The sequence below is a fragment of the Oncorhynchus mykiss genome, chromosome 25 (assembly GCF_057628025.1).
Source record: "Oncorhynchus mykiss isolate SJ-2025 chromosome 25, ASM5762802v1, whole genome shotgun sequence".
NCBI lineage: Eukaryota > Metazoa > Chordata > Actinopteri > Salmoniformes > Salmonidae > Oncorhynchus > Oncorhynchus mykiss.
Genome location: NC_143046.1, coordinates 85,884,610 through 86,028,788, shown reverse-complemented (window position 1 = coordinate 86,028,788; position 144,179 = coordinate 85,884,610). Strand labels below are relative to the sequence as shown.

Below are 144,179 nucleotides of genomic sequence, written 5' to 3'. Positions count from 1 at the left end.
ACCTCTCCAGCTTGCTGTTAATAAACACTGATTCATCTAAGTTGGACTGTGACCTCTCCAGCATGCTGTTAATAAACACTGATTCATCTAAGTTTGACTGTGATCTCTCCAGCATGCTGTTAATAAACACTGATTCATCTAAGTTTGACTGTGACCTCTCCAGCTTGCTGTTAATAAAGAATGATTCATCTAAGTTTGACTGTGACCTCTCCAGCTTGCTGTTAATAAACAATGATTCATCTAAGTTTGACTGTGACCTCTCCAGCTTGCTGTTAATAAACACTGATTCATCTAAGTTGGACTGTGACCTCTCCAGCTTGCTGTTAATAAACACTGATTCATTTAAGTTGGACTGTGACCTCTCCAGCTTGCTGTTAATAAACACTGATTCATCTAAGTTGGACTGTGACCTCTCCAGCTTGCTGTTAATAAACACTGATTCATCTAAGTTGGACTGTGACCTCTCCAGCTTGCTGTTAATAAACACTGATTCATCTAAGTTGGACTGTGACCTCTCCAGCTTGCTGTTAATAAACACTGATTCATCTAAGTTGGACTGTGACCTCTCCAGCTTGCTGTTAATAAACACTGATTCATCTAAGTTGGACTGTGACCTCTCCAGCTTGCTGTTAATAAACACTGATTCATCTAAGTTGGACTGTGACCTCTCCAGCTTGCTGTTAATAAACACTGATTCATCTAAGTTGGACTGTGACCTCTCCAGCTTGCTGTTAATAAACACTGATTCATCTAAGTTGGACTGTGACCTCTCCAGCTTGCTGTTAATAAACACTGATTCATCTAAGTTGGACTGTGACCTCTCCAGCTTGCTGTTAATAAACACTGATTCATATAAGTTGGACTGTGACCTCTCCAGCTTGCTGTTAATAAACACTGATTCATATCAGTTGGACTGTGACCTCTCCAGCTTGCTGTTAATAAACACTGATTCATCTAAGTTGGACTGTGACCTCTCCAGCTTGCTGTTAATAAACACTGATTCATCTAAGTTTGACTGTGACCTCTCCAGCATGCTGTTAATAAACACTGATTCATCTAAGTTGGACTGTGACCTCTCCAGCTTGCTGTTAATAAACACTGATTCATCTAAGTTGGACTGTGACCTCTCCAGCTTGCTGTTAATAAAGAATGATTCATCTAAGTTTGACTGTGACCTCTCCAGCTTGCTGTTAATAAACAATGATTCATCTAAGTTTGACTGTGACCTCTCCAGCTTGCTGTTAATAAACACTGGTTCATCTAAGTTGGACTGTGACCTCTCCAGCTTGCTGTTAATAAACACTGATTCATCTAAGTTGGACTGTGACCTCTCCAGCTTGCTGTTAATAAAAACTGATTCATCTAAGTTGGAGTGTGACCTCTCCAGCTTGCTGTTAATAAACACTGATTCATCTAAGTTGGACTGTGACCTCTCCAGCTTGCTGTTAATAAACACTGATTCATATAAGTTGGACTGTGACCTCTCCAGCTTGCTGTTAATAAACACTGATTCATATCAGTTGGACTGTGACCTCTCCAGCTTGCTGTTAATAAACACTGATTCATCTAAGTTGGACTGTGACCTCTCCAGCATGCTGTTAATAAACACTGATTCATCTAAGTTTGACTGTGACCTCTCCAGCATGCTGTTAATAAACACTGATTCATCTAAGTTGGACTGTGACCTCTCCAGCTTGCTGTTAATAAAGAATGATTCATCTAAGTTTGACTGTGACCTCTCCAGCTTGCTGTTAATAAACACTGATTCATCTAAGTTTGACTGTGACCTCTCCAGCTTGCTGTTAATAAAGAATGATTCATCTAAGTTTGACTGTGACCTCTCCAGCTTGCTGTTAATAAACACTGATTCATCTAAGTTTGACTGTGACCTCTCCAGCTTGCTGTTAATAAAGAATGATTCATCTAAGTTTGACTGTGACCTCTCCAGCTTGCTGTTAATAAACACTGATTCATCTAAGTTGGACTGTGACCTCTCCAGCTTGCTGTTAATAAACACTGATTCATCTAAGTTGGACTGTGACCTCTCCAGCTTGCTGTTAATAAACACTGATTCATCTAAGTTGGACTGTGACCTCTTCAGCTTGCTGTTAATAAACACTGATTCATCTAAGTTGGACTGTGACCTCTCCAGCTTGCTGTTAATAAACACTGATTCATCTAAGTTGGACTGTGACCTCTCCAGCTTGCTGTTAATAAACACTGATTCATCTAAGTTTGACTGTGACCTGTCCAGCTTGCTGTTAATAAACACTGATTCATCTAAGTTGGACTGTGACCTCTCCAGCTTGCTGTTAATAAACACTGATTCATCTAAGTTGGACTGTGACCTCTCCAGCTTGCTGTTAATAAACACTGATTCATCTAAGTTGGACTGTGACCTCTCCAGCTTGCTGTTAATAAACAATGAATAATTTAAGATTGACTTTGAGTGTCCCATGAGAAGAATTTCCACGACAACAGCATTTAATATTTTTTGACATTTTTGTTATTTAACGTACATTGCATGCAATTTCCATTTAAAACATATTTGTTGAAAGGTACTGTAAATGTTATTGTCATGTACTTGCAGGCTTATCACACTAGAATATTTCACGCTACAAAAGTCACATATCAAATAAGCAACATAGAAAAGCAATGAAATAAGTGAAGGAAATTACTTTTGCCCTGTAGCACTTACATCTGTGCTTTGAAAGACTTGTAATGACACACATCAACACCATCATCCCTGACACCCTATCGCAGAAACCCTGGACCCACTTCAATTCGCATACCGCCTCAACAGATCCACAGGGGACGCAATCTCAAATGCACTTCACACTGCCCTCTCCCACCTGGACAAGGAAATTAACTTCAGTATTTGAGAATGCTGTTCATTGACTACAGCTCAGCATTCAACACCATAGTCCACTCAAAGCTCATCACCAAGCTAGGGACCCTGGGACTGAACTCCTCCCTCTGCAACTGGATCCTGGACTTCCTGATGGGTTGGCTCCAGGTGATCAGGGTAGGCAACAACAACTCTGCCACGCTGACCCTCAACACGGGGCCCCTCAGGGGTGTGTGCTTAGTCCCGTCCTGTACTTCTTGTTCACCCAGGACTGCATGGTCGTGCACGACTCCAACACCATCATCAAGTTTTCTGATGACACGACGGTGGTAGACCTGATCACCAACGGTGATGAGTCCGCCTACAGGGAGGAGGTCAAAGACTTAGCGGTATGGTGCCAGGACAACAACCTCTCCCTCAACATCAGTAAGACCAAGGAGCTGATCATGGACTACAGGAGAAAGAGGGCAGAGCATCGGCAAGGCTGTAGTGGAGCGGGTCGAGAGCTTTAAGTTTCTTGGTGTCCACATCACCAAGGACTTAACATACACCCGCACACACACCCGCACACACACCCGCACAGTCGTGAAGAGGGCACGGCAGCGCCTCTTCCCCCTCAGGAGGCTGAAAAGATTGGGCATAGGCCTTCAGATCCACAAAAAGTTATACAGCTGCACCATCGAGAGCATCTTGATTGGCTGCATCACCGCTTGGTATGGCAATTGTACCGCCCTTGACAGAAAAGTACTACAAAGGGTGGTGCGGAGTGCCCAGTACATTATAGGGGCCAAGCTCCCTGCCCTCCAGGACCTATACCAGGCGGTGTCAGAGGAAGGCCCAAAAAATTGCCAAAGACTCCAGCCACCCAAGCCATAGACTGTTCACTCTACTACAGTCTGGTAAACGGTACTGGAGCATCGGCTCTCGGACCAACAGGCTCCGTGACAGATTCTACCCCCAAGCCATAAGACGGCTAAATAGCCAGACTGCTAAATAGTCATTTAATGGTACACAAACTATCTGCACTGACCCTACTCACACTCACTAGACTTTATATACACACCACATATACACACTCACTCACACACTCTACACTGTCACTCCCACACAAATCCCTCACACATTCAAGAGATACATATGCACACACAAATAACACACATACAGTGGGGAGAACAAGTATTTGATACACTTCCCATTTTGCAGGTTTTCCTACTTACAAAGTATGTAGAGGTCTGTCATTTTTATCATAGGTACAAAAAATGGTTTCTGTACCAAATATTAAGTTCTGCTTTTCTGATGTATCAAATACTTCTGTCATGCAATAAAATGCAAATTAATGACTTAAAAATCATACAATGTGATTTTCAGGATTTTTGTTTTAGATTCCGTCTCTCAGAGTTGAAGTGTACCTAAGATAAAAATTATAGACCTCTATATGCTTTGTAAGTGGGAAAACCTGAAAAATCAGCAGTGTATCAAATACTTGTTCTCCCCACTGTACATAAACACACACACTTTTACACACATCATAAATGTTTTTACTCTGATTATTATCTATCTGGATGCGTAATCACTTTACCCCGCCTTCATGTAAATATCTACCTCAAGTATGTCATACCTCTGCACATTTATCTGGTTTTGGTACTCCCTGTATACCGTGGATTCCGAAAGTATTCACCTCCCTTTGCATTTTTCCTATTTTGTTGCCTTACAACCTGGAATTAAAATAGCTTTTTGGGGGGGTTTGTATCATTTGATTTACACAAAATGCCTACCACTTTGAAGATGCAAAATATTGTTTTATTGTGAAACAAACAACAAATAAGTCAAAATAAAATGCGTAAGTGTTCACCCCCCCCCCCCCCCCCCCCAGTCAATACTTTGTAGAGACACCTTTTGCAGCAATTACAGCTACAAGTCTCTTGGGGTATGTCTCTATAAGCTTGATACATCTAGCCACTGGGATTTTTGCCCATTCTTAAAGGCAAAACTGCTCCAGCTCCTTCAAGTTGGATGGCTTCCGCTGATGTTCAGCAATTTTAAGTCATACCACAGATTCTCAATTGGATAGATGTCTGGGCTTTGACTATGCCATTCCATGACTTGTAAACAGTTCCCCTTAAACCACTCGTCCATTGTCCCGCTGGAAGGTGAACCTCCATCCCAGTCTCTGGAAGACTGAAACAGGTTTCAAGAAGTTCCCTGTATTTAGCGCCATCCATCATTCCTTCAATTCTGACCAGTTTCCCAATCCCTGCCGATGAAAAACATCCTCACAGCATGATGCTGCCACCACCTTGCTTCACTGTGGGGATGGTGTTCTCGGGGTGGTGAGAGGTGTTGGGTTTGCACCAGACATAGCTTTTTCCTTGATGGCCAAAAATATACATTTTAGTCTCACCTGACCAGAGAACCTAACTCCATATGTTTGGGGAGTCTCCCACAAGCCTTTTGGCAAACGCCAAATGTTTTTGCTTATTTTTTTCTTTAAGCAATGGCTTTTTTTCAGGACACTTCCATAAAGTCCAGCTCTGTGGAGTGTAAGCTTAGATTGGTCCCATGGACAGATACTCCAATCTCCTCTGTGGAGCTTTGCAGCTCCTTCAGGGTTATCTTTGGTCTCTGTAGCCTCTCTGATTAATGCCCTCCTTGCCTGGTCCATGAGTTTTGGTGGGCGGCCCACTCTTGGCAGGATTGTTGTGGTGCCATATTCTTTCATCTTTTTATAATGGATTTAATGGTGCTCCGTGGGATGTTCAAAGTTTCTAATATTTTTTTCATAACCCAACCCTGATCTATACTTCTCTACAACTTTGTCCTTGACCTGTTTGGAGAGCTCCTTGGACTTCATGGTGCTGCTTGCTTGGTGGTACCCCTTACTTAGTGTTGTTGCAGACTCTAGGGCCTTTCAGAACAGATGTATATATACTGACATCATGTGACAGATCATGTGACACTTAGATTGCACACAGGTGGACTTTATTTAACCAATTATGTGACTTCTAAAGCTAATTTGTTGCACCAGATTTTATTTAGGGGCTTCATAGCAAAGGGGGTGAATACAGATGCAGGCACCAATTTTTATTATTCTCATTTGACTTCACCAATTTGGACTATTTGTGTATGTCCATTACATGAAATCCAAATAAAACTCGATTTAAAATACAGGTTGTAATGCAACAAAATAGGAAAAACGCCAAGTGAGATGAATACTCAGGCATTCTTTAGCTCCATTCTTGTGTATTTTATGTGATTCCTCTTATGTTATTTACTTTTTTATTTTGTATATATTTTTTTAAGTTTTAAAGTTTTTAAGTTTTTAAGATTAAACTGATTTGACATGATTGGGAAAGGCATACACCTGTCTATCTAAGATCCCAGACTTGAGTTGAAAGTGCATGTCAGAGCAAAAACCAAGCCATGAGGTCGAAGGAGTTGTCCGTAGAGCTCCAAGACAGGATTGTGTCGAGGCACAGATCTGGGGACGGGTACCAAAAAATGTCAGCAGCATTAACGGTCTGATTTTCTAGATGATCTAGTCTGATGACACCAATATTGAACTCTTTGGCCTGAATGCCAAGTGTCACTGTCACGTTCTGACCATCGTTCGTGTGTGTTTTCCTTGTTTTAGTGTTGGTCAGGACGTGAACTGGGTGGGCATTCTATGTTGGATGTCTTGTTTGTCTATTTCTATGTCCGGCCTGATATGGTTCTCAATCAGAGGCAGGTGTTAGTCATTGTCTCTGATTGGGAACCATATTTAGGTAGCCTGGGTTTCACTGTGTGTTTGTGGGTGATTGTCCTTAGTGTTAGTTTGCACCAGTTTAGGCTGTTTTCGGTTTTCATTACATTTATTATTTTGCACTGTTTGTATTTAGATTCGTGTTGCTATAGTCACAATAAACATGGATCGCAATCTACACGCCGCATTTTGGTCCGACTCTCCTTCTCATCAAGAAAACCGTTACAGAATCACCCACCACAAAAGGACCAAGCAGCGTGTCAACAGGCAGGAGCAGCGCGAGGAGATGCGCAATAAGGATTTCTGGACATGGGAGGAAATCCTCGACGGGAGAGGACCCTGGGCTAAACCAGGGGAGTGTAGCCGCACCAAGGTGCAGCAGGAGAAGGAACAGAGGCAGCAGCAGCAGGAGCAGCAGCAGCTGCAGTGGGAGAGGCTGCACCACCTGGGTATGGACATGGGAGGACGAATTAGAAGGAAGAGGACCCTGGGCTCAGCCAGGAGAATATCGCCGCCCCAAAGAAGAACTGGAGGCGGCGAAAGCGGAGAGGCGCAGATATGAGGAGGCAGCACGACGTAGCGGATGGAAGCCTGAGAAGCAGCCCCAAAAATTTCTTGGGGGGGGGCTAACAGGGAGTATGGCTACGCCAGGTAGGAGACCTGGGCAGACTCCCTGTGCTTACCGGGGGGCTAGAGAGACCGGACAGGCACCGTGTTATGCAGTGGTGCGCACGGTGTCTCCAGTGCGGGTGCATAGCCCGGTGCGGTATATTCCAGCTCCACGTGTTGGCCGGGCTAGATTGAGCGTCGAGCCTAATGCCATGAAGCCGGCTCTACGCAGCTGGTCCCCAGTGCGTCTCCTTGGGCCGGCTTACATGGCACCAGCCTTGCGCTCGGTGTCTCCGGTTCGCCTGCATAGCCCAGTGCGGGCTATTCCACCTCGCCGCACTGGCAGGGCGACCGTGAGCATTCAACCAGGTAAGGTTGGGCAGGCTCGGTGCTCAAGAGCTCCAGTGCGCCTGCACGGTCCGGTTTTTCCAGTACCACCTCCACACCCCAGCCCTCCGGTAGCAGCTCCCCGCACCAGGCTTCCTGTGCGTGTCCTCGGCCCAGTACCACCAGTGCCAGCACCACGCATCAGGCCTACAGTGCGCCTCGCCTGTCCAGCGCTGTCGGAGCCCTCCTCCTCTCCAGCGCTGTTGGAGTCTCCCGCCTGTCTAGCGCTGTTAGAGCCTTCCTCCTCTACAGCGCTGCCGGAGTCTCCCGCCTGTTCAGAACTGCCAGTCTGCAAGGAGCTGCCAGTCTGCAAGGAGCTGCCAGTCTGCAAGGAGCTGCCAGTCTGCAAGGAGCTGCCAGTCTGCAAGGAGCTGCCAGTCTGCAAGGAGCTGCCAGTCTGCAAGGAGCCGCCAGAGCTGCCTGTCTGCAGGATGCCGCCAAAGCTGCCAGTCTGCAAGGAGCCGCCAGAGCTGCTAGTCTGCAAGGAGCTGCCAGTTAGCATGGAGCAGCCAGGGCCGCCAGTCAGCATGGAGCAGCCAGGGCCGCCAGTCAGCATGGAGCAGCCAGGGCCGCCAGTCAGCATGGAGCAGCCAGTCAGCATGGAGCAGCCAGAGCTGCCAGTCAGCATGGAGCAGCCTGTCAGCATGGAGCAGCCAGAGCTGCCAGTCAGCATGGAGCAGCCAGTCAGCATGGAGCAGCCAGAGCTGCCAGTCATCATGGAGCTGCCAGTCAGCATGGAGCAGCCAGATCTGCCAGTCGACCAGACTCTTCCAGATCTGCCAGTCGACCAGACTCTTCCAGATCTGCCAGTCGACCAGACTCTTCCAGATCTGCCAGTCGACCAGACTCTTCCAGATCTGCCAGTCGACCAGACTCTTCCAGATCTGCCAGTCGACCAGACTCTTCCAGATCTGCCAGTCGACCAGACTCTTCCAGATCTGCCAGTCGACCAGACTCTTCCAGATCTGCCAGTCGACCAGACTCTTCCAGATCTGCCAGTCGACCAGACTCTTCCAGATCTGCCAGTCGACCAGACTCTTCCAGATCTGCCAGTCAGCCAGACTCTTCCAGATCTGCCAGTCAGCCAGGATCTGCCAGAACCGCCAGCCAGCCAGGATCTGCCGGATCTAACTACCTGCCTGAGCTTCCTCTCAGTGCTGTGCTACCCATCAGTCCCGAGCTACTTCTGTCCCGAGCTGCCCCTCTGTCTCGAGCTGACCCTCTGTCCCGAGCTGTCATTAAGAAGGGTCACCTATCTAGGGACGCTAAGGAGGTGGACTAAAACTGTTATGGAGTGGGGTCCACGTCCAGCGCCAGAGCCGCCACCGCGGACAGATGCCCACCCACACCCTCCCCCATAGGTTTAAGTTGTGCGTCCGGAGTCCGCACCTTGGAGGGGGGGTACTGTCACGTTCTGACCATCGTTCGTGTGTGTTTTCCTTGTTTTAGTGTTGGTCAGGACGTGAACTGGGTGGGCATTCTATGTTGGATGTCTTGTTTGTCTATTTCTATGTCCGGCCTGATATGGTTCTCAATCAGAGGCAGGTGTTAGTCATTGTCTCTGATTGGGAACCATATTTAGGTAGCCTGGGTTTCACTGTGTGTTTGTGGGTGATTGTCCTTAGTGTTAGTTTGCACCAGTTTAGGCTGTTTTCGGTTTTCATTACATTTATTATTTTGCACTGTTTGTATTTAGATTCGTGTTGCTATAGTCACAATAAACATGGATCGCAATCTACACGCCGCATTTTGGTCCGACTCTCCTTCACACCTAGAAAACCGTTACAGTCACGTCTGGAGGAAACCTGGCACCGTCCCTACGGTGAAGCATGGTGGTGCAGGATCATGCTGTGGGGATGTTTTTCAGTGGCAGGGACTGGGAGACTAGTCAGGATCGAGGGAAAGATTAACGGAGCAATGTACAGAGAGATCCCTGAAGAAAATCTGCTCTAGAGCGCTCAGGACCTCAGACTGGGGCGAAGGTTCACCTTTCAACAGGACAACGACACTAAGCACACAGCCAAGACAACACAGGAGTGGCTTCGGGACAAGACTCTGAATGCCCTCGAGTGGCCAAGCCAGAGCCAGGACTTGAACCCGATTGAACATCTCTGCAGAGACCTGAAAACAGCTGTGCAGCGACACTACCTATCCAAACGGACAGAGCTTGAAAGGATCTGCAGAGAAGAGTGGGAGAAGCTCCCCAAATACAGGTGTGCCAAGCTTGTAGCATCATACCCAAAAAGATTCAAGGCTGTAATTGCTGCCAAAGGTGCTTTAACAAAGTACTGAGTAAAGGATTTGAATACTTATGTGAATGTAATATTTCAGTTTTTTTTATATAAGTTTGCAGAAAATTCTAAAAACGTGTTTTTACTTTGCCAGTATGGGGTAGTGTGATGTCATTATGGGGTATTGTGATGTCATTATGGGCTATTGTGATGTCATTATGGGTATTGTGATGTCATTATGGGGTATTGTGATGTCATTATGGGGTATTGTGTGTAGATTGATGAGGGGAAAAAACGATTTAATCCATTTTATAACAAGGCTGTAACGTAACAAAATGTGGAAAAAGTCAAAGGGTCTGAATACTTTCCGAATGCACTGTAGATACTGCTTACATAGACAAGTTAAATAGACATGGTGTCACGAATCCCGCCGAAGATGGTGCCTCTTCCTGTTCGGGCGGCGCTCGGCGGTCGTCGCCGCGGGCCGACTAGCTGCCACCGATTCCCTTTTCTGTTTAATTTAGTTGTGTCTGATTAGTTGCACCTGTTTTGTGTTTAGGTTGTGATTGTGGGCTATTTAAACGGCTTTTGTGCGGGCTTGTTCATCTGTTCGTTTTGTGGATGTGATATTGTCTGTATTTTTCCGGAATGTTTGTGTCCTGTTTTTTGGGCCGGTCATTGGTGTTTTGGCGTGACCTACTTTTCTCCGGAAGAAATACAGTGGTCCTTTAGCCTCTGCCCCTGACTCCGCACCCACTACTCCTAGAAGTCGTAACACATGGTTCATAAGGTTGGTTTCTGCATGTGTCTGGCACCGTCTCCTATCTTAATTGATAGAACATATTCTGGGCGTTCTGCCAGATGGTCCTAAGGAGAGGGTCGTGTCGCCCACCCTCATGTCTTTACCAAGCAGAAACCAAGGATTATTTATGACACGAAAGAGTTGAACATTTTCAAGGCTGTCTCTTTACACACAACAATATTTTCCATCACCCCACGAAACCAGGTATTATGTAACTGGTTCCCCAGCCGTTTTTAGTTTATTCAAACTTCACTCAAAATATTCTGTCAATTTAAATGATGTGCTTGCTCAATTTATATGTTCATTCAACTAGAAATGATTTGTGTTTTTAAAAAATGCTTCGGAACTAGTTACACACGATGCTTCAGTTATCCACGTATTCGACAAACGTGCAGTAATTATTATTCAACATATCCTTCTCACATGGGATTCAAACTCACAACCTTTTGGTTCACAGATCAGTTAATCTGATTATTTTGTCATCAGGGTTTTAATGTACTTATTTAAGCAATCTGTATTGTTTTCTAATGTTGGTCGGGCATATTACAATTTTTTTTTATGTTACTCTTTAATTATTATGATAAATAAAATAGTAGCTTCTTTGAAGTGAAAAGTGTAGAAGTGGAAAGTGTAGAAGTGGAAAGTGTAGAAGTGGAAAGTGTAGAAGTGGAAAGTGTAGAAGTGGAAAGTGTAGAAGTGGAAAGTGTAGAAGTGGAAAGTGTAGAAGTGGAAAGTGTAGCAATACAGGTGAAATCAGTCATTGACACGGTACATGGTGGTGTAGCTGGAAGATTGGACTGCCCCGAGCCAAGAGATTGAGTTCAAATCCCAGATGACCAGTTTAAATTATAATTATATATGTATAAATGTTGTACGTCAAAAGCACAGTGTTTTTTAATTAGTTCCAAATACTTTTTTTAGTGAAGAAATAATCATTTCTAGTTGATTGAACATATGAGACCAGTTGAGCAAACATATTTTATATTGACAGAATTTTTCTCAAGTTGGAGCTAAATTGGTTTAAGTTTAGTAAACGGAAAAGGCTATGAAGCCAGTTACCTAAAACAGTCTATTTACATTTTAGGGTTTCAGATGTTTTCGGAAGATGAGACAGGGACTCTGCTGTCCTAGCTTCAGGTGGAAGCTGGATCCACCATTGGGATACCATGACAGAGAAGAGCTTACACTGGGCTGACAGAGGGCCAAGAGGCCAGAGGTGGCATAAGGGAGTCCCAGTCGGGTTGGGGTGTATTGTTTGAGCATAGCTTAAAGGTAAGGAGGGGGAAGTTCCTCTTGCTGCTCCTTAGGCAAATACCATGGTCTTTGTAGCTGATGTAAGCTTCGACTGGAAGCCAGTGGAGTGTGTGGAGGAGCGGGGTGACATGGGAGAACATGGGAAGGTTGAACATCAGGCGGACTGCAGCATTCTGGATAGGTTTCAGGGGTTTTGATGGTACAAAGTGGGAGCCCAACCAACAGCGAGTTGCAGTAGTCTAGACATGAGATGATAAGAACCTGAACCTCTTCCTGTGTGAGGTGAGGTAGAGTCGTTGTCTACAGATGTTGTAGAGCATGAACCTGCAGGAGCGAGGCACTGCTTTGATGTTTGCAGAGAACGACAGCTTCGTACTAGATTACTTTTAGAAGTACTAGATTGACATCTCTCTTCTATCACGCTCAATGCTCCTTCCCTACGTCTAGGATTATAACCAATGCTCCTTCCCTACGTCTAGGATTATAACCAATGCGACCATGGGCAACTGCACCATCAGTTTGTATGTGTGTCTGTGTCTAGGTGTCTGTCTGTGTCTAGGTGTCTGTCTGTGTCTAGGTGTGTGTCTAGCTATGTGTCTAGCTACATGTCTGTGTTTAGGTGTGTGTGTGTCTGTCTAGCTATGTGTCTAGCTATGTGTCTGTGTTTAGGTGTGTGTGTCTAGGTGTGACTCCACTCACTCACTCACTCACTCGCTTCTCCACTTGGGCTCTTTAGTGCTGCTATCCTCGTCTCTACCACTAGGTGGAAACCCATCCCTCTCAGTCTGCAACAAATGTACCCACACACTGTGTATCATTGTTATTATTTTCAATATTTATGATATTAATATGCATGTATTATCATTATTATTGTGTTCATTGAGGGCTGTGTCCTGCCTGCCTGCTCGCTCAGCTTCCCGTGCCGTGGGATGGACATTTTGGCCATTGTCTGGCAGAGGGAGGGTGGTGTGTCCTTCAAGGTCCTTCTCTCTGACACGTAAGACACACGTGATGGAGGATCTGGCGCTGGATCCTGTGATGCCGCTGTGTTTGGGTCAAATAAGGGGTGGCTGCTCCACTGCAGTAGTGTTTAAAAAAGGAACTAAGTCTCACCCTCCTCTCTCCACCCTCCTCCTCTCTCCACCCTCCTCCTCTCTCCACCCTCCTCCTCTCTCCACCCTCCTCCTCTCTCCACCCGCCTCCTCTCTCCACCCTCCTCTCTCGACCCTCCTCCCTCCTCCTCTCTCCACCCTCCTCCCTCCTCCTCTCCCCCTCTCTCCACCCTCCTCTCCACCTCTCTCCACCCTCCTCTCTCCCTCTCTCCACCCTCCTCTCTCCCTCTCTCCTCCACCCTCCTCTCTCCCTCTCTCCTCCATCATCCTCTCTCCCTCTCTCCACCATCATCCTCTCTCCCTCTCTCCACGCTCCTCCTCTCTCCACCCTCCTCCTCTCTCCACCCTCCTCCTCTCTCCACCCTCCTCCTCTCTCCACCCTCCTCCTCTCTCCTCCTCTTTCCCTCTCTCCACCCTCCTCCTCTCTCCACCCTCCTCCTCTCTCCACCCTCCTCCTCTCTCCACCCTCCTCCTCTCTCCACCCTCCTCCTCTCTCCACCCTCCTCCACCCTCCTCCTCTGTCCCTCCTCTCCTCTCTCTCCCTCCTCTCTCTCCCTCCCCTCCTCTCCTCTCTCCCCCTCCTCTCCCTCCTCTCCCTCCTCTCCCTCCTCTCCTCTCCCCCTCTCCTCTCCCTCCTCTCCTCTCCCCCTCTCCTCTCCCTCCTCTCCTCTCCCTCCTCTCTCCTCCCTCCCTCCCCTCTCCTCCCTCTCCTCCCTCTCTGCCCTCTCCTCCCTCTCTGCCCTCTCTGCCCTCTCCTCCCTCTCCTTCCTCTCTGCCCTCTCCTCCCTCTCTGCCCTCTCCTCCCTCTCTGCCCTCTCCTCCCTCTCTGCCCTCTCCTCCCTCTCTGCCCTCTCCTCCCTCTCTGCCCTCTCCTCCCTCTCTGCCTCTCTCCTCCCTCTCTTCCCTCCTCTCCTTCTCTCCCTCCTCTCCTCCCTCACCCTTCTCCTCTCTCCCTCCTCTCCTCCCTCACCCTCCTCCTCTCTCCCTCCTCTCCTCTCTCTCCCTCTCTCTCTCTCTCTCTCAGAAACCTGCCTGAGGTGTCAGAAGCAGACTACTTCCACGTAGTTCTCAGTCTGTACAATTGGATCACTGGGAAATGAGCTCACGCAGAGGTTAACATTCACATTATTGAACACTCCTCTAGATTTAGTCATGATCAACCATTTTGTATCATGTATAGTTTATAACACTTAAACTAATCGATTTCTGGTCATGTTTATAACATGTTTGTTAACCTTGTAAACCTTGTCCTGAACACCTCCAAATCAAAGGTCATGTGGTTTAGTAAGAAGAATGCCCCTCTCTCCACAGGTGTTATTACTACCTCTGAGGGTTTAGAGCTTGAGGTAGTCACCTCATACAAGTACTATGGCTAGACAGAACACTGTCCTCCTTTCAGTACATATCAAACCTACAGGCTAAAGTTAAATCTAGACTAGGTTTCCTCCATCGTAATCTCTCCTCTTTCACCCCAGCTGCCAAACTAACACTGATTCAGATGACCATCCTACCCATGTTAGATTACGGAGACATAATTTATAGATCGACAGGTAATGATGCTCTCAAGGGGCTAGATGTTCTTTACCATTGGGCCATCAGATTGTCCACCGATGCTCCTTATAGGACACATCACTGCACTCTACACTCCTCTGTACACTGGTCATCTCTGTATACCTGTCGCAAGACCCACTGGTTGATGCTTATTTATAAAACTCTCTTAGGCCTCACTTCCCCCATATCTGAGATACCTACTGCAGCCCTCATCCTCCACATACAACACCCGTTCTGCCAGTCACATTCTGTTAAAGGTCCCCAAAGCACACATCCCTGGGTCGCTCCTCTTTTCAGTTCGCTGCAACTAGCGACTGGAACGAGTTGCAAAAAACACTCAAACTGGACAGTTTTATCTGTTCATTCAAAGACTCAATCATGGACACTCTTACTGACAGTTGTGGCTGCTTTGTGTGATGTATTGTCTCTACCTTCTTGCCCTTTGTGCTGTTGTCTGTTACCAATAATATTTGTACCATGTTTTGTGCTGCTGCCATGTTGTGTTGCTGCCATGTTGCTATCAATGTTGTTGTCATGTTGTGTTGCTGCCATGTTGCTATCAATGTTGTTGTCATGTGGTGTTGCTACCATGTTGCTGTCAATGTTGTTGTCATGTGGTGTTGCTACCATGTTGCTGTCAATGTTGTTGTCATGTTGTGTTGCTGCCATGTTGCTATCAATGTTGTTGTCATGTGGTGTTGCTACCATGTTGCTGTCAATGTTGTTGTCATGTGGTGTTGCTGTCAATGTTGTTGTCATGTTGTGTTGCTACCATGTTGCTATCAATGTTGTTGTCATGTTGTGCTGCTACCATGTTGCTGTCAATGTTGTTGTCATGTTGTGCTGCTACCATGTTGCCGTCAATGTTGTTGTCATGTTGTGTTGCTACCATGTTGCTATCAATGTTGTTGTCATGTTGTGTTGCTGCCATGTTGCTATCAATGTTGTTGTCATGTTGTGTTGCTGCCATGTTGCTATCAATGTTGTTGTCATGTGGTGTTGCTACCATGTTGCTGTCAATGTTGTTGTCATGTTGTGTTGCTACCATGTTGCTATCAATGTTGTTGTCATGTTGTGTTGCTGCCATGTTGCTATCAATGTTGTTGTCATGTTGTGTTGCTACCATGTTGCTGTCAATGTTGTTGTCATGTGGTGTTGCTACCATGTTGCTGTCAATGTTGTTGTCATGTTGTGTTGCTACCATGTTGCTATCAATGTTGTTGTCATGTTGTGCTGCTACCATGTTGCTGTCAATGTTGTTGTCATGTTGTGTTGCTACCATGTTGCTATCAATGTTGTTGTCATGTTGTGTTGCTGCCATGTTGCTATCAATGTTGTTGTCATGTTGTGTTGCTGCCATGTTGCTATCAATGTTGTTGTCATGTGGTGTTGCTACCATGTTGCTGTCAATGTTGTTGTCATGTTGTGTTGCTACCATGTTGCTATCAATGTTGTTGTCATGTTGTGTTGCTGCCATGTTGCTATCAATGTTGTTGTCATGTTGTGTTGCTATCAATGTTGTTGTCATGTGGTGTTGCTACCATGTTGCTATCAATGTTGTTGTCATGTTGTGTTGCTACCATGTTGCTATCAATGTTGGTGTCATGTTGTGTTGCTGCCATGTTGCTATCAATGTTGTTGTCATGTGGTGTTGCTACCATGTTGCTGTCAATGTTGTCATGTTGTGTTGCTACCATGTTGCTATCAATGTTGTTGTCATGTGGTGTTGCTGTCAATGTTGTTGTCATGTTGTGTTGCTACCATGTTGCTATCAATGTTGTTGTCATGTTGTGCTGCTACCATGTTGCTGTCAATGTTGTTGTCATGTTGTGCTGCTACCATGTTGCCGTCAATGTTGTTGTCATGTTGTGTTGCTACCATGTTGCTATCAATGTTGTTGTCATGTTGTGTTGCTGCCATGTTGCTATCAATGTTGTTGTCATGTTGTGTTGCTGCCATGTTGCTATCAATGTTGTTGTCATGTGGTGTTGCTACCATGTTGCTGTCAATGTTGTTGTCATGTTGTGTTGCTACCATGTTGCTATCAATGTTGTTGTCATGTTGTGTTGCTGCCATGTTGCTATCAATGTTGTTGTCATGTTGTGTTGCTACCATGTTGCTGTCAATGTTGTTGTCATGTGGTGTTGCTACCATGTTGCTGTCAATGTTGTTGTCATGTTGTGTTGCTACCATGTTGCTATCAATGTTGTTGTCATGTTGTGCTGCTACCATGTTGCTGTCAATGTTGTTGTCATGTTGTGTTGCTACCATGTTGCTATCAATGTTGTTGTCATGTTGTGTTGCTGCCATGTTGCTATCAATGTTGTTGTCATGTTGTGTTGCTGCCATGTTGCTATCAATGTTGTTGTCATGTGGTGTTGCTACCATGTTGCTGTCAATGTTGTTGTCATGTTGTGTTGCTACCATGTTGCTATCAATGTTGTTGTCATGTTGTGTTGCTGCCATGTTGCTATCAATGTTGTTGTCATGTTGTGTTGCTATCAATGTTGTTGTCATGTGGTGTTGCTACCATGTTGCTATCAATGTTGTTGTCATGTTGTGTTGCTACCATGTTGCTATCAATGTTGGTGTCATGTTGTGTTGCTGCCATGTTGCTATCAATGTTGTTGTCATGTGGTGTTGCTACCATGTTGCTGTCAATGTTGTCATGTTGTGTTGCTACCATGTTGCTATCAATGTTGTTGTTGTGTTGCTATCATGTTGCTATCAATGTTGTTGTCATGTTGTGTTGCTGCCATGTTGCTATCAATGTTGTTGTCATGTGGTGTTGCTACCATGTTGCTGTCAATGTTGTTGTCATGTTGTGTTGCTACCATGTTGCTATCAATGTTGTTGTCATGTTGTGTTGCTGCCATGTTGCTATCAATGTTGTTGTCATGTGGTGTTGCTACCATGTTGCTATCAATGTTGTTGTCATGTTGTGTTGCTACCATGTTGCTATCAATGTTGTTGTCATGTTGTGTTGCTATCAATGTTGTCATGTGGTGTTGCTACCATGTTGCTGTCAATGTTGTTGTCATGTGGTGTTGCTACCATGTTGTTGTCATGTGGTGTTGCTGCCATGCTGTGTTGTCATGTGTTGTTGCCATGCTCTGTTGTTTTAGGTCTCTCTTTATGTAGTTGTGTTGTCTCTCTTGTCGTGATGTGTGTTAACAGCAAGCTGGAGAGGTCGCAGATATTTTTATTTTTAATCCCAGCCCCCGTCTTCGCAGGAGGCCTTTTACTTTTTGGTAGGCCGTCATTGTAAATAAGAATTTGTTCTTAACTGACTTGCCTTGTTAGATAAAACACTGTGTGATAATGCTGAGGAGAAGGTGAATACGATCCAGCAGGTGGAGCTGTCTAACAGCATGTTGCCACAGGATCACCGTATCCGTGGAGACGGAGAAGACCAGGGAGCCTCTGGTACCAGCTCTTTCACTATGGTGATGTGGTACCACACTCTCAATTATAACAGGAATATTACCCCATAACACCCGTGGAGAATGTTCCCAAACAACATCTAGACAGACAATGTTCTGTAGGAATGTTCTATGACGTCATTTAATTCCCAGAACATGTTGTTCAGCATTCTGTACAGGATTGGAGATGGGATTTTGATTCATGTTACTATAAGTGTCGAGCATCTTCAGAATGCCTAGCCCACATGGGCTTTTATAGGACAACGTGTTCAAGATTCATAGTTTGCATTTAAGGGTGTAGCGTTCACAGTATAAGAAATAACTATGCATTCTATGATTTGTATAACATTAAACATGAATCAAGCAACCTCTCCTCTCAGGGTGACAAAAAATGGACAATGATGTGCGACATTTACAATTTCAACTGTATTCAATTGTATTTATCATGGATCGCCCATTAGTTCCTGCCAAGGCAGCAGCTACTCTTCCTGGAGTTCATTATGGATCGCCCATTAGTTCCTGCCAAGGCAGCAGCTATTCTTCCTGGAGTTCATTATGGATCGCCCATTAGTTCCTGCCAAGGCAGCAGCTACTCTTCCTGTGGTCTATTATGGATCCTGATTAGTTCCTGCCAAGGCAGCAGCTACTCTTCCTGTGGTCTATTATGGATCCTGATTAGTTCCTGCCAAGGCAGCAGCTATTCTTCCTGGAGTTCATTATGGATCGCCATTAGTTCCTGTCAAGGCAGCAGCTACTCTTCCTGAGGTTCATTATGGATCCTGATTAGTTCCTGCCAAGGCAGCAGCTACTCTTCCTGGGATCCAGGAAAATTAAGGCAAGTTAAATACAACTAAAAACATTACATTTCACAGCACATTAGGTGTGTGCCTTCAGGTCGCTACTCTGTATGGTGCAGATCTTATCATGTGTCTGTGCCTGTGTCTCTTCAGAGTCCCCGCTGTTCCACAAGGTGTATTTGTATCTGTTTTAAAATCTGACTTTACTGCTTGTAATCTGTTACTTAACGTGGAAGATAGAGCCATGACCACATAGTCTGTTCTGGACTTGGGGAATGTGAAGAGATCTCTTGTGGCATTTATTGTGGGGTATGAATGGGTGTCCAAGCTGTGTGCCAGTAGTTTTAAAGAGACAGCTCAGTGCATTCAACATGTTAACATGTCTCACAAATACAAGTAGTGATGAAGTGCATATAGTGTTGACACGGATATTACTCATGTTAGCTCTTTATGTACATTTAAGGGCCAGCCATGCTGCCCTGTTCTGGGCCAGTTGTAAGTCCCTCTTTGTGGCATCTGACCACATAACTGGACAGTAGTCCATGTGCAACAAATCTAAGACCTGCCCTTGTTGATGTTAAGAAGGCAGAGCAGTGCTTTACTACGGACAGACCTCTCCCCCATTTTAGCTACTGTTGCATTAATATGTTTTGACCACGACAGTTTAGAATCCAGGGTTACACAAAGCAGTTTAGTCTCGTCAACTTGCTCAATGTCCACATTATTCATTACAATATTTAGTTGAGGTTTAGGGTTTAGTGAATGATTTGTCCCAAATACTATGCTTTTATTTTTTATTTTTTTAGTATTCAGGATTAATTTATTTCTTGACAGCCATTCTGAAACTGACTGCAGCTCTTTGTTAAGTGTTGCAGTGATTTATCTTGCTGTGCTAGCTAAGGTGTATAGTGTTGAGTCATCAGCGTCCATAGACACACAGGCTTTACTCCGTGCCAGTGGAAGGTCATTAGTGAAGATAGACAGCTGCCCTGGGGAACGCCTCTGACTCTACCTGGATTATGTAGGAGAGGATTCCATTCTAGAACACCCTCTGTGTTCTGTTAGACGGGTAACTCTCAATCCACAATAAAGCAGGAGGATGTAAAGCCATGACACACACGTTTTCCAGCAGCAGGTTATGATCGATAATGTCGAAAGCTGCACTGAAGTCAAACAAAAAAGGTTTATCATTTATCAACAATTTCTCTCAGCCAATCATTAGTCTTTTGATTGTGCCATACATGTTCAATGCCCTTCCTTAGAAGCGTGCTGAAAACCTGTTGTTAATTTGTGTACTGTGAAATAGCATTGTATCAGGTCAAACACCATTTTATCCAACAGTTTACTAAGGATTGGTAACAGGCTGATTGGCCAGGTATTTGAGTCAGTAAAGGGTGATTTGCTATCCTTGGGTAGCGGAATGACTTTGATTCCCTCCAGGCCTGAGGGCACACGCTTTCCTGTAGGCTTAGATTGATGAGATAGCAAATAGGAGTGGCAATATTGTCCTCTATCATCCTCAGTCATTTTCCATCCAAGCTGTCAGACCCAGGTGGCTTGTCATTGTTGATAGACAACAATAATTATTTCACTCACTTTACAGAATTCAAAGTCACAATGTTTGGAACATTTGGACAAGTGGGGACATTTTGCGAGGAAAAATATTGTTTTAAGGGTTAGGTTTAGGGCTACAATTACGGTTAGGGTTTAAGTTTAGGGTTTAAATTTAGGGTTTAAGTTTAGGGTTAGGTATAGTTTTAGATTCAGGGTTAGGGGTTAAGATTAGGGTAACGGTTAGGTTAAGGTTAGATTTAGGGTTAGGGAAAATAGGATTTTGGATGGGAATCAATTATTTTGTCCCCACAAGGATAGCAATACAAAACTCTGTGTTTGTGGGTGTGTGTGTAAAAAATGAAAGATAAACAGGAAATATGTCAGCATCCCACCCTGTCCCGGCCACACACAGCTGGTGTGTACAGATTCCAGCCCCAAACCCCCCCACCCGCTCACACACCCAGGGCAGAACACAGTCACACTTCATGTACATCATAACATAATGTCAACTCTAAGTCAGGTCTTCCCATTCCAACCAGAGGAGATAATCCGGCATCTGAGCACCAGGCTTCAGAGGGAAGGATCTGGGTTCATTCCACAGACGGACAGTGGAAATCTAATGAAGAAGAAACTTAAAGGGGGAACGAGTGTGTTTCGTGGAGATCTCTCTAGACAAGGGTTACCCTACCCATAACCCTCTCCTCCAGCCCCCTTGGAAGTCTAGACCAGGGTTACCCTACCCATAACCCTCTCCTCCAGCCCCCCTGGACATCTAGACCAGGGTTACCCTACCCATAACCCTCTCCTCCAGCCCCCCTGGAAGTCTAGACCAGGGTTACCCTACCCATAACCCTCTCCTCCAGCCCCCCTGGAAGTCTAGACCAGGGTTACCCTACCCATACCCTCTCCTCCAGCCCCCCTGGACGTCTAGACCAGGGTTACCCTACCCATAACCCTCTCCTCCAGCCCCCCTGGAAGTCTAGACCAGGGTTACCCTACCCATAACCCTCTCCTCCAGCCCCCCTGGAAGTCTAGACCAGGGTTACCCTACCCATACCCTCTCCTCCAGCCCCCCTGGACGTCTAGACCAGGGTTACCCTACCCATAACCCTCTCCTCCAGCCCCCCTGGAAGTCTAGACCAGGGTTACCCTACACATAACCCTCTCCTCCGGCCCTCCCAGAAGTTTCATATTTTTTACTGGAACACCTGATTTGATTAGTCAAAGGCTTAATGATTTCCTGACTAATTGAATCAGCTGTGCCAGTTTAGGGTTAAAACTCAAATGTGAAACGTCTGGGGGAGCGAGGAGAGTGTTGGGAAAGCCTGTTTTAGACGACCAGGGCTGTTAAAGTCCCATTCCAGCTCAGTTCAGGAGAAACTAAATGGGGAAAATGGGACTTTGTTCGTCTGAAAATTTGATCTCTATGTTTCCGTTGATGGACAGATGTGAGATGTTATTCTTTCCATGAACTCACAGGCAGATCTCCCAGCATGACTTTCTCTTTTTGGCTTGCAGGCTGGAAAAGAAAATGACGTGGCTTGACGCTTTCTCAGCCTTTACAGCGCGGGTCGAGGGGGAAGCACAATGTCATGTTTATTAATGTGCAGGAATAAAAATGAATCAAACCATTTCTATATTCTTTGACTAAAGTTCCAAATGGTTTCAGTAAATCAACAGGAATAGTGGTCCACTTATGGAAATACTTGATTCCATACAATATACTGTATTTATTAATAAATCACAGCATTTGGATCACTGCCTATATACATTTAAGCAATCACACAAGAGCACTGAACCCGGGAAGTCTGCTAAAGCTACATACTGCGCTGACAGATGATATCTCAAAACATGACATCATCACCATCTCCTTTCCCTTCTGGATTAGAATCCTAACCCTCTGAGCAACTAGATTAGAGTCTTAACCCTCTGAGCAGCTAGATTAGAGTCCTAACCCTCTGAGCAGCTAGATTAGAATCCTAATCCTCTGAGCTGCTAGATTAGAATCCTAACCCTCTGTGCAGCTAGATTAGAGTCCTAACCCTCTGAGCAGCTAGATAAGAGTCCTAACCCTCTGAGCAGCTAGATTAGAGTCCTAATCCACTGAGCAGATAGATTAGTCCTAACCCTCTGAGCAGAAAGATTACCGTCCTAATCCCCTGAGCAGATAGATTAGAGTCCTAACCCTCTGAGCAGATAGATTAGTCCTAACCCTCTGAGCAGATAGATTAGAGTCCTAACCCTCTGAGCAGCTAGATTAGAGTCCTAACCCTCTGAGCAGCTAGATTAGAGTCCTAATCCCCTGAGCAGATAGATTAGAGTCCTAACCCTCTGAGCAGATAGATTAGAGTCCTAACCCTCTGAGCAGCTAGATTAGAGTCCTAACCCTCTGAGCAGCTAGATTAGAGTCCTAATCCCCTGAGCAGATAGATTAGAGTCCTAACCCTCTGAGCAGATAGATTAGAGTCCTAACCCTCTGAGCAGATAGATTAGAGTCCTAACCCTCTGAGCAGATAGATTAGAGTCCTAACCCTTTGAGCAGCTAGATTAGAGTCCTAATCCCCTGAGCAGAAAGATTACCGTCCTAACCCTCTGAGCAGATAGATTAGAGTCCTAACCCTCTGAGCAGCTAGATTAGAGTCCTAACCCTCTGAGCAGCTAGATTAGAGTCCTAACCCTCTGAGCAGAAAGATTACCGTCCTAATCCCCTGAGCAGATAGATTAGAGTCCTAACCCTCTGAGCAGATAGATTAGTCCTAACCCTCTGAGCAGCTAGATTAGAGTCCTAACCCTCTGAGCAGCTAGATTAGAGTCCCAATCTCCTGAGCAGATAGATTAGAGTCCTAACCCTCTGAGCAGATAGATTAGAGTCCTAACCCTCTGAGCAGATAGATTAGAGTCCTAACCCTCTGAGCAGCTAGATTAGAGTCCTAACCCTCTGAGCAGATAGATTAGAGTCCTAATCCACTGAGCAGATAGATTAGAGTCCTAACCCTCTGAGCAGATAGATTAGAGTCCTAACCCTCTGAGCAGATAGATTAGAGTCCTAACCCTCTGAGCAGATAGATTAGAGTCCTAACCCTCTGAGCAGATAGATTAGAGTCCTAACCCTCTGAGCAGCTAGATTAGAGTCCTAACCCTCTGAGCAGATAGATTAGAGTCCTGATCCCCTGAGCAGATAGATTAGAGTCCTAACCCTCTGAGCAGATAGATTAGAGTCCTAATCCTCTGAGCAGATAGATTAGAGTCCTAACCCTTTGAGCAGCTAGATTAGAGTCCTAATCCCCTGAGCAGAAAGATTACCGTCCTAATCCACTGAGCAGATAGATTAGAGTCCTAACCCTCTGAGCAGATAGATTAGAGTCCTAACCCTCTGAGCAGCTAGATTAGAGTCCTAACCCTCTGAGCAGCTAGATTAGAGTCCTAACCCTCTGAGCAGATAGATTAGAGTCCTAACCCTCTGAGCAGATAGATTAGTGTCCTAACCCTCTGAGCAGATAGATTAGAGTCCTAACCCTCTGAGCAGATAGATTAGAGTCCTAACCCTCTGAGCAGATAGATTAGAGTCCTAACCCTCTGAGCAGATAGATTAGAGTCCTAACCCTCTGAGCAGATAGATTAGAGTCCTAACCCTCTGAGCAGATAGATTAGAGTCCTAACCCTCTGAGCAGCTAGATTAGAGTCCTAACCCTCTGAGCAGATAGATTAGAGTCCTAATCCCCTGATCAGATAGATTAGAGTCCTAACCCTCTGAGCAGATAGATTAGAGTCCTAATCCTCTGAGCAGATAGATTAGAGTCCTAACCCTTTGAGCAGCTAGATTAGAGTCCTAATCCCCTGAGCAGAAAGATTACCGTCCTAATCCACTGAGCAGATAGATTAGAGTCCTAACCCTCTGAGCAGATAGATTAGAGTCCTAACCCTCTGAGCAGCTAGATTAGAGTCCTAACCCTCTGAGCAGCTAGATTAGAGTCCTAACCCTCTGAGCAGATAGATTAGAGTCCTAACCCTCTGAGCAGATAGATTAGTGTCCTAACCCTCTGAGCAGATAGATTAGAGTCCTAACCCTCTGAGCAGATAGATTAGAGTCCTAACGCTCTGAGCAGATAGATTAGAGTCCTAACCCTCTGAGCAGATAGATTAGAGTCCTAACCCTCTGAGCAGATAGATTAGAGTCCTAACCCTCTGAGCAGATAGATTAGAGTCCTAACCCTCTGAGCAGCTAGATTAGAATCCAAAACAAACTCCTACGTAGAGGACATGGCTGTAAAATTAAATACCTTTATTTGAGCTACACGTGTCGACCAAATCACACATTCAAGGCAAAAGGTTAGACTGTAGGGAGGAGGAGCTGCAGAAAACAAAGAGGAACTGCACCTTTAATACATAGCGTTGCTTTGGTTGGCATGTGGAATGACCAGTTGTTGGTGACTTCATAGATTGAGTAAACCTTTGGAATTCCTTTAGCAATAACAAACACAGAGGTCAGATAGGACCAAGTGGAGAAATACTCAAAAGGCACAAGAGTAGCAAGACGGCAGCTTCTCAACTAAATGCAGCGTCTTTCAAAACGGCGATAGAATAGTGATAGAATAGTGATAGAATAGTGATAGAATAGTGATAGAATAGTGATAGAATAGCGATAGAATAGTGATAGAATAGTGATAGAATAGTGATAGAATAGTGATAGAACTAGTGATAGAATTTGAATACAACTCCATGTATTTTATTGCAATGGTGTACCTCTCTGCCAAATATGTTGGTATCCATTTGCTGTTCTGTAAACTGAATCCATTTTCCTAGTAAATAACACACAGTCTAATGCAGCACTGGAAAGCACCATCCTGATCCTGTTATGGTGAGCTAGTGTTGGTATAGATCAAAATATGTGAAACGGTTAAGGGGGAACCTAGGACTGGGTTGGGAAAACACTAGGTGCGGAGTATCACATAAGGCCATCAGAGGGCCTGTAACTATTCCTCTGTATCACATAGGCCATCAGAGGGCCTGTAAAATATTCCTCTGTACAGGGGCGGGCTTAGTGATTTGGAGGACCCAGGCAGAGGTCAGTCTGAGCTTCCCCCACCACCCCCCCCCCCTATGGGTTTTATAGTAAAGACATGTCATTTAACTGTAAAAATGTACTTTTAATGTAGCATGACCACAATCAGTCATGATGTTTTCATCTTATTGTCAAACAAATCACTTAAAAAAAGTAGGTTACTTTTGCACGTTCATACCAAAATAATTCCAACATCCTTGATGACGATGGCAGTGTTATCAGCAGCACCTGTCTTTTAACGAAAGAAATTAGTTGACTGACATCATGTTTCAGTTATAATTAAACCTGCTTTTCTTCCTTTTATTTTCTCTGCCCTGCTCTGAAAGATCCTCATTGCTGCAGCTGCCCTGCTCTGAAAGATCCTCATTGTTGCATCTGCCCCGGTCTGAAAGATCCTCATTGTTGCATCTGCCCCGGTCTGAAAGATCCTCATTGTTGCATCTGCCCCGGTTTGAAAGATCCTCATTGTTGCATCTGCCCCGGCCTGAAAGATCCTCATTGTTGCATCTGCCCCGGTCTGAAAGATCCTCATTGCTGCAGCTGCCCTGCTCTGAAAGATCCTCATTGTTGCATCTGCCCCGGCCTGAAAGATCCTCATTGTTGCATCTGCCCGGTCTGAAAGATCCTCATTGTTGCATTTGCCCGGTCTGAAAGATCCTCATTGTTACGTCTTCCTTAGTCTGAAGGATCCTCATTGTTGCATTTGCCCCGGTCTGAAAGATCCTCATTGTTACATCTTCCTTAGTCTGAAGGATCCTCATTGTTGCATCTGGCCCGGTCTGTATCACTGGGCCATTAGAGAACCTAGTCCTCTGTATCAATGGGCCATTAGAAGGCCTGTAACTATTCCTCTGCATCATTGGGCCATTGGGGGGCCGACAGACATGACCAAGTAATCATCCCCTGCTGTCAGAGAGAGCTTCTTATTTATCGTCCTGTGTAAACACTTCACTGTGCCTCGATTAATGACGTCCACCGGGGCCTCTTAGAGAGAGAGAGCACATCGCTCTGTTTATGATCCGCTCACTCCTTGTGGCCCTTGGCAGCCGTTCAACACATCGTGTGCTTAAGGGAGAAATGGGGGGTTCGGGTTCGGGGGGAGGGGTGATACTCCCTCCTGACTGGTCACTGAGGCTTTCAGACTGACTTTCTCACACTTTGGGGTGTGACTCTGTGTTAGGTTGAAGATTGTTGAGTCACATCATCTGATTCCCACTAATGATGTAATAAAGGATCTATAGGCCATGTGGTCATTCTGTACTGGGGTATAAGGCAGGGCTTCCTTCTGTACTGGGGTATAAGGCAGGGTTTCATTCTGTACTGGGGTATAAGGCAGGGCTTCCTTCTGTACTGGGGTATAAGGCAGGGTTTCATTCTGTACTGGGGTATAAGGCAGGGCTTCCTTCTGTACTGGGGTATAAGGCAGGGCTTCCTTCTGTACTGGGGTATAAGGCAGGGCTTCCTTATGTACTGGGGTATAAGGCAGGGCTTCCTTCTGTACTGGGGTATAAGGCAGGGCTTCCTTCTGTACTGGGGTATAAGGCAGGGTTTCCTTCTGTACTGGGGTACAGGGCAGGGCTTCCTTCTGTACTGGGGTATAAGGCAGGGCTTCCTTCTGTACTGGGGTATAAGGCAGGGCTTCCTTCTGTACTGGGGTATAAGGCAGGGCTTCCTTCTGTACTGGGGTATAAGGCAGGGCTTCCTTCTGTACTGGGGTATAAGGCAGGGTTTCCTTCTGTACTGGGGTACAGGGCAGAGTTTCCTTCTGCTTGGTTGAGGCAAATTCCTACTTGGTTGTGGTTAAGGCTGGGTCTGGGGTATGAACATGTTTTCATAAGTCTGGAGCATGGCAAGACATGTCTGAAGGCTTTAGGTCATGGACGGCACATTTAGCTAGATCACGGACAACACGTTTAGCTAGGTCACGGACAACACGTTTAGCTAGGTCACGGACAACACATTTAGCCAGGTCACGGACAACACATTTAGCTAGGTCACGGACAACACATTTAGCTAGGTCAGGGACAACACATTTAGCTAGGTCACGGACGGCACATTTAGCTAGGTCACGGACAACACATTTAGCTAGGTCACGGACGGCACATTTAGCTAGGTCACGGACAACACATTTAGCTAGGTCAGGGACAACACGTTTAGCTAGGTCACGGACGGCACATTTAGCTAGGTCACGGACATCACATATAGCTAGGTCACAGACAACACATTTAGCTAGGTCACGGACGGCACATTTAGCTAGGTCACGGATGGCACATTTGGCAAGGTCACGTAGGGCACATAAAAGTCTTTGGGAACCACCAGTATAACACACTTAAGCTGTAGCAATATCGTCAACAAGGCCAAGTTTGGATCGCCAGGCCAAAGGCATTACAGAACGGAGAGACAAGGAGGCAAAAGGTGCATGATAACATTAAAATCACAAAACGTGAATTCATCACCATAGAAATCAGCTATAGAAAATCAAGCAAGGAATTTCTCATTCCAGGTTCTCTCCCCTATTCCTAATGCTTGACATCAGACCTTGACAGTGGGTCTGGTTCTTTGACAGGGAAACACTTTGCAGCAAAGGTGGGATGTCAAGCAGACCTTATGGTCGGCAGTGGTGCACTGAGGACTACTGTACGCTGAGCCCCATGCCTGGAGTGAGTAATATAGAAACAGGGACATATTAATAAGAATAACCATAGAAAAATCCTGCAGTAGTAGCAACACATTTGGTGTGAAAAACACTTCTCCATATACTGGACGAGCTAGGTAAAAAAAAAAATGAATGGCGAAGTCTCTCAGTCTGCTACTTAGTTTATAGTACATCCTGTGTTTGTTCAAGCAGTTCATCAGGTCTCACAACATCAGAGGGCCAGGAATGACACACAGAGGGAGAAACACAACACTTTTCTGTCGTTGTAGTCGTCTCCTAGTTGTCGTTCGTTCCCGTGTTTTGCGAGTTGATATAAAGTAATTCCATCTCTGGACCCTGTCGTTTTGCTTTGAAAAGCGGTTGTCAATTCAAACTGTGAGTCTAAACAGTCCAGAATGGGGACCAACCCCAGACCCTCTCTTCTCTAACTTTCTTCTTCCCTCGTCCTTCTTCCGTTTCTTCCTTCCTCTCCCCCTCTTATGTTCCAGATGGACAACCTAGGGGGTTTTGGCTTACATATGTTCATACAGCAGCATTCCACTGAAGATGGTGAGAGGCTCTACAGAGTGGGCCAGCTTGCCCATGACCAGGTCAATGCAGACTGTGTCTCCGGCCTGGAGGGGCAGGATGATGTTGAACACAGCCAGGGAGCCCGGGGTGATCTTGGCCTCGGCTACCGGCTTGTTCTCCAGTCCCTCTGGCTGGTATCCCCCGGAGTCCACACGGGCCATACCGTAGTTGGACTTGGACAGCACCGCCTCAATCTTCTCGTTCTTGTGGCCAGTCAGGATTGCGCTGAAGAAGTAGCGGCCATCAACGGGCGCCGTGAAGATGCCTGGGCAACACAGAGACAGAGATAGTGAGGTTAGCATTAGCTTAGCATACTCACTGATGTTGTACACAGCAATATAGCAAACAGTTCTCTGTTTAGGTTTATGGCTTGGTTTGACAGTTGGCTCATTGTACATTAACTAAAATAATGATGTAACTAATTGCTATAAATACCCTTCACATGTAGATTGAACTCACAGTATTTGTATTTGTATTTATTATGGATCTCCATTAGTTCCTGCCATGGTAGCAGCTACTCTTCCTGGGGTTTATTATGGATCACCATTAGTTCCTGCCAAGGCAGCAGCTACTCTTCCTGGTGTTTTTTATGGATCTCCATTTGTTCCTGCCAAGGCAGCAGCTTCTCTTCCTGGGGTTTATTATGGATCGCCATTAGTTCCTGCCATGGCAGCAGCTACTCTTCCTGGTGTTTTTTATGGCTCCCCATTAGTTCCTGCCAAGGCAGCAGCTACTCTTCCTGGGGTTTATTATGGATCGCCATTAGTTCCTGCCAAGGCAGCAGCTACTCTTCCTGGGGATTATTATGGCTCCCCATTAGTTCCTGCCAAGGCAGCAGCTACTCTTCTTGGGGATTATTATGGCTCCCCATTAGTTCCTGCCAAGGCAGCAGCTACTCTTCCTGGGGTTTATTATGGATCGCCATTAGTTCCTGCCAAGGCAGCAGCTACTCTTCCTGGGGATTATTATGGCTCCCCATTAGTTCCTGCCAAGGCAGCAGCTACTCTTCCTGGGGTTTATTATGGATCGCCATTAGTTCCTGCCAAGGCAGCAGCTACTCTTCCTGGGGATTATTATGGCTCCCCATTAGTTCCTGCCAAAGCAGCAGCTACTCTTCCTGGGGATTATTATGGCTCCCCATTAGTTCCTGCCAAAGCAGCAGCTACTCTTCCTGGGGTTATAATGCATTTCTATTAGTTCTTGCCAAGGCAGCAGCTACTCTTCCTGGGGATTATTATGGCTCCCCATTAGTTCCTGCCAAAGCAGCAGCTACTCTTCCTGGGGTTATAATGCATTCCTATTAGTTCCTGCCAAGGCAGCAGCTACTCTTCCTGTGGTTATAATGCATTCCCATTAATTCCTGCCAAGGCAGCAGCTACTCTTCCTGGGGATTATTATGGCTCCCCATTAGTTCCTGCCAAAGCAGCAGCTACTCTTCCTGGGGATTATTATGGCTCCCCATTAGTTCCTGCCAAAGCAGCAGCTACTCTTCCTGGGGTTATAATGCATTTCTATTAGTTCTTGCCAAGGCAGCAGCTACTCTTCCTGGGGATTATTATGGCTCCCCATTAGTTCCTGCCAAAGCAGCAGCTACTCTTCCTGGGGTTATAATGCATTCCTATTAGTTCCTGCAAAGGCAGCAGCTACTCTTCTTGGGGTCCAGCCAAATGAAGGCAGTTATGTGCAACTAAAAACATTATATTACAAGTCCTATCTATTCAGTACCAGTCCGCGGGTCATAGAACTCTCCCTCGTTGACAAAGATCTTGTCGAAGACGATGGTGCCAGCACTAAGCATGGGGTAGGTGAGAGCGGCAGAGAAGGACAGCTTGGGGACGTTGGCATCGGCACCTGGCATACCTGAGGGCAAAATTACAACAACATCTCAGAAAGAGTACGGTTATTATCAACTATATATGATATTTCATTGTTCTGACATGAGGAAATCCATGTTCACAGTTCATTACAGACAACATGGCAAAGTAAACAACGAACATGGCAAGAGAGAGACTTTAAAAAGAAGATACCTTCAAAAGCAATGGCTCAGAAAACTAAAAACCAGTCAGTATCTGGTGTGACCAGCTTTTGCCTCATGCAACGCGACACATCTCTTTCGCATCGAGTTGATCAAGCTGTTCATTGTGGCCTGTGGAATGTTTTCAAACTCCTCTTTAATAGCTGTGCAAAGATGCTGGATATTTGAGAGAACTGGAACACAATGTCGTACACATCGATCCAGAGCATCCCGAACATGCTCAATGGGTGACATGTCTGGTGACTATGCAGGCCAACGGAAGAACTTGGACATTTTCAGCTTCCAGGAATAGTGTATAGATCCTTGCGACATGCGACCATACATTACGCTGAAACATGAGGTGATGGCGGCAGATGAATGACACAACAATGGGCATTAGGATATCGTCACGGTATCTCTGTGCACTCAAATTGCCATCAATAAAACGCAGTAGTGTTCATTATCTGTAGTTTATGCCTGCCCATACCATAACCCCACTGCCACTGCTCACAACGTTGACATTAGCAAGCCGCTCGCCCACACAACTCCATACACGCTGTCTGCCATCTGCTCGGTACAGTTGAAACCGGGATTCATCTGTGAATGCCAGTGGTCATTGTTATCCCCAGCACAAGGTGCACCTGTGTAATGATCATGCTGTTGGCTGGATTATCTTGGCAAAGGAGAAATGCTCACTAACGTGGATGCAATCAAATTTGTTGACAAAATTTGAGAGAGTTTTGTGCGTATGGAAAATTTCCGGGATCTTTTATTTCATCTCATGAAACATGGGACCAACACTTTATATGTTGTGTTTTTGCAGCATTTTTGTTCAGTATATTTCAGATGCAGTTGCCTTCATTGCTTCAGAGCATTATGTAAAACAAAAAGGGGTCAACAACTCTACACATTAAAACACACACACACACACACACACACACACTCTAATAGCCACACTATGTATCTCACAATCACCACAAGTAACGCTCAAGCTGACCCAGAAAGCATTATGTGCACATTTCCTGGCTGCCTCTGAGGATTCATGTTCTCATTGGCCCAATGCTGACCTCTGACCTATACAGTGATCCCCACACACACACACACACTCAAACTGAACTCAATTCACCCTGACTGTTAATGACCCTCAGCAATACTCATGTTATGTAATGACAAGTAACACACGGCACTGTTGAGTGCATTAGCACATTGCTAACATGTCAGAGTCAAATGCTAATAATGAAACATCAACATACCTTGTTCACCTTTGAGGCCTGCAGTGAAAAAAAGAGAGGAAGAGACAAGTTAGCCTGACTCAAACCATTCAGTCAAACATAAACATATAAAAACAAATTTCCTGAGGCATAAAGACTGATTTATAAAGGGCTTGTATGGTTCCTGTTAACCTGGTGATCCTCTGGGCCCGTTCTCTCCCTGCTTGCCCGGGGGTCCGTCCCTGCCTTGGGGCCCCTTAGCGCCAGGCAGCCCTTGGAACCCTCTCTCCCCAGAGGGACCTGGAGGACCAGGCAGGCCTAGGGTGGTGGGAGGCAATGACAACAATATTAATACCGGAATATTCCTTTTTTTTAATTAACATTTAAAAAAGTTGAATAATCAATACACGTTATAATTTAAATATTACGTATTTATTAAAGTTATTTAAGGCATTTGAAGTAACTTTAATAATTGCCATTATTATTTAACTTAAATAATCAAAGTTGACCCAAAGACGGCCTGTTAGGGAACATAGAAACCATTCCAGACAAAACCACTGTAACGATACAGTGGAGGAGTTTTCTCATTCAGATATGTCACTGAATGACATATTACGACATTATAATACATTGTTCCAGACACAGAAGCATCAGATTATTTGAACACTGAGACGTGTGTAACCCGAGAAGCCTCGAGGAGTGTTATGAAAGACTGCATAACAGACAGACACACTAATAGAGCAGGCCACCATTTAACGTGAGACTCACATATTACACAAATAGACATTGTTAGTTTTAATTAGTGGATTATGAATGTTTTTGTAATCATCAGGCTGTTTCTTGGTGTTGTTCGATGGGGCCTCTGTGTTTATTGTAGCTAATGCTATTGTAGCTATGTTGACACTTGTGTGCAAATGTGTTTACTTGAGACTTTACATATGCACCCGTGTTCATTGTGTCCTTATACCCACTGAATGTGCTGTCTTGTAGACTGGTCAAGTATAGACAGGACAAGGTTAGTCTAGAGTTTAGGACACACGATGGTTTTAGTTCAGTTTTACCAAAAGCTGTGTACCATTCAAACCTCTAACCAACTGCACACCTACAAAGCAGAACATGTGAGAGAGAGAGGATAAGTTTAATCGAAAATATAAATATATAATTGTCAACATGAACTCAGAAAATACTCTGTGTCAATGTAAATCCTCTCTAAATGAACATGCTCTTTATTTTAAAACCATGCATTGTTTAATTTCTGTAGTTACTAATGTTGGATCTAGATCAGTGCTCTCCAACCCTGTTCCTGGAGAGCTACCGTCCTCTAGGTTTTCACTCCAACCCTAATCAAGTGCCCCTCCCACTGAGCAAAAACTGGTTGAATCAATGTTGTTGCCATGTAATTTCAAACAAGAAAATCAATGTGGAAACTGATTGGATAAAAAAAAGTAACAATGTAATTTCATGTTTTTCACCAACATTTTTATCTAAATCCAATGACATTGTGAATTGTTTTATTTTATTTAACATTGAATTCCTGTTAAATGACAACTCAACCAAATGTAAATCAAAACCAGACGTTGAACTGACGTCTGTGCCCACTGGGTTGATTCTAATAACTAGCTGGTTGATAAGCTGAACCAGGTTAGTTCCACCTGGGGTTGGAGTGAAAACCTACAGGAGGGTATCTCTCCAGGAACAGGGTTGGAGAGCCCTGGTCTAGACCATAATCTCTCTGAAAGGAATACAGTGTCAAGTCAGCACACTCACCGGTCAGGTCCTGTTCCGAAAGATTCTGGAACTCCGTGAGGATGTGACTGACGGACGAGTTGAGGTTCTTGATCTTCCCGTGGATCCCGTCCAGCTGAGTGGTCTGGATGCTCTCAATGATCCCTCCATGGGAGATGACCGTGGCGTTCAGACCATTCACACAGTTCCACAGGCCCGACATGTGCTTGGTCAGCCCCTCCTTGATCCTCTGGAGCGAGTCAGAGACGCCGTCCAGCCGTCCGCACACGCCCTCCATCTTGAACAGCCTCTTCTCCAGGCCGTCGCCAGATCGCTTGCAGTCGCCCACCTCCACCACTAGGGTGCTCTCGAAGCGTCGCACGTCGCGATCCACCCCGTCGAGGCGGTCGCGGCTCTTCTCAATGTGCTCAGTCACCTCCTGCTGTATCTTGTCCAGCTCAGAGATTATCTTGTCCTTGGTGTTGCCCAGGTCTGTGATGACACTGCCATGTTTCTGCACCGTTTGCTCCAGGCCCCTCAGCGTGTCGTTGATGGAGCTAAAGGTCAGGATGACCTCGGACAGCTCGCCCTGCAGGGACTTGAGGTGGCCGTTGTTGGACGTGCCTCCGATCACACTGTGGCCGTCCAGGGGCTTATCAGGTTCATCCAGGCCTCGTCCTCCAGTGCCACCTCCTGTTGTTGGGGTCTCCACGTGGATCTTACACTGGTCGCTACACTTCCCTACCACCTCCCAGAGTTTCCCCACCTCTTCCTGTAGGGTGGAGCACACCTGGGAGCAAAAGCTTTGGTTGGAATCCACCCGGTTCCGGATGGCGTTGATGTCCTTCTCCCAGCGGTTCAGGGTGTGGTTCTTCAGCTTCTTGAACTCGTCTTCCACTCTTCCACAGACGTCGCAGTCATCCATGCCGCGCCCGAGCGTCTCAACTTCTGTGACGATGCGGTTGAAGTGCTCGCCATTGTCTCCGGTCAGGGCTTTGATCTTGCGGATGTCGTGGCTGAGATCCAGCACCTTGTCCATGAGTGAGTCGCCCGAGACGGACAGGTCCTTGATCCGCGTGTCAAAGCGTCGGATCTCGTCCTCATTGGCCACCACCCTCCAGGTGATAGACTTCACAGAGTCTCCGTCGTAATCATTTCCTCCGTCCCCTCCAGCTCCTCCCCATCCTCCTCCGGTTCCCCCTGTTCCTCCACTTCCTCCATCTCTCCTTCCTTCAGTTCCTGTTCCTCCTGTATCTCCCCTTCCTCCTTCCCCTGCCCCACCTTCAGATCCTCTCCCTCCCATTCCCCCTGTTCCTCCGGTTCCTCTACTTCCTCCTCCATCTTCTCTTCCACCTCCTCCAACTCCTCCTCCTCCTCCTCCTGTTCCTCCACAGCCACAGTCAGTCAGACTATTGTCTAGTAGTGCCGTGGAGTTCGCCAGGCGGGTCACCTTCTTGTCGTGGTCCGACACAAGGTCCTTTACAATGCCCACGTCTAGCTCTATGTCGCCGATGCGGTATCCCTGGTCGTCGAAACGGTCCAGGAACACGGTCCGGAGGTCACCCAGCTCACGGTTGAAGTAGTCCTTCAGGTCTTTCTCTGTCTCCTCTGTGTGCTGCATTGTACTGTTCACCCACCTCTCAAGTTCCCTGAGATGACCGTCCAGCCTGTCCTCTATCACCCTGGATAACCCGCTGCCACCTCCAGGGCCAAAACCACCACCTCCATGGACAAAGCTACCTCCACCTCCTGGGAAACCTCCACCTACATTACTACCACCGCCACTGCCCAGCTCCTTATCCAGGCGGTTCTGGATGACATCATAGTTCTCTGATATGGAGCTTATCTTCCTTTCAGCATCTGTGACCCTGTCCTTGAGGTCGGTGACAGAATCGCAGCAGCCCTGGGAGCGTGTCACCTCGCGGCGCAGGCCGTCCAGGCTCTGGCGATATCGTCCATCCACAGCGTTCAGCTGCTTCTCCAGCGCATGGATCCGCTCCCTGTCCTCCTGCTGCTGTCTCCGTATGTCCTCCACCCCCGACTGGCAGGAGGAGCAGGACAGAGACACCCTTCTCTCCAGCTCCCTCAGGATCTCTTCTTTCAGCGTGTTGAGCTTCCCACCGCTAATCCCACCGGTGCCTCCAGAGGAGTCGCCAGTGCCAGCGCCAAGATCATTCCCACCGCCGCCATTCCCGTTGACCAGGTGGTTGTTGATGCTGACCAAGTTCTTGTCATGAGCCTGTGTCCGGTTGTCCAGCTGGTCTAGTTTGGTCTGGATGCTGTGGATGGTGTCCTTAATCTCCGGCTGGGCCGCATCCGCTGGGGCCTTGGTGCCACCACCACTGAAGCCCGGTTTGCGCATCTCCTCCTGGAAGCGTTCGTTCATGCCCCTCAGCGTGGACTGCAGGTCCTGGAGGTCCTTGGTTAGGCTCTGGATCTTGTCCTCCAGCTGCCGCGTCTTGTCGCTGTCGCCTCGCCCTGGAACACAAACAGAATATTATTATACTTATATTAAAAGAGGATGAGAGCTCCCATGAAACATGGAGAAGACAGGGACTGAAGAGGAGGAAGAGGAAGAGGGAGAGCAGGGACATAAACATCCACCCACCGTCTCCCCCACTCTGTCCTCTGTGACCTGTGTCGGTTCCGGTCTGTCCCGGTCGGGACGGTTTGGGTCTGGCTGTAGCGATCTGGGTCCCCGACCCGCCGCTCGGCCCTTCGCTACAGTCATCTCCGGTGTAACCATGGCAACACTTCCACTCCATGTCCGTCACCATCTTGTAGGCCACCTTGTACCGCGGCTTCATATATGTTCGATACCTGTTGAGAATCAGAGACGACGACGACAATGAAGTGAAGTGATTTACAATGAGGTTGTCTCACCTATCTTAGTTGAATACACTTAACGTTGGTCGCAGTGGATAAGACTAAGAGAGTTAACTAAATGTAAATGTTATTGACAGTACGCAATTATAATTGGTCACGGGTGGTAATTTTCAACTTACTGTACATCTGCCTTTGGCCCCTGACACACTGACCAAAGTTTTGTAAAAAAAATTGTAATAGTCCCGTGTGGCTCAGTTGGTAGAGCAACGCCAGGGTTGTGGGTTTGATTCCCACGAGAGACCGGTACGAGAATGTGTATACTCACTACGGTAACTAGCTCTGGATAAGAGTGTCTGCTAAATGACTCACTACGGTAAGTAGCTCTGGATAAGAGTGTCTGCTAAATGACTCACTACGGTAAGTACAGTGCCTTGCGAAAGTATTCGGCCCCCTTGAACTTTGCGACCTTTTGCCACATTTCAGGCTTCAAACATAAAGATATAAAACTGTATTTTTTTGTGAAGAATCAACAACAAGTGGGACACAATCATCAAGTGGAACGACATTTATTGGATATTTCAAACTTTTTTAACAAATCAAAAACTGAAAAATTGGGCGTGCAAAATTATTCAGCCCCTTTACTTTCAGTGCAGCAAACTCTCTCCAGAAGTTCAGTGAGGATCCACTGAACCTAAATGACTAATGATGATGAATACAATCCACCTGTGTGTAATCAAGTCTCCGTATAAATGCACCTGCACTGTGATAGTCTCAGAGGTCCGTTAAAAGCGCAGAGAGCATCATGAAGAACAAGGAACACACCAGGCAGGTCCGAGATACTGTTGTGAAGAAGTTTAAAGCCGGATTTGGATACAAAAAGATTTCCCAAGCTTTAAACATCCCAAGGAGCACTGTGCAAGCAATAATATTGAAATGGAAGGAGTATCAGACCACTGCAAATCTACCAAGACCTGGCCGTCCCTCTAAACTTTCAGCTCATACAAGGAGAAGACTGATCAGAGATGCAGCCAAGAGGCCCATGATCACTCTGGATGAACTGCAGAGATCTACAGCTGAGGTGGGAGACTCTGTCCATAGGACAACAATCAGTTGTATATTGCACAAATCTGGCCTTTATGGAAGAGTGGCAAGAAGAAAGCCATTTCTTAAAGATATCCATAAAAAGTGTTGTTTAAAGTTTGCCACAAGCCACCTGGGAGACACACCAAACATGTGGAAGAAGGTGCTCTGGTCAGATGAAACCAAAATTGAACTTTTTGGCAACAATGCAAAACGTTATGTTTGGCGTAAAAGCAACACAGCTGAACACACCATCCCCACTGTCAAACATGATGGTGGCAGCATCATGGTTTGGGCCTGCTTTTCTTCAGCAGGGACAGGGAAGATGGTTAAAATTGATGGGAAGATGGATGGAGCCAAATACAGGACCATTCTGGAAGAAAACCTGATGGAGTCTGCAAAAGACCTGAGACTGGGACGGAGATTTGTCTTCCAACAAGACAATGATCCAAAACATAAAGCAAAATCTACAATGGAATGGTTCAAAAATAAACATATCCAGGTGTTAGAATGGCCAAGTCAAAGTCCAGACCTGAATCCAATCGAGAATCTGTGGAAAGAACTGAAAACTGCTGTTCACAAATGCTCTCCATCCAACCTCACTGCGCTCGAGCTGTTTTGCAAGGAGGAATGGGAAAAAATGTCAGTCTCTCGATGTGCAAAACTGATAGAGACATACCCCAAGCGACTTACAGCTGTAATCGCAGCAAAAGGTGGCGCTACAAAGTATTAACTTAAGGGGGCTGAATAATTTTGCACGCCCAATTTTTCAGTTTTTGATTTGTTAAAAAAGTTTGAAATATCCAATAAATGTCGTTCCACTTCATGATTGTGTCCCACTTGTTGTTGATTCTTCACAAAAAATACAGTTTTATATCTTTATGTTTGAAGCCTGAAATGTGGCAAAAGGTCGCAAAGTTCAAGGGGGCCGAATACTTTCGCAAGGCACTGTAGCTCTGGATAAGAGTGTCTGCTAAATGACTCACTACGGTAAGTAGCTCTGGATAAGAGTGTCTGCTAAATGGCGTAAATGCCATCTATAACACCACTAGCCGTTGGCAGAATTCAACATTCATCCTCATTTTAACACGCTGGGTTTTTCTACCACTTCACACATTTTGTTTATTTAATATCTATCTATTTCCAAGTTAAACTGGAGTTCCTACCACTGAGTTTCAATGGGCCTGTTGGCTATTCTGTTGGCCTGAACTCATGAAACTGCACTCTCAGCCAAAGACCTTTATGGAGAATGTTTATGTGTCTCAATCCAAAACGCACTCACTACAGGCCACAAAGCCAAGTAACAAGCATTTTCTCCCTAATTACATTTGCATTTCATTTGAGATTTTCACATCGTTCCCAGGCTCGGAGGCATGAACATCGGAGGCTGGTTTCTGCCCTGAGGGGCAGTTTGATGTAACTCTAATCCTCACTCAATACCAAGGTTAATTAAATCATTTACTGGGGAAACTATTCAGACCTCAACATGTTTGCAATCAATCTCCTTCTCCGCTCGAGTGTATAACACAGTATCAGAAACATCTGTCACGCCCTGATCTGTCTCACCTGTCCTTGTGATTGTTTCCACCCCCTCCAGGTGTTGCTTGTTTTCCCCAGTGCATTTATCCCTGTGTTTCCTGTCTCTCTGTACCAGTGTATTTATCCCTGTGTTTCCTGTCTCTCTGTACCAGTGTATTTATCCCTGTGTTTCCTGTCTCTCTGTACCAGTGTATTTATCCCTGTGTTTCCTGTCTCTCTGTACCAGTGTATTTATCCCTGTGTTTCCTGTCTCTCTGTACCAGTGTATTTATCCCTGTGTTTCCTGTCTCTCTGTACCAATGTATTTATCCCTGTGTTTCCTGTCTCTCTGTACCAGTGTATTTATTCCTGTGTTTCCTGTCTATCTGTACCAGTGTATTTATCCCTGTGTTTCCTGTCTCTCTGTACCAGTGTATTTATCCCTGTGTTTCCTGTCTCTCTGTACCAGTTTATTTATCCCTGTGTTTCCTGTCTCTCTGTACCAGTTCATCTTGTGTGCCTTTCAGGTCAACCAGCATTTTTGCTTCTATTCTCTTTTGATAGTCCCCCCGGTTTTTGACCTTTGCCTGTTTTCTGGACTCCGTACCCGCCTGCCTGACCATTCTGCCTGCCTTGACCTCGAGCCTGTCTGCCACTCTGTACCTCCTGGACTCTGATCTGGTTTTGAACTTTTGCCTGTCCACAACCATTCTCTTGCCTACCCCTTTTGGATTGTTTAATAAATATCAAGACTCAAACCATCTGCCTCCCATGTCTGCATCTAGGTCTCGCCTTGTGTCCTTATAGTCACTCTCTACTGTAGAAGACTTAGGCATGGTAGGCATGCATCGCAATCTCCTTTTAACCAATCATGTCATCTAAAGGAGCACTGCACTTCATTGTACACATCTGTGATAACTGTCTAAACATATTGAATTACTGTACGAACACACGCAATACACAAGTCAAGTGGCCCAGTTTTTACATTAACCTCATCGACCTCAGGCTGTAGCAAATGTACTGTATGCTGCAATGGAGTGTGGAAGCCAAACCTCAAAATGAGATCCTGATTGTCAAACAATTAGAACAGACAAACAAACAAACAGACAGTCTCCAAATTTAGCTTGGACTGCGTTCAGAAGAAACCCTTTTAAAAAAGAAGAAATGTTTCACAATGAATACCCCTGCACATGAACAGGCATGAATTGTTTTATTTCCTGTGTATGTACTGTATTATTCAGGCTCATACACAGTCATCTGCTTCCCAGCTGTGAAGTAGAGAGAGAGAGAGAGAGAGAGAGAGAGAGACAGAGAGAGAGAGAGAGACAGAGAGAACAAGAGAGAGAGACAGAGAGACAGAGAGACAGAGAGAACGAGAGAGAGACAGAGAGAGAGAGAGACAGAAAGAGAGAGAGAGACAGAGAGCGAGAGAGACAGAGAGCGAGAAAGACAGAGAGAACGAGAGAGAGACAGAGAGAGCGCGAAAGAGAGACAGAGAGCGAGAGACAGAAAGAGAGACACAGAGAGACACACAGAGACATACAAAGAGAGAGGGACAGAGAGAGAGACAGAGAGAGAGACAGAGAGAGAGACAGAGAGAGAGACAGAGACAGAGACAGAGAAACAGAGACAGAGAGAGACAGAGACAGGGAGACAGAGAGACAGAGACAGAGAGACAGAGAAAGAGAGAGAAAGCGAGAGTTAGAGACAGAGAGTTAGAGACAGAGAGACAGCGAGAGATAGAGACAGAGAGAGAGAGAGAGAGAAAGGTATATAGTATTGGTTTCAGATTAGTCAAAAAGGTCCTGATTTCGCAGGAATACTTGTTACTTAGTAACAAATATGTATTTGTTATTTAGTGAGTCGTCACGTCTGTCTCTCTCTACCTCTCTTTCTCAATATTTACATTAAATTAATCGAAACTCAGGCTGTGTTTTAATTGGTTAGCTAGCCATAGTTCATAGGACACCCCTCCCCCCTCTGATGGATGAGAATACTCTCTATGCAAATCTCTGAATGAAGTCCTCAGGCTGTAGCAAATGTACTGTATGCTGCAATGGAGCGTGGAAGCCAAACCCCAAAATGAGATCCTGATTGTCAAACAATTAGAACAGACAAACAAACACACGCTCCGCACACACTCAGACAGAGAGAGAGACATCGCAAGAGAGAGAGAGAGAGACAGAGAGACAGAAAGAGAGAGAGAGACAGAGACAGAGCGCAAGAGAGAGATGGAGCAAGAGACAGAGAGAGACAGAGCAAGAGACAGCGAGAGAGACAGAGAGAGAGACAGAGATAGAGAGACAGAGAGCGCGGGAGAGAGATGAGCAAGAGACAGAGAGAGAGAGAGAGAGAGAGAGAGATTAGAGAAAGAGAAACAGAGAGAGAGAGAGAAGAGAGATAGAGACAGAGAAAAGAGAGATGGAGACAGAGACAGAGAAAAGAGAGAGATGGAGACAGAGAAATAATAATTTGTAGAACAGCCCTGTATGCCAAATAGAATCAAATGCTTTTTGGAAGTCGATAAAGCAAGCGTATATTTTGGTATTATTTTGGTGGACATGTTTATCTATTAGGGTGTGTAGGGTGTAAATATGATCAATCGTGTGATGTTTTGGTCTAAATCCAATTTGGCTTTTACTCAAGCCATTGTTCTTAAACTTCTTGCGAATGCTACCGTAAAGCAAAGAATGCGATTATCTGAGGACGGCGCCCAGCTCACAAATGCATAACAAATCATTTTCAACCAGGGAGTTGTGACGCGAAAGTCAGAAATAGCGATATGAAAAATGCCTTACCTTTGAAGACCTTGTTCTGTTGGCACTCCAAAATGTCCCAGTTACATTACAAATGGTCCTTTTGTTCGATAAACTCTTTCTTTATATCCATAAAAACTCCTGCCATATCAGTTCTGTTATACTCACCGACATTATTTTAACAGTTTTAGAAACTTTAGAGTGTTTTCCTTCCAAATTGACCAATTGTATGCATATCCTAGCTTCTGGGCCTGAGAAGCAAGCAGTTTACTTTGGGAACGCTTTTCATCCGGAAGTCAAAATACCGCCCCCTATCCCAAAGAAGTTAAGGAAGTTTAGAACTCTTACATTTATAATAATACAGAAAACCTTCCCGAGGTTACTGTTCACACAAATGCCTCTGTAATTGTTAGTCAAATTTGTCTCCGTTCTTAAAGATTGAGGTCATGAGTCCTTGATTCCAGATGTCAGGGAAATAACCTACACTAAGGATCAAATTAAACAGTTTTAATTTAGCCAATTGAAATTTTGCGCTAGTAAATTTGAGCATCTCATTTAGGATGCCATCAAGTCCGCATGCTTTTTTAATTTGAGGGCCTGAAGTTTCTTATAGAGCTCCTGGTCAGTAATAGTTTAGTTTCTTATAGAGCTCCTGGTCAGTAATAGTTTAGTTTCTTATAGAGCTCCTGGTCTGTAATAGTTTAGTTTCTTATAGAGCTCCTGGTCAGTAATAGTTTAGTTTCTTATGGAGCTCCTGGTCAGTAATAGTTTAGTTTCTTATAGAGCTCCTGGTCAGTAATAGTTTAGTTTCTTATAGAGGTCCTGGTCAGTAATAGTTTAGTGTCTTATAGAGCTCCTGGTCAGTAATAGTTTAGTTTCTTATAGAGCTCCTGGTCTGTAATAGTTTAGTTTCTTATAGAGCTCCTGGTCAGTAATAGTTTAGTTTCTTATAGAGCTCCTGGTCAGTAATAGTTTAGTTTCTTATAGAGCTCCTGGTCAGTAATAGTTTAGATTCTTATAGAGCTCCTGGTCAGTAATAGTTTAGTTTCTTATAGAGCTCCTGGTCAGTAATAGTTTAGTTTCTTATAGAGCTCCTGGTCAGTAATAGTTTAGTGTCTTATAGAGCTCCTGGTCAGTAATAGTTTAGTTTCTTATAGAGCTCCTGGTCAGTAATAGTTTAGTGTCTTATAGAGCTCCTGGTCAGTAATAGTTTAGTGTCTTATAGAGCTCCTGGTCTGTAATAGTTTAGTTTCTTATAGAGCTCCTGGTCAGTAATAGTTTAGTGTCTTATAGAGCTCCTGGTCAGTAATAGTTTAGTTTCTTATAGAGCTCCTGGTCAGTAATTGGGGAGTCCAATGGACTTTGATTGTCCTTTATAGCGTTTTCTAATCCATTCAACTTCTCCTGAATTTGTCGTTGCTCTGCGTTTGTGTCAATTTGAACGGTGTTGAACGGTGTTTTAAAATGGGTTATCAATATGTCACCATTTTACTTCGCTAATTATCTCTTGTTTGGATTATTTATTTTTGTTCTCCAATTTTGCCAGAAGTTGTTTGTGTTTATGGACTCATCAATTGGTGTCAGCTGCTTGCTGTTGTACTGTGCTTTTTTGTTTCTGAGTTTTAAAGTCTCACAGTAACGGAGGCATAATTCACCATTATTTGGGTCTCTGTGTCTTTTGGTTGGATAGTGTTCTAATTTCTATGCCCTCTCTCTCTCAGTCTGTCTCTCTCTTTCTCTCCCTCTCTCTGTCTCGCTCTCTTACATGTCTGTCTCCCCGTTCAGTTCGTTCCCATAAGCAGCATGACAAACTAGGTTACGTTCTCTCTCAACGAAGAGTGAAATGGAAAGAATGGAAAAATAGTAGGCGTGGTGTGTCAGCAGTGTGTTGTTCTGGTTGTGATGACTGGAATGGAGCTGTGTGTGTGTGTGTGTGTGTTGTGTAAAGGTGTTGGCTTAAGCTTTACTAGCTGGAGTTAAATGTGTGTGTGAGTATACGTGCGTGTGTATATGTGTGCATGTGTGTGTATATGTGTGTGTATGTGTGTGTGTGTATATGTGTGTGTATACGTGCGTGTGTGTGTATATGTGTGTGTATGTGTGTGTGTGTGTGTGTGTGTGTGTGTGTGTGTGTGAGTATGCGTGCGTGTGTGTGTATATGTGTGTGTATGTGTGTGTGTGTGTGTGTGTGTGTGTGTGTATATATGTGTGTATACGTGCGTGTGTGTGTATATGTGTGTGTATGTGTGTGTGTGTGTGTGTGTGTGTGTGTGTGTGTGAGTATGCGTGCGTGTGTGTGTATATGTGTGTGTATGTGTGTGTGTGTGTGTGTGTGTGTGTGTGTGTGTGTGTGTGTGTGTGTGTGTGTGAGTATACGTGCGTGTGTGTGTGTATGTGTGTGTATATGTGTGTGTATGTGTGTGTGTGTGTGTGTGTGTGTGTGTGTGTGTGTGTGTGAGTATACGTGTGTTAGTATACGCAATATTGCATGTGTGTTTGTGTGTGTGAAAATGTGTGTGTGAGTACATGTGTGTGTATGTATGATAGAAGAATACTCACGTCACCATACGGGAACACTGCGTGCCCCAGGAGCAGGGGTGGTAGTCAGGCTTCACGTAGGTCTCCACTCCATCCTCCACCACACAGCTCACTGTCTTCTTCACTACATACGCACACCAGTTTCTACAGGGAGGGAGAGAAACAGAGAGGGTCAGTCATATACATTCACACACCAGTTTCTACAGGGAGGGAGATGGAGAGGGAGGTTTGAGGGTCAGTCATATAGAGTTGAAGTCGGAAGTTTACATACACTTAGGTTGGAGTCATTAAAACTCATTTTCAACCACTCCACAAATGTCTTGTTAAACTATAGTTTTGGCAAGTCGGTTAGGACATCTACTTTGTGCATGACACAAGTAATCTTTCCCCAAAAAATTTAGAGACAGATTATTTCACTTAATTCACTGTATCACAATTCCCGTGGATCAGAAGTTTACATACACTAAGTTGACTTTGCCTTTAAACAGCTTGGAAAATTCCCAAAAATGATTTCATGGCGTTAGAAGCTTCTGAAGGGCTAATTGACATCATTTGAGTCAATTGGAGGTGTACCTGTGGATGTATTTCAAGGCCTACCTACAAACTCAGTTCCTCTTTGCTTGACATCTTTGGAAAATCGAAAGAAATCAGCAAAAGATTGTAGACCTCCACAAGTCTGGTTCATCCTTGGGAGCAATTTCCAAACACCTGAAGGTACCACATTCATCTGCACAAACAATAGCATGCAAGTATAAACACCATGGGACCACGCAGCCGTCACACCGCTCAGGAAGGAGACGCGTTCTGTCTCCTAGAGATGAACGTACTTTGGTGCGAAAAGTGCAAATCAATCCCAGAACAACAGCAAAGGACCTTGTGAAGATGCTGGAGGAAACAGGTCCAAAAGTATCTATATACCCACAGTAAAACGAGTCCTATATCGACATAACCTGAAAGGCCGCTGAGCAAGAATGAAGCCACTGCTCCAAAACCACCATAAAAAAGCCATGTGCTCTGGTCTGATGAAACAAAAATAGAACTGTTTGGCCATAATGACCATCGTTATGTTTGGAGGAAAAAGGGGGAAGTTTGCAAGCCGAAAAACACCATCCTATCCGTGAAGCACAGGGGTGTCAGAATCATGTTGTTGGGATGCTTTGCTGCAGGAGGGACTGGTGCACTTCACAAAAAGATGGCTTCATGAGGTAGGAAAATTATGTGGATATATTGAAGCAAAATCTCAAGACATCAGTCAGGAAGTTAAAGCTTAGACACAAATGGGTCTTCCAAATAGACAATGACCCCAAGCATACTTCCAAAGTTGTGGCAAAATGGCTTAAGGACAACAAACTCAAGGTATTGGAGTGGCCATCACAAAGCCCTGACCTCAATCCTGTAGAAAATTTGTGGGCAGAACTGAAAAAGCGTGTGCGAGCAAGGAGGCCTACAAACCTGACTCAGTTCCACCAGCTCTGTCAGGAGGAATGGGCCAAAATTCACCCAACTTATTGTAGGAAGCTTGTGGAAGGCAACCCGAAACGTTTGACCCAAGATAAACAATTTAAAGGCAATGCTATCAATTACTAATTGAGTGTATGTAAACTTCTGACCCACTGGGAATGTGATGAAAGAAATAAAAGCTGAAATGAATCCTTCTCTCTACAATTATTATGACATTTCACATTCTTAAAATAAAGTGGTGATCCTAACTGACCTAAAATAGGCAGTTTTTACGAGGCTTGAATGTCAGGAAATGTGAAAAACTGAATTTAAATGTATTTGGCTCAGGTGTATGTAAACTTCCGAGTTCAACTGTACATTCATATGCTCAGAGGTCAGATATTGCATACAAATCAATAATTTAAATGCAAGTTTGGGATGAGAAATTAAGAGAGAGATTGGGTGTAAAACTTCAGTTATGACTGCAGGATGAGTCATGTTCATGGCATTGTCATAGGTAGGAATACATGGAAAGGCAAATACAGTATTGCACTCTAATATTTGACCAGGATATCAAGTACTGGTTCCTCTCACAACAAAAGAGAGCTAACATCTCCTGTCATAACTAACGTAGGGGTTGCAGCTCTGTGCAGAGGGGGACATATTGCACTGCAGTAGAAAACCACTGTATCCCAAAATGCACTACTTTCCATAGCAGCCCCAGGGCTGGTTATGGCATTGCAAAAAACTGGGTGCAACAGAGAAATGAGCTGTGTAGTCAGTTTGCTGCAGTCACTGTCCCCTGCAGAGTGAACCAACTCAGGTGTCACACTGGGCGCTCAGACACATGCATCTAGCAGAGCTTCACACTGATAGAACACTGGGATGGAAGAATGGGATGGAAGAACGGGATGGAACACCGGGATGGAACACCTGGATGGAAGGCCTGGATGGAACGCCGGGATGGAACATGAGGAGAGTAGACTGTGATGGAACACTGAGATGGAACACTGGGATGGAACACCGGGATGGAACACCGGAATGGAACACCAGGATGGAACATGAGGATAGTAGACTGGGATGGAACACTGGGATGGAACACCGGGACGGAACACCGGGACGGAACAATGCCAGAGAACACAACAAGAGGAACACACTAGGATCTGTTCTGAACCAAACAAAAATGCTCAGACATTCAATGGGGAGACTGAGCCCATTGTAACCACCTCTTTCCATATCTTTATATAAACAATAGAACACTAGAAGACACTGGGACACTAGAAGACACTGGGACACAAGAAGACACTGGGACACTATAACACACTGGGACACCAGAAGACACTGGGACACTATAAAACACTGGGACACTATAACACACTGGGACACTAGAAGACACTGGGACACTGGGACACTAGAAGACACTGGGACACTATAACACACTGGGACACTAGAAGACACTGGGACACTAGAAGACACTGGGACACAAGAAGACACTGGGACACTATAACACACTGGGACACCAGAAGACACTGGGACACTATAAAACACTGGGACACTATAACACACTGGGACACTAGAAGACACTGGGACACTGGGACACTAGAAGACACTGGGACACTATAACACACTGGGACACTAGAAGACACTGGGACACTAGAAGACACTGGGACACTAGAACACACTGGGACACTAGAAGACACTGGGACACTAGAAGACACTGGGACAATAGAAGACACTGAGACAATAGAAGACACTGGGACACTAGAAGACACTGGGACACTAGAAGACACTGGGACACTATAACACACTGGGACACCAGAAGACACTGGGACACTATAACACACTGGGACACTAGAAGACACTGGGACACTGGGACACTAGAAGACACTGGGACACTATAAAACACTGGGACACTATAACACACTGGGACACTAGAAGACACTGGGACACTAGAAGACACTGGGACACTATAACACACTGGGACACTAGAAGACACTGGGACACTAGAAGACACTGGGACACTAGAAGACACTGGGACAATAGAAGACACTGAGACAATAGAAGACACTGGGACACTAGAAGACACTGGGACACTAGAACACACTGGGACACTAGAAGACACTGGGACACTAGAAGACACTGGGACACTAGAAGACACTGGACACTAGAAGACACTGGGACACTAGAACACCAGACCAATCTCAGGAAGCCAACATCACACCATTAACTCCCTCCTGGCAAATACAGCATCTCAGGTTTCACCCCTGTTTGGGGGGGAGAAGAAGAGAGAAAGGGATAGAATAGGAGAGGATAGGAGATAGGAGAGGATAGGAGAGGAGAATAGGATGGGAAAGGAGGAGAGTAGAGGAGTGGAGGAGAGGGGATGAGAGGAGAGAACAGGAGAGGAGAGGATAGGAGAGGAGGATCAGCTGTCTGTGGCTGACCTGACACTGTAGCCCTCCATCAGAATATAGGCTGTGGTCTGTATGCCACTGAGGCTTTACATTCTGGATTCATCATCCACTTTTCAAAAGTCTTGGCTTGAAGCCACAGTGATGCATGCAATACATTTGTCAGCATACCAAACTAACCAGGCCAGGTCTATACTGTATTCCTCCAAGCCTGAAGCTTGAGCTCACTGCTTTCTAGTACCAGTGAGAAGTCCTGTTTCTCCCCACATCTGACCTGTGTCCTGTGTTTGAACGGATAAGCAGCTGCACAGAGACACAGAGGGTTGGAACCAGGCCTAACCATCCGGCATGGCTCTTGATGGACTTTTTCTGCAAGCAGCAGCATTCTTCCATGCTGTTCTTATGGGTTCCGGGACAAAAGGGTTTGGAGTGTAACAAGCCTTATTTTAAAATGATAAACACTTGGCAATGATGTAATATCCTCCCAAAAACCATCCCTCTATCTCTATCTTTCTGTCTTTTTTCCCTGCTTGTCTTTCTCTGCACCACGGCATGCTCTCTCTCAGACCACTGAATGCGTACTGTGTGGCAGAGTATGCTTGACTCAGTGTCACAACAATCGGTGTTAATCATCTTGTGAAACTCATCTTGCGAAACTGCCCCAGTGGTGGCAGCCATCTTGGCTCTAACAACAACAACCCTTTCTAATGTCAAAACAATAGCATGATAAACTGTGTCTTTCTTTAATTGACCAACTTTGGCATCGTGCAGATTCATTAACAGATTCCCAAACACATTCCCAGACTGTGCTTTGTGTCTCTGTGTGAGCAACATGTCTATTGCTCAGTCCAAAACAACCCCACGTCTCAACTCCTCCTGTGTCTGTAGATCTGATAGAGTGGGAAAGATGTGAGCTACATGATGTAGGTTCCACATGGTTTTTTTCGAAGAACTTAGTCAAGCTTCCACCATATTTCTTACAAATATGACCTTTGTTCAGTTATACTAAGTACTAATCTACTCATCAAAAAAAGCATAGGGATTGGTTTTCAGACTGGGGTTAGACCTGTGTGTGGTCTGCTCCGTGTGGTCTGCTCCGTGTGGTCTGATCCGTGTGGTCTGCAGTGGCCAAGCTCTGATTTCAAATGCCCCTCATTTCCTATCTGTATGACCCAGAACCGCAGAGGCACTATGATCGCTTTGTCCCCACCTCGCTTGCAGCCTCAAGGCCAGGGCTGCAGCCTTACATCAGCAATGACCTTTGACCCATTTCCCAGAATTGTGGACTCAAGTCACATGACTTGGACCCCAATCTGATTCCAGTCACACATTTTATGGCTTGAGACTCGACTTGAGAGAAAATAGATAACTTGATTTGAACTTGCAGCCTCAAATCTCGGGATTCGACTTTGACTTGAGACTGATGACTTGAATTTATTTGGACAGGTTTGGTAATCTTTCGTCACTCATTTTGTTTCACAGAGTCGACGCAGATTTTTCTACAGGAGGACAGAGACTGTAGCCGCAGCATCGTCCCTTGTAAAAAGAAAAAAAATGCATAAGATTGTCTAGTGAAATGCACACTCGGCACTCTGATTGGACAAGCAAACTGTCAATCAACACAGGTCGGGTGAGCTAGAGAACAGATTGCTGATTTGCTGTACAGCTATAGGATCGGGTGCAACACATATGTCAAATTGTAGGAAGAGAGGTTCGCCATAATAAATAAATGTTTGGTGATCAAGAATATTAATTGTTTTCTTTGCAAATTCACCAGAAATGGGGCAAGAATTACTATCATAGGCCTACTGGTATTTAACAACTGGAGTGCTTTTTTTCTCTCTTGTTGAAGCGTTTGCTGTTGGTTTCACACGTTTAAATGCATAGGCCCCATGCTGTAAATGTACCTTCTATCTAATACGACAATAATCGACAGCGATTTTCACCATTCCATCCCCGTACCGTTAATTGCAACACCTAGACATTTCTGTTACATGTCTGATAAGACTACAATACACTTTCAATTAGCCAAACTATTTATTACCCTGCTCTGAGTGAGCACAGCGTTTATAGAACATTCACAAGACTCATGAGGTAGAAGTTGTGTTTTTTTAATTAAAAGTTGTTGTTTTTTTTTTACCCGGGTTATGGTCGAGGTTCCATGTGTCTGTGTCCTATGTCTCGGTCATTTTTTGTTGTGCATAATAGGAGCGTGTAAAGCCTCAGTGGAGCATGGAATTAAGACCATGTGGCCTGTGCGCGTAACGCTTTGTAGTCAGAACACTGAATAAGAGAAAATGATTGTTCCATGCATGCATGCTGTTGAAATAGTCTGATTAAGACAAATGTATCAATGTAACAATGGATTTGGAAATTGCCTTCTACATTGTAGAACCAATTTATTGGTTGTAAATGCCAATTGAGTAATTGTATGGTCCCGAGGGCCAAGTGCTTATATTATCTAGACCTATCAGTTTGAGCTCCTGTTCCATTTGGTTTCTCTACGTGTGTCCATTCAGATAGGACCGGTTGAGCCTGATACACAGGCTATTTCTATTGGGCTGTTACCCAATGTATATTTGGTCAATCTACATGTAGAGATTTTTACTTGAGAGTCGACTTGACATGCTCTTAGAATGCACGACATGGAATTGTGTCTTGGACCCATTCTACGTGAGACTCAGACCTTGTGACTTGGACCCATTCTACGTGAGACTCAGACCTTGTGACTTGGACCCATTCTACGTGAGACTCAGACCTTGTGACTTGGACCCATTCTACGTGAGACTCAGACCTTGTGACTTGGACCCATTCTACATGAGACTCAGACCTTGTGACTTGGACCCATTCTACGTGAGACTCAGACCTTGTGTCTTGGACCCATTCTACGTGAGACTCAGACCTTGTGACTTGGACCCATTCTACGTGAGACTCAGACCTTGTGTCTTGGACCCATTCAACATGAGACTCAGACCTTGTGTCTTGGACCCATTCTACATGAGACTCAGACCTTGTGACTTGAATAATAGTGGTCCCACCTCTGCTATTTCCCCACAGCTGCAGACCATACATCTGGCACAGACCGTGGAGTCCTATGCCAGAGCTATGTCACGTTCCTATGACACACACACACACACACATGTGCACACATATGCCTTTTGAGCAAGAATGGAAGCACATATGCAACTAAATAAAAAATCTATCAAAAAGTATTTGTCATGTGCGCCGAATACAACAAGTGTAGACCTTACCGTGAAATGCTGAATACAACAAGTGTAGACCTCAACGTGAAATGCCGAATACAACAAGTGTAGACCTTACCGTGAAATGCTGAATACAACAAGTGTAGACCTTACCGTGAAATGCTGAATACAACAAGTGTAGACCTTACCGTGAAATGCCGAATACAACAAGTGTAGACCTCACCGTGAAATGCTGAATACAACAAGTGTAGACCTCACTGTGAAATGCTGAATACAACAAGTGTAGACCTCACCGGGAAATGCTGAATACAACAAGTGTAGACCTCACCGGGAAATGCTGAATACAACAAGTGTAGACCTCACCGGGAAATGCTGAATACAACAAGTGTAGACCTCACCGTGAAATGCTGAATACAACAAGTGTAGTAGACCTCACCGTGAAATGCTGAATACAACAAGTGTAGACCTCACCGTGAAATGCTGAATACAACAAGTGTAGTAGACCTCACCGTGAAATGCTGAATACAACAAGTGTAGACCTCACCGTGAAATGCTGAATACAACAAGTGTAGACCTCACCGTGAAATGCTGAATACAACAACTGTAGACCTCACCGTGAAATGCTGAATACAACAAGTGTAGACCTCACCGTGAAATGCTGAATACAACAAGTGTAGTAGACCTCACCGTGAAATGCTGAATACAACAAGTGTAGACCTCACCGTGAAATGCTGAATACAACAAGTGTAGACCTTACCGTGAAATGCCGAATACAACAAGGGTAGACCTCACCGTGAAATGCTGACTTACAAGCCCTTAGTCAACAACGCAGTTCAAGAAATAGAGTTAAGAAAATATTTACCAAATAAATTAAAGTGAAGAAAAAAATAATAATTGAAAAGAAACACAAGAAAATGACATAAGAATAACGAGATTGTATACAGGTGGTACCGGTACCGAGTCAATGTGCGGGGGTTAGTCGAGGTCATTTGTAAAGTGGCTATTCATAGATAATCAAATGCAAATAGTCTGGGTGGCCATTTGATTAATTGTTCAGCAGTCTTATGGCTTGGAGGCAGAAGCTGTTAAGGGGCCTTTTGGTCCGAGACTTGGCGGTGCCGTACCGCATGCCGTGTGGTAGCAGAGAGAACAGTCTATGACTTGGGTGACTGGAACCGTTGACAATTTTTTGGGCCTTCATCTGACACCACCTATCATATACAGTTGAAGTCGGAAGTTTACATACACCTTAGCCAACTACATTTAAACTCAGTTTTTCACAATTCCTGACATTTAAAAATTCCCTATTTTAGGTCAGTTAGGATCACCACTTTATTTTAAGAATGTGAAATGTCAGAATAATAGTAGAGAGAATGATTTATTTCAGCTTTTATTTCCAGTGGGTCAGAAGTGTGCATACACTCAATTAGTATTTGGTAGCATTGACTTTAAATTGTTTAACTTGGGTCAAACGTTTCGGGTTGCCTTCCACAAGCTTCCCACAAAAATTTGAGTGAATTTTGGCCCATTCCTCTTGACAGAGCTGGTGTAACTGAATCAGGTATGTATGCCTCCTTGCTCACACACACACTTTTTAAGTTCTGTCCACAAATTTTCTATAGGATTGAAGTCAGGGCTTTGTGATGGCCACTCCAATACCTTGACTTTGTTGTCCTTAAGCCATTTTGCCACAACTTTGGAAGTATGCTTGGGGTCATTGTCCATTTGGAAGACCCATTTGCGACCAAGCTTTAACTTCCTGACTGATGTCTTGAGATGTTGCTTCAATATATCCACATAATAGTTATTCCTCGTGATGCCATCTATTTTGAGAAGTGCACCAGCCCCTCCTGCAGCAAAGCGCGCCCACAACATGATGCTGCCACCCCCATGCTTCACGGTTGGGATGGTGTTCGTCAGCTTGCAATTCTCCCCCTTTTTCCTCCAAACATAATGATGGTCATTATGGCCAAACAGTTCTATTTTTGTTTCATCAGACCAGAGGACATTTCTCCAAAAAGTATGATGTTTGTACCCATGTGCAGTTGTTGTCTGTCTTTTATATGGTGGTTTTGTAGCAGTGGCTTCTTCCTTGCTGAGCGTTCTTTCAGGTTATGTCGATATAGGACTCGTTTTACTGTGGATACATAGACTTGGTACCTGTTTCCTCAAGCATCTTCACAAGGTCCTTTGCTGTTGTCCTGGGATTGATTTTCACTTTTTTGCACCAAAGTACATTCATCTCTAGGAGACAGACTGTGTCTGCTTCCTGAGCAGTATGACGGCTGCACGGTCCCATGGTGTTTGTACTTGCGTACTATTGTTTGTACAGATGAACGTGGTACCTTCAGGCGTTTGGAAATTGCTCCCAAGGATGAACCAGACGTTTTGTCTGAGGTCTTGGCTGATTTCTTTTGATTTTCCCATGATGTCAAGCAAAGAGGCACTGAGTTTGTAGGTAGGCCTTGAAATACATCCACAGGTACACCTCCAATTGCCTCAAATTATGTCAATTAGCCTATCAGAAGCTTCTAAAGCCATGACATACTTTTCTGGAATTTTCAAGCTCTTTAAAGGCACAGTCAACGTAGTGTTTGTAAATTTCTGACCCACTGGAATTGTGATACAGTGAATTATAAGTTAAATAATCTGTCTGTAAACAATTGTTGGAATAAGTACTTGTGTCAAAACTACAATTTGTTAACAAGAAATTTGTGGAGTGGTTGAAAAACAAGTTTTAATGACTCCAACCTAAGTGTATGTAATCTTCTGACTTCAACTGTAGGTCCTGGATGGCAGGAAGCTTGGCCTTGTACTGAGCCGTACGCACTACCCTCTGTAGCGCCTTACGGTCAGATCCTGAGCAGTTGCCATACCAGGCGGTGATGCAACAGGTCCGGATACTCTTGATGGTGCAGCTGTAGAACTTTTTGAGGATCTGGGGACACATGCCTCATCTTTTCAGTCTCTTGAGGGGGAAAAGGTGTTGTCATGTCCTCTTCACAACTGTCTTGGTGTGTTAGGACCATGCTAGTTTGTTGGTGGTGTGGATACCAAGGAACTTGAAACTCTCAATCCGCTCCACTTAAGCCCCGTCAATGTTAATGGGGGCCTGTTCGGCCCTCCTTTTCCTATAGTCCACAATCAGCTCCTTAGTCTTGCTTACATTGAGGGAGAGGTCATTGTCCTGGCACCACACTGCCAGGTCTCTGACCTCCTCCCTATAGGTTGTCTGTTTTTGGTGATCAGGCCTACCACTGTTGTGTCGTCAGCAAACTTAATGATGGTGTTGGAGTCGTGCTTGGCCACGCAGTCATAGTTGAACAGGGAGATCAGGAGGGGACTAAGCACACACACCTGAGGGGCCTCATTGTTGAAGAACAGTGTGGCAGATGCAGGCAGACAGACACACACACACACACACACACATACACATACACACACACACACAAAAACACACTCTCAGGTACAGTGGTAGCTTATCCATTAGGACATTAGGATTTCATCAGATGATTTTGGACCTTTGTGAGCATTAATATGAACGCCCGGGTCTTCTGGGACTGCTCTATCAGGTACTGAACAGATGGCTTAACAGCAGTAGCAAATTGCAATGAACTTGTGAATAAATAATTGTGACTGTCAATGGAAGCCTGTGGCCTGAACTGGACATCTACAACCATCAACATTTGAAGGACTGAGGGATCCACCATCTATAACCTTCTCCTAGATCTGGTAGGACAAACAATCATGGCTCTGTGGCTGTGCCCAATTCGCATCACAGTTTTAGCTTCTCCTGTGTAAGATCCTTGCTAGTGGGACAAGCTAGTGGGACGCGCTAGCTAGCTACCAGTAGTTAACTAGCTTGCATGCCAATTTCAACTGTAACTACATGTACATTTCCCATGAATAAAAATTGTGTGACTTGCGACAGCTCTTTGAAAGTATGTTTGAGGTAGTGGAAGAAGATTAAAAACATTTACTTAAGTGAAGTGGTGAAATATAGTCAACAGTAAATATATTTTAATATCTGATCTGATTACTTTGATAGACTATATACCTTATTACTTTGGACTGTGAGGAAGTTAGATCACATATTTAAACAACATTAACGTTTGATCAGTATGAGATATTTTTGTTCCGATATCCGATTTGAATAACAGAAAAGTAGACGATGTTAGGAAAGTTGTACAATAAAAAGTTAGAGAACATGTTATCGACGCGGTTACTTAAACAGCTGTAACATTTGATCGGTACCAGATGATGATGTTCTGATTTTTTATTTTGAACAGCAGAGGAAGATTGCATATGTTGTACCTTTCTGTAAATTGTTGGGAAAGCGGTCAAAGTAGCTGATTTGTGTCAAAAAAGTGCATTGTTTAGAGTGAATAGAATAGAATGTTGTGAGTGAGGATGTCACAATGGGATCTTGAGAATGCTGAGGAAATCCCTTGAAAGTGGATGAAGGACAAAAAATAAGAGCCAAAAGCTTAATACACTGAATAAAAATATAAACATGTTGGTTCCATGAGCTGAAATAAAAGATCCCAAACATTTTCCATATGCACAAAAAGCTTATTTCTCTCAAATGCTGTGCACAAATTTGTTTACATTCCAGTTAGTGAGCATTTCTCCTTTGACAATATAATCCATTGACCTGGTAGGTGTGGCATATCAAGAAGCTGATTAAACATAATGATCATTACACAGGTGCACCTTGTGCTGGGGACCTTAAAAGGGCACTCTTACACATGCAGTTTTGTCACACAACACAATGCCACAGATGTCTGAAGTTGTGAGGGAGAGTACAGTTGGCATGCTGACTGCACCAGAGCTGTTGCCAGAGAAATTAATGTTAATTTCTCTACCATACTGTAAACTGCATCCAATGTTTTTTTGAGAATTTGGCAGTACGTCCAACCAGTCTCACAAACGCAGACCATATGTAATTACGCCAGCCCAGGACCATCACATCCGGCTTCACATGTTCGGGAAGCTCTGGATTGACGTGTAAGACAGCATGTTCTAGTTCCCGCCAATATCCAGCAACTTTGCACATCTTTTGAAGAGGAGTGGGACAACATTCCACAGGAAACATTCAACATCCTGATCAACTCTACGCGAAGTAGATGTGTCGCGCTTCATGAGGCAAATGGTGGTCACACCAGATTCTGACTGGTTTTCTGATCCACCCCTCTATCTTTTTTTAAAGGTATCTGTAAACAACAAGATTCATTTCTGTTTTCCCAGTCATGTGAAATCCATAGATTAGGGCCTGTCATGACGTTGGCCTTTGGCGTAGGTTAATGACAGTCATAAATACCTCTTTCCCCCCTTTCCTCTCTCTACCCTACTGATGTTACATTTGCAAAACCCTTGGTTATCATAGAGATTCTGGGAACATCAGAAGGTGGGGGGAAATGAACTATGTTCTGGTAATCCGACCAATTGAACATATGCGGTGGTACTTAATGAATATGATGTCAGTTCGGTGGTCATCTGAGACATTCTCATCAATGATCAGATGACATAAACTCTACAGTGGAAAGTCTACACATCAGAGTTATTGGATTCACATGGAATTGTTGTTCAATTTAAATGTTTGAATATTAAATTATTCGTGATGGGATGAAATGTGATTTTAGCCTCTAAAATGTGAGATTTGGGTTTTCATAAGATAGGGCTCTGCTCAATCAGTGGCCCGCCCCTGTGAAGGGACTTGGGCTATAAAACTTTTCAAACACGCCATCCTCTCCCTTCCTATATAAGCCCTTGATGACAATATAACCTCCTGTTCCGAGGACGTGAGGACGACTGTCCGATGTCAGAATGGTTCAGATAATAACTACAGAACGAAGCCAACATCAGCATGAGCTTTGGTTGCGAATGGTATGAACTTTGAACTCATATTCACTACAGAAGTGATACCTCCTAGTTGTTTAGTTAGCAACAGCCGCTGCAAACGAGGGTTAGGAAGGAACAGACAGAGTATGCCGTCTACCACACAACGACGTTACTACAACGTATTCAATTTACCAGCAGAGACATTCTTCAAAGGACAAAGGACTAGGTTGGGCAACACGGCCTTCCATCTACCACCAACCTACCGAAGCGCAACTCAGAGTAAATATTTATTGCATTTTCCTTTTCCAAATGGGCGGTAATTTAGAATGCATAAGATACTGTATTTACGATAGCACAGATTTGCCCTTTGTTCCTCAGTCTTCCCGCTCTTTCACTCAAACCCAGCCCCTTTTCTTTTGTGTAACAAGCTGTCATATCGTTTTCCTTTATGATGTAATTTGTAATCAAGTTATGATTTAATTATGTGTATATGTGTATGTGTATATTATGTGTATGTGTAATTCTGTGTGATTAGTTAGGTATTTAGTAAATAAATTATTAAACCCAATTTTGTATTGCTGGTTCATCTTGTTAGCCAGGGTTCGTGCAGATAACCAAGAATTTACAACTTTCAGATGAGACTGGATTAAGATGACGATTAATATTGACTGCTATTGATGTAAAATATTACTAGGTCTTTAAGAGTTTATTCGGAAGATAACAGATCTATAAATATTATTTTGTGGTGCCCGACTCTCTAGTTAATTACATTTGCATGATTAGCTCAATCAGGTAATATTAATTACGGAGAAATTATTTTATAGAATAGCATGTCATATCACTTAATCCGGCATAGCCAAAGACATGACAGGCCTAATGAATTTATTTCAATTGACCGATGTCCTTGTGTTTATATTTTCATTCAGTGTAGTTTAAAATGTATAAAATATATCAAAAAGTTGTATGGAAGCACACTATTCCCGACCAGCCACTGACACGGCCTGCAACGAAAACATGCGGTCTCTCCTTCACTGCAGCCGAGGTGAGTAAGACATTTAAACGTGTTAACCCTCGCAAGGCTGCAGGCCCAGACGGCATCCCCAGCCGCGCCCTCAGAGCATGCGCAGACCAGCTGGCCGGTGTGTTTACGGACATATTCAATCAATCCCTATACCAGTCTGCTGTTCCCACATGCTTCAAGAGGGCCACCATTGTTCCTGTTCCCAAGAAAGCTAAGGTAACTGAGCTAAACGACTACCGCCCCGTAGCACTCACATCCGTCATCATGAAGTGCTTTGAGAGACTAGTCAAGGACCATATCACCTCCACCCTACCTGACACCCTAGACCCACTCCAATTTGCTTACCGCCCAAATAGGTCCACAGACGATGCAATCTCAACCACACTGCACACTGCCCTAACCCATCTGGACAAGAGGAATACCTATGTGAGAATGCTGTTCATCGACTACAGCTCGGCATTCAACACCATAGTACCCTCCAAGCTCGTCATCAAGCTCGAGACCCTGGGTCTCGACCCCGCCCTGTGCAACTGGGTACTGGACTTCCTGACGGGCCGCCCCCAGGTGGTGAGGGTAGGCAACAACATCTCCTCCCCGCTGATCCTCAACACTGGGGCCCCACAAGGGTGAGTTCTGAGCCCTCTCCTGTACTCCCTGTTCACCCACGACTGCGTGGCCACGCACGCCTCCAACTCAATCATCAAGTTTGCGGACGACACAACAGTGGTAGGCTTGATTACCAACAACGATGAGACGGCCTACAGGGAGGAGGTGAGGGCCCTCGGAGTGTGGTGTCAGGAAAATAACCTCACACTCAACGTCAACAAAACTAAGGAGATGATTGTGGACTTCAGGAAACAGCAGAGGGAACACCCCCCTATCCACATCGATGGAACAGTAGTGGAGAGGGTAGCAAGTTTTAAGTTCCTCGGCATACACATCACAGACAAACTGAATTGGTCCACTCACACAGACAGCATCGTGAAGAAGGCGCAGCAGCGCCTCTTCAACGTCAGGAGGCTGAAGAAATTCAGCTTGTCACCAAAAGCACTCACAAACTTCTACAGATGCACAATCGAGAGCATCCTGGCGGGCTGTATCACCGCCTGGTATGGCAACTGCACCGCCCTCAACCGTAAGGCTCTCCAGAGGGTAGTGAGGTCTGCACAACGCATCACCGGGGGCAAACTACCTGCCCTCCAGGACACCTACACCACCCGATGTCACAGGAAGGCCATAAAGATCATCAAGGACATCAACCACCCGAGCCACTGCCTGTTCACCCCGCTATCATCCAGAAGGCGAGGTCAGTACAGGTGCATCAAAGCTGGGACCGAGAGACTGAAAAATAGCTTCTATCTCAAGGCCATCAGACTGTTAAACAGCCACCACTAACACTGAGTGGCTGCTGCCAACACACTGACACTGACTCAACTCCAGCCACTTTAATAATGGGAATTGATGGGAAATGATGTAAATATATCACTAGCCACTTTAAACAATGCTACCTTATATAAATGTTACTTACCCTACATTATTCATCTCATATGCATACGTATATACTGTACTCTATATCATCGACGGTATCCTTATGTAATACATGTATCACTAGCCACTTTATACTATACTATGCCACTTTGTTTACATACTCATCTCATTTGTACATACTGTACCCGATACCATCTACTGTATCTTGCCTATGCTGCTCTGTACCATCACTCATTCATATATCCTTATGTACATATTCTTTATCCCCTTACACTGTGTACAAGACAGTAGTTTTGGAATTGTTAGTTAGATTACTTGTTATTACTGCATCGTCGGAACTAGAAGCACAAGCATTTCGCTACACTAGCATTAACATCTGCTAACCATGTGTATGTGACAAATAAAATTTGATTTGATTTGATTTGATTTGTCTACACGTTTAAAGGTTTGAAAGGTGTTTCTACCTTAAACGGTGTAAGATGAATAGTGTTCCGAATAATAATAATAATAATAATAATAATAATAAGAAGAAGAAGAAGAAGAAGAAGAAGAAGAAGAAGAAGAAGAAGAAGAAGAAGAAGAAGAAGAAGAAGAAGAAGAAGAAGAAGAAGAAGAAGAATGACAAAGATTGAAAGTCAGGGATTTTGGTTTGCAAAAAAAAAAAGTTACTGGAGAACTCATCATCCTTGTGACGTTATGCTAGCTATCTATCCCCAGTTGAGCTATCTATCCCCAGTTGAGCTATCTATCCCCAGTTGATCTATCTATCCCCAGTTGAGCTATCTATCCCCATATCTATCCCCAGTTGATCTATCTATCCCCAGTTGAGCTATCTATCCCCAGTTGAGCTATCTATCCCCAGTTGATCTATCTATCCCCAGTTGAGCTATCTATCCCCAGTTGAGCTATCTATTCCCAGTTGAGCTATCTATCCCCAGTTGAGCTATCTATCCCCAGTTGAGCTATCTATCCCCAGTTGAGCTATCTATCCCCAGTTGAGCTATCTATCCCCAGTTGATCTATCTATCCCCAGTTGATCTATCTATCCCCAGTTGAGCTATCTATCCCCAGTTGATCTATCTATCCCCAGTTGAGCTATCTATCCCCAGTTGAGCTATCTATCCCCAGTTGAGCTATCTATCCCCAGTTGAGCTATCTATCCCCAGTTGAGCTATCTATCCCCAGTTGAGCTATCTATCCCCAGTTGAGATAATATGTTTTCAACTTGTCGCATCTGTGCATTTTCCTTGTGCTTATGTTGTGTCACCGTCCAATGCACTTTTCAGCTGGCTGCACTGTTCTTGCCTCGTTCTAAAACACATGGGCAGCAGTGGTGATTCTGTTTACATGCCAAAATGAAATAGGAGTATTTATACTGTTGTTCAAATGCACAGATCACTTTATATATATATATATCTTACCAAAGATACAACTGGTAATTTGAAAACTTGGCATAATAATTATGTCATGTGCTTTGTTATCAGTATGACAACTTTCACAGATGCTTCCATTGTAAATGTTTGTTCCACACATGATTTGTCTCATTCTCTACTAGTATACTAGCAAAGAGATGGGGCAGCAAGAGTGTATCAGAAAGAATGCATTCCATTATGTTTTAAAAATGTGCTGTTTTATGGCCAAATCTCTGTCCTGAGACTGTTCGCCCACTCCTCTTTTTCCATCACATCTTTCTCTAAAGCTCTCCAGAATAAATTTAACAGACAGCGCTGAGTGAGTAGGTCTGGCAAATGCCCCGTAGAACTTACTGTCAGAGAGACAGGGTGAGAGAGAGAGAGAGAGAGAGAGAGAGAGAGAGAGAGAGAGAGAGAGAGAGAGAGGGAAAGAGGTGGGGGAGAGAGAGAGAGGTGGGGGAGAGAGGGGAAGGGGTTGGAGGGAGGGGGGTGAGGGAGGGGAAGGGGCAAGAGAGAGGAGGGTGAGAGAGAGAGAGAGAGAGAAATGGGAGTAGAGAGGGAAAGAGTTGGGGGAGAGAGAGGGGTAGGGAAGAGAGAGAGTTGGAGGAGAGAGGGGAAGGGGTTGGAGGGAGGGGTGGTGAGGGAGGGAGGGGAGAGAGAGGCAGGGAGAGAGAGTGGGGAGCGTGGAAGAAAGTGAGGGATGGGAGAAAGAGAGAGAGGTTAGGAGAACGAGAGAGAGGGGAGAGAGAGTGACGGAGGGGGAGGGGAGAGAGAGACAGAGAGAGAGAGAGAGCGGGAGAGAGTCAAGAGAGAGTTGAGGTCATGAGCAGATGAGCGCCTGTATTTTTCAGCATCTTCTTAAAAAAATATAGATTTAGAAAAACAGGGACATATACAGGATACTGCCCTCTACAACATAACCTTCACTCCAAATAAAAACTCAAAACCTACAACCTGATTTTGGAAGGAATCACCTGGAAGGCTTACAACTGCCAAAGATCATTATTCCAAAGCTATACAGCAAATTCTCTGGAAAACAACATAAACCTGAAAACACCATCCAGCCTGGAACTGAGTGAATAATTTTCAGTCTGAAGCTATATTTTATTTCCAAAAGCCAAGAAGACAAATGTCTCAACAACACAGCAGAACAGTCCACCCCAGACCCTGACCATAGCCTTGACATCACAGCGGGACAGAAACATGAAGAACCCCAAGCCCAGGGAACAAGACACAGATTGTGCTACTTATGGACTCAAATGGGAAATGTATACAAGAAAAAAACATTTTTCCCAAACGCACTGTGTCTAAACTCTGGTGTCCAAAAACCCAGCAATCCCTAGACCTTCTGTCTGAGGACCACCTAGAGTCACCCAGCCACATAATAATACACACAGGCACAAACGACCTGAGAACACAGTAGGAGTGTGGTTATAGTGGTTATATCCACCCTGCTACCAGGAAAAGACTTCTACCCTGCTACCAGGAAAAGACTTCCACCCTGCTACCAGGAAAAGACTTCCACCCTGCTACCAGGAAAATACTTCCACCCTGCTACCAGGAAAAGACTTCCACCCTGCTACTATACAGCGTGTAAACACAAGTATTTCCTGTGACTGTGCCTCAAAACCAAATGTTACCTGGTCCACCACTCCACCCTGGACTTGAACAGCCTCTATGACCAGGTCCACCTCTACAAGGCAGCAGTGCCCACCACTCCACATTGGACTTGAACAGCCTCTTTAACCAGGTCCACCCTGGACTTGAACAGCCTCTATGACCAGGTCCACCCTGGACTTGAACAGCCTCTATGATCAGGTCCACCTCTACAAGGCAGCAGTGCCCACCACTCCACCCTGGGCTTGAACAGCCTCTTTAACCAGGTCCACCCTGGACTAGAACAGCCTCTATGACCAGGTCCACCTATACAAGGCAGCAGTGCACACAACTCCACTCTGGACTTGAACAGCCTCTATGACAGGTCCACCTCTACATGGCAGCAGTGCCCACCTTCGCCCGGAACCAGGAAAAAAGGAAAAAAGGCCCAACCCCCACTCTTACACTAGCCCAAGCCAATGGCATGTACCAGATGCTCATCATATTCTGCTCACAATTACTGGCCTGAGGCCAAACCACACAATGGACAACTGGACACTTTAAGGAACACAAACCCTTCACTATCTCATCCTGGAAAATCCAAGGCCTGAGGTCATCTGCCTTTGGCCTAAAGAGCAGGAACATTGACTTAATCAAAGAAATCAGAAATACAGACATTGTCATCCTACAAGAAACATGGTATAGAGGAGATAGACCCACTAGTTTCCCTCTAGGTTACAGAGAGCTGGTAGTCCCATCCACCAAACTACCAGGTGTGAAACAGGGAAGAAACTCAGGGGTAATCTGGTATAGAGCAGACCTAACTCACTCTATTAGATTAATCAAAACAGGAACATTTTACATTTGGCTAGAAATTCAAAAGGAAATTATCTTAAGAGTGAAAAATATCCTCCTGTGTGCTACCTACAGTATATCCCCCCACTAGAATCACCATACTTTAATGAAGACAGCTTCTCCATCCTGGAGGGGGAAATCAATAATTTCCAGACCCAGGGACATGTACTAGTCTGTGGCGACCTAAATGCCAGAACCAGACAATAATCTGACACCCTCGGCAAACAGGGGTACATACACCTGCCTGGAGGTGACAGCATTCCCTCCCCCATATGCCCCCCTAGGCACAACTATGACAACATAACCAACATAAACGAGTCACGACTCCTGCAGCTCTGTCGCATGACCTCTGACCTTGTGAAGATGCTGGAGGAAACAGGTACAAATGTTTCTAAATCCACAGTAAAACGAGCCCTATATCGCCATAACCTGAAAGGCCGCTCAGCAAGGAAGAAGCCACTGCTCCAAAACCGCCATAAAAAGCCAGACTACGGTTTGCAACTGCACATGATCATACTTTTTGGAGAAATGTCCTCTGGTCTGATGAAACAAAAATAGAACTGTTTGGCCATAATGACCATCGTTATGTTTAGAGGAAAAAAGAGTTTGCCTCCTCCCTTTCCCTCTAAACACAACCTATTTTTATGCGGTTTTGGAGCAGTGGCTTCTTCCTTGCAGAGCTGCCTTTCAGGTTATGTCAATATAGGACTCGTTTTACTGTGGATTTAGAAACATTTGTACCTGTTTCCTCAGGCATCTTCACAAGGTTCTTTGATGTTGTGCTGTGAATCTCTAGGTGACAGAACGTGTCTCCTTCCTGAGCGGTATGATGAACCAGACTTGTGGAGGTCTACAATTAATTTTCTTAGGTCTTGGCTGATTTATTTAGATTTTCCCATGATGTCAAGCAAAAAGGCACTGAGTTTGAAGGTAGGCCTTGAAATACATCCACAGGTACACCTCCAATTGACTCAAATTAAGCCAATTAGCCTATCAGAAGTTTCTAAAGCCATGAGATAATTTTCTGGAATTTTCCAAGCTGTTTAAAGGCACAGTCAACTTAGTGTATGTAAACTTCTGACCCACTGGAATTGTGATACAGTGAAATATAAGCAAAATAATGTGTCTGTTAACAATTTTTGGAAAAACTACTTGTGGCATCAACAAGGTAGATGTCCTAACCGACATGTCAAAACCATAGTTTGTTAACAAGTAATTTGTGGAGTGGTTGAACAACTTCAACTGTACAAAATGACATTTGAAATGTAATGTTTACTGTTCATTTTTATTGTTTATTTCTATTTTGTTTATTATCTACTTCACCTGTTTTGGCAATGTTAACATATGTTTCCCATGCCATTAAAGCCCCTTGAATTGAATTGAATTGAGAGAGAGAGAGAGAGAGGGGAGGGAGAATGAGGGAGGGGGAGAAAGAGATAGAGGTTGGGAGAGAGAGCGAGAGAGAGATGGAGTGGGTAGAGAGTGAGGGAAGAGGAGAGAGAGTGCAGAGAGAGAGATAGAGTGGACAGAGAGAGAGAGGTAAGGGGAGGGGAGAGAGAGAGAGTGAGAGAGAGGGAGGGGGGAGAGAGAGGTGGGGGTGAGAGAGGAGCAAGGGAGGGAGGGGGAAAGAGAGAGAGAGGGGGGAGTGATAGTAGGGAGAGGGCAAGCTACTTACAGATTCCAAAATATACCCAGAATAACAGAAGCATTACAAGTTAGCTGGTGGTACGTACAAGAGCAATTATGTGTGAAATGCAATCAGCACCTGCAGCAAAACAATGCAGAAAATGAATGAATGCGTGGATTAGTACTGTGCACACCACAGACTTTAGCCCTCTTACATGGCTATACACCCACACAGCTACCCACCCCCACACAACACAGTCATGCCATTGACCATCAATCCGCACCCCCTGTTTCAACCACAGTCAGGTCATTCTCCCCTCCCCTGTCAGTCACCCTGTTTCAAACACAGTCAGGTCATTCTCCCCTCTCCTGTCAGTCACCCTGTTTCAACCACAGTCAGGTCATTCTCCCCTCCCCTGTCAGTCACCCTGTTTCAAACACAGTCAGGTCATTCTCCCCTCTCCTGTCAGTCACCCTGTTTCAACCACAGTCAGGTCATTCTCCCCTCCCCTGTCAGTCACCCTGTTTCAAACACAGTCAGGTCATTCTCCCCTCTCCTGTCAGTCACCCTGTTTCAAACACAGTCAGGTCATTCTCCCCTCTCCTGCCAGTCACCCTGTTTCAAACACAGTCAGGTCATTCTCCCCCCAGACACTGACAACACTGAACACTCATAATTTCCCATAATCCATCTGGCAATACAGCCCCGGCCTGCACCTCCCTGGCCACCAATTACCTCCCAATTACCCCCCATTAAACACACTGGGATCCTATAGCTAGACATGTAAAACACTGGAGATATCCCCCATTAACCACACCGGGATCCTGAAAATGACCGTCTATAGTACATTACATATCGTTATTCAAACAATGAGCTTTGCAGTGCAGCACACACAAGGGATCTCAAATAACAACCAGCTTTGCTGTGTTTGTTTTTTGTTTCTCTGTGACCATTGGCACCATCCACTTCCTGGCCACCGAGTTCTATCCTTCCTGTTTGTGCCTTCTCCTTCCCAAACATCTGTCCCATCCTCCCCAGCCTAACTCTGCTCTGGAGAGACCCTTAGTCCTCAGGAAGAGGAGAGGATAGAGGAGAGAGGATCAGATTGGAAAGCAGTGCTGTATGCACATCCCACAAGTCTCACTCAGTACATCATATATCAGCTATATGGACTTATAGAAAGGAACCAAATACAAGATAAATTAAATCAATAGAACAGAACTGAATAAAATAGAACTGAATAAAATAGAAAATAACTGAATAAAACTGAATATAACACTATAGAATATAAATGAATAGAATATAACTGAATATAAAACAATAGAATAGAACGGAATAGAATATAACTGAATAGAATGGAATAGAACCGAATATAATATAATAGAACTGAATAGAACTGAATATAATAGAACTGAATAGAATAGAATATAACTGAATATAAAACAATAGAATAGAACGGAATAGAATAAAATAGAACTGAATAGAATATACAGTGCCTTGCGAAAGTATTCGGCCCCCTTGAACTTTGCGACCTTTTGCCACATTTCAGGCTTCAAACATAAAGATATAAAACTGTATTTTTTTGTGAAGAATCAACAACAAGTGGGACACAATCATGAAGTGGAACGACATTTATTGGATATTTCAAACTTTTTTAACAAATCAAAAACTGAAAAATTGGGCGTGCAAAATTATTCAGCCCCTTTACTTTCAGTGCAGCAAACTCTCTCCAGAAGTTCAGTGAGGATCTCTGAATGATCCAATGTTGACCTAAATTACTAATGATGATAAATACAATCCACCTGTGTGTAATCAAGTCTCCGTATAAATGCACCTGCACTGTGATAGTCTCAGAGGTCCGTTAAAAGCGCAGAGAGCATCATGATGAACAAGGAACACACCAGGCAGGTCCGAGATACTGTTGTGAAGAAGTTTAAAGCCGGATTTGGATACAAAAAGATTTCCCAAGCTTTAAACATCCCAAGGAGCACTGTGCAAGCAATAATATTGAAATGGAAGGAGTATCAGACCACTGCAAATCTACCAAGACCTGGCCGTCCCTCTAAACTTTCAGCTCATACAAGGAGAAGACTGATCAGAGATGCAGCCAAGAGGCTCATGATCACTCTGGATGAACTGCAGAGATCTACAGCTGAGGTGGGAGACTCTGTCCATAGGACAACAATCTGTCGTATATTGCACAAATCTGGCCTTTATGGAAGAGTGGCAAGAAGAAAGCCATTTCTTAAAGATATCCATAAAAAGTGTTGTTTAAAGTTTGCCACAAGCCACCTGGGAGACACACCAAACATGTGGAAGAAGGTGCTCTGGTCAGATGAAACCAAAATTGAACTTTTTGGCAACAATGCAAGACGTTATGTTTGGCGTAAAAGCAACACAGCTCATCACCCTGAACACACCATCTCCACTGTCAAACATGGTGGTGGCAGCATCATAGTTTGGGCCTGCTTTTCTTCAGCAGGGACAGGGAAGATGGTTAAAATTGATGGGAAGATGGATGGAGCCAAATACAGGACCATTCTGGAAGAAAACCTGATGGAGTCTGCCAAAGACCTGAGACTGGGACGGAGATTTGTCTTCCAACAAGACAATGATCCAAAACATAAAGCAAAATCTACAATGGAATGGTTCAAAAATAAACATATCTAGGTGTTAGAATGGCCAAGTCCAGACCTGAATCCAATCGAGAATCTGTGGAAAGAACTGAAAACTGCTGTTCACAAATGCTCTCCATCCAACCTCACTGAGCTTGAGCTGTTTTGCAAGGAGGAATGGGAAAAAATGTCAGTCTCTCGATGTGCAAAACTGATAGAGACATACCCCAAGCGACTTACAGCTGTAATCGCAGCAAAAGGTGGCGCTACAAAGTATTAACTTAAGGGGGCTGAATAATTTTGCACGCCCAATTTTTTAGTTTTTGATTTGTTAAAAAAGTTTGAAATATCCAATAAATGTCGTTCCACTTCATGATTGTGTCCCACTTGTTGTTGATTCTTCACAAAAAAATACAGTTTTATATCTTTATGTTTGAAGCCTGAAATGTGGCAAAAGGTCACAAAGTTCAAGGGGGCCGAATACTTTCGCAAGGCACTGTAACTGAATAGACTAGACGAAATAGAAAATAACTGAATAGAATAGAACTGAATAGAATACAATAGAATATAACTGAAAAGACTATAACTGAAGAGAATAGAACTGAATAGAATAGAACTGAATAAATAGAATATAACTGAATAGAATAGAACTGAATAGAATATAATAGAACTGAATATAACTAAATCGAATATAACTGAATAGACTAGAACGAAATAGAATAGAACTGAATAGATTATAACTGAATAGAATACAATAGAATATAACTGAATAGACAATAACTGAAGAGAATAGAACTGAATAGAATAGAACTGAACATAATAGAATAGAACTGAATAAAATAGAATAGAACTGAATAGAATAGAATATAATATAACTGAATATAACTGAATAGAATATAACTAAATAGACTATAACTGAAAAGAATAGAACTGAAAAGAATAGAACTGAATAGAATAGAACTGAATAGAATATAATAGAACTGAAAAAAAACGAATAGAACTGAATAGAATAGAATATGACATAATAAAATAGAATAGAACAAAAATTGAATAAAATAGAATAGAACTAAATAGAATAGAACTTAATAGAATAGAACGGAATAGAATAGAATAGAATAGAATAGAACTGAATTTAATAGAACTGAATAGACTATAACTGAAAAGAATAGAACTGAATAATATATAATATAACTGAATAGAATAGAATATAACTGAATATAATAGAATATAACTGAATAGAATAGAATATAACTGAATAGAATATTACTGAATAGAATATAACTGAATTAAATAGAATAGAAATGAATATAATAGAACTGAATAGAATATAACTGAATATTATAGAATAGAACTGAATAGAATTGAATATAACTGAATATAATAGAACTGAATAGAATATAACTGAATATAATACAATATAATAGAACTGAATATAATAGAACTGAATAGAATAGAACTGAATATAATACAATAGAATAGAACTGAATATAATAGAACTGAATAGAATAGAACTGAATATAATACAATAGAATAGAACTGAATGGAATAGAATGGAATAGAACTGAATAGAATAGAAAATAGTTTATTGAATGAGAGCGGACCAACGTGTCCCAGCTCCAACTCATCCAGCAAACTTCAGATGAAACTGCAGGCAACGATATATGATGTCTTGATTTAAGGCCAACCCTGGGGACTGTAATTCCACTAATCTGTGTGGCTCTGAGCTATCTGCTGTGGTTCAGGCATAGTGATACTCAATGGCTAGGTTTATGGACGTTCCCAGTGTGTGTGTGTGTGTGTGTGTGTGCGCGTGCGTGCGTGCGTTCCTTCGAGTTGATTAGGGGATCACCTAATCAAAACCCTGCAATAAAGCTGTCATCACACGCACAGCATGTCAACATGGCCCCAACACTAATTTACTAATGTAGCTAAAACATGTTAACCGCAGCATCATATGATGGCTATAGCTCATCTAGAGTACATTCACCATCCTAATGTAAAGAACTGGACAAAGTCCCTGTTATCTGATCTCATCTCTCCATCTAGTCATAGTCTCGCCATCTTAACTTGCTGCATGCTGCCTGCAGGCCGTGTTCTCTAATGGGCTCTCAGTGAAAACAGCTTCCTCTGTCTGCTCCTCACACGCAACCTATCAGACAGACAACGCTAAACAATATGGAGACTGTGTTACATGTGCATGTGTGTGGTGGTGTGTGTGTGGGGGTTGAGTGTGTGTGTGTGTGTGTGTGTGGGGGGGGGGGGTTGAGTGTGTGTGTGCGTTTGTGTCAATCACAAGCATCTTTCTACATGCTTGTGATGTATGTGTGTAACAGGATTGGTTATGTTTCCACTAGACACTGCAGAAATGTATATTTGATGTTTATGTTTTCTAATTGGTTGGTTTAAGTCAGATGTCAATAAGATATTGACATGCAAGCGGTAGGTCGCGTTTTGAAGTTCACTAAGTACATGTCCTGATGTATATATACACTGTATGTTGCCTGTTAAATGTTGGGGGGCATTCTGGGATGTGCTTTTGTATGTTCTCGCTGTAAGAGTGAGTTAGCTAGCAGGCTCTATTTATAATGTTCACATTACCTCCCCCTGCTAATCCACAGTTGTTTCCATGCTAACAGACGAATCAGGAATCTACAGCCATCAACAAGCTGTTGTCCTGCACATCTGATGTGCTTCCTTGTGTCTATCGTCAGAATAAACACCAATCAACTGGGTTCGCTGGCTGGATAGTCCTTTCTTTAAAAACAGACAACGCAAGAGAGTTACGAAGTACGATCCCAATTTTTAAACTAGTGCCGAGACCAGTCTTCTCGCCGAGACCAGTCTTCTCGCCGAGACCAGTCTTCTCGCCGAGACCAGTCTTCTCGCCGAGACCAGTCTTCTTGTCGTTGCTGGACAGCTTTTGCATGTGTGCATCCATCTAAATTGACGTATATTTTTTTATTTTTAATCCACGCCCCCCCCCCCATCCCCTCAAGAGGCCTTTTGCCTTTTGGTAAGCCGTCATTGAAAATAAGAATTTGTTCTTAACTGACTTGCCTAGTTAAATAAAGGTTAAATAAAGGTTAAATAAATAAATAATAAAGGCTGCCACTCCCAAATTTCACCAGGAAACTAATCTGTTCTACGGTCCTGTTCTTTACACACAGAGGAAAGCCAACAGCGTCTACTGTACCAACTAACTGGTCAAATGGCTGCAGGGAACCAGCCGATACTGGAGAAGGTTAGGATTTCAAACAAAACTGATCCACCATCTATTACCCTGGGGCGGCAGGGTAGCCTAGTGGTTAGAGCATTGGACTAGTAACCGAGAGGTTGCAAGTTCAAATCCCTGAGCTGACAAGGTACAAAATCAGTTAACCCACTGTTCCTAGGCCGTCATTGAAAATAAGAATTTGTTCTTAACTAGTAAAATAAAGAAATGACATAACCACTGAACAATACCAAAATGCATTGTTTGGTACAGAAAGTTGTGACATCTTAAGATCTCAGGCTGTTTTGAATAACAGAGCAGCTGCAACCTTTAGCCTAGATGGTGCAACCATAGCTTCTAGAACTAGAATACAGAGAACTACACACCGTGTTCCATATTAAACTGATTCAGAGTTGGTCAATGATGTGAGTACTTCCTCTCACTTCTTTTCCATCATTCTCTTTGTAAATTCACACTCTTGACACTCCCACACGGTCACAGAGAGGCTGAGAACAACAGAAGCCATTCAGTTGTCAGATTCCCCTGCAGTAAGAAAGTTTCATTAGAACAACTCTCCTTCTATAGGATCTTTCATAAGGAGGAATGCCTTAACAAGGACTTTAATTGGTCTGGGGGTTTTCATGTGGTTAGCCTGCAGTCCTTCATGTGGTTAACCAGCCACACGCACATCCACACACATGGTCTGACCATTCATCCTCCCACTTCCTTAACCCTTGTGTGGTGTTCATGTTTTTGTTATTCGCTCAATGTTCGCATGTCTGATGAACCCACAACATTACTGGGTTTTTAAAATGATACAGCCATAAAAACCTAGGTAAAAACGTAATACTTAGATGTTGGCTTATATCAATTACAAGCAATATAGACAGTGTACATGGTTAACACAGACAGTATACATGGTTAACACAGACAGTATACATGGTTAACACAGACAGTATACATGGTTAATATTTGCCATTTACCTCTGCTAGATCACATTTATCAATAAAAGCTCTATTCATTTTTGGGGACAAAATGTGATTTTTGTAAACTAAAATGGAATGAGCCGCCCCATTGAACACAAATTAAGGCTGGTCTACACACAACATGAGGGACAGAGTTTTACTGTGTGTGTGTGTGTGTTGCAAATGTATTTCTTGCACTTGATGCATGTGTTCTGTGTCTTCCTGTCCTTATTGGGTCCACACACATCACAGCTCTTCTTCTTCTTGTTACTGGCTGTGATCTAGAATGATTAAAACACTTAGTTCAGGAATTTTACTAACATCTCACTCACTCACATAGATAGTTACAGCAGGCCAAGGTAGGAGAGTCAGACACACACACACATGCAACATCACTCACATAGATAGTTACAGCAGGCCAAGGTAGGAGAGTCAGACACACACACATGCAACAACATCACTCACATAGATAGTTACAGCAGGCCAAGGTAGGAGAGTCAGACACACACACATACAACATCACTCACACTTACTTCTGGTATTTGAGTTGTTGGTTCTGTGGGTCGGGCAGATGGGGAACTATCATCCTCCTAAATCCTCTGCATGATGGCTGCAGAAGCTGGGGTCCTGCCTTCTCTGGATTTGAGGTCTTACCAATGCCTTGCCCAGCTCCTCGAGAAAGAGCCGTCTCCTTTGGCGCTTCGCTCTGTTCCAGTCTGGGTTCAACGCCATCCAGATGACATAAGCGTTGTATGCCAAGATGTCCAAGATATTCTTCAACATCACAAGTGACCAGTGCAGGGTTCTTCTTTTGCAGATGTAGCCAGTCACCAAATTGTCCACCCCTCATTTTGTGGCATTGTAATACATTATGATTGATGACGTGTTCCGGGTAGCCTCAGAGAATAATATAGGTTTATATGCTGATTCAGTTAGTGAGTTTATAAGGAAGTGCATAGGAAATGTTGTTCTCACTGTGACTATTAAAAGGTACCCTAACCAGAAACTGTGGATAGATAGCGGCATTCGCGCAAAACTGAAAACGCGAACCACCACATTTAAACACGGAAAGATGATTAGGAATTTGGTCAAATACAAACAGTGTAGGCCTTCTGGGTGGCGCAGTGTTCTAGGGCACTGCATTGAAGCGCTAGCTGTGCCACCAGAGACTCTGGGTTCGCGCCCAGGCTCTGTCGCAGCTGGCCGCGACCAGGAGGTCCGTGGGGCAATGCACAATTGGCCTAGCGTTGTCCGTGTTAGGGAGGGTTTGGCCGGTAGGGATATCCTTGTCTCATCGCGCACCAGCGACTCCTGTGGCGGGCCGGGCGTGCTAACCAAGGTCGTCAGGTGCACTGTGTTTCCTCCGACACATTGGTGCGGCTCGCTTCCGGGTTGGATGCGCGCTGTGTTAAGAAGTAGTGCGGCTTGGTTGGGTTGTGTTTCGGAGAACGCATGGCTTTTGACCTTCGTCTCTCCCGTACGGGAATTGTAGTGATGAGACAAGACAGTAACTACTAATAATTTGATACCATGAAATTGGGGAGAAAAAAATATATATAAAAATCACAAATAGTGTAGATATTTCTTCTGCAAGGCAATTAAACAAGTGAAATGCCGGTAAAGGGACAAAGTTGAGTCGCAATTCAATGGCTCAGACACGACATGTATGTGGCAGGGTCTACAGACAATCACGGACTACAAAAAGAAAACCAGCCACGTCATGGACACCGACGTCACGCTTCCAGACAAACTAAACACCTTCTTTGCTCGCATTGATAATACAGTGCCACTGACACGGCCCGCTACCAAGGACTGCCCCCTCCCCTCCCATGGCCGACGCGAGTACGACATTAAAACGTGTTAACCCTTGCAAGGCATCCCTATCCGCGTCCTTAAAGCATGCGCAGATCAGCTGGCTTGTGTGTTTATGGACATATTCAATCTCTCCCTATCCCAGTCTGCTGTCCCCACATGCTTCAAGATGGCCACCATTGTTCCTGTACCGCAGAATGCAAAGGTAACTGAACTGAGTGACAATCGCCCCATAGCCCTCACTTCTGTCATCATGAAGTGCTTTCAGAGACTAGTCAAGGACCATATCACCTCCACCTTACCGGTCATCCTGCAATTTGCATACCACCCCAATAGGTCCACAGGTGGTGCAATCGCCATAACACGGCACACTACCCTATCCCATCTGGACAAGAGGAATACCTATGTAAGAATGCTGTTCATTGACTATAGCTCAGCATCCAACACCATGATACCCTCCAAGCTCATCAGTAAGCTTGAGGCCCTGGGTCTCAACCCTGCCCTGTGCAATTGGGTCCTGGACTTCCTGACGGGCCACCCCCAGGTGGTGAAGACAGGAAACTACATCTCCACTTCGCTGATCCTCAACACTAGGGATCCACAAGGGTGCGTGCTCCTCCCCCTCTTGTAATCCCTGTTCACTGACTGCGTGGCCATGCACGCCTCCAACTCGATCATCAAGTTTGCAGATGTCACAACAGTAGTAGGCTTGATCACCAACAATGATGAGACAGCTTATAGGGAGGAGGTGAGGGCACTCGGAGTGTGCCCAACAACCTCTCACTCAACGGCAATAAAACAAAGGAGATGATCGTGGACTTCAGGAAACAGCAGAGGGAGCACCCACCTATCCATATCGATGGGACAGCAGTGGAGAAGGTGGAAAGTTTCAAGTTCCTCGGCGTACACATCACGGACAAATTTAAATAGTCCATCCACACAGACAGTGTGGTGAAGGCGGCGCTACATGAAGAAATGTAGCTTGTCACCTAAAACCCCCAGAAACATCAACAGATGCACAATTGAGAGCATCCTGTCGGACTGTATCACTGCCTGGTACGGCAATTGTACCGCCCACAACCGCAGGGCTCTCCGGAGAGTGGTACGATCTGCACAACGCATCACCGGTGTGAAACTACTTTCCCTTCAGGACACGTACAGCACCCGATGTCACAGGAAGGCAAAAAGATCATCAAAGACAACAACCACCCGAGGCACTGCCTGTTCAAAACCCACTACCATCCAGAAGGCGAGGTCAGTACAGGTGCATCAAAGCAGGGAAAGAGAGACTAAAAAATAGCTTCCATCTCAAGGCCATCAGATTGTTAAACAGCCATCACTAGCACAGAGAGACTACCACCACACAGACATATATTACATTTGCCTATGTCGCTCTGTCATTGCTCATCCATATACACTGCTCAAAAAAATAAAGGGAACACTAAAATAACACATCCTAGATCTGAATGAATGAAATATTCTTCTTAAATACTTTTTTCTTTACATAGTTGAACGTGCTGACAACAAAATCACACAAAAATGATCAATGGAAATCAAATGTATCAACCCATGGAGGTCTGGATTTGGAGTCACACTCAAAATTAAAGTGGAAAACCACACTACAGGCTGATCCAACTTTGATGTAATGTCCTTAAAACCAGTCAAAATGAGGCACAGTAGTGTGTGTGGCCTCCACGTGCCTGTATGACCTCCCTACAATGCCTGGGCATGCTCCTGATGAGGTGGCGGATGGTCTCCTGAGGGATCTCCTCCCAGACCTGGACTAAAGCATCCGCCAACTCCTGGACAGTCTGTGGTGCAACGTGGCGGTGGTGGATGGAGCGAGACATGATGTCCCAGATGTGCTCAATTGGATTCAGGTCTGGAGAACAGGCAGGCCAGTCCATAGCATCATGGAATAGGGAGGACATATTTCAGTTATAGACACAGTTATGGACTAGGGAGGACATATTTCTGTTATACATGCAGTTATGGACTAGGGAGGACATATTTCTGTTATACACGCAGTTATGGACTAGGGAGGACATATTTCAGTTATAGACACAGTTATGGACTAGGGAGGACATATTTCAGTTATACACGCAGTTATGGACTAGGGAGGACATATTTCTGTTATACACGCAGTTATGGACTAGGGAGGACATATTTCTGTTATACACGCAGTTATGGACTAGGGAGGTCATTATAAACACAGTTATGGACTAGGGAGGACATATTTCTGTTATACACGCAGTTATGGACTAGGGATGACATATTTCTGTTATACACGCAGTTATGGACTAGGGAGGTCATTATAAACACAGTTATGGACTAGGGAGGACATATTTCTGTTATACACGCAGTTATGGACTAGGGAGGACATATTTCTGTTATACAAGCAGTTATGGACTAGGGAGGACATATTTCTGTTATACATGCAGTTATGGAATAGGGAGGACATATTTCTGTTATACATGCAGTTATGGACTAGGGAGGACATATTTCTGTTATACACGCAGTTATGGACTAGGGGGGTCATCTTTCAGTTATAGACACAGTTATGGACTAGGGAGGACATATTTCTGTTATACACGCAGTTATGGACTAGGGAGGACATATTTATGTTATACACGCAGTTATGGACTAGGGAGGTCATTATAGACACAGTTATGGAATAGGGAGGTCATTATAAACACTGTTATGGAATAGGGAGGTCATTATAAACACAGTTATGGACTAGGGAGGTCATTATAAACACAGTTATGGACTAGGGAGGTCATTATAAACACAGTTATGGACTAGGGAGGTCATTATAAACACAGTTATGGACTAGGGAGGTCATTATAAACACAGTTATGGACTAGGGAGGTCATTATAAACACAGTTATGGACTAGGGAGGTCATTATAGACACAGTTATGGACTAGGGAGGTCATTATAAACACCATTATGGACTAGGGAGGTCATTATAGGTCTTCGAAAGCCAAGTCAACAAACAGATTACCGACCATTTCGAATCTCACCATACCTTCTCTGCTATGCAATCTGGTTTCAGAGCTGGTCATGGTTGCACCTCAGCCACGCTCAAGGTCCTAAATGATATCTTAACCGCCATCGATAAGAAACATTACTGTGCAGCCGTATTCATTGATCTGGCCAAGGCTTTCGACTCTGTCAATCACCACATCCTCATCGGCAGACTCGACAGCCTTGGTTTCTCAAATGATTGCCTCGCCTGGTTCACCAACTACTTCTCTGATAGAGTTCAGTGTGTCAAATCGGAGGGTCTGCTGTCCGGACCTCTGGCAGTCTCTATGGGGGTGCCACAGGGTTCAATTCTTGGACCGACTCTCTTCTCTGTATCCATCAATGAGGTCGCTCTTGCTGCTGGTGAGTCTCTGATCCACCTCTACGCAGACGACACCATTCTGTATACTTCTGGCCCTTCTTTGGACACTGTGTTAACAACCCTCCAGGCAAGCTTCAATGCCATACAACTCTCCTTCCATGGCCTCCAATTGCTCTTAAATACAAGTAAAACTAAATGCATGCTCTTCAACCGATCGCTACCTGTACCTATCCGCCTGTCCAACATTACTACTCTGGACGGCTCGGACTTAGAATACATGGACAACTACAAATACTTAGGTGTCTGGTTAGACTGTAAACTCTCCTTCCAGACCCATATCAAACATCTCCAATCCAAAGTTAAATCTAGAATTGGCTTCCTATTTCGCAACAAAGCATCCTTCACTCATGCTGCCAAACATACCCTTGTGAAACTGACCATCCCACCAATCCTCGACTTTGGCGATGTCATTTACAAAATAGCCTCCAATACCCTACTCAACAAATTGGATGCAGTCTATCACAGTGCAATCCGTTTTGTCACCAAAGCCCCATATACTACCCACCATTGCGACCTGTACGCTCTCGTTGGCTGGCCCTCGCTTCATACTCGTCGCCAAACCCTCTGGCTCCATGTCATCTACAAGACCCTGCTAGGGAAAGTCCCCCCTTATCTCAGCTCGCTGGTCACCATTGCATCTCCCACCTGTAGCACACGCTCCAGCAGGTATATCTCTCTAGTCACCCCCAAAAACAATTATTTCTTTGGCCGCCTCTCCTTCCAGTTCTCTGCTGCCAATGACTGGAACGAACTACAAACATCTCTGAAACTGGAAACACTTATCTCCCTCACTAGCTTTAAGCACCAACTGTCAGAGCAGCTCACAGATTACTGCACCTGTACATATTCCACCTATAATTTAGCCCAAACAACTACCTCTTTCCCTACTGTATTTTATTTATTTATTTATTTTGCTCCTTTGCACCCCATTATTTTCATTTCTACTTTGCACATTCTCCCATTACAAATCTACCCTTCCAGTGTTTTACTTGCTATATTGTATTTACTTTGCCACCATGGACTTTTTGCCTTTACCTCCCTTATCTCACCTCATTTGCTCACATCGTATATAGACTTGTTTATACTGTATTATTGACTGTATGTTTGTTTTACTCCATGTGTAACTCTGTGTCGTTGTATGTGTCGAACTGCTTTGCTTTATCTTGGCCAGGTCACAATTGTAAATGAGAACTTGTTCTCAACTTGCCTACCTGGTTAAATAAAGGTGAAATAAAAAAATAAATAAAATACAATTATAAACACTGTTATGGACTAGGGAGGTCATTATAAACACTGTTATGGACTAGGGAGGTCATTATAAACACTGTTATGGACTAGGGAGGTCATTATAAACACAGTCATGAAATAGGGAGGTCATTATAAACACAGTCATGAAATAGGGAGGTCATTATAAACACAGTTATGGACTAGGGAGGTCATTATAAACACAGTTATGGACTAGGGAGGTCATTATAAACACAGTCATGGACTAGGGAGGTCATTATAAACACCGTTATGGACTAGGGAGGTCATTATAAACACAGTCATGGACTAGGGAGGTCATTATAAACACAGTTATGGACTAGGGAGGTCATTATAAACACAGTCATGGACTAGGGAGGTCATTATAAACACTGTTATGGACTAGGGAGGTCATTATAAACACAGTCATGGACTAGGGAGGTCATTATAAACACAGTTATGGACTAGGGAGGTCATTATAAACACAGTCATGGACTAGGGAGGTCATTATAAACACTGTTATGGACTAGGGAGGTCATTATAAACACAGTCATGAAATAGGGAGTTATTCTTTCACAGGTAATCTTACTTCCAGTTCAAGTGGTTAAATGTCTGGCCAACTTGTCTGTGACACAGATGCACACACACACACACCATTTACAGCAGGCTTGTTCCCTCTGTATCGGAGCAGTGCTTAGAGGAGAAGGGTACAATTAAGTCAGGGAGGGAGGGAAATCAGTATACCACAGACTAACCATAATGTGCCATTACCAGACACACACACACACACACACACACCACAGAATAACCGTAATGTGCCTTTAACTCCTCCCTGATTACACAGCCGTTAGCCAGCCAGGTTATCTTCCAATTTGTCCTGGTAATCCTGAGTCATCCACCCTGGAGGAAGACCTAGGGGCCCATCTCACATGATACCCTACTATAGTGCACTACTTGTAAGGAAGCAGACTGAATGCCTATATCAACGTCTCTGGCAGTGTCTCAACAAGGGCAATATGTTTAGTGCATGTTGTGGAGAATCTAAGCCTTAAATAGTTTGGTGAAATCCCTGTTTAATGTTTTAAACTGCGAGCAGAATCCTAACCAAGGAACAAAAGTCCTCTTTACATCAGTCCCCCATGGTCACCATCACATGATTCATATGGAAGCTCTGCATGTGATTGGGTAGGGTATTCTTGACATTGGGCTCTGCATGTGATTGGGTAGGGTATTCTTGGCATTAAGCTCTGCATGTGATTGGGTAGGGTATTCTTGACATTAAGCTCTGCATGTGATTGGGTAGGGTATTCTTTACATTGGGCTCTGCATGTGATTGGGTAGGGTATTCTTGACATTAAGCTCTGCATGTGATTGGGTAAGGTATTCTTGACATTGGGCTCTGCATGTGATTGGGTAGGGTATTCTTGACATTGCACTCTGCATGTGATTGGGCAGGGTATTCTTGACATTGAGCTCTGCATGTGATTGGGTAGGGTATTCTTGACATTGGGCTCTGCATGTGATTGGGTAGGGTATTCTTGACATTGGGCTCTGCATGTGATTGGGTAGGGTATTCTTGACATTGGGCTCTGCATGTGATTGGGTAGGGTATTCTTGACATTAAGATCTGCATGCGATTGGGTAGGGTATTCTTGACATTAATCTCTGCATGTGATTGGGTAGGGTATTCTTGACATGAAAGTTCTGTGAATTATAAGACAGAGTGAACGAGAAAAGAGATAGACATACAAACAGACAGCGAAACAGACTGACAGACAGAGACAGGCAGGCAGGCAGACATACAGACAGACGTGGGAAGTCTGTTCTCCAGGCAGTCATCTGCTAGCCTACGTTACGTACTGGGAGGTAGTCTAGGCTAGTAAAGAAAAGCAGCCCCAGGGCAGAACAACTTTACTGCCTGGGTGCTCTGTAATTCTCTCTGCACCATCCACAGCCACACAACACATCTGGCACACCTTCCAACACTACAATGCTGATGTGGATTCAGTTCATTTATTAAAGGAATGTAAAATGGAGAGAGAATGGAGGACAATAATATAATTGTACTGTCAGCAGTGAAAAGACAATCCTTTATTAATCAGTGCTAAAAGTGCTGCAAAACAATGAACAGTTAACCATGTGGCTATCTAGAAAAACAAATAAATACCAAACGTGAAAAATAAATAAACAGGCAAAAGGGGACAGACTTCCAGTTGCAGAATTTGGCACAAGTAAGCTCTGGCCAAGACACACAGAGGGCTCTGAACCGTCCCGGCACGGACAAACATCATTACCAGCTGGGCACAGGACCCCACGCTCTTATCAGCACAACAATATTGGGACACGTTGGGGCGTGTTCGTCCAATTTGATTTCACATGCTGATCTATAGATAAGACTGTTGTTGTTCTCTTATCAGCTGTCCCCAAATGTATGCCAGAGACAGGAGAAAGAGAAATTAGAGAGAAAGGAGAAAGAGAGAAATGAGAGAGAGAGAGAGGAGAGAGGAGAGAGAGAGAGAGAGAGGAGAGATGAGAGAGAGAGAGATAGGAGAGAGAGAGAGAGAGAGAGAGAGAGAGGAGAGATAGGAGCGAGAGAGAGAGAGAGAGAGAGAGAGAGAGGAGAGAGAGGGAGAGATGAGAGAGAGAGAGAGGAGAGATGAGAGAGAGAGAGAGAGGAGAGATGAGAGAGAGAGAGAGGCGAGATATGAGAGAGAGGAGAGATGAGAGAGAGAGAGAGAGGTAGGAGAGAGAGAGATAGGAGAGAGAGAGAGAGAGAGAGAGGGGAGAGATGAGAGAGAGAGCGAGAGAGAGGAGAGAGAGAGAGAGCGAGAGAGAGAGAGAGAGAGAGGAGAGAGAGGGAGAGATGAGAGAGAGAGAGAGGAGAGATGAGAGAGAGAGGAGAGATAGGAGCGAGAGAGAGAGAGAGAGAGAGGAGAGAGAGGGAGAGATGAGAGAGAGAGAGAGAGAGAGGAGAGATGAGAGAGAGAGAGAGAGAGAGAGATGAGAGAGAGAGAGAGAGAGAGAGAGAGGCGAGATAGGAGAGAGGAGAGATGAGAGAGAGAGAGGAGAGATGAGAGAGAGAGAGAGAGAGGTAGGAGAGAGAGAGATAGGAGAGAGAGAGAGAGAGAGAGGGGAGAGATGAGAGAGAGAGCGAGAGAGAGGAGAGAGAGAGAGCGAGAGAGAGAGAGAGAGAGGAGAGAGAGGGAGAGATGAGAGAGAGAGAGAGGAGAGATGAGAGAGAGAGGAGAGATAGGAGCGAGAGAGAGAGAGAGAGAGAGAGAGGAGAGAGAGGGAGAGATGAGAGAGAGAGAGAGAGAGAGGAGAGATGAGAGAGAGAGAGAGAGAGAGAGAGGCGAGATAGGAGAGAGAGGAGAGATGAGAGAGAGAGAGGCGAGATAGGAGAGAGAGAGAGATAGGAGAGAGAGAGAGAGAAAAAAAGAAAAAGAAAGAAAGCGAGAGAAAAGAGAGAGAGAAAAGAGAGGGAGGGACAGATGCATGGGAAAGAGCTCCACAACAGCAGATCCAGGGGGGACATCTCCAAGTGAGAGGGTAAGAGGGAGGAAAAACAGACAGACTGATGAGAGAGACAGAAATATTGCAGAGAGAGAGTGAAAGATAGCGGGAGAGAAGGGAGGAGAGAGAGAGTGAGAGATAAGGGAGAGAAGGGGGAAGGGAGAGGGCCTGTCACATTCTCCTTCTGTGGCATCTGTTTCTTCTCTAAACAGGACCTCTGTCAGCTAGGGGAAGAGATCGGCTGAGGACAAACACTACACTAAGGAGAGGGGGAAGAGAGAGGGGGAAGAGAGGGGGAGAGAGGGGGGAAGAGAGAGGGGGAGAGAGGGGGGAAGAGAGAGGGGGAGAGAGAGGGGGAAGAGAGAGGGGGAGAGAGAGGGGAAAGAGGGGGGGGGAGAGAGAGAGAAGGGGAGTAAGAGAGAGATTTGAGGAGAAACAGGACAGATGTATCTAACTCGTGCCAGGGACACAAATCTTCAGTTCTCTGGTCACAACCAACCCCAAACTCTAGACCCCAAACCAGGGCTTCCCATACTAGTTCAGGAAATACTAGGTCAGGGCATACTGGGTCATACTAGATCAGGACATACTGGGTCAGGACATACTGGGTCAAACTAGGTCAGGAAATATTAGGTCAGGACATACTGGGTCATACTAGATCAGGACATACTGGGTCAAACTAGGTCAGGAAATATTAAGTCAGGACATACTGGGTCATACTAGATCAGGACATACTGGGTCAGGACATACTGGGTCATACTAGGTCAGGGCTTACTGGGTTAGGACATACTGGATCAGAGGATACTGGGTCATACTGGGTCAGGGCATACTGGGTCATACTAGGTCAGGGCATACTGGGTCATACATACTAGGTCAGGGCATACTGGGTCAGGGCATACTGGGTCATACTAGGTCAGGAAATACTGGTTCAGGACATACTGGGTCAGGGCATACTGGGTCAGGGCATACTGGGTCAGGGCATACCGGGTCAGGACATACTGGGTCAGGACATACTGGGTCAGGAAATACTAGGTCAGGACATACTGGGTCAGAAAAGGTTAGGACATACTAGGTCAGGACATACTAGGTCAGGACATACTGGGTCAGGACATACTGGATCAGAGGATACTGGGTCATACTGGGTCAGGGCATACTGGGTCATACTAGGTCAGGGCATATTGGGTCAGGGCATACTGGGTCATACTAGGTCAGGAAATACTGGGTCAGGGGATACTGGATCAGGGGATACTGGGTAATACTGGGTCAGGGCATACTGGGTCATACTAGGTCAGGAAATACTGGTTCAGGACATACTGGGTCAGGGCATACTGGGTCAGGACATACTAGGTCAGGACATACCGGGTCAAGACATACTGGGTCAGGACATACTGGGTCAGGAAATACTAGGACAGGACATACTGGGTCAGAATAGGTTAGGACATACTAGGTCAAGACATACTGGGTCAGGACATACTGGGTCAGGGCATACTGGGTCAGGAAATACTGGGTCAGGAAATACTGGGTCAGGACCTACTGGGTCAGGGCATACTGGGTCATACTAGGTCAGGACACACTGGGTCAGAATAGGTTAGGACATACTAGGTCAGGACATACTAGGTCAGGACATACTGGGTCAGGACATACTGGGTCATACTAGATCAGGACATACTGGGTCATACTAGATCAGGACATACTGGGTCAGGGCATACTGGGTCAGGAGATACTGGGTCAGGAGATACTGGGTCATACTAGGTCAGGACATACTGGGTAAGGAAATACTGGTTCAGGACATACCGGGTCAGGACATACTGGGTCAGGACATACTGGTGGGGCACGGTCAAGTACTACTGTATCATGGTTCTGTGGATAGAAACATTAGCTTTAATGTGTTTATGTTTTAGGTGGGTCACCTCTTAGAGGTTTGGGAAGCCCTACCTTAAACAATTCCATCTCCGGTCCCTTTAGGTAAACACGGTTGTTTGTGACACAGACTTTCTGGACCGTAACACTTAAACAGTGTCAGCTGGTAGAGGATAAACCTCAGGGTGTCCAGAGACAGTCTTTTACCAGTACGGAATGTACCGGAATGTGATTCTAACTGCAAACGGAAAGCTTGTTAATCCATAAACAGGAAAGTCGATGGTGGCTGATGAGGCCAAACTTCTGCAGCATCTCAAATGCACTGGGAGGTTAGTGTGCGCGTGCTTACACGTGTGTATGTATATGTGTATTTATATGTGTATGTATACACACACACGTGGGTCAGCTTTCTAATAAAGCATTGAATCTACAGTATAATGCGTAGTAGCATACAGTTGAGCAGACATGTTTTGGGGATTTCTACAGATGGGGAACATTTTCTAGCAAGGAGTGAGGAGGGTCCTTTAAAACTGCATTTCATGCAACTGTACCTCATTTACATGACAGAAGACGTTAGCAAAATATGCTTTTTTATACCACACAAATGGCCAAATGCAGGCTACTTTGCAACTCACTATTCAGGTCGGATGCAATTTTGGATAAAAAAAAACATCTTCATATTTATAATAATTTGTTTTATCATTGTTATTATTGTGTATCATATTTTTTATTTTGAAAAAAAAACTGTTTTCGCTTTGTGATTATGGGATATCTTGTGTAGATTGATGAGATTTATTTTTTTAATTTAATCAATTTCAGAATAAGGCTGTAACGTAACAAAATGTAGAAAAAGTGAAGAGGTCAGAATGCTTTACGAAGGTGCTGTAGCTATGATCCCCCTTATCTATTAATGTAATGACATGAAAAAAACATGGCAGATTATTATCAATGACTGATCAACAGCTGTAATAACTTGTTCAGTGTAGGAAATCCTCACTGGTACTCTAGATTATAGAAAGAACCAAATATAAATGTAGGCTACAATAGGCGTCAAAATAAACTTTCTTGTGACTCAGCCAATGATGAAGATGAAGAATAGGCTACTCAGCGGTAACGGCCGATGCACTAGTGACAATATTTAGCGGTGGAGAAAAAGTTTTTTAGCTTCTACAGACAGATTAGTCTGACTCTCAGACTCTTCTCAGCAGTAGGCATTTGCTTTCCAAACTGTAGGCCTACGTTTTTCTCGTGATTGTATTTTGACATTTGCTTTCCAAACTGTAGGCCTACGTTTTTCTCGTGATTGTATTTTGACATTTGCTTTCCAAACTGCAGGCCTACGTTTTTCTCGTGATTGTATTTTGACATTTGTGAAAGGCAAACTGACAGCCGCAACTAACCAGTGCCACTTGAAACTTTGTCTTTGGACAATCAGTTCATTCTCTAGGTTAGACGGACGTAATATTGTATAATTTATGTCTCCCCTTTTCATAAGCAAATATTAGATGGTTGCAGACAAGGCCGTTTTCACTGTTCTGTTTGTCAGAGTCAGCAGTAGCCTATAGAACTATACTAGCCTGTAATTCCTGTCGTATCAAAAATATTCTGCTAATGTCTCCACTAAATAGCCTATAGCCTAGGCATAGTCTACACCACTACACGCTCAGCCATGTATTCAGAAGGTTTTTTTTTTGACAACAGTGATAGAGCTATATTGTCGAATATTTATGTAGGTGTAATTTAGCTTCCAAAAATGTGAAACAAAATGGCCGCCTATGGGATAGGGGAGAGGGACAGAGAGAGATAGAGACCTTAACTATCTATGGTACAGCAGAGTGTGTATCCAACTCCAAACTGAATAGATACAGTGCCTTGCGAAAGTATTCACCCCCTTTGGCATTTTTCCTATTTTGTGGTCTACAACCTAGAATTTAAATAGATTTTTGGGGCTTTGTATCATTTGATTTACACAACATGCCTACCACTTTGAAGATCCAAAATATGTTTTCTTGTGAAAGAAACAAGAAATAAAAACTTGAGCGTGCAGAACTATTCACCCCCCCCCCCCCCCCCCCCCCCAAAGTCAATACTTTGTAGAGACACCTTTTGCAGCAAATACAGCTGCAAGTCTCTTGGTGTATGTCTCTATAATCTTGGCACATTTAGCCACTGGGTTTCTTGCCCATTCTTCAAGGCAAAACTGTTCCAACTTCTTCAAGTTGGATGGGTTCCTGCTGGTGTACAACAATATTTAAGTCATACCACAGATTCTCAATTGAATTGAGGTCTTGGCTTTGCCTAGGCCATTCCAAGACATTTAAAATGTTCCCCTTAAACCACTTGAGTGTTGCTTTAGCAGTATGCTTAGGGTCATTGTCCTGCTGGAAGGTGAACCTCCGTCCCAAATCTCGGGAAGACTGAAACAGGTTTCCCTCAAGAATTTCCCTGTATTTAGCGCCATCCATCATTCCTTCAATTCTTACCAGTTTCCCAGTCCCTGCTGACGAAAAACATCCCCACAGCATGATGCTGCCACCACCATGCGTCGTTATGGGGATGGTGTTCTCTGTGTTATGAGAGGTGTTCGGTTTGTACCAAACACAGCGTTTTTCTTGATGGCCAAAAAACTAAATTTTTGTCTCATCTGACCAGAGTACCTTCTCCATATGTTTAGGGAGTCTCCCACATGCCTTTTGGCAAACACCAAATGTGTTTGCTTATTTTTTCTTTAAGCATTGGCTTTTTTCTGGCCACTCTTCCGTAAAGCCCAGCTCTGTGGAGTGCACGGCTTAAAGTGGTCCTATGGACAGATACTCCAACCTCCGCTGTGGATCTCTACAGCTCCTTCAGGGTTATCTTTGGTCTCTTTGTTGCCTCTCTGATTAATGACCTCCTTGCCTGGTCCATGAGTTTGGTGGGCCGCCCTCTCTTGGCAGGTTTGTTGTGGTGCCACTTTCTTTCCATTTTTTTAATCATGGATTTTATGGTGCTCTGTGGGATGTTCAAAGTTCTGGATATTTTTTTACAACCCAACCCTGATCTGTACTGCTCCACAACTTTGCCCCTGACCTATTTGGAGAGCTCCTTGGTCTTCATGATGCCGCTTGCTTGGTGGTGCTTGGTGGTGCCCCTTGCTTAGTGGTGTTGCAGACTCTGGGGCCTTTCAGAACAGGTGTATATATACTGAGAAAATGTGACAGATTATTTGACAGATTACTTGCTCACAGGTGGAGTTTATTTAATTAATTATGTGACTTCTGAAGGTGATTGGTTGCACCAGATTTTATTTTAGGGGATTCATAGCAAAAGGGGGTGAATACATATGCACACACCACTTTTCCTTTTAATTTTTTGAAACAAGTTCTTTTTTTCATTTCACTTCACCAATTTGGACTATTTTGTGTCTGTCCATTACATGAAATCCAAAAATCCATTTAAAATACAGGTTATAATGCAACAAAATAGGAAACACGCCAAGGGGAGTACATATTTTTGCAAGGCACTATAAGAGCATATCATGAGCACACTGCTCATAAAACAGAGCAGAAAGCTCTCCATGCAGAACGGGGCCCATTTATAAATATTGGAACATGTTTTTCTTTCTGCCCGACCTCATTTTCTATCAATAATGGAACATAATTGTCTTTGTTTTTATTGGAAGCATACAAATTATCACACTACTTCCCGTGGCTATGCTTGAACCACTAACTATCACTACAGCTGGAACCCCTAACTCTCACAACAGCTTGAAACACTAACTATCATTGCAGCTGGAACCACTAACTATCACTACAGCTGGAACCCCTAACTATCACTACAGCTTGAACCCCTAACTATCACGACAGCTTGAACCCCTAACTATCACTACAGATGAAACCACTAACTCTCATTACAGATGAAACCACTAACTCTCATTACAGCTGGAACCACTAACTCTTATTACAGCTGGAACCACTAACTCTCATTACAGCTGGAACCACAAACTCTCAGTACAGCTGGAACCACTAACTCTCATTACAGCTTGAACCACTAACTCTCATTACAGCTTGAACCACTAACTCTCATTACAGCTGGAACCACAAACTCTCAGTACAGCTGGAACCACTAACTCTCATTACAGCTTGAACCACTAACTCTCATTACAGCTTGAACCACTAACTCTCACTACAGCTGGAACCCCTAACTATCACTACAGCTTGAACCCCTAACTATCACTACAGATGAAACCACTAATTCTCATTACAGATGAAACCACTAACTCTCATTACAGCTGGAACCACTAACTCTTATTACAGCTGGAACCACTAACTCTCATTACAGCTGGAACCACACACTCTCAGTACAGCTGGAACCACTAACTCTCATTACATCTTGAACCACTAACTCTCATTACAGCTTGACCCACTAACTACCATTACAGCTGGAACCACTAACTACCATTACAGCTGGAACCACTAACTCTCATTACAGCTTGAACCACTAACTATCACTACAGCATGAACCACTAACTCTCATTACAGCATGAACCACTAACTATCACTACAGCATGAACCACTAACTATCACTACAGCTGAAACCACTAACTCTCATTACAGCTGGAACCACTAACTCTCATTACAGCTGGAACCACTAACTCTCATTACAGCTGGAACCACTAACTCTCATTACAGCTGGAACCACTAACTCTCATTACAGCTGGAACCACTAACTCTCATTACAGCTGGAACCACTAACTCTCATTACAGCTGGAACCACTAACTCTCATTACAGCTGGAACCACTAACTCTCATTACAGCTGGAACCACTAACTATCACTACAGCTGAAACCACTAACTATCACTACAGCTGAAACCGCTAACTATCACTACAGCTGAAACCACTAACTATCACTACAGCTGAAACCACTAACTATCACTACAGCTGGAACCACTAACTATCATTACAGCTGGAACCACTAACTATCACTACAGCTGAAACCACTACCTATCACTACAGCTGAAACCACTAACTATCATTACAGCTGGACCCACTAACTATCACTACAGCTTGAACCACTAACTATCATTACAGCTGAAACCACTTTAGAGTAGCAGCCAAGTCTTCAGCATGGCACCAAGATAACTGCCACATTCAAGAGAGAGGGAGATTATATTAAAGACAGAGAGATTGAGAGAGACTTGGAGTGAATTTGAGAGAGCGATTTTGGTAGACCTTTCTCAATAAATGTCCCAATACTGTGGCGATAAATGCCTAAATGTGAAGCATGTGTCAGAGTTCCCTGGGTGGTCCACCAAAGCCTGTTCTCCACAGAGGAATGTGAAGTCGTTGTCCTGCTGCCTTATCTCCGTGTGAGATGAGAGGTAGCAGCATGTTTTATATACATCATTGGTGCCTTGCGGGTGTAATAATTCCTCTCTGAGGAAACAACTCAGAGTGAGGTGATGGGGGGAGAGAGAGAGAGAAGGAAGACAGTCATGAAAACAATGCTATCAATATGGATACTTAACTGAGAATAACTTCTTATATGCACAAAAAGTCACTATATGCACTAAAAGTCACTGAACGATACTAAATGCACTGAAAGTCACTCAACGATACTAAATGCACTAAAAGTCACTAAATGCACAAAAAAATCTGCTATATAATAAAGAGGATACAACACATAGTGGGAACACAATAAGCAGTACCCTAACACTGATGGACTGTAATAACCTTGGGTCTTTCGGAAGCTCCTACCTCTGCCATCAGGGCCTGAATGACTGAATACACACTAAACTAACACAATGTGATGGACTGTAATAACCTTGGGTCTTTCAGAAGCTCCTACCCCTGCCATCAGGGCCTGAATGACTGAAAACACACTAAACTAACACAATGTGATGGACTCTAATAACCTTGGGTCTTTAGGAAGCTCCTACCCCTGCCATCAGGGCCTGAATGATTGAATACACACTAAACTAACACAATGTGATGGACTGTAATAACCTTGGGTCTTTAGGAAGCTCCTAACCCTGCCATCAGGGCCTGAATACACAATAAACTAACAAAATGCATTACAAATATTAGTTATTTCCTTTCGAATAGAATCCACAGACATCGAGTTAATGATAAATACCTTTACTAAGAGTATTAGTAATTGACTGACCTGGTATTTCAACAATGTTATTTCTAGGGTCAATTTTAGATGTATGTTATGCATTTTCAGCCATTCCTGAAACCAGAAACAAGCTACCGGAGGGCAATACCAAAACAAACGGTGTATTGATTATGTATCCTCACAACAAAATCTGCAGAGTTGCGATGACTGTATGCCCCAACATTCCACATTTTGTTGGTGACAAGAATTCCGTACAATAATTTTAGCTGAAAAGCACAAAGTCTTGACTCTTGCGTCATTTTATATATCAACTCATACACCCTGTACCATGGAATCAGTACATAAACACGACTGATAACACAATACAAAACACACTGACAAAGACAGTGAGCTCCCTCTCTCGCTGTGTTTGTGTGTTTATTAAGGATACCCATTAGTTCCTGCCAAAGCAGCAGCTACTCTTCCTGGGGTCCAGCACATTAAGACAGTCAGTGTGTGTGTGTGTGAGTGAGTGAGACTTTGTCTTTCTTTAATGAAACATTCTCATTTCATTAAAACCTCACTACCCCCTTAAAATAAAACACCAAAATATATCCTGTCCTGCATACATGTACCATACTCACCTTTCCCTGTACCATACATGTACCATACTCACCTTTCCCTCCGTCACACAATACAAAACACCACACCACAAACATCACAATAACCAAAAACAAAACTCACCACTTCAAAAACCGTATATCCAAAACATCTTCCCCAGCTATACAGACAACCCCCCAACACACCAGATCTCCTGAAACATCTTCCCCAGCTATACAGACAACCCCCCCACCACACCAGATCTCCTGAAACATCATCCCCAGCTATACAGACAACCCCCCCCCACCACACCAGATCTCCTGAAACATCTTCCCCAGCTATACAGACAACCCCCCCCACCACACCAGATCTCCTGAAACATCTTCCCCAGCTATACAGACAACCCCCCCCACCACACCAGATCTCCTGAAACATCTTCCCCAGCTATACAGACAACCCCCCAACACACCAGATCTCCTGAAACATCTTCCCCAGCTATACAGACAACCCCCCCCACCACACCAGATCTCCTGAAACATCATCCCCAGCTATACAGACAACCCCCCCACCACACCAGATCTCCTGAAACATCTTCCCCAGCTATACAGACAGCCCCCCAACACACCAGATCTCCTGAAACATCTTCCCCAGCTATACAGACAGCCCCCCAACACACCAGATCTCCTGAAGCATCTTCCCCAGCTATACAGACAGCCCCCCAACACACCAGATCTCCTGAAACATCTTCCCCAGCTATACAGACAGCCCCCAAACACACCAGATATGTGCAGCCTTTAGTCGGAACGCAGCCACCCTGCTCTCCAGTTCCACCAGGCCCTGTCCTCCTTCGTGAACGGTCATGTACAACACTGCCGCCCTCAGCCAGTAATGGCCCGGCCAGAAAAAGTCCATCAGCTTGCATTGCAGGTCTGCGAGCAGACCGGCAGGGGGGTTTGAGGACAGCCAGTTTATGCCACAGAGAAGATTCCACCAGGTTGTTGATGATCAGCCCCCTCCCTCTATATGACACTTGGGACAGGAGCCACGTCCACCTGGCCAGTCTTGACACCGCTGCCTGTGATAGCCTCTCCCAGTTCTTCCTGACACACCTCTCCGAGCCCAGGTACACCCCCAACACTTTAAGCCCTTCACAACCCCACTGCAAACCCCCTGGAAGCAGAGGGGTACTATCCCCCGATGCCCCACATAACAGAGCTTTACTCTTGCCCCAGTTTACCTTAGTTGACGAAGCTCCCTCATACATTTTCAGACTGGTCTCTACTGCCTGCATATCCTGCCCATCACAGAAATGTAATCTGCATATGCTGACATTGCAATGCCTGTCACCACACCCATGCCTGTCCAGCACACTCCCTACAGTCTCCTGCGTAACAGGCCCAAAAAAGGCTCAATGGCTAGTGTATATAACTGCCCCGATAGAGGGCATCCTTGTGTAATGCCCGATCTCACCCGGACTGGCTTACTGAGCCCCCCTCCCACCTTGACCATACATGACGCCCCAGCATACAACAGCTTCACACAGGTAAAAAAAAAACTCTTCCCAAACATCACATTAAACAGATACTCATGGTCCACTCTATCAAACACCTTCTCTTGATCTAAAGAGACCAGTCCAAAGTTCACATTAGAACCTCTCGACAAGTCCAACATGTCCCTGATTAATAACAAGTTGTCCGTGATTGAGCATCCCGGAACACAATATGTTTGGTCATTATGTAGTATCGAGTCCAGATGGGACTTCAGTCTGTTAGAGAGGATCTTGGCAAATATCTTGTAGTCCGCACAGAGAAATGCCACAGGCCTCCAGTTCTTAAGTTCACAAAAGTCCCCTTTTTTGGGCAGGAGAGTCAGAGCCACCCGACGGCAACTCATTGGCAACTCCTACCCCAACGCATTCACGCAACATGCAAAAGAAGTCCAGTCCAATTATTCCCCAGAATTTCTTTTAAAACTCCACTGGGAGTCCATCGACCCCTGGTGCACGACTGGGGGACATCTGTGTCACGGCCTCTGCCAGTTCATGGGACAACAGAGGAATGTCCATTTCATCCCTCTGTGCCAGAGAGACCTTAGGGAGTTCTGCGAACAAGACCTGAGCACACATAGGATCACACATTTCTGCCCTATACAACACAGTATAAAATTCCAAAGTCCGCGCCCGCATCTCTCCCACAGAGGTCACCTGCCTATCAGACAGCCGTAGACATTGCATACCCTTGGCTTCCCCACTCTGTATTTCCAAACCAAAGAAGAAAGAGCTGGGAGCGTCCATCTCCCTGAGCATGGAGAACCTAGCTCTTACAAGTGCTCCATTTGCTTTAACCTGGAAAAAACTACCCAGGTCCCTACGTAATTCAGCTAAATTAGCCTGGAGGCCTACATTGCCTTGCCCCACCATCTCTACCTCCATCTCACTAATGTTACACTCTAGATCCCCCAATATTCTCCTAGCCTCTGAGGATGAGAGAGCTGTATACTGTTGACAGAAAAGCCGAATTTGGACTTTTCCCACATCCCACCATTGACTCAGAGACTCATACTCCTCTCTTCCCTGCCACCATCTTTCCCAAAAGGTTTGGTAACCTGAGCAAAAAGTGTCATCTTGTAATTTTACATTAAAATTACAATAGGATGCCTGCCAGGGCCCTGGTGAAATAGATAGCCGAGTCATGGTTGTTGTGATCCGAAAACTCCACCGGGAGAACGGTAGCACCCAAAAGCCTATCGCTCCGATTCCTGGACATGCAAAAACGATCAAGTCGGGCTGCACCCCAAAAACCTTCACCCATGTATACTGTATTGTGTTGGTATCTTTAGTTCTCCAAACAGTCACTAGGTCGAACTGATTAATGATGTCCCTTAACACTCCCACTGACACTGAATGAGGCTCTTCCCCATTTCTGTCTTTCGTAAAAATCCATTGTACAGTTCCAGTCCCTGCCGACCACCAGCGTCTCCTCAGGCGCTACCTGTGAAAGTTCCTGTCTAAGACACCCAAATAGTACCCCCCTCTCTCTCCCTGTGTTAGGTGCACACACATTTCTAAAAGATAAAGCCCATGTTGTTCATTTCTGCTTTTGCAACAAGCAAAAGCAGAAATGCACCTCCTTTGAGGAACACATTTTTACAGACAGACCCAGTACAAAAAGGACAACCACCCTTGCACTAAAATGTGTCCCATGGCTCAAAACAATTGCCTCTTTCCACCAGAGCCCCCAATCTACTTAATTCACCACATCACTATGCGTCTCCTGCAGAAACAACACCTGTACTTTTTGTGTTTTACATTTTAACCCAACAGACTCCTCTTTCCCGCATCTCTGGTGCCAATTATATTAAGCGAGCCTACCCGAAGAGTCTCCATAAGAAGTGGGAGAAAAGCCAGCAAAGAAAGAGACCAATAGCAAAGCTCAAAAAGGCCCAGTGCCAGAAATAAACAATACATCTAAACAGTGTCTAGAGATCGACCCTTAAGCACTGTTGTGACCCACTTCCTCAAACTAAACCATTTCCTGGGTGAGGACAACATGCCCCTAATTTTTTATAGCATGTTGTACTAGTCTTACAAACTTTCTCAGATCAGAAATAAAGTGTACTTTGACACCTCTGCTTGACTGGCTGTCAGCTCCGGACCCAATGAAGAGGAGTCTGAAAAAAAAAACCTAATCATCCTCTTCCTCAGACTCACTTTCCTCCTCATCTCCATCTCCCATCTTGACCACATGCCCTTCCACTCTGGTCAGCCCCCCCCCCCCCCCCCAGCACCAGGCAAAGGTTTCATGGTGCCTTTGACCACACCAGCCTCTCCCCTCCCACCTCCTTTCTTCTCCCCCTTTTTCCACTTCTGCTTGACACCCTCCTCCTCCTCCCCTCCAGTCTCTTACACTTCCCCACTATAATCTCCTCATCCACTAGCATAAACTGACTAGACCCAGCCTCATCTACCCCACCCTCCATAACCTGACTAGGCCCAGCCTCAACTACACCACCATCCCTGGCATGACTAGGCCCAGCCTCTGCATCTCATTGCCCCATGCACGTTGACTTCGATTACCCCCACTGGTGCTTGTGCCCTCACGTTGTCTACGGCCTTTGTGGACGTGCAAAACTCTTATGCCCCAAATCCCCACACGCAAAACACTGTAGACTATCTGTGCTGGCAAACCCTGCATGGAGCCCCTCCCCATGACTCACTTTAAAATGCACATTTAGCTGTTGCTCATTGTTATTCAGAAACAAACACTTGCCTCCGGAACGAAACAACGTGATTAACGGCATCTGCCTGAAAGCCTGCTGACAGTACACGAAAACCGCTAGCAAACTTACCAAAACAACTCAGCTCTTTCCTGATTTGATCATCCGCAATAAACTGAGGCAAATTTGTGACTACCACCATGGTCGAAGGGATAGAGAGAGGTGAAATTGGCGCCAACACACCCCTTACAAATATTCCACTAGCAATTAGCCTACCAAACAAATTTGCTCTTTTCATAAACACAACCACAGCTTTGTTCATTCTAGAAGCAGAATGTATAAATTCAGCTCCTACCTCCTCAACTCCATTGTCAGGAACACACCTGAATCCATGTCGTATCGACAGCTTCTCCTCCGCGCTAGGCTGAGAATCCATCGCACACACCACACCTTCCAAACCCCAGGAAACTTACTCTGTCCTCTTCCACCCTAACTTTGAAAAAAAAAACTGTGGATACAGCTAAAAAAAAAAGTGTCTCAACCCTCCACCATAGAAAATAAAATTGAAAGAAATTAATCAAGTTAGTTAGGACAGAGCCCTCCACACCAAACACTCAAACTCCCAGCATGCACTGCAAGAGAGAGAGAGAGAGAGAGAGAGAGATAATGGCGTAGTCTGTGGTCTACTGAGGGAAATACACACACAAACACACACAGGGAAACTGAGCTGTCCAACAACCACATCATCTGGAATGAGCCTGACCAGAATTACACAGGCCTCTTCCATGACAGAGCAAAACATTCCGAAGAGAACTCGGAGAACCCGAGACAGAAGGGGCATGAGAAGCCTGAGAGACACTGACGTATTGAACCATTCATCGGTGCCAGTGTTGAAAGGTGTTATAGCGAAGCAGCTTAGATGTTGTAAGTCTAGCTGGGGGGTGATTGTCTTATGTCAGACAACGTGTCGATTCCCCCTGCAATGATCTCACAAAAGAGTAATGGGATAGCTTTGAAAGTAATTTGGCTACATTGTGCTGTCTAACGTTTGAAAATATTATCTAGGTGCCGTCGCCTAATGAACCGCATTTCATTCTCAAAACAGGCTGATTTAAATCAACGTTTAAACAATACATCTTTACGTAATGTTGATGTGTTTTGGTTTGAGAAGTCTTCGTAGCACCACCTCACATTTCGCTAAGGAGTGTGTGCTTCAATGAGCGGTGTTTCTGAAGTTTGACAATGGACACGAATGCTAGCATAAAAACATTAGCTTGCTTCTGAGCTAGTCACTGAAATGATGCTGCTAACCAATCAGCCACCTACTTAGTGCTGCACACACATAATGTTGATGGTTTCCAACACAAAAGATAGCTAGAAAGCTACTGTGGTTGTTGCTTACATTATCATGAGTTTTAATGAAGCAGCTGTTCTGCCAGACTCATTACAGTAGCCTCCCAAGTCAGCTGACTGATCAGCTGACCCAATGATACAAAGTAAGTTTAGCCATCGTGGAGAAACATGCTGATCTACGGACTGATTAGTAAAGGTAGAGCTAGCTATGTCAGTAAGATAGCTACAACAGTAAGCTGGCAATAGCAACCGACATCCTTGCACATCATTTTTGCAGAGAAAGCCACCACCTTTGTTTGTATTTTCTCACAATAAAAAACAATTAAATCCCTGTCACAATGTTTGTAACAATTTAGCTAGTTATTCTGCCTTTTTCAAGCAGAGTCATGCGACAGCACAGTGATATAAAAAGTACAGAACGATGTTTTCATTTTTGAACGGTGGATGCTCTGGAATATTAAAATGTTAATATGAATTCCACATCCGACAAAACAGATAGATTGAAGGATGAGTGTGGTGTAGGTGTGACTCCATCTGACATTAGACAACGGCCAGGGGGGAGATAAACCTTTTGCCAACTCCTATAAGAACACACAACCCAAACAAAGACATTGTTATGTTTATCTTGGCCTAAGATCAAATAAGTCCAATAACTGTCTAAATTGTTGTTTTTGGTGACCTCTTGCCTTTTCACACCCATTTCTTTTGCCAGGTCTCAATACGGTTGGTATTATGTTGGTAAATCAGGGGTGGCCAACTTCAGCCCTCATGAGTCACAGTCCTGTTTGGTAACCCTGTCTCCAGAGAATGATCTACTTGAGACTCAACACGTTGTCCAGGTATTCGCTAATCAGTTTCAGATTAGAAATAAAAGATGAAAACCAGCAGACACTACAACCTTCACGGTGGTTGGCACCCCTTGCTCCAAACCAAATGAACCTAGACGTACTTCTATAGTCAGGTTAGTATTTCTTCCACTAATGGTTAAGGTTAGTCTCTCCCACTGGTGGTTAAGGTTAGTCTTTCTAGCCCTAGTGGTTAAGGTTTGTCTTTCTCCCACTAGTGGTTAAGGTTAGTATTAGGGAAGGGTTAGCTGATCCTGTCCTCCAAGTACTGGGTCCAAGTGAAGGTCATCATTTTACAGGACACAGGGGTGTTTAGACCCTTGTCCCTTGACCTCTGACCTGTATCCCACCACGACTGGCAACCCCGTATTAAGCTCTGGACTCGGCTCACTGTGTGTGACCATTAGTAACCATGACCTCAAGCCACTGTTTCTGACCATTAGTAACATGTAGAAAGAACCCTGTCAGCAGCAGGGTAGGATCTGGACTGGTGTTGTTCATACCTAATCCCAGTTCACAGCATTTTCAATTAATTATTTTGTTATTTCTTCAAAGTACGTAATCTTAGTGCATTGACTGATATTTTTGGAAAAACACTTCAGTTCTTGGGGAATGTTAAGTGTTCATTTACAGTTTGTAAAGTGCACAGAAAATAAAACCTTCTGTGAGAGTTACAAGACTTTAACTTCATCATCATCAAAAGATGAATGCACACAGTTGAGAAGAAAGCTGTTTTGATAGCAAAAATATTTTGGCAGAGCAGAGCATGAGAGTTGAGCAGAGGGCATTGAGAAGTTCCTCTTTCAGAGGCCCCGAGTATAAAAATCCCCATTCCAATGCGAGTGCTGCATTCTTTGATAAATGTGATTATGGTTTCTGGCTTTCCTTTAAAATACATATTTGATGCATGCATCACGTGTCAAACCCCATCGACTAGTCAGTCATTCAGAAGACAGAAAAACAACATGTAGCACAGCGGGATAAATACATCTCCTTAAAAAGTCTGTAGTAGTTCCTCTGTTGTCTGTAGGAGTTCCACCGTCGTCTGTAGGAGTTCCTCCGTCTGTAGGGGTTCCTCCGTCTGTAGGAGTTCCTCCGTCTGTAGGAGTTCCCCCGTCTGTAGGAGTTCCCCCGTTTGTAGGGGTTCCTCCGTCTGTAGGGGTTCCCCCGTCGTCAGTAGGGGTTCCCCCGTCGTCTGTAGGAGTTCCCCCGTCGTATGTAGGAGTTCACCCGTCATCTGTAGGAGTTCCTCCGTCTGTAGGAGTTCCACCGTCGTCTGTAGGAGTTCCTCCGTCTGAAGGGGTTCCACCGTCATCTGTAGGAGTTCCTCCATCTGTAGGAGTTCCACCGTCGTCTGTAGGAGTTCCCCCGTCTGTAGGAGTTCCACCGTCTGTAGGAGTTCCACCGTCGTCTGTAGGAGTTCCACCGTCGTCTGTAGGAGTTCCTCCGTCTGTAAGAGTTCCACCGTCGTCTGTAGGAGTTCCCCCGTCATCTGTAGGAGTTCCTCCGTCTGTAGGAGTTCCCTCGTCTGTAGGAGTTCCCCCGTCATCTGTAGGAGTTCCTCCGTCTGTAGGAGTTCCCCCGTCTGTAGGAGTTCCCCCGTCTGTAGGAGTTCCCCCGTCGTCTGTAGGGGTTCCCCCGTCGTCTGCAGGGGTTCCCCCGTCGTCTGTAGGAGTTCCACCGTCGTCTGTAGGAGTTCCTCCGTCTGTAGAAGTTCCTCCGTCTGTAGGAGTTCCTCCGTCTGTAGGAGTTCCACCGTCTGTAGGAGTTCCACCGTCTGTAGGAGTTCCACCGTGGTCTGTAGGAGTTCCACCGTCTGTAGGAGTTCCACCGTCGTCTGCAGGAGTTCCTCCCAGCCATGACGTACTGTAGGAGTTCCCCCGTCATCTGTAGGGTTTCCCCCGTCGTCTGTAGGGGTTCCCCCGTCATCTGCAGGGTTTCCTCCCAGCCATGACGTAGTGTAGGAGTTCCCCCGTCGTCTGTAGGGGATCCCCCGTCGTCTGTAGGGGTTCCTCCGTTGTCTGCAGGGGTTCCCCCGTCGTCTGTAGGAGTTCCCCCGTCGTCTGTAGGGGTTCCACCGTCGTCTGCAGGAGTTCCTCCCAGCCATGACGTACTGTAGGAGTTCCCCCGTCATCTGTAGGGGTTCCCCCGTCGTCTGTAGGGGTTCCCCCGTCGTCTGCAGGGTTTCCTCCCAGCCATGACGTAGTGTAGGAGTTCCCCCGTCGTCTGTAGGGGTTCCCCCGTCGTCTGCAGGGGTTCCCCCGTCGTCTGTAGGAGTTCCCCCGTCGTCTGCAGGGGTTCCTCCCAGCCATGACGTACTGTAGGAGCTCCCTCGTCGTCTGTAGGGAGTTCCCCCATCGTCTGTAGCGGTTCCCCCATCGTCTGTAGGGGTTCCCCCCAGAGTTTTTGGCTTGATTATTGGGACCACCCTTTCGTAAAATGTATATGCACGCATGACAGTAAATTGCTTTGGATGAAAGCATCTGCTAAATGACGATTATTATTACTATTATTCATTTTATATTATTGTAAAAGTGGCCACCCGGTCAATATTCCTATAGAAAATGTGGGCAGAACTGAAAAAGCGTGTGAGCAAGGAGGCCTACAAACCTGATACAGTTACACCAGCTCTGTCAGGAGGAATGGGCCAAGATTAACCCAACTTGTTGTGGGAAGCTTGTTGAAGGGTTCCTGTAGCGTTTGACCCAAGTTAAACAATTTAAAGGCAATGCTACCAAATACTAATTGAGTGCATGTAAACTTCTGACCCACTGGGAATGTGATGAAAGAAATAAAAGCTGAAATAAATCATTCTCTCTACTATTATTCTAACATTTCACATTCTTGAAATAAAGTGGTGATCCTAACTGACCTAAAACAGGGATTATTTACTAGGATTAAATGTCAGGAATTGTGAAAACCTGAGTTTAAATGTATTTGGCTAAGGTGTATGTAACCTTCCGACTACAACTGTATGTCCTCATCTGAAGGACCATTGGGTTCCATGATAAGAGGTTAAAATCAAATTCCTAAAGAAATAAAATAATCCATAAACGAGTAGCATAGACCACTAGGCCTAAATCATTATAGAGGACACACTAATACTGACTTCCAAATATTTCCATTTATATACCTCTATTAAGTTCCTGATACACTCTTAGAAAAAAAGGTTCTGGATAGAACCAAACAGGGTTAAATGCTTGCTTCATATATGGCAGCCCTAAAGGTTCTATAACAGAACCAAAATTGGTTCAACATAGAACTCTATAATCAGACCCGAAGGGTTCTATATGGAACCAATTTTGGTTCAGTGAAGACGAACCCCTGGGGGTTCTGATCAAAGAACCTGACAAAAAGGTTCTATATAGAACCTTTTGGCTGCCATATATGAAGCAAGCAATATAACTCTTTTTGGTTATATCCAGATAAAAACAAATCTAAGAGTGTCGCCTATTCATTTTTAATAGCATTTTGAACAGAAATGCAATCATTCGTTGGATCAGTCTAAAACTTTGCACATACACTTCTGCCATTTGGTGGCCAAAATCTAAATTGCACCTGGGCTCGAATAATACATAGCTTGCGTGGCTGGACTCTCTCTTGCATTTCAAAGATGGTACAAAAACAATTGAAAAAACAGTTGTTTTTTTCTTTGTATTATCTTTTACCAGATCTAATGTGTTATATTCTCCTACATTCCTTTCACATGTCCACAAACTTCAAAGTGATTCCTTTCAAATGGTATCAAGAAAATACAGGCTTCAGGGCCTGAGCTACAGGCAGTTAGATTTGGGTATGTAATTTTAGGCAATTTTATTTTTAAAGGGCCGATCCTTAAGAGGATTTAAATGACCATATAGAAGTCTGGCTCGGGGGGTAGAAGTGTCTCGGTGCCTGTTGATCCGAGAGTCAGTGCTTCGGTAGCTTTTGCCGGACAGTAGCCGAGTGACCAGTATATAGCTTGCGTGGCTGGAGTCTTTTTCCAGGCTCTTCCCTGACATAGAGATCCTGGATGGCAGGGAGCTTAGTCCCAGTGATGTACTGGGCTGTCTGCATCACCCTTTATAGCGCTTTGCATTCAAGGGCGGTGCAATTGCCATACCAAGCGGTGATGCAGCCAGTCAAGATGCTCTCGATGGTGCAGCTATAGAACTTAATGAGGATCTGGGGACCCATGTTAATTATTTTCAGCCTCCTGGGGGGGGGGGGGGGGGGGGGGAAGAGGCACTGCCGTGCCCTCTTCATTTCTGTGCTGGTGTATAGTGTGTGGACCATGTTAAGTCCTTAGTGATGTGGATGCCAAGGAGCTTGAAGCTCTCGACCCACTCCACAACAGCCCTGTTGATGTGGATGGGGATGTGCTCTCCTCTCTTTCTCCTATAGTCTACGATCAGCTCCTTGGTCTTCGTGACGTTGAGTGAGAGGTTGTTGTCCTGGCACCACACTGCTAAGTCCACCATCTATGATGGTGTTGGAGTTGTGCGCGGCCATGCACATCGTGGGTTAACAGGGAGCACGGTATGTTAAGGGTCAGTGTGGCGTTGTTGCCTACCCTCACCACCTTAGGCCGATCCATCAGGACGTCCAGGATCCAGTTACAGAGTGAGAGATTCAGTCCCAGGGTCCCTAGGTAGGTGATGAGCTTGGAGGGGACTATGGTGTTGAATACCAAGCTTCCATTCCTCCTGTCACGAGCGGATTTATGGCTGATTTAAAATCGTCAACTCTGTTACTTTATTTGGCACGTAATAGGTTTTTCTTTAACCTCTTGAGATGGTAAAATGTTTTTTTAATGAAGTTGAACATGTGCTCTTTATGACCGAATGTTAAAATGAGTTACACTTCTCAAGAGGCACCGAATCGGTGGAACGACCCTACATTCAATTCCCAAGCAAATCAAAGTGAGCTATGTACCATATAGTTAATACACATTTAGCATGGGCTTGTGTGTTATTGTAGTGATAGGGCAGTGTTTCCCAGCTGCAGTCCTCCAGTACGCCAACAGCACACATTGTTTTGTTGTAGATCCGGACAAAATGACCTGATTCAAGTCATTGAAGACTTGATGATTAATTGATATGTTGAATTAGTTGTGCTTTGTCCGGGGCTGGAGTTGAGAAACACGGAGTCTGGGAGCCAGGACTTTCTAGGCGTTTGGGGTGCAGTAAGCCAAGTCTGGGAGCAAGGCCTTTCTAGCCTGTTTTAACTCTTTGTTATAACAGATGTCAACTCCTACTGATGACGGGGGAACCCCTACAGTACGTCATGGCTGGGAGGAACTCCTACAGTACGTCATGGCTGGGAGGAACCCCTACAGTACGTCATGGCTGGGAGGAACCCCTACAGTACGTCATGGCTGGGAGGAACCCCTACAGTACGTCATGGCTGGGAGGAACCCCTACAGTACGTCATGGCTGGGAGGAACTCCTACTGTACGTCATGGCTGGGAGGAACTCCTACTGTACGTCATGGCTGGGAGGAACTCCTACAGTACGTCATGGCTGGGAGGAACTCCTACAGTGTGTGTCGGTGTGTGTGTGTGCATGCGTGGATGTGCGTGGATGCGTACGTGTGTGTGTGTGTGTGTGGGTACATACGTGGGTGTGTGTGTGGGTGCGTACGTGGGTGTGTGTGCGTGCTAGTGAGACCCCTTTCACTCTCCCTCTCCATCCCTTTTGTTAATTATATAGTTTATTTGCTTTGGCAATGTTAACATATGTTTCCCATGCCAATAAAGCCCTTGAATTGAATTGAAAGGGATGGAGAGGGAGAGAGAAAGGGATAAAGAGAGCGGGAAAGGGAGTGGGGACAGCAAAAGAGAGGATGTATGTGTGTGTGTGTGTGTGTGTGCGTACGTACGTGCGTGCGTGCGTGCGTGCGTGTGTGAGCGTGTCTTTGTGTGCGTGAGTGTGTGATTCACTGGTGTTACTAGACACTATGATTCCTCCCTAGAGCTCCTGTAAGCCCCCTCAGTGAGTGGGAGGGGAGACGCTGTTTTCATGGAACATTTGGATGAGGGAAGGACCACTCATCTGTGTTACATTTAGTCTCACTCTCTGCAAGTTGGACAGACAGACAGACAGACACACAGACAGTCCATACTAAAGCCATCACCTACAGAGAGATGAACCTGGAGAAGAGTCCCCTAAGCAAGGTATTTATTTTTATTAAATTAAATACAAAAAAAAATGTAAACATAGGACAAAACACATCACGACAAGAGATACAACACACCACTACATAAAGAGAGACCTAAGACAACAACATAGCAAGGCAGCAACACAGCATGGTAGCGACACAACATGGTACAAACATTATTGGGAACAGACAACAGCACAAAGGGCAAGAAGGTAGAGACAACACATCACGCAAAGCAGCCACAACTGTCAGTAAGAGTGTCCATGATTGAGTCTTTGAGTGAAGAGATTGAGATGATGATCATGATCATGAGAACAGAAAGAAAATTACTAGACACGTTGGAAAAAAAAACACACAAAAAACAGCTTAAACTAGAATGCTATTTGGCCCTAAACAGAGAGTACACCATGGCAGAATACCTGACCACTCTGACTGACCCAAACTTAAGGAAAACTTTGAGTATGTACAGACTCAGTGAGAACAGCCTTCAACGAGCTGTATAGGGCCATTAGCAAACAGGAAAATGCTCATCCAGTGGCCGGGGACTTTAATCCGTTTTACCCAATTCCTCCAAGCAGGTTACATGTCCAACCAGAGGTGGAAAAAAAACCTCCAGACCACCTTTACTCCACACACAGAGATGATTACAAAGCTCTCCCTCACAAGATTTGTACCTTGTCAGCTCGGGGGTTTGAACTTGCAACCTTCCGGTTACTAGTCCAACGCTCTAACCACTAGGCTACCCTGCCGCCCCAATAAGGGACTAAGATTGAATGCTACAACACAGGGCTTGCAAACTATTACGGACTGTAAAGGGAAGCCCAGTGACACGAGCCTACCAGACGAGCTAATTAACTTCTATGCGCACTTTGAGGCAAACACTGAAGCATGCAAGCTCTCCGTAGCCGATGTGAGTAAGACCTTTAAGCAGGTCAACATTCACAAGGCCACAGGGCCAGATGGATTACCAGGACGTGTGCTCCAAACATGTGCAGACCAACTGGCAAGTGTCTTCACTGAAATTTTTAACCTGTCCTTGACCAAGTAGCGGCAGGGTAGCCTAGTGGTTAGAGCGTTGGACTAGTAACCGGAAGGTTGCAAGTTCAAACCCCCGAGCTGACAAGGTACAAATCTTGTGAGGGAGAGCTTTGTAATCATCTCTGTGTGTGGAGTAAAGGTGGTCTGGAGGTTTTTTTTTAATACCAACAACTTTCAAGCATACCACTATAGTCCATGTACCCAAGAACGCCAAGGTAAGCTTCCTAAAAGACTACTGACCCATAGCACTCACATCTGTAGTCATGAAGTGCTTTGAAAGGCTGGTCATAGCTCACAACACCACCATTATCCCAGAAACCCTAGACCCACTCCAATTTGCATACCGTCCCAACAGATGATGCAATCTCTAATGAACTCCACACTACCCTTTCCCACCTGGACAAAAGGAACACTTAAGTGAGAATGCTATTCATTGACTACAGCTCAACACCATAGTGCCCTCAAAGATCATCACTAAGCTAAGGACCTTGGGACTCAACACCTCCCTCTGCAACTGGATCCTGGACTTCCTGACGGGCCATCCCCTGGTGGTAAGGGTAGGTAATAACACAGTTGCCAAGCTGAGACTGACACAAAATTAAGAAAACTTTGACTATGTACTGACTCAGTGAGCAAAGCCTTGCTATTGAGAAAGGCTGCCGTAGACAGATCTGTCTCTCAAGAGAAGACAGGCAATGTGCACAACGCACACAAAATTAGGTGGAAACTGAGCTGCACGTCCTAACCTCCTGCCAAATGTATGACCATAGAGACACATATTTCCATTAGATTCCACAGACCCACAAAGAATTCGAAAACAAATCCAAATTTGATATATATATAGATATAGTGTGAAATACCACAGTGTGACATCACAGTAGCAAGATGAGTGAGTGACCTGTTGCCACAAGAAAAGGGCAACCAGTTAAGAACAAACACCATTGTAAATAAAAACCTATTTTTACATTTATTTAATTTCCCTTTTGTACTTTAACTATTTGCACATCATTACAACAATGTATATAGACATAATATGACATTTGAAATGTCTTTAGTCTTTTGGAACTTTTGAGAGTGTAATGTTCACTGTTAACTTTTCATTATTTCTTTCACTTTTGTTTTATTATAAATGTAACTTGCTTTGGCAATGTAAACATGTTTCCCATGACAATAAAGCCCCTTGAATTGAGAGAGAAAGACAAGAGGGACAGAAACTACTCCAGCGGACTCTCTTTGGTGTTTATAGTGTAGACAACATGGGAGAGAAAAGAAAGGAGCACCTTAGCAGTAAAACATACAATAGCCCAGTTTCTTAGAGAAATAACGGTTTGGGGTCATTTAAACACAAACTATTGTTGTTTTTTTTAACACTGATTTCCTTCATCGTGTTACACCTGCACTCCAAATGAGACCCACGCCTGCTCCTTTCACCAAGTTGGGATCCTTCGCTGAGTAATCAGCTTTGACATATTCAATGCATCAGCTTCTCCCAGCTGTTTGGTATACCGTTTGACATCAGAGTGAGTGAGGTGAGTGAGTTGTGTGTTTGTTTAATACCTGTGTCTGCTTGCCGCCCGGACGCCGTTCTGTGGCAGCGCCTGGGTCTGTCCGGAGTAGAGATTATACCGCTGCGGGTACGAAGCACCCCGAATTTCTCCGAACCAAGTCAACACCCACAGGAAAAGAAACATAACTGGTCCCGCCATCCCTCCACACGAAACAACAAAAACTAACTTTTAAGTGAAAACTCGTAAATAATCCTCCCGTTTGTTAATGAACTTTTATTCCACACGAATAGCGGAGAAGTAAATTCCGATCAGCCGTGATGCACTGTCCCTCTCCAGAGTCGGGTAAGTCCATACTATCGACCCATAGTTAGGCTATAGCGGGATGTGAGACAGTATCTCCAACCCGTCTTCACCTCAACATCGATACTATAGTCCTCTGATTGATAGCATTTATATTGATTTCAACGATGTCCAAAAGCAGCTGCTATTCACTTTATAATTCTTGTAAATGTGCCAAGATACTCCGAGGCGGATCTGTGAGCCTGCTGTTGTTTTTCCCGACGTTCAAATAAGCTACAGTTTCCGAGAAAAGGTTTACGCTTTTAGTAATTTAGTAAAGTTATTGCGAAGCAAAGAATGTAGCTGGAGTTTCAAGCGCAGCAGAATTGGAATGACTATGCTCCCCCTGCCCAAGTTCCCCTTCTCTCTCCTTCTTCCCTCCCTCCTTTAGTGCGTTGCCCGACCCCTCCCTAGGCTACATATCAGGCACTTACGCACATTTTGCACAGATCTAGGACCAGCTTAAACTCCCCAAATTCAGGTCAGCGGAAACTCTACATTGACATTAGATCAGTGCCTGGGACCAACTTGGGCTAATTCAACTCCCGAATGAGAACATCGTCTATATTTACTGTCACTTATCTGACCGCAGCACCGGTATACAGTATCTGCTCTTGGACAAACGGATGAGTGTTCTTGAAAAATAACTGAGGAGTTAGGTGTGTTTAACTAGGGATGTCTTTGAAAACGTCTCTGTGGATAAGAGACTGGGAAGTTGATTAGATACACTTACTTTCAAGTTGCAATCCTACTTTCTGGACATAATGTACAGTTGAAGTCTGGGGTTTACATACACTTAGGATGGAGTCATTAAAACTTGTTTTTCAACCACTCCACACATTTCTTGTTAACAAACTATAGTTTTTGGCAAGTCGGTTAGGACATCTACTTCATGTATGACACAAGTCATTTTTCCAACAATTGTTTACAGACAGATTATTTCACTTATAAAATTCCCTATATGACAATTCCAGTGGGTCAGAAGTTAACATATACTAAATTGACTGTGCCTTTAAACAGCTCGGAAAATTCTAGAAAAGTATGTCATGGCTTTGGAAGCTTCTGATAGCCTGATTGACATAATTTGAGTCAATTGGAGGTGTACCTGTGGATGTATTTGAAGGCCTACCTTCAAACTCAGTGCCTCTTTGCTTGACGTCATGGGAAAATCAGAAGAAATCAGCCAAGACCTCGGGGGGAAAAAATGGAGACCTTCACAAGTCTGGTTAGAACCTTTGGGCTGACAAATGTGAAGCAAGCAATATACCCCCCCCCCCCCCAAAAAAAAAAAGAGTGATGCATGCCAACAAAGCCACTACACAACTCAACAGAAAACAGCAGAGTCCCAACAGCGGTTCAAACACCTTACCTCTGTTACACCTGGCTATCAGAGGAGCCTTGTCTGGCAGCGTAACAGTTAATTCAACAGCTGTTCCAACACCTTACCACTGTTACATCTGGCTATCAGAGGAGCCTTGTCTGGCAGCGTAACAGTTAATTCAACAGCTGTTCCAACACCTTACCTCTGTTACACCTGGCTATCAGGGGAGCCTTGTCCGGAGTGTGTTGAAAACTAGAGAACATTACCAATCCCTACGCTCTGTATTTTCCGCTGGTATCCTCCTCTTCCCTCCACCACCACAGAAAGCACTGAGCTAGGCTGAAACACCTGCGTTTTGGAGCTGCCTTACTCAAGAAAGCAAAAAACAGACCCTGTTTGTATGCAGCTTTATTTATAAAAAAAAAGGTTTTTACATTGTTTGCAAACTGATATGTGACACGTATTAATGCAAAACAAACTGACGGGTTGCCACTGATTGGTGTAATCCAGATAATTCCGCATTCATTCATTTTGTGGAGTTTAATTGCACGACTCAATGCAACCTCCAAGGCAAATTGAGACATTTGCCATAACTGCAGGCAACATAAATTACGGAGTGTGTTGCCCTTTTAATTACGGAGTGTGTTGAAATCTGTAGATTATGGTGTGTGTTTCCGTTTGAATAACGATTCATGAGGGAATGTGGTAATAAGTAGTGTTGCTCAGTACTCTTGTCTGTGTAGCTGTGCCTGTCATCAGAACACTTCCCCAGGATGTCCTCCTCTCCTCTCCATTCAGAGCTACCCAACTAACTCCCAGGATGTCCTCCTCTCCTCTCCATTCAGAGTTCCCTAACTAACTCCCAGGATGTCCTCCTCTCCTCTCCATTCAGAGCTCCCTAACTAACTCCCAGGATGTCCTCCTCTCCTCTCCATTCAAAGCTACTTAACTAACTCCCAGGATGTCCTCCTCTCCTCTCCATTCAAAGCTACTTAACTAACTCCCAGGATGTCCTCCTCTCCATTCAAAGCTACTTAACTAACTCCCAGGATGTCCTCCTCTCCTCTCCATTCAGAGCTCCCTAACTAACTCCCAGGATGTCCTCCTCTCCTCTCCATTCAAAGCTACTTAACTAACTCCCAGGATGTCCTCCTCTCCTCTGCATTCAGAGCTCCCTAACTAACTCCCAGGATGTCCTCCTCTTCACTCCTCTCCATTCAGAGTTCCCTAACTAACTCCCAGGATGTCCTCCTCTTCACTCCATTCAGAGTTCCCCAACTAACTCCCAGGATGTCCTCCTCTTCACTCCTCTCCTCTCCATTCAGAGTTCCCTAACTAACTCCCAGGATGTCCTCCTCTTCACTCCATTCAGAGCTCCCTAACTAACTCCCAGGATGTCCTCCTCTTCACTCCATTCAGAGTTCCCTAACTAACTCCCAGGATGTCCTCCTCTTCACTCCTCTCCTCTCCATTCAGAGTTCCCTAACTAACTCCCAGGATGTCCTCCTCTTCACTCCTCTCTTCTCCATTCAGAGCTCCCTAACTAACTCCCATGATGTCCTCCTCTCCTCTCCATTCAAAGATACTTAACTAACTCCCAGGATGTCCTCCTCTCCATTCAGAGCTCCCTAACTAACTCCCAGGATGTCCTCATCTTCACTCCTCTCCTCTCCATTCAGAGTTCCCTAACTAACTCCCAGGATGTCCTCCTCTTCACTCCTCTCCTCTCCATTAAGATTACCCTAACTAACTCCCAGGATGTCCTCCTCTCCTCTCCATTCAGAGCTCCCTAACTAACTCCCAGGATGTCCTCCTCTTCACTCCTCTCCTCTCCATTAAGATTACCCTAACTAACTCCCAGGATGTCCTCCTCTCCTCTCCATTCAGAGTACCCTAACTAACTCCCAGGATGTCCTCCTCTTGACTCCATTCAGAGCTCCCTGACATAACACAAAATCAACTGCACTAGTTGTTCAGGCTCTGGTCTTGTCCCATCTCGATTACTGTCCGGTAAAATAGTCAAGTGCAGCAAAGAAAGACCTAGCAAAGCTGCAGCTGACTCAAAACAGAGCAGCACGCCTCGCTCTTAACCTCACATACAGAACTAACATCAACAACATGCATGCCAGTCTTTCCTGGTTGAGGGTTGACGAGAGATCAACTGGTCTTCTTCTGAGAAATATTACTGTGATGAAAAATCCATACTGTTTTTATAATCAAATAACATTAATCTCAGACAGCCAATGCATACCCCACACACAAGATATGCCACCAGGGGTCTCTTCACAGCGCACACGTTTTTCACGCCCTGGCCATAGAGAGGTTTTTATTCTCTATTTTGGTTAGGCCCAGGGTGTGACTAGGGAGTACATTCTAGTTTCTTTATTTCTATGTTGGTGTGGTTCCCAATCAGAGGCAGCTGTCTATCGTTGTCTCTGATTGGGGATCATATATAAGTTGTCCTTTTTCCTTTGGTTTTTGTGGGTAGTTATTTTCTGTTTAGTGTGCACCTGACAGGAATGTTTCGGTTTTCCCTCTTTATTATTTTGTTTTAGTGTTTTGAGTATTACATTTATCATGAACACTTACCACGCTGCGTTTTGGTCCCCTCCTTCATACGACGATCGTTACACAAGTACAAAGCTAATTAAAGGCAATGCACAGGATTATACAGAGCCAAGATCGCATGGAATTCCCTTCCATCTCCTATTACTCAAGCAAACATCAATTACTCAGGTAAATAAAATTACCTTTAAAAAAGCTGACTAAAAAACGACTCATGGAATGGCGGGGACTGTGAAGGGACATACAAACACATGCACACAAAGACATACTCTAACACACATTTTTTTAGTTGTAATGTTTGTATTATTTTAGTTGTAATGTTTGAATTATGTTTTAGTTGTATTGTTCGTACATAATTTTATTTTGTGACTGTCCTTGTCTAGTACTGTAACAGTGTTTTGTTACTTGTTATGTTTTTTTGTGGACCCCAGGAAGTTGTAGAAGCTGCTGCTTCTACAAAAGCACATGGGGATCCAAATCAACAAACAAATAGGAATGCCATACATTTCTTATTCATTTAAAGGAATCCAAACCTCCTCCTCTCTTCCCCCATTCTGACAGAAGTTGTTAGAATATTAGGCAGAGGGGTATGTGTGTTTGGGTTTTGGAGGATTCTGTCCAATCAGACATAGATTGAGAGGTCACAAGCATATATTAACAGTGAATGCTACCATGCAATCAGTGCTGTATAGTACTTTAAAGTTCATATTAAAGGGATACTTCGGGATTTTGGCAATGATGCCCTTTATCTACTTCCCCAGAGTCAGATAAACCCAATGATACCCTTTTTATGTCTCTGTGTCCAGTATGACGGAAGTTAGAAGTAGTTTCCCCAGCCAATGCTAACTAGCGTTAGTGCAATGACTGGAAGTCTATGGGTATCTGCTAGCATACTACCATGCAATCAGTGCTGTGTAGTACATTAGAGGAGGGTTTCCCAAACTTGGTCCCACTAACCCTAGCACGACACAGCTGATTCAAATAACATCAAACTTTGATGATTCGAATCAGCTCTGTAGTGCTAGTACAAAAAACAAAATGTGCCCGGTACCAGGTTTGGGAAAACATTAGAGCTCTACCATGTGATCACTGCTGTGTGGTACCAGTAGGTTCTGCTTTCTTATCGTAGGAAAAGGCTTCAAGACGTGTCCCTCAACTGAGACTGCTCTTCTCTGTGTCACGGAGGCTCTCCACTCTGCCAAAGCTGACTCTCTCCTCTGTTCTCATCCTTCTATCGGCTGCCTTTGACACGGTGAACCATCAGATCCTCCTCTCCACCCTCTCGGGGCTGTGCGTCTCAGGCTTGGCACACTCCTGGATTGCATCCTACCTGGCAGGCCGCTCCTACCAGGTGACGTGGAGAGGATCTGTGTCTGCATCACGTACTCTCACTACTGGTGTTCCTCAGGGCTCGGTTCTAGACCCTCTTCTCTCTATACACCAAGTCTCTAAGGTTTGTCATATCCTCACATGGTCTCTCCTATCATTGCTGTACGAATTACATGCAACTACTTCGCTTCTTACCCCCTTCTGACACACAGGTGGCGACACGCATCTTTGCTTGCCTGGCAGATATCTGAGCTTGGAGGTCGGCCCACAACCTCAAGCTCAACCTCGTCACAAAACGGAGCTGCTTTTCCTCCTGGGGAAGACTTACCCACTCAAAGACCTCTCCATCACAGTTGACAACTCCACTGTGTCCCACTCACGGAATGCAATGACCCTGCACAACACTCTGTCGTGCTCTGCAAACATCAAAGCAGTGACTCACTCCTGCAGGTTCATGCTATACAACATCTGTAGTGAACGACTCTACCTCAGACAGGAAGTGGTACCTGTCCTAATCCAGGCACTTGACATTTTGGTCATTTATTAGGATCCCCATTTGCTGTTGAGAAAGCAGTAGCTACTGTTCCTGGGGTTCACACAGAACATAAAACAAGACCTAATACAGAACATTAACAAACAAGAACAGCTCAACGACAGGACTACAGACTACATCTTGTCATCTCCCATCTGGACTACTGCAACTCACTGTTGTCTGGGATACCCCACTTTGAGCCATCAAACCCCTGCAACTTAACCCTGCAGCCCACCTGGTGTTCAACCTTCCCATGTTCTCCCATGTCACCCTGCTCCGTAACACACTCCACTGGCTTTCAGTCGACGCTTACATCCACTACAAGACCATGGTGCTTGCCTACGGATCAGCAAGAGGAACTGCCCCTCCCTACCTTAAGGCTATGTTCAAAGCCTACATCCCAACCCGAGCACTGCTTTCTGCCACCTCTGGTCTCTTGGCCCTCCCACCCCTACGCAAAGGCAGCTCCCGCTCAGCCCAGTCAAAGGGCTTCTCTGTCCTGGCATCACAAAGGTAGAACCAGCTTCTCCCTCAAGCTAGAACAGCAGAGTCCCTGCCCATCTTCCCGAAACATCTGAAACCCTACCTCTTAAGTAATCCCACAGCCCCCACCACCCCATTTAAAACAATAGTGTTTTTGTGAACTAACACTCACACTTGACTTTGTTTCCCACCTGACTAGCTCTGACTGTTGATAGCTGCTTTATGGAGGAAAGGGGGTATTTACTATGACTGTGATATGTGGTTATCCCACCTAGCAATCTGAAGAGGAATGTACTTAACTGTAAATCTCTCTGGGATAAGAGAGTCTTCTAAATGACTGAACATGTCAAATTAACAGAACACACTGGATGGGGCAATACATTTGAAACATCTCTATTGTATTTTATAGATTGATGTTATTATTAACATAACATTTGGTAGCACTTTAAATGTTAACTAGTTTCCATCTTTATTTTTATTCTGTTCTGTTCTGTGTTAAACTTTAAATTGATGTACAGCTACCCACATGTAGCGTTATCCTTATTGATATAGAGATACATTTACAAGAAAGTTGTAACATTGATAGCAGTTACAAATGCTAAAACACACCACACACCACAGAGTCTTGTGTATGAAGAATCAAAGGTGAGAGACCAGCCCTACGTGGCTTCTGCCAGTCACTCAGCTGTTTGTTGCCTTAGTAATCTCACCAAGGCCATTTTGGAAATACCCCCGCCACACCCCACCCACTCTCCTCAACCCTTACGTGCACCAGCTGCGAGGGGGGACAAGACACACGTGGAGCACGATCACTGCCCCACTTTGTAAGTCTCAAAACAATAGCTGTGTTTACGATACAATTAGGGTGACCACCTCAGATCCCCACTACCACCAACGAACACCAGGCACCAACCACCAACCCCCTGATTCCTCTCTCTCTCTCTCTGCCCAGAGAGGAGACCCTTTCATGGGCTGATGACATCTGGGTTTCCCTACTCCCTGAAGATCTGCACCAGAGAGCCAGGAGTGGGAGGGGAAAGAGAGAGAGAGAGGCAGAGAGAGAGATGAAAGAGAGAGGCAGAGAGAGATGTATTTAGAGAAATGGAGGGAGAGAGAGAGAGATGGAGAGAGACAGAAAGAGAGAGAGGGAGGCAGGGAGAGAGAGATGGAGAGAGTGAGAGAGCGAGGCAGAGAGAAATGGAGAGAGAGAGAGAGAGAGCGATGTAGACAGAGAGAGACGGAGGGAGAGAGCGATGTAGAGAAACAGAGACAGAGAGAGAAGGAAAAGAGGGAGGCAGGTAGAGAGAGAGAGATGGCGAGAGAGACAGGGAGAAGGAAAAGAGGGAGGCCGGCAGAGAGAGAGAGAGAGAGAGAGGGACAGAGGGGTGTGCCCACATCTGAACAATCCTTCTTTTATACATCCACTACATCATCATTTTGGAACCAGGCCTCACACCAGAAACACAGTTCACACCCGACCACAACCAGCGGTAATTGGTGTGTGTGTGTGTGTGTGTGTGTGTGTGTGTGTGTGTGTGTGTGTGCACTCTCCAACACTGAAATTAATAGTTTTGGGAAAACACATTCTCAAACTATTTCTACGAAGGTGCGATGGGATGCCAATTCTATGGAGACACCAGTTTGATTGTTGAGCAGGGAAACATAACCAGATCGTTGGGTCACCAGATTACTACTAAGTACTCAATACTACATAACCAAGGCCTTCGCTTGGCCGTGTGAGTTTGTATTCGTTGTTTACGGTTAGACCGTATTCCTGTGGTTCTCCACACAGTTGGACACCATGACCCCAACTCAAATCGTTACCATGGGAACAGATACAAGTGAAAGTCATCTGAACGGTTTTATACAGGGGACTATGGAGTGGCCATGGCCTGTGACAGCTACCTTTACTAAGGTACTATGCTCCCCATCTAAAATGGTTCGTATGGGAGCTCTGTTTCGGCATGAATCCAATGCATGTCTCAGGGTTCTAGTTAAGGGTGTTTGTTTGATTTGGTACCATGGGAACAATCACCAAGGACATTTGTAAATAATAGATTTCAACATCACGTCAGCGCTTTAACAAGCCCACCATTCTCAAGTCTATCAAATCTACTTCCTCCACTTTAGGAGAAGTGGTCAGGCAGCAGAAATCCCCTTTCCTCAGCCATGACCTCCTCAGACACCAGATGACTCATCTTAGGTTGACAGGACTAATAGTGTTCTTGTTCGGTTCAGGGAAGGTCATAGGTTACATTAAGCAAAAAACTTTGATTGCAGTGACCTACATGTCTAGTAGGTCAAAACTACATTAGAGCAGTACATTACACACAGCATACATTTCTGTAGTTCATTGTGCAGTATCACAGTATTCCTGGCTGGTTTTCAATGCAGTTTATCAGAGCACTTTCATTTTCATCATTTTATAAATGTTCTAAATGTTCACCATCGTCATCATCGTCATCACTAAAGCCATCGTCATGACCACCAGCAGCTTTAATATTTGCAGATAGTTTGTGGGTTCTATCAATGTAATTGTCTGCATCATGTATTCATTTGTTTAAATATTTCTTCCTGCTTTATAATCTTCCTTTAACCCTCCCACCCCTCCCCTAATTGGACTAAACTAATGGACAACAACACTTCTACTTCCTGCTTTATAATCTTCCTTTAACCCTCCCACCCCTCCCCTAATTGGACTAAACTAATGGACAACAACACTTCTACTTCCTGCTTTATAATCTTCCTTTAACCCTCCCACCCCTCCCCTAATTGGACTAAACTAATGGACAACAACATTTCTACTTCCTGCTTTATAATCTTCCTTTAACCCTCCCACCCCTCCCCTAATTGGACTAAACTAATGGACAACAACACTTCTACTTCCTGCTTTATAATCTTCCTTTAACCCTCCCACCCCTCCCCTAATTGGACTAAACTAATGGACAACAACACTTCTACTTCCTGCTTATACATACTATATATTTCTTTACAGACACAGTATATTTGACATTAGATATCTTTTTTATTTATTTTGGTTTTATTTGTTTTTTGTTGTTGGTCCCATCCTTCAGCTCCCCTCAACCCTTAATATCTATCTCTGAAAACCATCCAGTTTTTTGATTTCTAATTGCCAAATGTTTTTTTCAACCCTCCCGTGATGTTTCACCAACGTTCTGAACCGTTTTGTTCTCGTAGTTTCTACAGATGGGAAATGAATGATGATTTTTTTTTTTGCTAACAGTATTATTCAATTATTGGTTGATTTGACTATGACTTTTCAAATCAGTGCTATTTGCAGAGTTAGCATCAAGGTAAAAGTTGCAAGTCTTCAGATATTCCTGAACGTGTAACCAAAAACAAGCTACATACCAGCAGAACCAAAACCAGTGATCTAACAATGAAGCACCTGTTCTGTGTTGTCATCCACAGATCCATGACTGACTAGAACACTACAACCTCCCTGTGACTGACTACAACACTACAACCTCCCTGTGACTGACTAGAACACTATAGCCTCCCTGTGACTGGCTAGAACACTACAACCTCCCTGTGACTGAATAGACAAACACATTAACCTCCCTGTGACTGACTAGAACACATTAACCTACCTGTGACTGACTAGAACACTACATCCTCCCTGTGACTGAATACAACACATTATCCTCCCTGTGACTGACTAGAACACTACAACCTCCCTGTGACTGACTAGAACACTACAACCTCCCTGTGACTGAATAGAACACTACATCCTCCCTGTGACTGACTACAACACTACAACCTCCCTGTGACTGACTAGAACACTACATCCTCCCTGTGACTGACTAGAACACTACATCCTCCCTGTGACTGACTAGAACACTACAACCTCCCTGTGACTGACTACAACACTACAACCTCCCTGTGACTGACTAGAACACATTTACCTCCCTGTGACTGACTAGAACACTACAACATCCCTGTGACTGACTAGAACACTAAAACCTCCCTGTGACTGACTAGAAGAACACATTAACCTCAATGTGACTGACTAGAACACTAGATTCTCACAGTGACTGACTAGAACACTACAACCTCCCTGTGACTGACTAGAACACTACAACATCCCTGTGACTGACTAGAACACTAAAACCTCCCTGTGACTGACTAGAAGAACACATTATCCTCCCTGTGACTGACTAGAACACATTATCCTCCCTGTGACTGACTAGAACACTACAACCTCCCTGTGACTGACTAGAACACTAAAACCTCCCTGTGACTGACTAGAACACCACAACATCCCTGTGACTGACTAGAACACTACAACATCCCTGTGACTGACTAGAACACTACATCCTCCCTGTGACTGACTAGAACACATTAACCTCCCTGTGACTGACTAGAACACATTAACCTCCCTGTGACTGGCTAGAAGAACACATTAACCTCAATGTGACTGACTAGAACACTACATCCTCCCTGTGACTGACTAGAACACTACAACATCCCTGTGACTGACTAGAACACTACAACATCCCTGTGACTGACTAGAACACTACAACATCCCTGTGACTGACTAGAACACTACATCCTCCCTGTGACTGACTAGAACACATTAACCTCCCTGTGACTGACTAGAACACATTAACCTCCCTGTGACTGACTAGAAGAACACATTAACCTCAATGTGACTGACTAGAACACTATATTCTCCCTGTGACTGACTAGAACACTACAGCCTCCCTGTGACTGACTAGAACACTACAACCTCCCTGTGACTGACTAGAACACTACAACCTCCCTGTGACTGACTAGAACAATACAACCTCCCTGTGACTGACTAGAACACTACATCCTCCCTGTGACTGACTAGAACACTACAACATCCCTGTGACTGACTAGAACACTAAAACCTCCCTTTGACTGACTAGAAGAACACATTAACCTCAATGTGACTGACTAGAACACTAGATTCTCCCTGTGACTGACTAGAACACTACAACCTCCCTGTGACTGACTAGAACACATTACCCTCCCTGTGACTGACTAGAACACATTATCCTCCCTGTGACTGAATAGAACACTACATCCTCCCTGTGACTGACTAGAACACTACATCCTCCCTGTGACTGACTAGAACACTACAACCTCCCTGTGACTGACTAGAACACTACATCCTCCCTGTGACTGACTAGAACACTACATCCTCCCTGTGACTGACTAGAACACTACAACCTCCCTGTGACTGACTAGAACACTACAACATCCTTGTGACTGACTAGAACACTAAAACCTCCCTGTGACTGACTAGAAGAACACATTAACCTCAATGTGACTGACTAGAACACTAGATTCTCCCTGTGACTGACTAGAACACTACAACCTCCCTGTGACTGACTAGAACACATTATCCTCCCTGTGACTGAATAGAACACTACATCCTCCCTGTGACTGACTAGAACACTACATCCTCCCTGTGACTGACTAGAACACATTAACCTCCCTGTGACTGACTAGAACACTACAACATACCTGTGACTGACTAGATCACTACAACATCCCTGTGACTGACTAGAACACTACATCCTCCCTGTGACTGACTAGAACACATTAACCTCCCTGTGACTGACTAGAACACATTAACCTCCCTGTGACTGACTAGAAGAACACATTAACCTCAATGTGACTGACTAGAACACTACATCCTCCCTGTGACTTACTAGAACAATACAACCTCCCTGTGACTGACTAGAACACTACAACATCCCTGTGACTGACTAGAACACTACAACATCCCTGTGACTGACTAGAACACTACATCCTCCCCGTGACTGACTAGAACACATTAACCTCCCTGTGACTGACTAGAACACATTAACCTCCCTGTGACTGACTAGAAGAACACATTAACCTCCCTGTGACTGACTAGAACACTACAACCTCCCTGTGACTGACTAGAACACTACAACCTCCCTGTGACTGACTAGAACACTACAACCTCCCTGTGACTGACTAGAACACTACATCCTCCCTGTGACTGACTAGAACACTACATCCTCCCTGTGACTGACTAGAACACTACAACCTCCCTGTGACTGACTACAACACTACAACCTCCCTGTGACTGACTACAACACTAGAACCTCCCTGTGACTGACTAGAACACTACAACCTCCCTGTGACTGACTAGAACAATACAACCTCCCTGTGACTGACTAGAACACTACATCCTCCCTGTGACTGACTAGAACACTACATCCTCCCTGTGACTGACTAGAACACTACAACCTCCCTGTGACTGACTAGAACACTACAACATCCCTGTGACTGACTAGAACACTAAAACCTCCCTTTGACTGACTAGAAGAACACATTAACCTCAATGTGACTGACTAGAACACTAGATTCTCCCTGTGACTGACTAGAACACTACAACCTCCCTGTGACTGACTAGAACACATTACCCTCCCTGTGACTGACTAGAACACATTATCCTCCCTGTGACTGAATAGAACACTACATCCTCCCTGTGACTGACTAGAACACTACATCCTCCCTGTGACTGACTAGAACACTACAACCTCCCTGTGACTGACTAGAACACTACATCCTCCCTGTGACTGACTAGAACACTACATCCTCCCTGTGACTGACTAGAACACTACAACCTCCCTGTGACTGACTAGAACACTACAACATCCTTGTGACTGACTAGAACACTAAAACCTCCCTGTGACTGACTAGAAGAACACATTAACCTCAATGTGACTGACTAGAACACTAGATTCTCCCTGTGACTGACTAGAACACTACAACCTCCCTGTGACTGACTAGAACACATTATCCTCCCTGTGACTGAATAGAACACTACATCCTCCCTGTGACTGACTAGAACACTACATCCTCCCTGTGACTGACTAGAACACATTAACCTCCCTGTGACTGACTAGAACACTACAACATACCTGTGACTGACTAGATCACTACAACATCCCTGTGACTGACTAGAACACTACATCCTCCCTGTGACTGACTAGAACACATTAACCTCCCTGTGACTGACTAGAACACATTAACCTCCCTGTGACTGACTAGAAGAACACATTAACCTCAATGTGACTGACTAGAACACTACATCCTCCCTGTGACTTACTAGAACAATACAACCTCCCTGTGACTGACTAGAACACTACAACATCCCTGTGACTGACTAGAACACTACAACATCCCTGTGACTGACTAGAACACTACATCCTCCCCGTGACTGACTAGAACACATTAACCTCCCTGTGACTGACTAGAACACATTAACCTCCCTGTGACTGACTAGAAGAACACATTAACCTCCCTGTGACTGACTAGAACACTACAACCTCCCTGTGACTGACTAGAACACTACAACCTCCCTGTGACTGACTAGAACACTACAACCTCCCTGTGACTGACTAGAACACTACATCCTCCCTGTGACTGACTAGAACACTACATCCTCCCTGTGACTGACTAGAACACTACATCCTCCCTGTGACTGACTAGAACACTACAACCTCCCTGTGACTGACTACAACACTAGAACCTCCCTGTGACTGAATAGAACACTAGAACCTCCCTGTGACTGAATAGAACACTAGAACCTCCCTGTGACTGAATAGAACACTAGAACCTCCCTGTGACTGAATAGAACACTAGAACCTCCCTTTGACTGAATAGAACACTAGAACCTCCCTGTGACTGACTAGAACACTAGAACCTCCCTGTGACTGACTAGAACACTCGAACCTCCCTGTGACTGACTAGAACACTAGAACCTCCCTGTGACTGAATAGAACACTAGAACCTCCCTGTGACTGAATAGAACACTAGAACCTTACCAAACATTTTCACAGTATATTGTACCACTATGGACTCAGCAGCTGTTCAAGAAGACTGACTAACCTAAATGTACCTAATCTAACCTAACATAATCTAGCCTAACCTAACCTAATCTAGCATACTAGCCTAACCTAACCTATTTGAACCTAATCTAATCTAGCCTAAACTAAACTAACCTAGCCTAATCTAACCTAATCTAACCTAATGTAGCCTAACCTAAACTAACCTAATCTAATCTATCCTAATCTAGCCTAACCTAACTCACACAACACGCAGTGACACTAGGGCTGGATTTCTATGGAAACAACAGGAAGATACTCATGGAATGATCCCACATGATTTCAATCAAAAGCTAAGAGTGAAGGAAGTGCCAAATTACTGATTCCCAAAACAAATATGTCAAGTTGTCCATTACAGAGATGGGACAGGGACACACACAGACGTCCAGGGATAACGTTGACCTCAGTTGACCTCCGTTGACCTCAGTTGACCTTCGCCCGGCAGCTGCAGCCAAACATTCCCTGGAATCCTGACTGGACCTGAAATACTGTCCCTCCCTGGAACACTGTCCCTCCCTGGAACACTGTCCCTCCCTGGAACACTGTCCCTCCCTGGAACACTGTCGCTCCCTGGAACACTGTCGCTCCCTGGAACACTGTCCCTCCCTGGAACACTGTCCCTCCCTGGAACACTGTCCCTGGCCTCTTACTTCAGAGCTGACGATAGTGTTTATGCATGTGCGTGTGTGTGTGTGTGTGTGTGTGTGTGGTTGTGTGTAAAGGGAAAGCCAAGGGGCTGTGGTAATTTTAGTACACATGAGGCTTCTCTCCTGTGCAGCATAATTTCCCCCTCCCTCTGTTTTAGTTGTTGTTGAGTTGTTATGAACGGAAACGCGAGCTGAGACCACCCACAAATCGTAATGAAGAATAACCGTTTTATAATCTGGCTCTTAAACACTGGCTACACGGTTAAACGTGTGTCACTTCTCTCCATCTCACATTCCACTGGGTTGGGCCCTTGGTCATATACACTGGGTTGGGCCCTTGGTCATGTACACTGGGTTGGGCCCTTGGTCATATACACTGGGTTGGGCCCTTGGTCATATACACTGGGTTGGGCCCTTGGTCATATACACTGGGTTGAGCCCTAGGTCATATATACTGGGTTGGGCCCTAGGTCATATATACTGGGTTGAGCCCTAGGTCATATACTGGGTTGGGCCCTAGGTCATATATACTGGGTTGGGCCCTAGGTCATATATACTGGGTTGGGCCCTAGGTCATATACAGAGTGGATTGGGCCCTAGGTCATATACACTGGGTTGAGCCCTAGGTCATATACAGAGTGGGTTGGGCCCTAGGTCATATACACTGGGTTGGGCCCTTGGTCAAATACACTGGGTTGGGCCCTTGGTCAAATACACTGGGTTGGGCCCTAGGTCATATACACTGGGTTGAGCCCTAGGTCATATATACTGGGTTGGGCCCTAGGTCATATATACTGGGTTGAGCCCTAGGTAATATACTGGGTTGGGCCCTAGGTCATATATACTGGGTTGGGCCCTAGGTCATATATACTGGGTTGGGCCCTAGGTCATATACAGAGTAGATTGGGCCCTAGGTCATATACAGAGTGGGTTGGGCCCTAGGTCTTATACACTGGGTTGGGCCCTTGGTCAAATACACTGGGTTGGGCCCTTGGTCAAATACACTGGGTTGGGCCCTAGGTCATATACAGAGTGGGTTGAGCCCTAGGTCATATACACTGGGTTGAGCCCTAGGTCATATATACTGGGTTGGGCCCTTGGTCATATACAGAGTGGGTTGAGCCCTAGGTCATATACAGAGTGGGTTGGGCCCTAGGTCATATACACTGGGTTGAGCCCTAGGTCATATACAGAGTGGGTTGAGCCCTAGGTCAAATACACTGGGTTGGGCCCTTGGTCAAATACACTGGGTTGGGCCCTAGGTCATATACAGAGTGGGTTGAGCCCTAGGTCATATACACTGGGTTGAGCCCTAGGTCATATATACTGGGTTGGGCCCTAGGTCATATACAGAGTGGGGTACACAATGCTAGTCACATATTACAGTCAGCAAAACATAACCGCAATGATCTGACGCTAAACTAATGGACAACAACACTTCTACTTCCTGCTTTATAATCTTCCTTTAACCCTCCCACCCCTCCCCTAATTGGACTAAACTAATGGACAACAACACTTCTACTTCCTGCTTTATAATCTTCCTTTAACCCTCCCACCCCTCCCCTAATTGGACTAAACTAATGGACAACAACATTTCTACTTCCTGCTTTATAATCTTCCTTTAACCCTCCCACCCCTCCCCTAATTGGACTAAACTAATGGACAACAACACTTCTACTTCCTGCTTTATAATCTTCCTTTAACCCTCCCACCCCTCCCCTAATTGGACTAAACTAATGGACAACAACACTTCTACTTCCTGCTTATACATACTATATATTTCTTTACAGACACAGTATATTTGACATTAGATATCTTTTTTATTTATTTTGGTTTTATTTGTTTTTTGTTGTTGGTCCCATCCTTCAGCTCCCCTCAACCCTTAATATCTATCTCTGAAAACCATCCAGTTTTTTGATTTCTAATTGCCAAATGTTTTTTTCAACCCTCCCGTGATGTTTCACCAACGTTCTGAACCGTTTTGTTCTCGTAGTTTCTACAGATGGGAAATGAATGATGATTTTTTTTTTTGCTAACAGTATTATTCAATTATTGGTTGATTTGACTATGACTTTTCAAATCAGTGCTATTTGCAGAGTTAGCATCAAGGTAAAAGTTGCAAGTCTTCAGATATTCCTGAACGTGTAACCAAAAACAAGCTACATACCAGCAGAACCAAAACCAGTGATCTAACAATGAAGCACCTGTTCTGTGTTGTCATCCACAGATCCATGACTGACTAGAACACTACAACCTCCCTGTGACTGACTACAACACTACAACCTCCCTGTGACTGACTAGAACACTATAGCCTCCCTGTGACTGGCTAGAACACTACAACCTCCCTGTGACTGAATAGACAAACACATTAACCTCCCTGTGACTGACTAGAACACATTAACCTCCCTGTGACTGACTAGAACACTACATCCTCCCTGTGACTGAATACAACACATTATCCTCCCTGTGACTGACTAGAACACTACAACCTCCCTGTGACTGACTAGAACACTACAACCTCCCTGTGACTGAATAGAACACTACATCCTCCCTGTGACTGACTACAACACTACAACCTCCCTGTGACTGACTAGAACACTACATCCTCCCTGTGACTGACTAGAACACTACATCCTCCCTGTGACTGACTAGAACACTACAACCTCCCTGTGACTGACTACAACACTACAACCTCCCTGTGACTGACTAGAACACATTTACCTCCCTGTGACTGACTAGAACACTACAACATCCCTGTGACTGACTAGAACACTAAAACCTCCCTGTGACTGACTAGAAGAACACATTAACCTCAATGTGACTGACTAGAACACTAGATTCTCACAGTGACTGACTAGAACACTACAACCTCCCTGTGACTGACTAGAACACTACAACATCCCTGTGACTGACTAGAACACTAAAACCTCCCTGTGACTGACTAGAAGAACACATTATCCTCCCTGTGACTGACTAGAACACATTATCCTCCCTGTGACTGACTAGAACACTACAACCTCCCTGTGACTGACTAGAACACTAAAACCTCCCTGTGACTGACTAGAACACCACAACATCCCTGTGACTGACTAGAACACTACAACATCCCTGTGACTGACTAGAACACTACATCCTCCCTGTGACTGACTAGAACACATTAACCTCCCTGTGACTGACTAGAACACATTAACCTCCCTGTGACTGGCTAGAAGAACACATTAACCTCAATGTGACTGACTAGAACACTACATCCTCCCTGTGACTGACTAGAACACTACAACATCCCTGTGACTGACTAGAACACTACAACATCCCTGTGACTGACTAGAACACTACAACATCCCTGTGACTGACTAGAACACTACATCCTCCCTGTGACTGACTAGAACACATTAACCTCCCTGTGACTGACTAGAACACATTAACCTCCCTGTGACTGACTAGAAGAACACATTAACCTCAATGTGACTGACTAGAACACTATATTCTCCCTGTGACTGACTAGAACACTACAGCCTCCCTGTGACTGACTAGAACACTACAACCTCCCTGTGACTGACTAGAACACTACAACCTCCCTGTGACTGACTAGAACAATACAACCTCCCTGTGACTGACTAGAACACTACATCCTCCCTGTGACTGACTAGAACACTACATCCTCCCTGTGACTGACTAGAACACTACAACCTCCCTGTGACTGACTAGAACACTACAACATCCCTGTGACTGACTAGAACACTAAAACCTCCCTTTGACTGACTAGAAGAACACATTAACCTCAATGTGACTGACTAGAACACTAGATTCTCCCTGTGACTGACTAGAACACTACAACCTCCCTGTGACTGACTAGAACACATTACCCTCCCTGTGACTGACTAGAACACATTATCCTCCCTGTGACTGAATAGAACACTACATCCTCCCTGTGACTGACTAGAACACTACATCCTCCCTGTGACTGACTAGAACACTACAACCTCCCTGTGACTGACTAGAACACTACATCCTCCCTGTGACTGACTAGAACACTACATCCTCCCTGTGACTGACTAGAACACTACAACCTCCCTGTGACTGACTAGAACACTACAACATCCTTGTGACTGACTAGAACACTAAAACCTCCCTGTGACTGACTAGAAGAACACATTAACCTCAATGTGACTGACTAGAACACTAGATTCTCCCTGTGACTGACTAGAACACTACAACCTCCCTGTGACTGACTAGAACACATTATCCTCCCTGTGACTGAATAGAACACTACATCCTCCCTGTGACTGACTAGAACACTACATCCTCCCTGTGACTGACTAGAACACATTAACCTCCCTGTGACTGACTAGAACACTACAACATACCTGTGACTGACTAGATCACTACAACATCCCTGTGACTGACTAGAACACTACATCCTCCCTGTGACTGACTAGAACACATTAACCTCCCTGTGACTGACTAGAACACATTAACCTCCCTGTGACTGACTAGAAGAACACATTAACCTCAATGTGACTGACTAGAACACTACATCCTCCCTGTGACTTACTAGAACAATACAACCTCCCTGTGACTGACTAGAACACTACAACATCCCTGTGACTGACTAGAACACTACAACATCCCTGTGACTGACTAGAACACTACATCCTCCCCGTGACTGACTAGAACACATTAACCTCCCTGTGACTGACTAGAACACATTAACCTCCCTGTGACTGACTAGAAGAACACATTAACCTCCCTGTGACTGACTAGAACACTACAACCTCCCTGTGACTGACTAGAACACTACAACCTCCCTGTGACTGACTAGAACACTACAACCTCCCTGTGACTGACTAGAACACTACATCCTCCCTGTGACTGACTAGAACACTACATCCTCCCTGTGACTGACTAGAACACTACAACCTCCCTGTGACTGACTACAACACTACAACCTCCCTGTGACTGACTACAACACTAGAACCTCCCTGTGACTGACTAGAACACTACAACCTCCCTGTGACTGACTAGAACAATACAACCTCCCTGTGACTGACTAGAACACTACATCCTCCCTGTGACTGACTAGAACACTACATCCTCCCTGTGACTGACTAGAACACTACAACCTCCCTGTGACTGACTAGAACACTACAACATCCCTGTGACTGACTAGAACACTAAAACCTCCCTTTGACTGACTAGAAGAACACATTAACCTCAATGTGACTGACTAGAACACTAGATTCTCCCTGTGACTGACTAGAACACTACAACCTCCCTGTGACTGACTAGAACACATTACCCTCCCTGTGACTGACTAGAACACATTATCCTCCCTGTGACTGAATAGAACACTACATCCTCCCTGTGACTGACTAGAACACTACATCCTCCCTGTGACTGACTAGAACACTACAACCTCCCTGTGACTGACTAGAACACTACATCCTCCCTGTGACTGACTAGAACACTACATCCTCCCTGTGACTGACTAGAACACTACAACCTCCCTGTGACTGACTAGAACACTACAACATCCTTGTGACTGACTAGAACACTAAAACCTCCCTGTGACTGACTAGAAGAACACATTAACCTCAATGTGACTGACTAGAACACTAGATTCTCCCTGTGACTGACTAGAACACTACAACCTCCCTGTGACTGACTAGAACACATTATCCTCCCTGTGACTGAATAGAACACTACATCCTCCCTGTGACTGACTAGAACACTACATCCTCCCTGTGACTGACTAGAACACATTAACCTCCCTGTGACTGACTAGAACACTACAACATACCTGTGACTGACTAGATCACTACAACATCCCTGTGACTGACTAGAACACTACATCCTCCCTGTGACTGACTAGAACACATTAACCTCCCTGTGACTGACTAGAACACATTAACCTCCCTGTGACTGACTAGAAGAACACATTAACCTCAATGTGACTGACTAGAACACTACATCCTCCCTGTGACTTACTAGAACAATACAACCTCCCTGTGACTGACTAGAACACTACAACATCCCTGTGACTGACTAGAACACTACAACATCCCTGTGACTGACTAGAACACTACATCCTCCCCGTGACTGACTAGAACACATTAACCTCCCTGTGACTGACTAGAACACATTAACCTCCCTGTGACTGACTAGAAGAACACATTAACCTCCCTGTGACTGACTAGAACACTACAACCTCCCTGTGACTGACTAGAACACTACAACCTCCCTGTGACTGACTAGAACACTACAACCTCCCTGTGACTGACTAGAACACTACATCCTCCCTGTGACTGACTAGAACACTACATCCTCCCTGTGACTGACTAGAACACTACAACCTCCCTGTGACTGACTACAACACTACAACCTCCCTGTGACTGACTACAACACTAGAACCTCCCTGTGACTGAATAGAACACTAGAACCTCCCTGTGACTGAATAGAACACTAGAACCTCCCTGTGACTGAATAGAACACTAGAACCTCCCTGTGACTGAATAGAACACTAGAACCTCCCTTTGACTGAATAGAACACTAGAACCTCCCTGTGACTGACTAGAACACTAGAACCTCCCTGTGACTGACTAGAACACTCAAACCTCCCTGTGACTGACTAGAACACTAGAACCTCCCTGTGACTGAATAGAACACTAGAACCTCCCTGTGACTGAATAGAACACTAGAACCTTACCAAACATTTTCACAGTATATTGTACCACTATGGACTCAGCAGCTGTTCAAGAAGACTGACTAACCTAAATGTACCTAATCTAACCTAACATAATCTAGCCTAACCTAACCTAATCTAGCATACTAGCCTAACCTAACCTATTTGAACCTAATCTAATCTAGCCTAAACTAAACTAACCTAGCCTAATCTAACCTAATCTAACCTAATGTAGCCTAACCTAAACTAACCTAATCTAATCTATCCTAATCTAGCCTAACCTAACTCACACAACACGCAGTGACACTAGGGCTGGATTTCTATGGAAACAACAGGAAGATACTCATGGAATGATCCCACATGATTTCAATCAAAAGCTAAGAGTGAAGGAAGTGCCAAATTACTGATTCCCAAAACAAATATGTCAAGTTGTCCATTACAGAGATGGGACAGGGACACACACAGACGTCCAGGGATAACGTTGACCTCAGTTGACCTCCGTTGACCTCAGTTGACCTTCGCCCGGCAGCTGCAGCCAAACATTCCCTGGAATCCTGACTGGACCTGAAATACTGTCCCTCCCTGGAACACTGTCCCTCCCTGGAACACTGTCCCTCCCTGGAACACTGTCCCTCCCTGGAACACTGTCGCTCCCTGGAACACTGTCGCTCCCTGGAACACTGTCGCTCCCTGGAACACTGTCCCTCCCTGGAACACTGTCCCTCCCTGGAACACTGTCCCTGGCCTCTTACTTCAGAGCTGACGATAGTGTTTATGCATGTGCGTGTGTGTGTGTGTGTGTGTGTGTGTGGTTGTGTGTAAAGGGAAAGCCAAGGGGCTGTGGTAATTTTAGTACACATGAGGCTTCTCTCCTGTGCAGCATAATTTCCCCCTCCCTCTGTTTTAGTTGTTGTTGAGTTGTTATGAACGGAAACGCGAGCTGAGACCACCCACAAATCGTAATGAAGAATAACCGTTTTATAATCTGGCTCTTAAACACTGGCTACACGGTTAAACGTGTGTCACTTCTCTCCATCTCACATTCCACTGGGTTGGGCCCTTGGTCATATACACTGGGTTGGGCCCTTGGTCATGTACACTGGGTTGGGCCCTTGGTCATATACACTGGGTTGGGCCCTTGGTCATATACACTGGGTTGGGCCCTTGGTCATATACACTGGGTTGAGCCCTAGGTCATATATACTGGGTTGGGCCCTAGGTCATATATACTGGGTTGAGCCCTAGGTCATATACTGGGTTGGGCCCTAGGTCATATATACTGGGTTGGGCCCTAGGTCATATATACTGGGTTGGGCCCTAGGTCATATACAGAGTGGATTGGGCCCTAGGTCATATACACTGGGTTGAGCCCTAGGTCATATACAGAGTGGGTTGGGCCCTAGGTCATATACACTGGGTTGGGCCCTTGGTCAAATACACTGGGTTGGGCCCTTGGTCAAATACACTGGGTTGGGCCCTAGGTCATATACACTGGGTTGAGCCCTAGGTCATATATACTGGGTTGGGCCCTAGGTCATATATACTGGGTTGAGCCCTAGGTAATATACTGGGTTGGGCCCTAGGTCATATATACTGGGTTGGGCCCTAGGTCATATATACTGGGTTGGGCCCTAGGTCATATACAGAGTAGATTGGGCCCTAGGTCATATACAGAGTGGGTTGGGCCCTAGGTCTTATACACTGGGTTGGGCCCTTGGTCAAATACACTGGGTTGGGCCCTTGGTCAAATACACTGGGTTGGGCCCTAGGTCATATACAGAGTGGGTTGAGCCCTAGGTCATATACACTGGGTTGAGCCCTAGGTCATATATACTGGGTTGGGCCCTTGGTCATATACAGAGTGGGTTGAGCCCTAGGTCATATACAGAGTGGGTTGGGCCCTAGGTCATATACACTGGGTTGAGCCCTAGGTCATATACAGAGTGGGTTGAGCCCTAGGTCAAATACACTGGGTTGGGCCCTTGGTCAAATACACTGGGTTGGGCCCTAGGTCATATACAGAGTGGGTTGAGCCCTAGGTCATATACACTGGGTTGAGCCCTAGGTCATATATACTGGGTTGGGCCCTAGGTCATATACAGAGTGGGGTACACAATGCTAGTCACATATTACAGTCAGCAAAACATAACCGCAATGATCTGACGGTAACAGATTTGATGATAACAGATCTGATGATAACTGATCTGATGGTAACAGATCTGATGATAACTGATCTGATGGTAACATATTTGATGATAACTGATCTGATGAGAACTGATCTGATGAGAACTGATCTGATGGTAACAGATTTGATGAGAACTGATCTGATGGTAACAGATTTGATGAGAACTGAACTGATGAGAACTGATTTGATGGTAAATGATCTGATGAGAACTGATCTGATGGTAAATAAAGATAAAGACTTGTATTGTTCTCTTTTAATTTTACCTTTATTTAACTAGGCAAGTCAGTTAAGAACAAATTCTTATTTTCAGTGGTGGCCTAGGTTAACTGTTCAGGGATCAGAACGACAGAGCTCAGCTCAGGGGTTTGAACTTGCAACCTTCCGGTTACTAGTCCAACGCTCTAACCACTAGGCTAACCTGCCGCCCCTTTCACTAATCAATGGTCTGATGAAGTGGTGAGGTTAGGCAACACCACCTATACTACGCTGATCCTCAACATGGGGCCCTCACAGGGGTAAGTGCTCAGCCCCCTTCACTCATGATTACATGGCCACGCACATCTCCAATTCAATCATCAAGTTTGCTGACGACATGGCAGCGGTAGACAGAAATACCAACAACGATTAGGAAGCCTACAGGGAGGAGGTGAGAGCCTTGGCGGAGTGGTGCAAGGTAAATAACCTCTCCCTCAACATCAACAAAACGAAGGAACTGATCGTGGACTGCAAGGCACAGCAGTGCAGGGGGTCAAAAGCTTCAAGTTCCTCGGCGTGCACATCGTTGACAACCTGAAATGGTTCCTTCACTCGGACACCATGGTGAAGAATGCGCAACAATACCTCTGTAACCTCAGGAGGCTGAAGAAACTTGGCTTGGCCCCTTAAGACCCTAACCAACTTCTACAGATGCACCATGGAGAGCATCCTGTTGGGCTATATCACCGCTGGGTATTGCACCATCCTCAACCACAGGGCTTTCCAGAGGGTGGTGCGGTCAGCCCAACGTATCATCGGGGGAACACTGCATATCCTCCAGGGAGCTGGAAACACCAGCATTTAGCTACGTATTGATGTTGGAGGTAGAAACATAAGCATTTAGCTTGGTATTACTGCACTGTTGGAGCTAGAAACACCAGCATTTAGCTAGGTATTACTGTTGGAGGTAGAAACACAAGCATTTTGTCACGCCCTGGCCTTAGTTATATTTGTTTTCTTTATTATTTTGGTTAGGTCAGGGTGTGACGAGGTATTGTCTAGGGTTTTTTGTATGTCTAGGGGTTTTGTATGTCTAGGGGTTTATATGTCTATGGTTGCCTAGATTGGTTCTCAATCAGAGGCAGCTGTTTATCGTTGTCTTTGATTGGGGACCATATTCCTTGGGTATTTTGTGGGTTGTTATTCTATGTTTAGTTGCCTGTTTGCACTAGTCATATAGCTTCATGGTTCGTTTTGTTGTTTTGTATTAGTTTTGTTCAGTGTTCGTTCTTCCATTAAAAGAACATGTACGCTTACACAAGCATTTAGCTAGGTATTACTGTTGGAGCTAGAGACACAAGCATTTAGCTAGGTATTACTGTTGGAGCTAGAGACACAAGCATTTAGCTATGTATTACTGTTGGAGCTAGAAACACAAGCATTTAGCTAGGTGTTACTGCACTGTTGGAGCTAGAAACACAAGCATTTAGCTAGGTATTACCGTTGGAGCTAGAAACACAAGCATTTAGCTAGGTATTACTGTTGGAGCTAGAGACACAAGCATTTAGCTAGGTATTACTGTTGGAGCTAGAAACACAAGCATTTAGCTAGGTATTACTGTTGGAGCTAGAGACACAAGCATTTAGCTAGGTATTTCTGTTGGAGCTAGAGACACAAGCATTTAGCTAGGTATTTCTGTTGGAGCTAGAGACACAAGCATTTAGCTAGGTATTTCTGTTGGAGCTAGAAACACAAGCATTTAGCTATGTATTACTGTTGGAGCTAGAAACACAAGCATTTAGCTAGGTGTTACTGCACTGTTGGAGCTAGAAACACAAGCATTTAGCTAGGTATTACCGTTGGAGATAGAAACACAAGCTTTTAACTAAGTATTACTGTTGGAGCTAAAGACACAAGCATTTAACTAGGTATTACTGTTGGAGCTAGAAACACAAGCATTTAACTAGGTATTACTGTTGGAGATAGAGACACAAGCATTTAGCTAGGTATTACTGTTGGAGATAGAGACACAAGCATTTAGCTTGGGGATTACTGTACTGTTGGTGCTAGAAACGCAAGCATTTCGCTGAGCCTGCGATAGTTTCTGCAAATCTGTGTGCACAACCAATAAAAGTTTATTTTATTTTATTTGAACTGATCTGATGGTAACTGATCTGATGGTAACTGATCTGATGGTAACTGATCTGATAGTAACTGATCTGATAGTAACTGATCTGATGGTAACTGATCTGATGGTAACTGATCTGATGGTAACTGATCTGATGGTAACTGATCTGATAGTAACTGATCTGATGGTAACTGATCTGATGGTAACTGATCTGATAGTAACTGATCTGATGGTAACTGATCTGATAGTAACTGATCTGATGGTAACTGATCTGATAGTAATTGATCTGATGGTAACTGATCTGATAGTAACTGATCTGATAGTAACTGGTCTGATGGTAACTGATCTGATGGTAACTGATCTGATGGTAACTGATCTGATGGTAACTGATCTGATAGTAACTGATCTGATGGTAACTGATCTGATAGTAACTGATCTGATAGTAACTGATCTGATGGTAACTGATCTGATGGTAACTGATCTGATGGTAACTGATCTGATGGTAACTGATCTGATGGTAACTGATCTGATAGTAACTGATCTGATGGTAACTGATCTGATAGTAACTGATCTGATGGTAACTGATCTGATGGTAACTGATCTGATGGTAACTGATCTGATGGTAACTGATCTGATGGTAACTGATCTGATAGTAACTGATCTGATAGTAACTGATCTGATAGTAACTGATCTGATAGTAACTGATCTGATGGTAACTGATCTGATGGTAACTGATCTGATGGTAACTGATCTGATAGTAACTGATCTGATGGTAACTGATCTGATGGTAACTGATCTGATGGTAACTGATCTGATGGTAACTGATCTGATGGTAACTGATCTGATAGTAACTGATCTGATGGTAACTGATCTGATAGTAACTGGTCTGGTGGTAACTGATCTGATAGTAACTGATCTGATGGTAACTGATCTGATGGTAACTGATCTGATAGTAACTGGTCTGATGGTAACTGATCTGATAGTAACTGATCTGATGGTAACTGATCTGATGGTAACTGATCTGATAGTAACTGATCTGATGGTAACTGATCTGATGGTAACTGATCTGATGGTAACTGGTCTGATGGTAACTGATCTGATAGTAACTGATCTGATGGTAACTGATCTGATGGTAACTGATCTGATAGTAACTGGTCTGATGGTAACTGATCTGATAGTAACTGATCTGATGGTAACTGATCTGATGGTAACTGATCTGATGGTAACTGATCTGATGGTAACTGATCTGATAGTAACTGGTCTGATGGTAACTGATCTGATAGTAACTGATCTGATGGTAACTGATCTGATGGTAACTGATCTGATAGTAACTGGTCTGATGGTAACTGATCTGATAGTAACTGATCTGATGGTAACTGATCTGATGGTAACTGATCTGATAGTAACTGATCTGATGGTAACTGATCTGATGGTAACTGATCTGATGGTAACTGGTCTGATGGTAACTGATCTGATAGTAACTGATCTGATGGTAACTGATCTGATGGTAACTGATCTGATAGTAACTGGTCTGATGGTAACTGATCTGATAGTAACTGATCTGATGGTAACTGATCTGATGGTAACTGATCTGATGGTAACTGATCTGATGGTAACTGATCTGATAGTAACTGATCTGATAGTAACTGATCTGATAGTAACTGATCTGATAGTAACTGATCTGATGGTAACTGATCTGATGGTAACTGATCTGATAGTAACTGATATGATGGTAACTGATCTGATAGTAACTGATCTGATGGTAACTGATCTGATGGTAACTGATCTGATGGTAACTGATCTGATGGTAACTGATCTGATGGTAACTGATCTGATGGTAACTGATCTGATAGTAACTGATCTGATGGTAACTGATCTGATAGTAACTGGTCTGATGGTAACTGATCTGATGGTAACTGGTCTGATGGTAACTGATATGATGGTAACTGATCTGATGGTAACTGATCTGATGGTAACTGATCTGATAGTAACTGATCTGATAGTAACTGATCTGATAGTAACTGATCTGATAGTAACTGATCTGATAGTAACTGATCTGATGGTAACTGATCTGATGGTAACTGATCTGATAGTAACTGATCTGATGGTAACTGATCTGATAGTAACTGATCTGATGGTAACTGATCTGATGGTAACTGATCTGATGGTAACTGATCTGATAGTAACTGATCTGATGGTAACTGATCTGATGGTAACTGATCTGATAGTAACTGATCTGATGGTAACTGATCTGATAGTAACTGATCTGATGGTAACTGATCTGATAGTAATTGATCTGATGGTAACTGATTTGATGAGAACTAAAGATAAAGACTTAGAGTAGAAAACAGAGAGAGGAGTAGAGAACATAGAGAGGAACGTATTGTTCTCTATCACTAATCAAATGCCAAACCATTTCAAATGAAACATTTCTAGGAAGTGTTTTCTTTTCTTTTACTGTCCTTTAGCTTGTGGAATGTTTAAAAGGGGGGGTCAAGGACCCTAACGCCCCATAGAGGCCCTCACCTGACCTCACGACCCCAACTGTCACGCCCTGACCATAGTTTGCTTTGTATGTTTCTATGTTTTGTTTGGTCAGGGTGTGATCTGAGTGGGCATTCTATGTTGGATGTCTTGTTTGTCTGTTTCTGTGTTTGGGCCTGATATGGTTCTCAATCAGAGACAGGTGTTAGTCATTGTCTCTGATTGGGAACCATATTTAGGTAGCCTGTTTTGTCATTGTGGGTTGTGGGTGATTGTCTATGTTACGTTGCTTGTTAGCACAGTGTTTTGATTAGCGTCAAGGTTGTCACTTTGTAGTGTTCAGTTTTTCCATTAAAATGACGAACACTTACCACGCCGCATCTTGGTCCGATCCTTACTCCTCTTCAGACGAAGAGGAGGAAATCTGCCCTGACACCACCTAGTCAGGGGTCAGAGGTCAGAGATCCTTACCTGAGAGAGAGAGAGAGAGAGAGAGAGAGGTCACAGGCTACAAGTTAAAAGTAGAGCAGTGTTGTGTTCAGTTATTCTCATATTTTTTATATTGATTTGTATTATTATTATTATTATTATGTAATAATTATTATGTAAATAAAAGATAGAGGCCAGGCTTCAAGCAAACCACAATGCACCAACAGACTTTTAAAGGTAATTCATGTTTGATGTTCGACAGCTGCAGCATTTATTGTGAGTGTGACCTGCACCAACGTCAGACAAATGGCCTTTGTTTGAATCCCGGTCTGTTCGATTCCCAGCCAGAGAGACATCCCATTACCCTAGATCTGAATTCATCTATTTTGTGCTTCTCAGGTGATGCTCAGAGTGGACCTTTTTCCCTCAGTCATTGTAGCCCTTTTCTGTTCACTAATATTTTACAAATTGCATATCCCTCTGAGTGAAGCAGAGCTTTTGGAGAAATGCACCTCTCTCTTCGACAGAGGGAGAGAAACATGGAGAAAAGCAAGATTATGGGAGGGGTAGCCGTAGAGCACCAGGCCCTGTGACCACCAAAACACCTCCACCCGCCACCCAACCCCATGTTATGACTACACCTCTAACATTCATTGAGGTGTAAGTATCACAGTAAAAATAAAGAGAGATGGTGAACTAAAGAGGAGAAAGGAGAGAAAGAGAGAGGGTGAAGGGGGAGGGGAAGGAGAGAAAGAGAGGGTGAAGGGGGAGGGGAAGGAGAGAGTGTGAAGGGGGAGGGGAAGGGGAAGGATAGAAAGAGAGGGTGAAGGAGGGAGTGGAAGGAGAGAAGGAGAGGGTGAAGGGGGAGGGGAAGGAGAGAAAGAGAGGGTGAAGGGGGAGGGGAAGGAGAGAGTGTGAAGGGGGAGGGGAAGGGGAAGGATAGAAAGAGAGGGTGAAGGAGGGAGTGGAAGGAGAGAAGGAGAGGGTGAAGGGGGAGGGGAAGGAGAGAGTGTGAAGGGGGAGGGGAAGGAGAGAGGGTGAAGGGGGAGGGGGTGGGGAAGGAGAGAAAGAGAGGGTTAAGGAGGGAGGAAAAGGAGAGACAGAGAGGGTGAAGGGGGAGGGGGAGGAGAGAATGAGAGGGTGAAGGGGGAGGAGAAGGAGAGAAAGAGAGGGTGAAGGGGGGAGGAGAAGGAGAGAAAGAGGGGGTGAAGGGGGATGGGAAGGAGAGAAAGAGAGGGTGAAGGATGGGGGAGAAAGGAGAGAAAGAGAGGGTGAAGGGGGAGGGGAGAAAGGAGAGAAAGAGAGGGTGAAGGGGGAGGGGAAGGAGAGAGTGTGAAGGGGGAGGGGAAGGAGAGAGGGTGAAGGGGGAGGGGGTGGGGAAGGAGAGAAAGAGAGGGTTAAGGAGGGAGGAAAAGGAGAGACAGAGAGGGTGAAGGGGGAGGGGGAGGAGAGAATGAGAGGGTGAAGGGGGAGGAGAAGGAGAGAAAGAGAGGGTGAAGGGGGGAGGAGAAGGAGAGAAAGAGGGGGTGAAGGGGGATGGGAAGGAGAGAAAGAGAGGGTGAAGGATGGGGGAGAAAGGAGAGAAAGAGAGGGTGAAGGGGGAGGGGAGAAAGGAGAGAAAGAGAGGGTGAAGGGGGAGGGGAAGGAGAGAAAGAGAGAGTGAAGGGGGAGGGGAAGGAGAGAAAGAGAGGGTGAAGGTGGAGGGGAAGGAGAGAAAGAGAAAGAGAGGGTGAAGGGGGAGGAGAAAGAGAGAAGGGACGAGTGCGTCCTGCTGATAAACTGCAGATGTGAGCAGCGAAGGAAAGAATCTGTGAAACCACAGGGTGGAAAAATTACAAGGTGGATCACTTCTCTCTCTAATCTCTCTCTCTTTCTCTCACTCTCTATCTCTATCTCTCTCTCTCTCTCTAATCTCTCTCTCTAATCTCTCTCTCTCTCTCTAATCTCTCTCTCTCTCCCTCTCTCACTCTCTCTAATCTCTCTCTCTCGCTCTCTCTCTCATCTCTCTCTCTTTCTCTCACTCTCTCTCTCTCACTCTCTCTCTCTCTCTCTAATCTCTCTCTCTCTCTCACTCTCTCTCTAATCTCTCTCTCTCTCTCTCTCTCTCTCTCTCTAATCTCTCTCTCTCTCTCTCTCTCTCTCTCTCTCTCTCTCTCTCTCTCTCTCTCTAATCTCTCTCTCTCTCTGTTTCGGTGGGTTGGTGTCAGAGCCAAGGGGTAAGGGGTGTAGGCATTAGGATATAGGTTGGGTCTCTTCTCCATGTTTGTGTAGGTGTGTTCTGTTGTTTTCCTCCGGCTCCCCTCCAGGGATGATTTATAACACATTACAAGGCTCTCCTTCATGGATGATTTATAACACATTACAAGGCTCCCCTCCAGGGATGATTTATGACACATTACAAGGCTCCCCTCCAGGGATGATTTATAACACATTACAAGGCTCCCCTCCAGGGATGATTTATAACACATTACAAGGCTCCCCTCCAGGGATGATTTATAACACATTACAAGGCTCCCGTCCAGGGATGATTTATAACACATTACAAGGCTCCCCCCAGGGATGATTTATAACACATTACAAGGCTCCCCTCCAGGGATGATTTATAACACATTACAAGGCTCCCCTCCAGGGATGATTTATAACACATTACAAGGCTCCCCTCCAGGGATGATTTATAACACATTACAAGGCTCCCGTCCAGGGATGATTTATAACACATTACAAGGCTCCCCTCCAGGGATGATTTATAACACATTACAAGGCTCTCCTCCAGGGATGATTTATAACACATTACAAGGCTCCCCTCCAGGGATGATTTATAACACATTACAAGGCTCCCCTCCAGGGATGATTTATAACACATTACAAGGCTCTCCTCCAGGGATGATTTATAACACATTACAAGGCTCCCCTCCAGGGATGATTTATAACACATTACAAGGCTCTCCTCTAGCAGATAAAAGAACAAGGATAAGTGAGTAGCGAGCAGCATCTACCATGGTAGTGAGCATTAGTTACCATGGTAGCGAGCAGCATCTACCATGGTAGTGGGCAGTAGTTACCATGGTAGTGAGCAGTAGTTATCACGGTAGTGAGCAGTAGTTACCATGGTAGCGAGCAGCATCTACCATGGTAGTGAGCAGTAGTTACCATGGTAGTGAGCAGCAGTTACCATAGTACCGAGCAGCATCTACCATGGCAGTGAGCCTTAGTTACCATGGTAGTGAGCAGTAGATACCATGGTAGTGAGCAGTAGATACCATGGTAGTTGTCACGTGTGCTCCCTCTCAGGCCTCTAGGTCACCAGGCTGCTCGTTATTGCACACACCTGTCACCAGCGTTACGCTCATTATGACACTCACCTGGACTCCATCACGTCCTTGATTACCTGCACTTTATATGTCCCTCCCTTTGGTTCCTTCCCTATATATATATATATATATATATATATATATATTTATATATGTCCCTCACTTTGGTTCCTTCCCTATATATATATATATATTTATGTATTTCCCTCCCTTTGGTTTCTTCCCTATATATACATATAGATATATATAGTTATATATGTCCCTCACTTTGGTTCCTTCCCTATATATATATATATATTTATATATGTCCCTCCCTTTGGTTTCTTCCCCAGTCGTCATTGTTTCTGCTTCATGTTGGTGTGCTCTTCGTGTTTCTTTTTCATGTTCGTTTATTTAATAAATGTATGAATGAATGAAATGAACTTGCTTCTCTCAGCGTACATCGTTACAGTAGTGAGCAGCAGTTACCATGGGAGTGAGCAGCAGTTACCATGGTAGTGAGCAGCAGTTACCATGGTATTGAGCAGTAGTTACCATGGTAGTGAGCAGCAGTTACCATAGTAGTGAGCAGCAGTTACCATGGAAGTGAGCAGCAGTTACCATGGTAGTGAGCAGCAGTTACCATAGTAGTGAGCAGCAGTTACCATAGTAGTGAGCATCAGTTACCATGGTAGTGAGCAGCAGTTACCATAGTAGTGAGCAGCAGATACCATAGTAGTGAGCAGCAGTTAGCATGGTAGTGAGCAGCAGTGACCATAGTAGTGAGCAGCAATGACCATAGTAGTGAGCAGCAGTTACCATGGTAGTGAGCAGCAGTTACCATAGTAGTGAGCAGCAGTTACCATAGTAGTGAACAGCAGTTACCATAGCATTGAGCAGCAGTTACCATGGTAGTGAGCAGCAGTTACCATAGTAGTGAGCAGCAGTTACCATAGTAGTGAGCAGCAGTTACCATAGTAGTGAGCAGCAGTTACCATGGTAGTGAGCAGCAGTGACCATAGTAGTGAGCAGCAGTGACCATAGTAGTCAGCAGCAGTGACCATAGTAGTGAGCAGCAGTGACCATAGTAGTGAGCAGCAGTGACCATAGTAGTGAGCAGCAGTGACCATAGTAGTGAGCAGCAGTTACCATAGTAGTGAGCAGCAGTGACCATAGTAGTGAGCAGCAGTTACCATAGTAGTGAGCAGCAGTTACCATAGTAGTGAACAGCAGTTACCATAGCATTGAGCAGCAGTTACCATGGTAGTGAGCAGCAGTTACCATAGTAGTGAGCAGCAGTTACCATAGTAGTGAGCAGCAGTTACCATAGTAGTGAGCAGCAGTTACCATGGTAGTGAGCAGCAGTGACCATAGTAGTGAGCAGCAGTGACCATAGTAGTCAGCAGCAGTGACCATAGTAGTGAGCAGCAGTGACCATAGTAGTGAGCAGCAGTGACCATAGTAGTGAGCAGCAGTGACCATAGTAGTGAGCAGCAGTTACCATAGTAGTGAGCAGCAGTGACCATAGTAGTGAGCAGCAGTTACCATAGCAGTGAGCAGCAGTTACCATGGTAGTGAGCAGCAGTTACCATAGTAGTGAGCAGCAGTTACCATAGTAGTGAGCAGCAGTTACCATGGTAGTGAGCAGCAGTGACCATAGTAGTGAGCAGCAGTGACCATAGTAGTGAGCAGCAGTGACCATAGTAGTGAGCAGCAGTTACCATAGTAGTGAGCAGCAGTTACCATAGTAGTGAGCAGCAGTTACCATGGTAGTGAGCAGCAGTGACCATAGTAGAGAGCAGCAGTGACCATAGTAGTGAGCAGCAGTGACCATAGTAGTGAGCAGCAGTGACCATAGTAGTGAGCAGCAGTTACCATAGTAGTGAGCAGCAGTGACCATAGTAGTGAGCAGCAGTTACCATGGTAGTGAGCAGCAGTTACCATAGTAGTGAGCAGCAGTTACCATAGTAGTGAGCAGCAGTTACCATAGTAGTGAGCAGCAGTGACCATAGTAGTGAGCAGCAGTGACCATAGTAGTGAGCAGCAGTGACCATAGTAGTGAGCAGCAGTGACCATAGTAGTGAGCAGCAGTTACCATAGTAGTGAGCAGCAGTTACCATAGTAGTGAGCAGCAGTTACCATGGTAGTGAGCAGCAGTGACCATAGTAGTGAGCAGCAGTGACCATAGTAGTGAGCAGCAGTGACCATAGTAGTGAGCAGCAGTGACCATAGTAGTGAGCAGCAGTTACCATAGTAGTGAGCAGCAGTGACCATAGTAGTGAGCAGCAGTTACCATGGTAGTGAGCAGCAGTTACCATAGTAGTGAGCAGCAGTTACCATAGTAGTGAGCAGCAGTTACCATAGTAGTGAGCAGCAGTGACCATAGTAGTGAGCAGCAGTGACCATAGTAGTGAGCAGCAGTGACCATAGTAGTGAGCAGCAGTTACCATGGTAGTGAGCAGCGGTGACCATAGTAGTGAGCAGCAGTTACCATAGTAGTGAGCAGCAGTTACCATAGTAGTGAGCAGCAGTTACCATAGTAGTGAGCAGCAGTTACCATAGTAGTGAGCAGCAGTTACCATGGTAGATATAACATAAATAGAACACAGCTGGGAAAATAATTGCAATAGATTTTTCCCGTTGAGCTTGTTTATTGTCCAGGATATGGTTTAATCTGCGTCTAGGAAACCGAACCCATACGGTTTATAAACAAAACGGTTTTCTTCTTTTTTTTAATACTTTCTTGATAAAAATGAGACGGAAGAGTAATGAGGTCACTATTTACATTCAGACAAGTTTTAATAAATACACCTAATCAAAGTAGAATGACTAACCTGAAAAGGACACACGAACGAAGCACAACCGGGCACTATTATGGGAACAACGTTGTACAGAGTCTGTTGTTATTAAAGTGCAACCCGTTAACCTCATGTTTCATTCTAGGATCATTTTGGAGTATGCAGGGATTATTTAGTACAGATTGAAAATATGTAGTGTGTTATCTTTGCTCTAATGTTTCATAACTCTTTAAAAGCCATTTAAGAATGACTGGAAACTGAAATATCTCTATGACCGAGTTTCTTGGCATGTTGTGATTGAGCTATTTATAGTCCTGTATAGACCCCCCCTCACCTGTCCTCAGCACCTGCCCTGGGGGGTCCACACAGTGAGCTATTTATAGTCCTGTTTGGTCTCCTCACCTGGCCTCAGCACCTGCCCTGGGGGAACCACACTATGCACATCTACTAACCACAATGCCCCTGACTCAACACATTCCACATGTGTAACTTTTTCAAGCTGGTATTTCAGTTGCCATATGTACTCCAGTTGCTGAACAATCAGATTGACGACATCAATATTAGGACTTCTAATTCCTTTCGTCCCACGGAATTCTTCAACAAAACACTGTCTGAGAATATAACTGTCTAAAAAAAAAAAAAATGTCCTCAATTCAGAAAGAACAAACATTCAAAGGGTTAAGGAATTACATGGAGCTAACGACTGACATTGATTGTTTAACAGGGGCCAGTCAGGTGTCACTTAAAAGGGCTAGAGCCTCACCTGGCTATAGGGCAATCAGGTGGAGCAGACATATGGCTTCGGGTGGATATTTTTATTTGAATGGTTAAAGGTTTACAATGTCATATGTCAAAAGCACCCTGTCAGTTGCAGTAAATGTCAGTGGAGGAAGGATGGCGCAAATGGAATGAATAGAAGAGGAATGTCTCAAACTCTCCATTATGACACCGTCCAAAGGTTCCATTCATTCCACTCCAGCCATCGCAATGAGCCCGGCCTCTGATTTAAAGGGACCACCGGGCCTCCGCTAAGTCAGATGTCTTCATCATCCTCTAGAGTCTGTGGTTACTCAGTTCCTAAAAGGTCACAATAATCTGGGAGCCTGGCCAACTTGTTCACCATGGAGTTCAACGTCAGGCGTTTCAGAGTTCAGTAAGTTCACCTCTAGTTGATTTGGAAGTGTTTCTGTATCTTCCTGAATGAGTCCGTCCAATGGAAACAGACCACAGACTCCATATAACTCTGATACTGACACACTGAATATAAATGTCCAGTAACAAACCCTTGACCCTTGACGTCTAATGGAAACAGACCACAGACTCCATATAACTCTGATACTGACACACTAAATATAAATGTCCAGTAACAAACCGTTGACCGTGTCTGCCTGGCCGCTGGCTAACCTTCTCATCGGAGACAGGTCACTTACATCACCAGACAAGCTCTCAAGTGTCCCTGACTGCTACATAGCCCCAAGTATGTAGCTTGCATGCTCTCTGACACACACACACACACACACACAAGCACACTCACACAAGCACACTCACACTCACACACGCACACACACACAAGCAAGCAAGCACACACACACACACACACACAAGCACACACACGCGCACGCACACACACACACACACAAGCACACTCACACGCTCACACACACACAAGCACACACACACACACAAAAGCACACACACACAAGCAAACACATTCACACACAAGCACACACACACAGGCACACACACACACACAGGCAAACACAGGCACACACACACACAGGCACACACACACACACGCACACACGCACACACACACAGTCCACCACCCAACCAATCTGTCAGGCTCTTTCCTCAGAATTTCTGCCTTGACAAGGTCTTCAGAGAGATGCGGCCAGCGACTCACACTCCTTCAGTCGTTTATCCCTCTATAAATGTAGACCTGGCCTGCCCCTGTGTTTAGAGACCTGTTCTGGCCCTGTGTTTAGAGACCTGTTCTGGCCCAGTGTTTAGAGACCTAGCATGGCCCTGTGTTTAGAGACCTGCCATGGCCCTGTGTTTAGAGACTTGTTCTGGCCCTGTGTTTAGAGACCTGTTCTGGCCCTGTGTTTAGAGACCTGTTCTGGCCCTGTGTTTAGAGACCTAGCATGGCCCTGTGTTTAGAGACCTAGCATGGCCTTGTGTTTAGAGACCTGTTCTGGGCCTGTGTTTAGAGACCTGTTCTGGCCCTGTGTTTAGAGACCTGTTCTGGCCCTGTGTTTAGAGACCTAGCATGGCCTTGTGTTTAGAGACCTGTTCTGGCCCTGTGTTTAGAGACCTAGCATGGCCCTGTGTTTAGAGACCTGGCATGGCCCTGTGTTTAAAAACCTGGCATGGCCCTGTGTTTAGAGACCTGGCATGGCCCTGTGTTTAGAGACCTGGCATGGCCCTGTGCTTAGAGACCTGGCATGGCCCTGTGTTTAGAGACCTAGCATGGCCCTATGTTTAGAGACCTAGCATGGTCCTGTGCTTAGAGACCTGGCATGGCCCTGTGTTTAGAGACCTGCCATGGCCCTGTGTTTAGAGACTTGTTCTGACCCTGTGTTTAGAGACCTGTTCTGGCCCTGTGTTTAGAGACCTGTTCTGGCCCTGTGTTTAGAGACCTAGCATGGCCCTGTGTTTAGAGACCTAGCATGGCCCTGTGTTTAGAGACCTGTTCTGGCCCTGTGTTTAGAGACCTGTTCTGGCCCTGTGTTTAGAGACCTGTTCTGGCCCTGTGTTTAGAGACCTGTTCTGGCCCTGTGTTTAGAGACCTAGCATGGCCTTGTGTTTAGAGACCTGTTCTGGCCCTGTGTTTAGAGACCTAGCATGGCCCTGTGTTTAGAGACCTGGCATGGCCCTGTGTTTAAAAACCTGGCATGGCCCTGTGTTTAGAGACCTGGCATGGCCCTGTGTTTAGAGACCAGGCATGGCCCTGTGTTTAGAGACCTGGCATGGCCCTGTGTTTAGAGACCTAGCATGGCCCTGTGTTTAGAGACCTGGCATGGCCCTGTGTTTAGAGACCTAGCATGGCCCTGTGTTTAGAGACCTGTTCTGGCCCTGTGTTTAGAGACCTGGTCTGGCCCTGTGTTTAGAGACCTGGTCTGGCCCTGTGTTTAGAGACCTGTTCTGGCCCTGTGTTTAGAGACCTAGCATGGCCCTGTGTTTAGAGACCTAGCATGGCCTTGTGTTTAGAGACCTGTTCTGGGCCTGTGTTTAGAGACCTGTTCTGGCCCTGTGTTTAGAGACCTGTTCTGGCCCTGTGTTTAGAGACCTAGCATGGCCT

The 144,179-nt window shown here is 44.7% G+C and overlaps 1 protein-coding gene across 2 annotated transcripts; it reads right to left on the bottom strand.

Annotated features, from left to right (window-relative positions):
* Window positions 1-24,570: 24,570 nt before the first annotated feature.
* On the bottom strand, window positions 24,571-106,304 carry LOC110505904 (EMILIN-1-A). Of its 2 annotated transcripts, XM_021585376.3 has the most exons (9): window positions 105,608-106,304; window positions 44,287-44,409; window positions 36,156-36,367; window positions 33,590-36,025; window positions 32,898-32,924; window positions 32,015-32,140; window positions 31,865-31,882; window positions 30,323-30,457; window positions 24,571-28,862 (listed from the first exon to the last, which is right to left on the bottom strand). In XM_021585376.3, exons 1-9 carry the CDS (start codon window positions 105,754-105,756, stop codon window positions 28,540-28,542), a joined length of 3,549 nt encoding a protein of 1,182 aa, XP_021441051.3. In that variant the 5' UTR covers window positions 105,757-106,304; the 3' UTR covers window positions 24,571-28,539. The 2 variants fall into 2 exon arrangements, with proteins under 2 accessions (XP_021441051.3, XP_036818948.2); XM_036963053.2 differs by lacking the exon at window positions 32,898-32,924.
* Between the last annotated feature and the right edge of the window lie 37,875 nt (window positions 106,305-144,179).

Excerpts from the sequence above, each read along its gene's own strand:
- LOC110505904 (XM_021585376.3), bottom strand. The coding sequence starts at position 105,756 with ATGGCGGGACCAGTTATGTTTCTTTTCCTGTGGGTGTTGACTTGGTTC. Across the intron at positions 44,410-105,607 it reads CGGGCGGCAAGCAGACACAG|AAACTGGTGTGCGTATGTAG; the intron begins GTATTAAACAAA and ends CCCTCCCTGTAG. Across the intron at positions 32,141-32,897 it reads GTTGGTTAGAGGTTTGAATG|GCCTGCCTGGTCCTCCAGGT; the intron begins GTACACAGCTTT and ends CCACCACCCTAG.